We start from the raw sequence: 141,153 nt of genomic DNA on the forward strand, positions 1-141,153 counted from the left end.
TGGCAGCTCGGAGCCTCAGGCACGCGTCCTCTCATCAGGCACAGAGCGGCTGTGCTGAGAACATCCACGTGTCGGGATGGTCGACTCACACGGAGGGTGTCGAACTCTCACTCTGATTGTGAGTTTCTTTTTTTGGATTAAGTGTGTGCACGCGCACACACACACACACACACACAGTCAATGACTTAAAGTCATCATAACAAAGTAAAAGTCTTTGCTGATTTTTTGCATCATTTTACTAAATATGACCAAAGTAAAACTCTCTGATTCACAGTTTAGCTGCACACTATTCTGAAACCCTATATTATAGAACATAGGATTACAGAATAGGATATAATCTATAATCCTTCAATAATGTGTTTATTTATTAGGGGTGGGGGAAAAAATGGATACTGTGTAGCATGGTGATATTTTGTTTGCTAATAATGTATGGATACAGGGACAGCAGAAATCGATACTTTGTTACTAAAAGGTTTTTGTGCTCTGACTTCAGAGCATGTTGATCCTTTTTCTGAGCAAGAATCCTGACATTCCTTCACTGTCCAAATGTGTTTCACTTGTTTTTGGCAGCAATAAACATGACAGTTTACTTATTTTAATTTAAGACATGTTTTATTTTAATTAAGTTTAAAACTTTTTTATTTCATGTAAAATTATATTTTGTTTTAATTTACTTTCAAATTCTTCAGTTGCTGAAGGGGCTGCATAGTTTTCATAAACTGCATAGTTCAGAATAGCTATAATTGTACCAGATGGTTGATTCAGTTAAGTTGGACTAGACTGTAATACAAACCGTTCAGTTTGTCAACAATCAAACTGAAATGAGAGAAAGACTGAGTGTGAGACTTTGATATTAGAGAAAATGATGATTGATAAAGTTTACCTTTATGTACAGAATCTGAATATCGCAAAATATTTAAAAAAAATTGCAATAATATCGTATCGTGCGTTAAGTATTGTGATAATATCGTATCGTGGGATGTATGGTGATTCCCACCTCTGCAATATGTCAAAAACCTGTTTGAGTGACACCTGATGACACATCACACAATGTGATTAGTAAAGTGTATCAGTGCAGGAGCTTAGGCAGGAAAATGCTGCAACAAAAGCCGAGACTTTGCTTCATGTTTCAGTTCCTTCATTTGCAGTGCAGCTGCTGCTCGTCAAGCAAACACAATATATGGGTTCCAATTAGATCATCTAGGAGAGGGAACCTAATTTACTGACGATTAACAAGGATTTAAGGAGTGTGAGGTGGAACCTGCTATTGATAAGAAAGCTAGCATATCAGATACCACAGTGATAATGGAGATGAAGTTTACTTTCCCTCACTGTCAGTCTCTACACTGACATCATTTCTCTGTCCAATCATCTTCTTGTCTGCTTGTTTGACACAATCAGCCTCCTCTCTGCACAGTTTAAATCTGTGCTCTTCATCATTCTCCCTTTCAGACTCCACCTCCTCCCCGTCTCCACCCGAGCCTCATCTTCATCTTCAACACCACCAGCATCGAGCCTCTGAGGGATCCTGTCCCGATTTTAATGCTTAGACAGACGCTGCAGGTGAAACAACACAGACGTGTCTTCCTCGTGTCATTAAAGAAAGCAAACTGAATCTTACAATCCACCTCAGGATGTTTCTCAGATATTTGAAACTCTGCATAATCACCAAACAGCCGATTCTATTGAAAGTCTCCAGGGTTTGGATCTCATCTGCGTCTCTCGGTGGCATTTTTATTTTTCATGTGGCCCCATTTTCTAGAAAATGCTAATGAAGGAAATTTCCAGTGACAATGAAAGTATCCTTTCCCTGTGGGGAGCAGGAAGCTGAGGAAAGCTGCTCTAATTCTGTCATTGTCACACTTTAACATAAGCACTTGTTCAGCTGCCTTTGTTGAACGATACGACGCGTAACGCGTTTGGTGCTGCTTCCACGTCTCTCGTTCAGGCAGTGACGGCTTTTCTTTCTCCTTTTTTGTCGGCTCTCATCCACAGGAGGCCTTTACTTTGTCACCTTAATAACAGGATGCAGGTCCAGTCCGAAGAGTTCAGATTGAGGATTAAAGAGTTGACAGTTTGCAGGTCAAATCCTCAGATAGAGAAACAGTCAACGAAGAGTCGAGCTGAGTGATGAAGAATAAATGGAGAACATGATGTTCTGCCACTCTGAAATATTTACATAATATAACAACAGGGATTTGCGTGCCTGTAACCTTTATTCTAGCTTGATGTGACTCTGATTCTTAGCTCGAGGCCACGTAACAAACGTACGCAGCGCTCGCGCGGCAGGGATTTATGGAGCCGACTATAGACGGAAAAGTTTCTCTGACTTTCTTTTCCTCTCTTCTTCTTCCTCTGACACATAAATCTCGGGATAAATCTGGAGGAGAAATTTCACAAAGAAGAAGTTCTTTAATTTCATCAGCACTCCTGACTGACAAGTATCATTATGGATAAAATTACCTCGGTAATTATCCTGCCCAGGGGAGATTTATATCCCTTTGTGAGAGCTTAGAGGAGAAGCGGGAACGTCAGGACGTGGTCTGTGCAGCAGAGGAAGTGCTTTGTTAAAATCAGCCTGTGTGAGAGGCTCGTTGGAGGACTCGGTGTGGGTTTCTGCTCTGCACTGAAACACAACTGTTTGTTTTTGTGAGAGAAACTTGGTTATGAAATATCAGCGTTAGCATTAGCCTCATTTCTGCTGTTAAACAGTATTATTACTGAGACTGTTCTACTTTTAAGGTGGAATTGGGTCTCATTCGACTTCACCCTGAAGTTTGGTTTTGTTGTTTGATCCCAGTCTGACAATGACGTCGTCCTGAGGACTGAAGGTTTTCTGTAGGACAAACAGGCCGGGATCTATTCTTCTTTTCCTTGTTTGGGATTTTCTTGTCCTGTCTTTTTAAAAATAAATAATTGAATTGAAAAGTCTGCTTTGGGCTTCGACACGTGCACTGATTTACATGGACGCAGCCCTGCAGAGTCCACCATCAGAAAGCTGATTGCGTCTTTGAATGATGACATCACTCACCAGCTGCATGCCTGGATGTGTAGTTTCGTAGCTAACAAAGCATCGACTCCTTGAGCCTTCAGACAAGTTCTTGTATTTTTCTGCATGTTTGGGCGCAGAGTGCATTGAATCATATCTGTTATTAACCTCTGTCTCTCTTCCACAGCATGTCTTTATCCTGTCTTCCTTCTCTCACCCCAACCAATCACAGCAGATGGCCGCCCCTCCCTGAGCCTGGTTCTGCTGGAGGTTTCTTCCTGTTAAAAGGGAGTTTTTCCTTCCCACTGTCGCCAAAGTGCTGCTCATAGGGGGTCATATGATTGTTGGGTTTTTCTCTGTATCTATGAAGCGCCTTGAGGCAACTTTTGTTGTGATTTGGCGCTATATAAATAAAATTGAATTGAATTGAATTTAACTTGTAGTCCTTGCACACAGCGACAGTGAACTGCAGACACAGCTCACAGCTTTTTCTTTGACTTCTGTAAATAAACATTTTACAGTCCAGACCTTGTTAGAAACGCAGCAGCAGGTATTAATCTCTTTTTTATTACATGAGCTGACGAGTCTGACACGAGGATTCAGCTGCACGTGCATCCGTACATAAATAAAAGTCACACTTTCAAAATAAAAGCAGCACAGGGGGCACAAACTAGGGGGCGGAGTTAAAAAGAAAACACTTTGCACTAATGAACCATGGGACATTATCATTGACGACCGTTACTACCCTCTAGGTATAGCCTCAGTCATCCCTCCAGCATGCTGTTGGGTTTATAATCAGGTTATAAATTCTCACAATTTATTATCAAACGTTTAGTGAACGGTTAATTTAAATGAGTTTTGCATGGACCTCCATCTCTCTGCTGCTGCACCAGAGCAGTAAAAACTTTTATTGCATCTGGTAAAAACTGAATGTTAACATGATTGGTCCTCGGATGAGAGGCTTCCTGGTCTATCCGCTCCAGGGAAACAGGGAAATGTGGATTATTAAACATTAAGTCTCTTGTCTAAGTCTCTGTTAGTACATGATTTAACCCACATAGCAAACAGGTCTGGGCTGGATGGGGCATCAAGCTGGCACTTCTGACTGACTGGCAGAGTGTATGTCATCCAGATGTGGGTCAGGTCTGGCAATGAGGCACCATTTATGTTCCTATTTTAGTTAGAAGACCCAAATGCTGTGTTGCAATACTGTACTGCTATGGTAGCCAACGTTTCAAATGCAGGTTTGACAGGTTTGTGAGTGTGTCTCATTTACCACTGGGTGGCTGTAGCTCAGGAGGCAGCGCAGGTTGCCTGCTGATCAGAAGGTTAGTGGTTCGATCCCTGGTAGTTAGAGAAAGTCTGTGAGTGGGTGAATGTGTTTTATAGAGCACGCTGAGTGGTCGACACAGCACAGGAACACCACTGTGTGGAGGTGGCCTTGTGTGGGTCATACCAGTTTTGCTCTGTGGGAATAGTGTGTGTACAGGATGGGAGGGGGTCGTGAGCAGTGTTGGTCAAGTTACTTCAAAAAAGTAATCAGTAACTAATTACTGATTACTTCCCCCAAAAAAGTAATCCCGTTACTTTACTGATTACTTATTTTCAAAAGTAATTAATTACTTAGTTACTTTTTAAAAACACGAATTACAACCTGAATAGGTGATAAAGTGATAGATCTTTCAGCCCAATTCTACTTTTTCTGCATAATCATCATACAAAATGTAATCAAATGGAAAAGTCTCTTTTTAAAACTTGTTTTATTCGTTTTAATCTTTTAACTTTATGCATCAAGCAAACATTTAATTATCTGCAACATTCTCTGACTGGAAGAAATTAGTTTAACATTTAAACCTATTTTCTGCACATTCCAGCACATAAAATAAAATATTTTGTGTGTTTACACTCAGTCTTTCAAATAGATGCAAGTAAAACACAGCAGAAAATAAATAAAGTCAAAGACTAGCGGTCCTGTTGCTCTATTTTCACCTGTAAAGCAGGAGTGGGGTAGGCGGAGGGTTACCCTGGTGCAGGTGTGCAGCGGTCAGTGGAAGAATCCGCGAGTTTCTCTGTGAGTTTCCCATTACGTCGTAGCTACTCGGTGCTTGCTCGGAAGTTTAGGGGTTTTTTCGCTGTAAAAAGAAGTTTTCTTCCCACGCACAACGGACACTAATGTTTTTGTCACTTTTTATGGAATCAAACTCAAAGTAAGGTCAGTACTTCCACGCTTTAAACGCTGCACGCTCATACTCTCTCTGCACTCGATATATGATCCATTGTTGATCTGCACACAGCTGTTGTCACGAACGTCGCACTCGCTTACGTCACTGTCATGAGACATTCTCGCAAAAAATCACGGTTTTAGTAACGCAGTAACGCAGCGTTCCTACGGGAAAGTAACAGTAATCTAATTACCGTTTTTGCAATAGTAATCCCTTACTTTACTCGTTACTTGAAAAAAGTAATCGGATTACAGTAACGCAGCGTTCCTACGGGAAAGTAACAGTAATCTAATTACCGTTTTTGCAATAGTAATCCCTTACTTTACTCGTTACTTGAAAAAAGTAATCGGATTACAGTAACGCGTTACAAGTTACTGCCCATCTCTGGTCGTGAGTGAGGCGATCGGTTATTCTTACAGTTTCTGGGACCAACTCAGATACCAGAAATGGAAAACTCACCGGTTGTCATGGAAACCCCAAACAAAAGATTACCCTTCTGTTTGTGAAACAACAGATTTCACTCAATAATGAGTTTTCATTCCCATTTTCATAGACAGCAAACTGTTTGGGAGAATACTGAGACAGTCAGCAGCATGTGCCGGAAAATTTATATTTTATAATTAATCATTTTTATAATATTTGAAACAAATATTTTATAAATATTTCTGTCAGTTTTATGAAACACGGTGTGTTCTGGATTAGCAGCACTGTGTTTGTTGCGTCTACAGTGTTACATCATAATTTAAAGGATGTGTTTGTATCATCTCTGCAGTTTCAGCCTGTTTGAGCTCTGATCTCGATCCTGTATCATTTATGCCATAACTGTAAAATATTTCTTTAACCTTTAATCAGTCTGTTCCTCATTTTATCAAAAACACACAGTTCATCATCGTATGTAACATTAAAAGAACAACATTTCTCTTTTATACACAGCAAAAAATACTCGTCTTTGAGATGATCTCAGTGTTTGAAACGGTTCAGTTTTACAGCTGCACGTTTTTTATTCAATCATTTTATTTATTAATACAATAAATTACATTTTGGCCATATTATATTTACATCACCAAAGTGAGCTGACTCCACTCATGAACAACATTAGCTAAGTGTTGCTAGCTAATCTTAAGATTACAGTTGGACACAGAAAAACCCGACAATGAAACGACACTTCTGACCTTCACGATCTTCTGACAGCCTGATGTGAAGCCCGGGTCCTGGAAGGATGCAGTCCCTGACTGAGGACACACCTTTTGTTTTGCCGTCTCCTGCTTTGCCACTTGATGTCACTGAAACAAAGCTTTGAATGAATGAACTCATCCACCGAGTAAAACTGGAAACGGGTCAGTTGCCAAATTCAGAAACTATAACTCTTCATAGCAAACACGGGACTTGGAAGACTGAGACACTGAGAACAGGTTGTTCAGGCCGTGATTGATAACGTGATCAATAACAGTTCCCCGGATTTCCTGCTACACCTTCCAGCTACACCTCTACCCCACACAGACTCCTCCTCCTCCATCCACGCTGAAGAGAAACAGCACAGACGTCGCCCCTCTGACGGCCTGCAGACTGAGTGAAGGAGCGTCAAACAGGTGATTTCATACGGAGCTAGATGGTTTCTAATATTTAGGAGCTGTTTGGTTGCATTAGCTAAAACAGTGAGGTTTGGGCTGTTTGAATGACTGTGTTAAGAAAGGGTTGACACATCTGGAAGAGGCGTCTGCTGCTCTGCTCAGACGATGAAAACTAAGGAGATCCCAGTTTCTTTAGGCAGTCAAGAAAAACTGTGATTACCTTCAGCGTGGCCTTTTGTTCTCAGTGGTGGTGCCAGCGTATTCACACGTTCTCCACTGAGGAGCACTAGAAGGCCAGCAGCAGCTTCTAGGCCAGGTTGGTCCTCCTCCACAAAGGAACCAGACTGCACCCTTTCTTCCTTTATAATGAGAAGAGGCTGAATCTGTGGACGAATCATTCAAACATGGACTGTGAGACCAACACATGGGTGTAGCACGGCTAATGAGCCAACAACAAGCCGCTAACAGGCTGACGAGCAGAGAAGAATAATGTAAGTATTGTAAGATGTTAATGTGTGTCTTTTTAAATATAGCGACGTGTCGATATTTAACTTCATCTGTCAGTTGCAGTAAAACCATTAGCAGTCAAAGCTGGAGCAGCTGGGCTCTTAAAGTGCAGGACAGCGTGATCGTGTCCAGCAGGTGTGCGAGCTGGAGCTGCACAGACGTAGTGACAAACATGGCAGCTCCTATAACAGCACAGCGGGGGGAGGAGCCAAGTCCTCGCTCTGTGACAGCCACAAACAGCTTTAGTTGTTCTTTGTTATGAAATTGTGAATTTCCCTTTTTTCCTATAATAATCTGTTTTTTTCTTCCATTCCTGCTGTTTGACCTTCAGCTCATGTTTTAAACGTTTCAGGTTCACTGTAATAAAACTGAACTGATTACCAGTCTCACTGCTTAAACAGTATTTTTACTATCTGTCCATACCAGGGTTTTAATAGTTTTGCAATTTTCATTAGTTTTTATTTTTATTTAGTTTTGACTTCAGATTTTCAATTTTATATCAGTTTTAATTAGTTTTTACCAATTGTTTGCTAGTTTAGTTTAGTTTTTATTTTTTTGAAAATCCTTAGTTTCAGTTTAGTTTTGATTAGTTTCAGTTATAGTTTTAGTCGTGTTTGCAATAATTAAGTGTAACAAAATCCCAGTTTCATCATATCAGTCATTCTGCTCATCCTTGGGTATGTTGCTATTCCAGCTACCATACTGCACCCTGGACAGGTCGCCTGTCTGTCGCAGGGCTAACACGCAGAGACAGACAACTCACATTCCCACCTATGGGTTCTTTAAATAAATAAAGGCAGATGAACAACCATTGATACCAGGCAACTATAAAATGTATATCTTGGCCCCAATGAGACTATTAACTCTCGCAGCACCGGGTGTTCGTAATTTTGGTTCAAGTGAATTGATAAACTTTTTGAAGGTAATTGACTCACACAGTTGTGTAGATATCCCCGTCCTGTTGTCTCGGGATGCATCACGCTGCCTTGCCTGGGGTTAGCTTCTGTTTTCTGGGGATGAGGGTTGAGTGTGCTCCCTTACCTTCTCAAGCTAAGCTAGGTTAGCCTTCTTGTGTGAGCTTTTCAAGTGCACTTTAAGGTTTGTGGGATTTTTCCCCTTTAGAAATGTCCCTCATAATTTGTCTGTTTCCACTACAAGACACTTGCTTTATCCAAAACACAGTCATATTCAAAGTAATCCCAAACTGGACTCTGGCTCCCGACTTTTCCTGACATGATTCTGCGCGTGGACGGAGCAGCGACACAGACGACTCGACTAACGTGCTGCCACCTGCTGGCATAATGAGACACAGCAAGAAAAAAATCTGGAAACTAAACTTCATTTTCACCCTTGACTCTTGTATGACACGCACACATCAATGAAAACTAAACACATTTTTGCTATAAATTCAGTTAATTTTAGTTAGTTTTGTGAACACTCATTATAGTTTTAGTTAGTTTTCCTTTTTTTGTTTTTATTTTTATTCCCGTTAACGAAAATGTTTTTTCACTTCTAGTTTTCGTTATTTCGTTAGTTTTCGTTAACGATAATAACCTTGGTCCAGACGTTGATATGATTTTGGCTAAATAAATTATTGCTAATCATCCTCAGTCTTACTGAACAGTTTGTCCCACCTGGCTGTGATTCACTGTTTTCTTGTTGTGCACTGACCAGAGAGAAGAAATGGTTGGATACGTTCACCACACGATATCTGAATATTCTGCCACAGTTTGCAGTAAAAATGCTTTCACTGATCAGCTGACCCTCCAAACTCTGATTAAACGTGTCAGTTTATTCACCCCATTATGCAACTCCACCCACTCCACCCTGTTGTCACTGATGGTGCTGATGTGGAGACTGCTGCTGATCAATAAAAACTGCACATGTCCAGAACCTGGGAGGCTTTCTGTAATTAAATCAATATCTGTGCTCGTGGCATTAAGATTATTGGCTGCGCTGGTATTTCGCCACCGTTGTCTTAAACCGAGACTATAAACTGGCCATAAGAATCAATGGCTGCAGATCACAACCAGCATCCTAATTACCTGGCAAGGAATCAGTGCGGCTTTCTGCGTTACCGCTCTCTCGGGGAAATCACAGGACGCCATTTCTCTTGGTGACTCTGCAGCTCAGAAGATTATGCCCATCAGAATCAGAACCCGTTATTATTCCAGAGGAAGTCACAGCTGCTCCAAGAGCAGAACAAAGGAGCAATATAAAATACAGAACAGCTCTAATATATAAATATTCTGATATATGACATTGAAATATAAATGAAGCTGAAATTGAGGTGCAGATACTAAAGCTGTGCAGCTATTGTCGCACGTATGAGAGCTTATAAAAGCTGCACAGAGCCGCAGGCAGGAGTCCTTTCAGCTGAACAGCCTCCTGTGACGGCACCTCGTGGGGGGGGCACTTTGGACTGGATCTGTTACTGTTTAGGCTGAACTGGTTTTGATTTATGGAGCCATGCAATGAAAAATACCTCAAATGCATTTCACTTTAAAGTAACGAGCCAATTCAAATGTCTGACTGTATTAAAACACATTTTCTCATTGCTTCAACAATAACACAGAAAAATGTTTCAATAATTAGTAACAATAAAAATTTATAATAATTTTAAGAGGATGAAGGCGCTGCAAGCTTTGACATACTCCACAGTGTTATATGTCCATAACTGTTCGTAGAAGACTATGTGTGTAGATGGAAATCTCGACCCACATCACTCACGTGAAGGGTCCAGTCAATAAAAACGATGCTCTTAGCAAGAATCATTTATTTTCAATGATCCTGAGCTCCAGCCTGGTTCAGATCTCTGGATTGTGGATTTCTGAACCCCACGTGTCAGCTTGGAAACACGACAGAGGAGCAAAGATGAAGCAGGACTAACTTTCATCACTACGTCTGAACTAAAGCCATGATGCTTTAGTTTGCTGTTCTTTGCTCTACTTACTACCAAAGGTTAGTTTGTGGTTGCTTTATGTTACAGTTTACATCATGTTTTTAAAGTTAACACTGTTGAACCATCAGGTCATTTTTCTGTTAAAGGAACATTTTTGTTGAATCATGCTTGTTGACGTGGTTACACTTTGTTTGTCCCTTTGTTCAGAGCAGGTGTGTGGGCGGGGCCGGCCCAGCACTTCCTGTTTATGAAGGTTCATGATGTCACTGACTGCATCACTGGGTACAAACTAAGCTTTTTGAGTTGCATAAATGTTTTACTTTTGAAACCATTTGAGTGTAAACGAGTAAGATAGATGAACAGTGTTTTGTTTTCGGCTAACCTGATCAGAGACTGATGAGGTTCAGTTGTTTACAAATCTGTACAAAACCAGTGAGGTTTGGACAACCGGGGTTTTTAAGACGACAGAGAATAAAATACACCAAAAAGAAACTTGAGCAGTCTGCTGATGCTGTCGTCTTATCGCTACCTCACACTAATCAAGTCCAATTTCACTCGCTGGGCCTCGTTTTAGGTTTGACAGCATTTAGTTGGTAAAGGTGATGCGTTGACATGAGTTGAGCTGCGGTTTGGGGAAGACCTCGAAGGCGACTGGTGACAGATCCTCGTGCACTAAATAGAAGTGAAGAAGTTAAAGAACAAGGAGGGAGGGAGGGGCACGTGAACGATCAGCTTGCAGAACTGAGGGAACTGGAGGGGGCGTGTTTGGAGGCGTGTTTGGAGGCGTGGTCCTGCTCCTGAAACTCCGATGCATAATCTCCAATACAAACACCTGATCTCAAAAGCCCCAAAATTACCGTCTAACACATACAGGACTCCAACATAGTTGCCCCCCCTCTCCATGCTAACCAAGCACAGGATTCCTATGGAATCTTTGAAATCCACATTGACAGCAAATGTTCCAACACTGGGAAGAACTGTTGCTTCCAAGAAATGGTTGTTTCTCAGTTACGACTCTGACTTTCCTCAGTGTTTTTGTCCTTTTTATTTAAACGGCTCTCAGTATGTTTAATATCCTCCAGAGTCTGGATGTAGTCGATTACTCAGATTACTAAATTTAATTTTAAAGGTGTGAAACATCCTGTTAAGTATCTGAGATATTCTCTCACCTCAAACACATTTACAGAGCACACTTTACCCTGAAACGTCGTTGGGAAATCTGCCCCTCATTCAAACAGACGGCTCGTGGTCACGCCTAATCCCCCACACTTAAATCTATATTTTAACTACATAATGTCTGTGTTGACTTTTGCAGACTTCTTAATCCACAAACAAGGACATATTCATTTTTAAATCTCATTCCTGTATTGATTTTTTCACTGAGTTTAAAGTGATTCCCTCTGACGATCATCCAGCTGTGCTTTAGGGCCACGCCCCCCTGACTGTGGACTCTAGACCAATCCCGTTTCTCCTTCCCATGTGGTTTCTATTCACTTCTGCTTTCAGATGATGCATTTAATGACTTCATTGCATCAGCAACTGGTGAATTTCTATCTATTAATAACAATTCAGTTCATGGGAATCTCTCAAAGCTCATCTGTGTCTGCAGATCATTTCTTTTTCAGTTCATCAGAACAGAAACAAAAATCCAGGCTGCAGAGAGAGACGGGAAAGCAGGGAGGGAGACAGAGACGTGGCAGTAAGCGGCCGACTCCAAACCATGCTACTGCCCTGCAGCCAGGCAGCATGAGGTCACTGGCAAACAGACTGAATCAAAAATGCAGCTTCCCTGCAAAACAAAGGTTCTTGCTTTTACATCCTGGTGACAACACAGTGCATCCTTACCCCCCAAACTCCCTGTGGCTCAAAGACATGATGTCATTTCTCAAACTAGAAAAAACAACTTGTTTTTCTTTTATTATTTTAGTTACTCACCAACCTGGTCTTCAGATTAGCCCACTTACTTGGCAGGGATAGTGGCTACAGTGGGCAGGTGATGGTGAAGATGGAGCTGACAGGCAGAAGGAAAACAGGAAGACCGCCAAGAACATTCATCGATGTAGTGAACGTGCAGGGTTCGTGTGACAGCAGAGCTGAGGCAACCCCTCAGAGGAAGGAGAATGCCCATCACTCCACAAGGAACCGACTCATTCATCCAAGGTCAGCGTCTGTAACGTCTTCAAGTATAAAAGAAAACGTTTTCTGCCTCGAGATGAACCTCAAATGTATTTGTATGCTGTTCCAGCGCTGTGTCTGATCCTCAGCACAGATCAGCGGACAGGTCAGGATCACTCATGGTTGGCAGCGTAAGCCGCACGCTTCCTATCGCAGGTCTGTTGCTCTGATGGCTCGTTTATATTTGCCATCACTGCCGACACGACTGGTGGTTCTGCCGTGAGTGACGTCAAACTGCTGCAAAAGCCACTCTGGGTTCAGCTGATGGTGGTCGTGTCCAAATTCATGGGCTGCATCCTCCTGAGGACCCGGCTTTCGCGGTCTACGTGGGCCGGGTCCTCAGGAGGTCGGGTAGGCCGGAAGTAAGCGGCTATGGAATTGGACGGTCTCGCCTTCTCGATCTACTCCCGCCCTTAATTCAGAGTATTTCCGGTTGTCAGCGCCACGGCACAAAAATCGAAAATGGACCCGAAATCTTTCTCCGTTTTTTGTGTTCAGCTGGTGGGTGACAGACGTCTCCGAAAACGTCAAAGCACTTTTGCAAATATGCGATATCTTGACAAACCGAGCAGATATTTGAAGTTTACACACCCACATTCTCGCCTGAAAATATGTTTAAAGTTTATTTTGTGACCCAGAAAGATTAATAAGAGTAATTTTAAAACTTAGTAGCGGCCGCCATTGCCAGAAACTGGAGTTTGGCTGGGCCGCGCTATGAATTCTGGGATATGGTGGGCCAGGAAGGACACACCCGACCCATCCTTCAAATTCGGGGAAAGGGAGGACGCATTTGTCGGCTGCATTCGGAGGAGTCTACGAATTTGGACAGCCTTCGGCGCGTCGCTGTGACGTAATCGGTCTACAAATGCGTCCTCAGGAGGAAGCAGCCCATGAATTTGGACACGACCGGTGCATCTCTTATACACAGCATGGTGCTGCACGCTCACCTGACAGCAAAAGTCCAGCTGGGCCTTTGTGTGTCACTGAACACCCAACTCTTGAGACACGATCGCCCCCATTTACAAGAACAAACAGGAAACAAACTGTTTTCCACTCTGTGTTTATTTTATGAAGTGCGATTGTTAAATTATAACAAGTAAAAAACTCTGATCTTCATCACATTCTTCGCTTCAAGCTTTAAATTACCAGCTGGGTTATTCATCAGGACACTAAAGCACCTTGAACGAGCAGCAGATTTACGACTGAGGCTCGTGTTGATCTTCTGAGCTTCTCTTTAAAACGTGGAGCAGGCGAGTTCAAGCCATGGGAAGGTCATGATACGCTGCATACTGCCCAGTCACCTGATGATAAATCTGTCCAAAAACATCTGTAAGAACCTCGTGTAAAACAAGACGTGTCACATCTACTGCGTGTTTACTGCGTACCCACCTGCCTCTCGATGTCAGCCAATAGGCTGCTGGCTCCCAGGCGAAACAGGCCGGGACACAGCCAATCATCACCCAGCTCTTCTTTGATAAGAGTCAGCCAAACCAAAGACTCTTCAGCTGTTCGGATGCCCCCTGCTGGCTTAAAGCCCACCTACAAGAAGGCATGCACACGCGTGTCAAGAAAACACACGACACACCTGGAGCACGATGACACATCAAAGGTGGTACTTGGAAATACACACGCCTAAAAAAATGTTACGTGCACATGCGTCGACCAGCAGTTGGACCCATGTGACCTCGGTGGCTGTTTACGTTCCTCCCTCTGCTGTGACATTACCCCCTCTGCCAGAGCCCAGCTACAGACTCAGCACCTGAGGCGCCATCTTTGGTGACTTCAACCCTGCCAGCGTTCACATGGCAGGGGGGCGGGGTTGGTGCTGATGGACCAGCGGCTCTACTGGTCCATCAGCACCTACTCGGCTCAGATCGCCACGGTTTGCAGGGTTTTATGGGCTCAAAATGTGGTCATAAATATTTTGTACTTGTAAATCAGTTTCGTATGTGTAAAAAAGATTTGTGTGTAAAAAAAGATTTGTGTGTGTAAAAAAGATTTGTGTGTGTAAAAAAGATTTGTGTGTGTAAAAAAGATTTGTGTGTGTAAAAAAAGATTTGTGTGTGTAAAAAAGATTTGTGTGTGTAAAAAAAGATTTGTGTGTGGACTTAGCCAAAAAAAACCCTGCAAGTTACAAGTACGAATTTTGACCCTATTTTTCTTCTTTTCATCTGATTGGTCAATGTCATGTCAATCACAAATGTAACAATCCAATCAGAGAACAGATGGGTTTGGCTGTTGGAGGGGCGCTTTTTTTGAACTGCAGGTCCTTGAAGGGTGATACAGTTTGAAGCTGGAGGATCTCTGTATAAATATCTGATAGCAGCTAGGTCCCCTAACTTTCAGCAGCTGTTGAAAGGATAAAGTTGTATATCAGTGGTTAGAAATACATTATTACTTTAGGATTAGGTTAACACAAAGTCAGGGCTGACTCAGGACCATGGCTGTGAGTCACAGTGCGCAGCATAAAAGTCCTCATCGGACGCAGCATGTGCTGCTAATGCTAACTGCTAACTAAAAGCAAAGGATCCAGAGTTCGTTGCTGGCTGCTGAGCTCTGTGGGTTTTTGCAGCAGCTCTACCTGTACTAGATGCACCTGCTCCTCGTCTTTTCCATCTCTGACTTTATGTCCTCTACAAGAGTTTGTTTTTTTTGCTGGTTCTTCAAACGTTCAATAAAAACATCTATGCTAATTCATAACGAAGAAAGCTTTGTAATGAAGACTGTCATTTCCAAAACACTGCCCGCCCCCACGCCGCGGTCCGCAGCGCTGTTGAAAAGGCTGTGGAAGTCCCTGTATTAAACACGTAGACCTGTGACACAAAAATCACCAAACTCGGACGACCACAGACTGTTTTCCTTCGTGGTGATGAAGGAAAACGCTGGGTTGGCATTTAAAAGGCATTTAAAATTTATTCCCTTCAAGGACCTGCAGTTCAAAAAAAGCGCCCCTCCGACAGCCAAACTCATCTGTTCTCTGATTGGATTGTTACATTTGTGATTGACATGACATTGACCAATCAGATGAAAGGCAGAAAAATAGGGTCAAAATTCGTACTTGTACCTTGCAGCATTTTTTTGGCTAAGTCCACACACAATTTTTTTTTTTTTTACACACACAAATCCTGATTAACAAGTACAAAATATTTATGACCACATTTTGAGCCCATAGGGTTTCCATTAGGTCACAGCACCTGGTACTTTTTCAGTAGTAGTTGTTTGTTTCAACACTGACAATAAAGTTCTAAAGGCAAAAGCAGGTCAGAACTAACACGGTGTAACTAATAAAGAGTTTTAATCTGAGAAACTTTGATTGAACCTGATTCCACAGCAATAAAATCAAAACCATCCGTTTTGACACTAAACACAGAGAGCACGCTGTGGCGAGGCTCGACTGGCCTACGATTGGTTATTGATGTAGACGCACGTCATGGTGACTCAACCTGTCTTGCAGCGCTGCCATGTAAATGTTTAAGATTTTTGCTGCATCTTAATGAAACTGAGCAGAATTAAGTTGCTGCTGTTTGATGAAATGCTTCTTATCTACTCGAGTAGTTGAGCTGCTTCATACACGTGACTCGCTCCACATTCATGTCAAAGGCTTTTAGTCCATCAGTCAGTGAACATGATGCTGGTTTTATGAACATAATAAATGTAACTGTTCTACAGTCGGTGAGTGTTCACGCCCACCTTGTGGCCCGTACTCATGAAGTAGTCACGGATGGCTCTCACCATCACTATGGCAACAGGGTAAGTAGCATTGACAGCCTCCTTCCCTGTCGACGTCTTGATGAAGTCTGAACCTGCCGTGTTGGAACAGATGAGATGTCTTCAACAAAAGCAGGTACTGAGGTTACGTTGCATCGCTCAGCCGTTGGGTTTGTCCGACGGGACGACAAACAGCTCGAGGCCGGCGTTCCAGTGCAGGTCGACTGCACCGACAGCGCGGCCGGAGAACAGCGTGCGCTGCTGCAACAAACGACAGCTTAATGCTCATCAATAAAAATCATTATTTCTTTCCTCGCCTTCCTTCACAGCCAATTATATTTTATCAGCTCGACTGATAAAAATAGAAGATGAAATGACGCAGTTTAACAGATTACCCACAAACTGCAGGGCCAGAAAAAAGAGACGCCGCCCTCCTGCCTCCCTGAGTTATAATGACTGTTCATTACCGAGCAGAACAAGATGGAAATTTTACAGTTCATTAAAGACATGTTATATGTATTTTTTCAGTTTCTCTCCCCTCTTTCTCAAACTGGCGTAATCCTTAAGATTCGTTATACGGAGTCTTAATTACCAGATAATGGATAACGGTTATTAAATGTGGGTGGCGGTAATGAAGCTCTATTCATTTGCGTGGGCAGGGAGATACTGGCGGGGAACGGCGGGGTAAAAAAGGCTATATCAGAGATTAATAGGTAAAATTATCATTCAATTTCAGGAATCTCATATGCAATTCATAGGAACAAGAGGAGATTAAGGAGCAAGTGTGGTGACAAAAGCGATGTTTTAATGACGATCTCTATCAGAGCGCCTGACGATTTAGGTCTGTAATCGGCTTAGTGTGTGACGGCTAGTTAAGCACGCTCGTGCACGTGTGTGTGCAATGTGTGTGTGTGCACGTGTGCCTGTGTGACAGCTAGTTAAGCACGCTCGTGCACGTGTGTGTGCGTGCACGTGTGCCTGTGTGCCAGCTAGTTAAGCACGCTCGTGCACGTGTGTGTGTGCACGTGTGTGTGCACGTGTGCCTGTGTGACGGCTAGTTAAGCACGCTCGTGCACGTGTGTGTGCAATGTGTGTGTGTGCACGTGTGCCTGTGTGACAGCTAGTTAAGCACGCTCGTGCACGTGTGTGTGCAGTGTGTGTGTGCACGTGTGCCTGTGTGACAGCTAGTTAAGCACGCTCGTGCACGTGTGTGTGCGTGCACGTGTGCCTGTGTGCCAGCTAGTTAAGCACGCTCGTGCACGTGTGTGTGTGCACGTGTGTGTGCACGTGTGCCTGTGTGACGGCTAGTTAAGCTCGCTCGTGCACGTGTGTGTGTGACGGCTAGTTAAGCACGCGCACGTGTGTGTGCACGTGTGCCAGCTAGTTAAGCACGCGCGTGTGCACGTGTGTGTGCACGTGTGTGTGTGCCTGTGTGTGTGCACGTGTGCCGGCTAGTTAAGCACGCTCGTGCACGTGTGTGTGCACGTGTGTGCCTGTGTGACGGCTAGTTAAGCACGCGCACGTGTGTGTGCACGTGTGCCAGCTAGTTAAGCACGCTCGTGCACGTGTGTGTGCACGTGTGTGTGCACGTGTGTGTGCACGTGTGTGTGTGTCAGCAACTTTTGTTACATGGTGTTTGTTACGCTGCAGGTATGCAGGCAGTGAGTGCAGATCAGCTGTTATGCAGATCAACATGCGACTGTCATACAGCTGTGTGACCACGTGCTTCATTAGACACGACAGAACAGAGAACCAATGAAAACACGGGTCTGAAATCCTGAGTATCAACTTATTCTGTAAGCTCGTCTAAGTCATTTTAACAGCTGTCAGAGTGAAGAGCCCGGAGAGCGAGTTTACACTGGAGGCCTTTCCTGCTGCGAGCCCAAAGGGCATCTGTGACTCCGCCTACAAATCTTTATGATTTTACACCTTTGATCAAAACCATGAAGCCCAGCATTACGTGGACATGAAGCCCTGCATGTATAAAGGCTCATTTACATCATGGAGCCCTTTTCTCAACAACGCTCATACATGTAACTGTGTGATACGTGTTTAAAGTTTAGTCTTGTGCAGGACACGACATCACTGGGTCGGCTCGTAGCTGCTAATAGCTCCCCCCCTCCCTCGGCAGAGCAGAGAGCAGACGTCTGCAACATGCAATCATTTAATGGAATAAAACTGTCTCCCCCCAAACATCATAAGCAGCTGCTACATGTGCATCACTCTGCAAACAACATTTGTTACCAAAGCACGACTGGGAATCCCAACATCATCAAACTCTCAGAAATCTTTGTTAGACCCCCCCCTCACTCATTTATACAAACCTGAACATCACAGCTACAGACAGACTTTCACATTTTAGTGCAGCGAGACAAAGAACGACGAACAGCTCGAGCAACAGGAAGTGAAAGTGGACGTGATGCTGTTGCAGCCAGAGGCAGTAAATGACCCCACACACAGCAGGTTACTGGTTCTCTCAGCAGTTAGCAAAGATGAACTACAGCCCAGTGACCTCACACTCTGTACCGATGTACAGTTACATCTGTAAAAGGCCTCCATGGAGTAAAGAAGCTTCATACATGTTTCATTAACAGTGCTTTGTTGTTACAGCCACAGCCCAACCTGCTCGTCTTTAAACTGAAATAACAGAAAACAAATATGAAGCTGGAACCATGAAGTTTTTATTTTATGATCAGCTTCACTAATGTAATTCAACTATCAGATGAAGACACACACACACTGTCGTGAGACTGACCAGCCATCATGGCGACCATGCCGGCTCTGTAGACGTTGGTGAACGAGCCGAGCTCTCCGACAGCCAGGATGGTCTTCATGTGGGCGGGGCCACAAGCCTCCCGAAACTGACGGATCTCGTCGTACATGGCTGCAGAGGGAGACACGAAACTGAGATCAGTCGACGTGTTCAGTGCACGCCCGTGGGGGGGGCGGGGGGGTCTCACCTTCTCTGCTGCCCTCATGACGCAGTGAAGTGACAGGAAACGGGCAGATTACTGGATTGGCCGATGTTTGTTTTGTAACATCTCATCATGTATGAAACTCTGACTACAGACATCAGGATTAAACTCACAGATCCTTCACAGTAACCACAGCGAGGTTGCAGCATACCTTCCCACTGTCCTGTAATGGCCAACATCCTGTTGATGACGATGTCGATCTCCGTCGCGCCGTCGCTCACTGCCATGCGCACTTCCTGCAGGCGGGTCTCCAGTGGAGTCTGGCCAGCTGGGAAGCCAGTGGCCACTGGGAGAAACAGACAACACAGTGGAGCCGAGGCAGCACAAGCCTTTCACTTTCTATGTTACACACAGGGTTGCCATAGCGACGACTTACCTGAGGCGACAGGAAGGCTGGAGTTGGCTGCTTTAAGTGCTCCGACAGCATCAGTCACACGAGATGGATACACACACACCGCCGCTGTTGTCACGCCTGACATCAGGGATCAGAGCAAAGAAGAAGAAACGTGGTGATAACCTGGCCTGTGGCTCCCCCTGCAGGCTGACGAGTGTCTGAACAGCCTGGCTGACTCATCAGGTAACGATGACAAATAGGATGATAAAAAATGAGATCATGGTAGCAGAAAAAGGTAAATAAAACATTTGAATTCATGCGGTTGCGAGATGTTAATGGTTCAAAGCCTGTGTTTGACTTTCTCTGTGAATAAATGAGCGACAGCCGTCCTCACCACCAACGCTCTGTTCACACTGACTTTAACCCTTTAAGACCTACCATAGAACCAAGTCCGCCAGAGCTTATATTATATGTTTACATGCTGTGGAGCCATTTTTGGGAGCATTTCAAGTTGATATACATCAATACAACCATTATAGCCCAGATTTTAATAATATGTCTGCATTAAGTGCATAGTAATTACATAAATTGCAAAAAAGTGCAATAAACTACCACAAAATTGAAAATTGTTTTTGTTTTTTTAACATATATTTCTAGTTAGAGAAATTTAAGAGGCTTATCCCTCAAAACTGTAAATACAAAAAAGTTGCACAAAATAGTTTCCCACCACAGGAAATTTATTTTGAGTGTCTTCATAGTTTTATTTTTGAAATACACCAATTTTTATACACTGCAGGAAAAACTAAAATAAATATTATAGTTCAAATTTGCAAAAAAGCAGCATATGCATCAAAATAAACTATTTCCAGCAGTGCAATATGAGTCCTAAGCATCCCAGAAACCACACAGAAAGTCAGAAAGTCAAACATAACTTTTAAAAACACCAGTATAGGCTCATGAGGCCCTGATGGTAAAAAACTACATTTCCGCAAAATGACGTCACTTCCGGTTTCGGGCAGGTCATGGAGGACATGCGATAGTTATGAACAGCTGATCGGATCGGCAAAGCGTGTTTCTGGAATATTATGTTTTTGTTGCTGCAAGTGCTTTTTATGCAGTTTTTGCAAAGCTATATGTGGAAGGAAACTGTGACCGAGGACAAGCTGATGGCATAAGATGTAAGTACAACTCCTCCGGTTTCATATGCAAAAAAAATTATTGCGCTAGCTCACGTGGTTGCAGAGCTACCGGGATTTAAAAATAGTTGTGCAAAACAGAGCGTGCTGCTCTGACCGGCTTTAAAGGGTTAAAGGGAAAAAGCAGCTGTGCGTCTGTGTCAGAGCAAACTGGAACCACAGTGATGTGTAACCATGTTCTGCACAGACGTGGACACTAATAAAGACCAACACTGTGTGTGCAAAGTAACGCACGTTTCAAATATTATGGGATTAACGATGAACGTGATTAAACTCTGAAAATGCACGTGTAATATTTTTTATTTCATCCAGTGTTAGAGGCTCTCAGAGGTTCTTGACCCGTCACATCCCTGATCTGGACTTTGACGCAGCAACAACAGTTATTTTGTTTCTCAGGAAAATCTGCTTTTAAAGGTTAGTTTTGCCACACACGACTTTTTGTTTGTGTTAAATAAATAAATTTCACTCTTTTTGTTGATGCAGGATGATATTTGTCCGATGCTGCGACCTGTGATTTACACATCATGTCCTGACAGGTGAAATCGTAACATGGAAACAGGCGTTACTTGTTTTTCGTCGACGGGATTTTGCTGCATGATTTGGGAAAACTGCAAATGAATACAAATTTGATTCCTTTTACACTAATGATGCTCAACACAACAATATTAGATTTATTTTACTTATAGAGACGTTGAGAATTAATACTAAGCACCAATGAAGCCATCGTGACAGGATACGCTAGCTCAATATTTAATAATTATTTTATGACACTAACGTTTAATTTTATCAGTTTCTCTGACAGACGTGAGGACGGACCTTTGTCGTGCATATCAATCTTCTGGAGCAGGTCGTATCGAACTGGCTGGAGAGCTTTCAAACAGAGCCTGTGCACGTTGGAGGCCGTATCGTCTCCGGCCAGAGTGGTCAGGTCGATCAGGGTCGCGGCCTTCAGCAGCCACGCCGCCTGCACGGACACACAAGGAAACAGCGCTCAGAGAAGTGAGACGTGTTAAAAATGTAACCCTGAAACAGTATTAGCCTTATAGTTAATACTGTCTATGACCACAGAGGTGTGCTTACATGCACGTACAAGTTAAGACAGCGTGGGCTTGTTGTCATTGTGCACCACAACATCAAGCTCACAGCTCACAGCACAGCTCACCTGCCACTGTTTCTTGGGGATCTTCTGTCGTTGGATGAACTGAGCCCTCTTCAACACAGCCTGTGTGTTCACTCTCACTTTGGATATCCATCCCAGGTCTGTTATGAACACACAAGAACAGAAACAAACTCGCTTTATTAAAGTGGCTGAAACATACAGAGAGTATTTCAATCAGATGTCCTCTCGATACCAGAGATCAAAGCAGCACAGAGGGACATGAGGTGTCTAAGCACAACAAACTGTATGTGAGGCCTTTTATCTTTATTTATATAATGTATATATAATGTCACCCACTTGCTGCACATAACGTCCTCTTTGTATATAAAGTTCTGTCTCTCTTTTTCGCACTGTTGAGGAGCATTTCACAGCGTGTTATATCTGTATAACTATGCACAGAGAATCTTGAATCTTACAAAGACTCAGAGCTCTGGCTAACTGCCCCGACGAGGAATACCAGAGAGAAACCAGGAGAGTAAACCAGCTTTGAGCCATCAAGGTAGAAACTCAGCATCAGGGGAACAACAGCTGCCAAAGGCTGGAGACTCAATAATACTGGAACAATCTGGTCTTTAAGTCTGACGCCATTCAGTCAAACAAACACTGCAGCATCACTGAGAGTTACAAACTGTCTAAACTGTTTCATCTTTAATAAAATGATCATCTGATTTACCAGGTGTAACAATAAAGTTTAACATCCATGAAAACAGAATTTATTACATTCAACAGAGTTAGAAGTTAGCAGGAAGTTAGCTCGCTAGCTTCCACCTAAACATGATATAGCATGTTCTGACTGAGAGATTTCTGAAGCATTCAAACGTACAGCTCTGCTATCACTTCCAACATAAATGAAGACAGAAAACTAAACAGCAGTGACGTTTGTAGGGTTACTGAAGTTGGGCTAGCTGGTATATAACGATGTGCTACGTGATTGCTAGCTACACAGCTATGTTAGCATAGCATGAACAGTGAAGCTGGAGGATGAACACTAACTTTTTTCCACTCAATAAAAGTTAACGTGAGGGTTCCTGATGGTTAGAGACAAATGCAATCTCATGGCAGGATGCTGTAAACGGACCAAACTTCAGTCAGGAGAACAACTGAGATAATCCATCCACAATACGAGGTTAGTCATTAATATACTGCAACAACACGGGAATAGAGCAGCTGCAGAGGGTTCAGCATTAATGAATCAGTGGTACTGAAGTGGAAGAAGCAAGAAGAATGAGCTGAGTAAAGTTTGACTTATCTGACTGTTTTGTTTCTCTTAATGCGCCTTATAATCCCAAAAAATACGGTAAGTCTTAGAGTAAGTTGAGGTAAACCATACAATGAATAGTTTATTCTGAAAGCCTCAGTTTTTCATCGTTTGAATATTTATTATTGCTCATTAATAAGACCAAAGTATTTGTTATCAAAATAATCGATGGAATAATCAAACTTATTTACTCAAATAACCAATAGCTGCAGCCCTAACATGGATGGCTTCAAGCTGTATGCTGGGAGTGAATGAGGCTCTACAGAAACGACATGAGAATTTGTATCGACTGGAGAAAATGCTGAGTTTTTCACCAGTCGTTGTTTTAAGGAGTAAACATATTTGCAGAGGTGGGAAGTACTTAGTTACTATACTTAAGTAGAATTCTCAGGTATCTGTACTTTGAGTAAATGGTCTGTCAGTCGCAAAGGCGTATCAAACACAAAGAGATGAAAGACACAAGACAATGAAATGTATGCATAATGTATAGCACCATAGTCAGGTGTTAAAGTAGGCTGCTTGTGTTTTGGCTCAACACCAGAATGAGTGCAGGTGTCTATAAGCTGTGCTCGTGTTACTTTAGCATGCAGCCCTGCAGAAGAGCAGCGAGCATAAACAGTAATGTGTTTTTATGTCACATAATTTCAGATGCAACTTTTCCATCAGCTCAACAAATGTCAGAAAACAAACTGTTAATGAGACCTCCAGGTTAACCTGTGACACGTCTGGATTCATTCTGACCTGATCTCAGGTTCATACATCAGATACGACCTCTGTGCTCATCCCTTACAAATACACTCGAGTACAGGTGCAGGTGTCTCACAGGTGACTCTGCGTGGACTGACAAACATCTACTCTGAGCGCAGGTAACTTAAAGTGTACTGTGTAGATGTTGAGGTGGCCATCGTCAAATCACAGAAGGAGTGAGTGGGAAGAATAATAACAGAAGAACATTTGTCGAAATATAGAATATAAATCAACTTTCTTTAAACTTTGTAGTGTCACGAGGTAAACCCACGTGCTCTTCTTTCTGTCCGAAACAAGCTGTCAGCAGACTGCAGTGCTGTGTCTTAATCAGACCTCATGAGTATTCAATTACACAGCCAGCTGTCACATGATTGCTCAGTAAAACTAGTTACACGTCGGAAAGCAGGATTAAAACGTCCCTTTGCGCTGTTCCGGTTTATTTGTTAGTGCGCAGTAACATCGGTGCTCTCGGGGTCAGTCACCTCTAACTGCTTCACTGACTTCACCTGTCCTAACTTAGCATCGTACATTCAAAGTTTCAGCGTGAAATCCTGCGCAAAGCAAAATGACGACGTGAATATTCCTTGGTAACCAAATCAAACCGTGTTATTGGGTCACGGTAACGTGAGAGCACGATCACTGCGGACTTTCTGCCCGTACACGCGTTTACTTACCGAGCGTCGTACCCGGATTTCTGGGTGACATGTTTAGCGACAGACAGCGCTGCTGTCGTTTGTGAACTTCGTCATCAGTCGCAGCCAAAATACGTGTGAAGTGCGCTCAAAATGCCCGGATGTGTTCTTCTCCGCCCATTTCGTAGGAAAGTCAAACGAGGGTAGAAGTTTGTGTGCGACAAAAGAAACTGAAGATATTTCAGGGCGCAGCGACCTGTGTAAAATAAATATTTTACAGTCCAGGCCTTGTTAGAAATGCGGCATACGGTATTAATCTTTCTCTTTGCATCCGACATGAGGATTCACCTGCACATCTACACAAATAAAAGTCACACCTTCAAAATAAAAGCAGCACTGGCATGAACTAGTTTTCATTTCCTGTTTGCCTGACCCTCCACCAGATGTCAGTGTAGCGCAGGCTTTTAATGACGTTTCAATTGCAGAATGGATACAAAATAAATCCTAATTTTGTCACACATATTCAAATCAACTTGAATTTTTTTTTATTTAAAAGGGACAGTGCAGTTTAACATAGTTCAAGTGCAAGACATGAAACTGATGTACCGCAATCAAACAACTAATTCAAAACAAAGCAAATTCTGAATTCAGCTGGAAAAATGATTCCTAGGGTCTGAATATTTATATAGTACGGTGCATTCAGGTATTCACAATGCTTCACTTGTTCAGTTTTTTTTCTATGTATCAAAATCATTTTATAAGAGAGTGGCGCCCACTGCCACGGCTGTGGGTGCGCCACCAGTGAGAGTGCAGCCTCCTGGTCGAGTTCTATGCCAGTCGGCTTAGAGCAAAGGCCCACCTTCAGGCCCCTGGCAGGATCCAACGCCCAGGAAGCCTCAGTCCTCCTAGCTGTGAGGTGGAATTGGGCTGTGTTAAATGTTCAGGTGACCATGTCAAGTGTTCCCACTATATTTCATTGTTGTTCCCCAATAAGTTTTGAATGCATCACCAGTTTTATAAGTAAATACATTTCTAAAGGTGCTATTAATATTAAATTCTCACCAGAGTTGGTTGGTAACAACCCATCCAATCCACAGATGCAAAGAAATCAAACTATAGATGTGCATAAATTAAGTGTAATAATGAGAAATGTACTGAAATTGCTTTAATAATTCGCAGAAAAGCTTTTGCTGGTGATGACAGTTTCAAGATGCCTCTTGTATGGAAACTCTAGAGGCATGCAGGTGTGAATTGATGTGCCATCCTGAAAGAGCTGGACTACCTGTGGGACCTCTATGATCGACACACCCTGTCAGGCAGTAGTGACACTGACCCAGCCGAATGCAAAAATAGTGTGAAAACACTTGGAAAAGATGAGGAGGGTTGAATTCCTGCCATTCAGGACATTTATCTTCAACGATGCCTCCGCAAAGCACACAGCATCATCAAGGACCACAGCCACCCAGCACATCAGCTGTTCTCCTCTGGCAGACGTCACAGGAGTCTGTCTGTTTCTACCATCGAGCCATACGACACCTCAACCACACACACACAGGACGCACTCAGAAGCTGCAGCTTCACAAGTATAATCTGTATAATCTGCACTGCTCACTTCACTTCATTAGTATTTATTTTATTTTTTTTTTTAAAGTGCAATACTGTACTAACTGCCACTAAAAACGTTGTGCTGTTCAGTCTGTGCTGCTGCTCATTCCTGCCACTGTGCAATATCCCATTCCCCCCCCCCCTCACATTCCTATTTAAGATTTTCTTTATTTAATCACCAGGGTTTACATAATATTTATATATACATATATATTTAGTCTGTTAACTAAATGCAATTTAGTGCTTTTAAAGTTTGATTTATGTTTTAAATCACGTTAAAGGACATAAAGAGAGCGGTGATAGGGTCTGTCAACAATGGTCGAAGTTACAAGTCATCTCAGAGGATGTGCCATCCAGAAAGAGAGGGGGGGGGGAGGACCCAGTACAAACAGTTTTCCATCCCATCGTCTTAAAGAAGATTGGATCTCAGAGCTCACAGCTGCTTATCTTCAACACCACAGCCTGCCTGAGTGTTGTTGCTTACTAAGTTCATCTCTTTATGACGTGCTGTCCTGCTAGAAGTAGACATCAACTGATGAGAGTGGATAAAGTTCAACATGACAGTGGGTTCAGTGGACTCAAACGGGTTCCAAAGTCTTGACCCAAAAGAACATCTTATAAATGGGTTGCAACACATTTGCATCAGTGATGTACGGCTAACAAATCTACAGCATGTGTGATGTTACCACGTTAATATGGACCACGATCTCTGACCAGTGTTTCCAGTAACGTTGAAGCAATTCCATGAAGAATTACGGCACTTCTGGAGGGTCCAGTCCGGTTCTAGCAAGGTTTTCTTAATCAACAGGCCAGTGAGTACAACAGCCTACTTGGCCATGACCGTACAGCTGGTCCACCAACCGTGCACCTCAGCAGGTTCAGACATACGGAGAGTGTTCAAGGCAACTGAAGTAATCAGACTACAAAAAGATAACAGGTACTGATAGATAGTAAGAACACTTTGTATAAAGTTTAATGTTCACAAAAGCAATTAATAGTTTCGTAATGTTGGGTTTTGTTATTCCTGCTTCACACTTTCATTGCCTAATCGTAGCATCTACTCTGACCAGAAGAAACCTTCGTTGTGATACTAGAAGATAAAACTCACTGATCCAGCCCTTAACAACCGTCTCATGTTGCCTTGGGAACTGCCCACAAATACATTACAGTGTTAAATATACAAGCAGCGAGTCGTAGTGTTGGATAGTTTTTATTCACCAGTTTAATTCACACTGTGACCAAAAACTGCAAATATTTCTCAAGGTGGAGCTAAAGAAGGAGCAAGTGTATATATCATTAATAAAATATAAGTGTGCAACCATGTCTTCAAAAATATATGGTCATAAAATCGAATCATTTCAAAGTGACGATATAACGTCTACATGTTTGTGTACACGCCTACAAACCAGATCAATCCAAACAGACACAGGAAATGAAAGGCTTTGGGTGGATGAAGCTGATCAGCCAAACCAGGAACATACAGGGACACGTTTTTCAGGAACGATCAGCGAGCAGCGCCACAGGCGTGACGTTTGACAGTGTTGATGAAAAAATACAAAGAAGGTCAGAAAGAGCTGCAGATCTAGAGGAAGTGCATGAGGATAGCAAGGCACCTGGGGTCAGGTAAGACAGGTCCATGGTGGGGGTGAGATCATATCAGGGCTGTGAGCCCGTCCTCGTTTGCAGGGGACGGAGAGGTGGGATCTGTACTGAGAGTAGGGAGCAGGCGGGTGAGCCCCCACAAAGGTGGAGGTGTGTGCTAAAGACACGAGGAATGAATGCTGGGTTTCTTCCTGGATGGGCAGGAGGGACGTGCAGGCAGGAGGCGAAGAGGAAGACCAGAGTGAAGATTGATGAATGTAGAGGAGACATGCAGAGGGTTGGTGTGACAGAATGAGACGACAGCAGTTTGTTTATAAATCCAAAGTCATTAACCAAGTTTTAATAAGTGAGAATTAACTTTAAATGAAGTGTGTTCCTGTGCGCGTCATTAAATGATTGAAAACAGCTGATTTTTCCTCTTTTCCTGTATCTCAAACAGAAATACACAACTTCCTTCTTCCACGACTGTTCACAGAGAATATTTGGTCGGTGGCTGAATCCTGAACATCACCTCATAATCACCTCTTTCTTACACAGTAAGTCAGGATAGAACGAATCTCAGGGGCTTTTTTCTTCTTCACAGCTCAGTCTTCTCATCGCTCGCAGAGCTGCTGGCAGCTCCACCCTCAGCTCCACCTCTGGAGGCAGAGGGCGCGGTGTCTTTAGGCTGAAACGCCAGCGAGGCAGAATTGATGCAGTATCGCTTCCCTGTGGGTCTCGGACCGTCATCAAACAGGTGTCCCAGATGAGCTCCACACTGAAGCAGAAAGGAAGAGATTTACTCCTGATCCTGATAAAAGGCAAAGAAATTCTCCACACGACTTTATTTGCATCATTTTGGTGAAGATTCAGTCGCAGAGAACAGAAACTGTTTGAAAGCAGTCTGGTTCTGATCCAGTGGCAAATGTTATGCTTTCTAAAAACCCTTCAGCTACATTTTGTTGAGCCTGAGTCACACTGAAAGTAACAACTGGTGAAACATAGAAACATGAGTGCTGTGAGTCACGTTTTTGCAGTCACGTTGATCTGAGAGAAACGATGTTTCTGTCTAATTGAAAACAGCAACCAGTAACAGTAACACAGCCTAAAATGATTCACTGCATGAATACATCTAAGTTTCATCCACTTTAGTGCCCAGTGGGGAGCACCTCGGGCTAACAGCTTGTGTGGCTTCCTCCCACAGCCCAAACACATGCAGTGGGGTTAGGTCACCTGGCCCACAGGTGTGACAGTGGATGGTTGTCTGTCTGTGTGTGACAGACTGACGACCTCGTAGTAGAAGAGTAAACAAGTTTACGATGTACCTGACTGCAAGTAGTCTCTACTCTGTGCATCCCATAGGAGAAGTCATCAGCCTTGGTAATGGATTCCTCCTTCATGAGGTCGCTGAAAGATGGCCAACCTGTAACCATGACAGCATCATGTCGTCTAGTAACAACACGCTGCATCATCATCTGTAACATTGTTGCTACGTTCGTGTCGGAGTTACTGTGAATCTTTTTTAGTTGTTTGTTTACATGAAGTGAAACTTTGTTTCTACCAAACCAGCTCAGAGCTTTTAGTCAATATTTATTTTCATATTCATGAACCTGAAAACTTTACACAACAATGCATAACAAAAGAGACATTCAGCCAAGTGTAATGACCATCGCTTCGACATGAACTACGACGCACTACAGCCACGTGTGATTGTGTTGATCCACAGTTTAATTCTTTCTGAGCTGTAAAAATATTCATCTTGTTTGTCTACTGGAAATAAACTATAATAACACCTTATTGTTACTGATGTGTTTATAAAAGTTGTTCCAACATTTACAAGAGTCAGAAACTCCCGTGGCTACACTGTGTCCCACATTCAGCTTGTTTCCTGGTGCACATGATCAGTTTAAGGCAGTAAGAGCTCGTTCTTAGGACACACGTTTACATACAGGACATTCAAATAATCTTTTACCTTTTTAAAATGTGAAGTTTAACTTACCTGATCCGGAGTCAAATTTAGAGCTGGAGCTACGAAAGAAAAGAAAAATGCCATGAAGAAAAATACTGGTTTATGTCTTATTCGCCAGATTATTTTAAATTGTAGTGGCGTGCTGCGTCTCCTACTGTCAGCTATTCTACTGACCTTTACGTTTTTACCCCACAGCCATCAAAAGCTGATGGCGTACTGGAGACCTCAAGTACAAGGTCAGAGGTCAAGTTTTCAGAAATTCTTGTGAATGCGACAACTGAAGAAGGAAGTCACCTGGATTTTCACATTAACACCAAAGTTACATCTACTGAAAGTCTCAGATGAGCTTGACCAGAACTATGCTATGATTTCACCTTCATCCCACAGGTTCATGTCTTCATCCTGTCTTCCTTCTCCCACCCCAACCAATCACAGCAGATGGCCCCGCCCCTCCCTGAGCCTGGTTCTGCTGGAGGTTTCTTCCTGTTAAAAGGGAGTTTTTCCTTCCCACTGTCACCAAAGTGCTGCTCATAGGGGGTCATATGATTGTTGGGTTTTTCTCTGTATCTATGAAGCGCCTTGAGGCGACTTTTGTTGTGATTTGGCGCTATATAAATAAAATTGGATTGAATAGGTGCCCCAGAGGCTGAGGGGCAGCCGGCGAGCACGTACGCACACGGCAGCACTGAAGCGCTAACAGTCACACACAACAACAGCAGCAGGGCAGTCTCACCTGAACAGGGCCGACCCACAGACGACACAGGTGTAGGTCCCTTCATCTGTTTGATATGTGAACTCTCCACTGAAGGCGCTGTGGAAAAGAACGCATGAGTGAAACTTCATGACAATGACTTCGTTCAGCTGTGATTCAGTTCGGACCTTTCAGCGCATTGAGGCGACTGTTGTTGGAACTGTAAATAAAACTGATCCCAGTCCTGTTCATGTAACCGAACAACAAGCTGATTGATTTTATCTGGTAATAATTTAACATCACATAAATGATGTAAGCAATAATCTGTCAGCTGGCAGCAACTATAAGCTGAGTTTCACGCTTTAGCTTCAAACATTGAACGGGTTAAAGTTCGGCTTCCAGAGTAACTTCTATGATCACATTTTTTACATAATGAACCTCAGAGGTTTATTTTGAAAGACTAACTTGTACCTCTCAGTTCCTCTTTCCTGGGTCACATGGTACTGCATTGGTGTGAGGCGCTGTCTCAGCTCCTCCCGTGTGAACCTCAGAGGCCATGTCTTTTTAGTCCTACATGCTCCTGAGAGTGCAGAGAGCAACGAGTATTAGCTACACTGCACACCGTCACATGAACACAAACAAAATGAATACATCTAAGAGCAGGTGGGTCAATAAAAAACTGATTCTGCTACAGTTGAGATGAACAAACTGGATTGTTTACACCTCAACAATCAAAATGCTCCAAATGGATCAAATCCACCTGAGCAGCTCTGTATTTATGCACGAACTGAAGGAAAGGTGCAAGGCTTTTACAGAGATGACAGAGAACATGTGTGCATGTTGGTAAAACTGTCTGTCCAGAAAAACAAAAAACACACTGGCACCATTTCAGACGTCAAGAATCTACGAGCGGGATGTGGTGCAACGTCACAAACAAAATCACTCAGTGCATGCAAGCTGCAAGAAAGCCAAGCGGTGAATCGTTTATCTGTTAGACTAGCAGCTCAGAGACTAAAGACGAGTTACAGTGGTTGCACTCATTTCTCAGCCAAATCTAGGACCTGGCAACACATGAAGCTCTTACAGGATCCAAGTCTGTGTTTGTCAAACATCTATCAGTGCAAAATATTGGAAACAAGTCAGGCTGACACACCAGGAGTGTTAAAGTTTTAGTGAGGCAAAGCAGAGCAGGCACACAGCACCCAATCAGTGGACCTGAGGGAAGACTGCAGGACCTCAGAGCTACAGGCTGACTCTTGGTTATTAGATGCAGCAGATTGAAGCCCGACATGGATGTTGGAGAAACGTGTTCCACCCAGCACTAGAACCAAACACCCCTTAGCAGGGTTGCAACCAAGGACTGGGCTGTATGAAGAATAGCAGACAGAGGGTGAAACAACATCACGAGCAAAGTTACAAACGAACAGAGTCTCAGATGAGATGACCTGATGACCCGACAGAGGATGTCAGACTGCTGCAGGACGAGACCACAGGCAGCATCTTATTTAACAGTCGTTTACACCTTAAACATTCATGTACATATGAGCCATAATTCTCTGAGAGAGGTTATCACAACATGAGCAGGTCTGCCTCGATCGAGTACGGGATAACATCAACGAGGCTATCACATTATAATTCAGACTTTCAGAAACACTATTATTACACAAATGTTCACTTAAGTAAAGAACTGTGCAAAACTCGGTGCAACGACTTATTGAAACATGCAAACATAAATGAAATACAAGCGACGCGTACAGAGCGCGACCCCCTTTATTCTCCGCACATCCTGAACGCTCTCAGGCAGTTAATGTCTTGAAGCAGCCTTCAGGAACCCGTCTCTACACTTATTAAAGGACATTATGAGGCTTTCTGGATGTTGACTCCCTTTGATTACGTGATCCCAGACCAATAATGTTCCATCGTGTGTTTGAGATCACAGTCGTGCTGAAGACTGAATCCAGTCAGAAGCTTTTCAAAGATACTTGATGGGGATTATCTGACAGTACCGAACACCACAAGTCGACAAACCGCCCCAAACAATGGCACAGCCTCCCCCACAGCGTTCTACAGGTGGCTGTTATACCTCATTACTAATGACAATTGAACCAAATATTTCACATTCAGATTTCTCGTCCATGACGCCGACTTCATGAACCTTTGTGAGAGTTTGTCGCTGATTTTCAGCAGAGATCTTGTGTAATATGGTTTACCTTCTGACACGCTGCTAATACAAAGTGCATCAATGCCTTAAAACTGGTTCTTTACCAAGCTGTCCGTCCTCTGTAGACACAATGTTGGATTAGATCTTTTTTTAAAGATGAACTCGGTGCAAAAAGTGCTGTGAAAACAGATACAAGCTTTCAGAAAGTGTAGAAAACTCCCTCCCTGACTACACTGTCCATGAGTCCTGGAGATGTCCTTGATAATGTTCCCGTCGAGGAACCTAAGCACCGCTGATGTGGATGGGCAGGTGTTCTTCTCTTTGGTCCAACATCAACTTCTTTACTGATGTTGAGAGAAACGGTTGTTGTCCTGGCACCAGCTGTTTAGTGCCTACACCTCACCTCTGTAGATCGTCTCATCATTGTATTACAAAACATTACAAGACATCCTGGTGTGTTCAAGCCGTCTTTTCCATGTCTTGATGCACGCTCAATCATCCAAGTCAATCCCAGAAGGTTGATTCTGTTCATCTGGATGTTTTCAATGGAGAAACGTTTCAGCATCATCATCATCAGGTGACTGCTTCAGTCTCACCTGGCTGCAGGTTTCCAACCTTATAATTAGGGCTGCCACAAACAATTATTTTGATAGTGACTAATCAGATCACCATTCATTGGACGTAAAACATACAGCTTATTGCACCAGCGGCATCTGCTCTTATATAACTATCATTAGCTTACAGCTTTAAGTGTTTAAGGTGCTAACTAAAAATAAAGACAAGATGATAGTTTATTAAATTTTAATGAAATTTGCAGATTGTTTCAGTGAAGTTTAATAAACTCCTTGCTATCTAAAATATAACAGGACACCGGAGTAAATTCTCGAGCATCTCACACTTCTGATAATCAGCTGTCTGCTTGACGTTTATTCAGCTGTGTAAAAACTATAACTTTAATCTCAGCCAAACCGATTTACTCAGGAACAAATAAAATACTAAAAACAGCCAAACAATAACATTTTTAAGTTATCTAAGTGACTTATATATCATGTTTAACCTGAGTAGCGAAAGACACGGTGGGTTTGAAAACGATTAGCCGGGAGTCCGGTGTACTCACGGCTCTAGTTAGCCTAGCCCCCGGCTAGCTATCGAGCTAGTGGGTAACAGACGTCTCTGAAAATGTCGGAGCGCTTTTGAAAATATGTGGTGTCTTGATAAACTGAGCAGATATTTGAGGTTTACACAGCTACATTCTCGCCTGAAAATATGTTAAACGTTTATTTTGTGACCCAGAAAGAATAATAAGAGTAATATTAAAACTAACTAGCTGCCGCCATTGTTGGAAACTGAGCAGGGCTGCGCTATGAATTCTGGGACACAGCTTCTTCTTCTTCTTCGGGGTTTAACGGCAGCTGGCATCCTTGTACATGCAGTGCTGCCATCTTCTGTTTCAGTCCGTTATTACACTCTTAAATCCTACTACTTATTCCTGCGTCTTTTGGGATCTTACAAAGCTTCAAACAACGCGTCGACGATTTTGATAGTCGACTAATCGTGGCAGCCCTACTTATAAACAGCACATTTGCATAAAGACTGAAACCAGCACCACTGGCTCTTAAACAGGTCATTATTTAGCTCAAACCCATCCAGCACATAGTCACTGCTCTACTGTACGATCGGTGCTTTAATACTTCAAGCCCAGTTCTGGTGACGATGTTTCCATCAGCGGGTCCTGACACATTAAAACCACAGAGCACTTCAGTAGCCTACTTATCATCTCTTTATAAATGCTTGTATTTGCAGCTGTATGCATGGTTTATGTAGCTCTTAGCACTAAGGTGTGTTGATATTTTTGGTCATAATGTACAGTACGTACACGGTATGCTTTTAAGCACTGGGTTACATTAGATTGATTGAACACAGCTTCTTTGACTAAATGAGAACCACAGCCAACGTTGGTTATATGGATGATTTTACACCTAAACTAACAGGTGACTCTAGACGAGCAGCAGGTACCTAGTAGAGCAGCAGGCAACGCAGGGAGGCAGACCGAGCTGCTACCCTGCCCGAGGGCATGATGCAGGGCCACAAAAAGGCCACGTCTGACGAGGACAGCCATAACAGTCACACTGAAGACAGAGAGAGAGAAAAGAGGACTATCATATTTGGATTATTTTATTAACCCCAGAAAATATGTATGATGGGATCTACTGGCTGTGATTCATAAGTTAAACCGTTTTAAGGTTCTGTGGGTAAACACTGCTGAACACCAGCATGGCTGCATTTAACTATTTAGTATGAATTCTTGTTGAAACAGCTGTTTTGTGGCTGCAGGAGCGGATCCACACACACACACACACACACTTCTAATACATTTTGAAATTCATCTTGTAAATTGTGCGTTTGTGTGACATTATGTGTTACAGGTAATGAAATACTTTTTATAGTACTGTGTGAATGTGGCCTGTAATGTAAAATGCATTAAGTGTTTAATCAGACTGTAAAGTATGAAATATGTGGATTTAAAGTGAGGGAGGGAAGCTGCGTCCCTCAGCACTGAGACAAACCTGGGTTTGAGTGTGAATGCTGTGATAAGGCCAAAAGCAGCACGTGTAAACCACGAGATAAACATCTGCACACATCTGCAAACACTTTACACACATCTGCATTTACAGTAGTTCTACCTTCCTCTAGTATCCTGTGCTGTAAATGGTTACATTATATACACACACGTGAAAAGCACAGAGTTTCTCCACACCCAGCAGTGGGAGAGCAGCCACGGGGCTACACAGCTACACGAAACTCGCCAACTGTGAGATTTTCACCAGATACGTCACGATGGCGACACCTTCTGCCACTAGATGTCAGTTAGGTGTAGCACAGTGGATTACGTCACGAGTGGGATTATGTAACACGCACCACATTTACCGATATTTGCAGCAAGTATGCACTCGGTAGGAAACGAGGACACGCGTGTTAAAGTTATCCCACACTCCCACGCGTCTCTGCCCAGTTTGGACACGAAATGAACACCGAGCATATTTCATCTTAATATCCGGTCTTCGTTTGGAAACTGAATCATTTCGATGTTCGATCTGTTTTTAAAATCTGAGTGTTTTAGATTCGTACAATCCTCGATGGACGAAGACATTCCCGGTTTACTAAAAATGCGGTAACGTACCAGCGAGGAGCAGCAGGAGCGTGACGCTGACGAGCGGCTGGCGGCGGAAGGAGATCCCGACGCCGGCGGCTCTTCGGAACAGCGGAAGGTTATCAGCGCAACCAAACATGCGTCCGGGTAAAATGACCTGCGCATGTCCAATTATGGCCACGACTTCACTCGGCGACTCCAAGCCCCTCCCCCTTCACGGTCCCGCGAGCTACCGTTAATTCCCAACCACGGACGGTATTCCCGGTTTTTCCGGAGTTGTTAAAGCGGCAGCTTTGAATTAATAATTAAAATAAATAAAATGTTTAAACTGTTTCCGTCTGGCGTACAAACGGCAGAAAACACACACACACGTGTACAAATATAAAAACTAATAAACCTTTAATATGAGCAGTTTGTACAATTTACAAATCGCATTAAAATGTCTGAAATTATTTGCAAATCCCAAAGTCGAACCACACCCATACAAGAGAAACCAAACTGCATATAATGGCATATTTGAGTTATATCAATATACAGGGTTTACATAAAACATCAGGTGTGTAAGCAGAGGAGCCATCACATGAAACACGGACATGCAGCCCTGTGACCGCTGTGCTGCACACGTACAAAAATAGATTACACTGATGCACTAACAACGCTGATTTCTGAAAAGTCTTTATTCATGTTGTACACGTCCTGACAAGATAAGGTCATCCCTGATGGAGGAAAAGATATTAACAGGTCCAGCGACATAAGAATATCAGCTCGGTTGTCAAAAATTAAATAAATACAAGCTTTTGGTTTTATATCAAAAGAAACTGCTACAAAACACCAAATCTCAAGATGTCACGCAGAACTGGCGTTACTCACACTCTAAACAGTTTCTCCGTTTGTTAACATTATCCAGTAATGCATCACCAGCTCAACGAAAAGAAAGGGAAAAGTTTAAGGCACCGTTGGGTCGTCTACTGCAAACTGCTGCAGCAGCCGTTGAGCATTTTAAGTTTGCGCCATCTGTACAACTTCACACTGCGAAAAGGAAAACGCTCATTGTTCAGACCACCTGGAATCCTTGGCCTCCTTACGGTCTCTGGAATATTTGGGAATTAGTATTCTAACCTGTAAAAAACGTGATAGTGCTTCAGAGACAAACCAGCGGTTGCATCGGTACGAGAGGCTGACAGGTGAGGAAACACGATCGGTTCTGTAGGCCACGCGTGTAAAGACGCGCTGGCGCATTAACGACCCAACACGTAAGAGGGGAAACAATATGAGAAACAAAGATTCGGGTATATAAAGACTATAACGAGACGAGAGCTCCAGGTGAATGTTAAACACTTTGCTATAACAGAGTAGTGGGGCGCACCGCAGGCCCCCCAAATCGAGCCCAAAGAGTGGCTGAAAAACCAAACGCAGCGACCACGACGCTCCGCTCTTCCAGCTGAACCTCGTGCATCTGAAGGTTTGAGTACAAAGCTCGTGCTTCACATATTTACAGCACAACCTAGAAGCCTGTCTTTACTAAATGATACTAAACAGGTTAAATACGCTGTTGTACTGAAGGTTTATGTGGAGGCACGCGCCGCCACACGTGGCCAAACGTATTCCGTCATAGCAGGACTTCATACTACGCAATAATCGACGACTGGAGTCTCTGCAAAAACCTTAAACATCCACAAGAGCTTTGCTTACTTCTAAAATCTGTGACGCTTCTAATATAAAGAGTATTAAGAAAAAAACAAACTGCTGAACATCTTCTCTTGCAAATTTCCTGTTTTCAGAAAGTAAACTGAAACAAATAAACGCTCTGCTGACACGCTGAAGGCTTTCCTGTTATAAAGCAGCATCAGACTGGTGCTGTGACGCGGGAGGAGGACACGGTCGGAGGTTCGAACACGAGCCGCCCTCACGAGAAGCCCGGGGAGCCGGCTGCGCTGTGGTGCTGCAGATGGGCTGTAGTGTTCGTGACGCCTGTGGCGAGGCCGGAGGCCTTGAGCGGCGTGCTGCAGCCCTGTGCCTGTGGAAAGCGCTGGTGATAGCGGTCCAAGCGTAGATACTTCACCGTCACCAGCTTACCTGTGGAACAGAAGCAGTCACTGCAGCGCTCCTCGATACGTGAGCTCACCCATCACAGGGGCATGAACATGAGCGACATGTTAATCAAAGCTGATTCATGTTTGTGGCAAACTGGACTCTGACAGACGCGTTCGAGGGTTCACCTACATTTACTTCACTGTCGGCCTCGAGCATCGTCACTCAGGAAGCTGGAAAACTATCACGTGAAACGCCTGAAGGACGGATTTCTGTTCTTCCAGCATCTAAATCATGTCTGCTGGTATGTTTGTTAAATCGGTACTGCTGACATGAACCAGTTATGTGTTTCAAAGAGTCCAGATTATTGATTTAAATGTGATTATTTATTACACTGACAGATCCTCCAACAGTGGTTTTTCAGGCCGGCGCTCGAATCAGTTTTAAATTTTGGTTTTAGGCACAAAAACATTTGACTTGGATCAGATGCTGTTCATTGATTCTTACGTACGTGCCGACTCTGGAGTCACACTTTGAACTTATGCGTGACACCAGACTGACTTTATTCATAGTGTGCTGGTGTTCGGGCCTCCATGACAAAACCATCTCACACAATAACTTTGGTTTATTTTTTTAGCCAATCTTTGTGTAAGCTCAGTTACTGATATCGATGTTAAAAATCCCCCAAATTAAACTCTTTTTCCGTTTCATAGCCTCACTTTTAATATTCAACACATATTTTCTTTTAATGGTCGAAGTCTGGAATAAGCTCCATAACACTAATGTGCAATAATCTTTTCTGGCATCGTTGTATTTTTACTCAGTTGTATATAGCATTTGTATTCTATTTTTATCTTATTGTATATTTTATCTATTTTATTCTACTGTATATAGTATTTTATTCTGTACAGTTGTGTACTGTATTTATTCTTATTGTATTCTATTTTTTTCTAATTATTGCTTCATAACTTTTGCACTGTCCACTTCCTGCTGTGACAAAACAAATTTCCCACGTGTGGGACTAATAAAGGTGATCTTATCTTATCCTTGGATCGCTGTTCCCGTGTTACAGACCATCCTTAGTTACATGGCTTATATGATTTTGTAGGGAGATCACGCTGAAGCCCAGAGTGAAGATCACTGTTTCAGAATGATGCTCTTCATGTCCTGTTTGCTCTTATTTACAGTAGAAACTAATCACAGGTTGACAAACATGTTCCCTCTTTGTGCTCTTCATGCAGTAATAACGGCTGTGCATTAGAAAACGTTACGCGAGGGTTTGAAATAGAAAACGATTGTTTTCAGTCATTCGTATGAAATTCTTCCACGTTTTTGGTTAAACTCTGAACATGTTCGGCGGCAGCAGAGCTGTAAGCAGATCATCTCGCATCTATCAGAGGAAACCAATCAGGTTATCTGGACGCTGCTTTAGACTCAATGATTGTTTCACAGCACGTCACTGAACTTGATCCAAATCTTACAAACACTAAACTGCAACGACAAATATCTCAGTGGTTCCTTCAACTGCAGCACGGGATCAAAACTTTGATGAGCAGCTGTGTCATGTGACCGTCGCTGTAATCCTGCTCAGCAGCATCAGTACCGGCGTGGACTCTGGACTCTGGCAGCAGCTGCACTTACAGTCCACGTTCATTAAAAGAGTTTTGGGAGATTTACCTACGACATCTATTTGCTTCCAACAAATTCAATATGGTCATTTTTTCTCAGACATTCGCTATATTTCATGTTTTATTGTGAATATCATGTGTGATTTACCATCGAACCAGGAGCCATGAAGCGCCTTGAAGGCTTTCCCTGAGTACTCTGCAGAGAGACACTTGACATAGACGCAGCCCTGTGAAGATAAAGAGGCGGGAGTGACACGTGCAGCCAACAGCATGAAAGCCGAACTGTGGGCAGGCAGAGCGTACCTCTCGTGAGGTCTTGTCCACAGCTATATGGACGATGCCGTCGTTATCGCTGCATTTCTCCAAGATGGCCTCGCGAATGGCTAGGTCCCAGTTCTCCCCCACCTCCCTGAAAACATCAGGTAACAAGAACAGAAAGTCTGTAAACACTGAGGAAGCATCAATCGTTTGTCACCTACTGGCTCTGTTCCATCAGGACAGAAGGGCGAAAACAAACGTGTAATTCTTAAAATGATATAAAACACCAGCTTCCAACAACTTTCCACGCAAAGCAGAGCTGCTTCTGACACTGGACTTTGCTAAATGTGCAAGGAAATAGTTGCTTCAACCTTCAGCAGGAACAAACAACACAGAGCCAACAGGTCAGCAGACGATGCTCCTAACACGGGACGGCGTTTCCCCTCCAACATCTGGACTCTGCAGAAAACTGTCTGGGAACTTTAGTTCTGCTTTTTATAAAATCGTCCCAGCTTCCACCTGCAGCTGGATCACTTCCTGTCGGACAGACTGGGCAGGCATGCCTCACACGCTCGGTGCATCAACACCAGTCCCCCCAGGACTATTTACACTTTCTCCTCCCTGTTCACCAACAGCTGCACCTTTAGTCACCAGCCCATCAAACTCCTCAAGTTTCCAGATGACGCCACACTCATCGGGCTCATCTCAGGTGAGGACGAGTCCATCTGCAGGAGGGAGACTGACAGCCTGGTGACCTGGTCGAGTCCCACAACAGCCTGGATCTGTTTGTAGATATGGACACCTGGAGCTGTGCCGCAGTGACGGGCACGGAGAAAACAACAAGCAACTGAAAAGCTGCTCCGTCAAGAAACTGTAAATCAAACAAACACGACCAGCAGAGGTTGGACTGCGTGTCTGTGGGGCCGGCTTTGGTGTGCAGTTCCCCCTCGACTTCAGCCCAAAGCTGTTCTCTCGGGTTGGGGTCAGGACTCTAGTTCTTCACCAAACTCACTCGTCCATGTTTTTAATGACTTGTTTTGTGTCCTTTGTGCCGTCATGTTGGAAAGAAGGGCCATCCCCAAACTGGGAGCATGAACCTGTTCAAAATGTCCTGGTGTGCTGAAGCACAAAGAGTTCCTTTGACTGGAACTAAGGGGGCAAGGCCGACTCCACAACCCCACCTCCACCAAACTGGACACAATGCAGTGAGCACCGTTCTCCATCCATTAGATGGTTATGGTAACATTAATATCCTAATATTACAATCAACCAACAATTGTTTTCCAAAAGGTCAGGCTCCATCACATCCCAACGATGAGACTGATCTCGTGAACATTTGAGCTCCGAGCTCTGTGACACGGAGTCGTATCCATGTCGGCAACAAGACTGAAGCAGCTGATGATGCTCAGCTGATACCAAGAGGCCCAACGTGTGCCGACAACATCAGCCCCACACCACGTCACCACCACCAGCCTGAGCTGCTGGTTAAAGGGTCGATCCGTACTTTCAGAAAAAACACATGTTCATCTTTTCCTTTATAACGTACTTAGTGTTGAAAACGTTCTAGTCCTCTACGCTGGGACATCTTTAGTGCTGTATGTGATCCTAACAGACCATCAAACATGCAGAGAAAGAACTTACATGACTGGATCAAACATGTTTCTGATTTTCAGGCATGGGGTCAGGCTGTTGGGGGGTGAATTCCTCCGGTCCAACGGAAACGCTGAAACGGCAACATGACAACATCGCAGTAAGAACATCTCCATAACGCTTACACACCAGTTAACATGCCATTAGGTCCATTAGCATTTAGACAAACAACTGGCCTGAAACGCCATCTGATCAACTAGACGCTCTAGTGCGTTACCTTTTCCTTGCCAGACTTTGGAGGAGCCTTTGTCACAATTAAGAGAAGGCTGGATCCACCTCCAAACCAGGAAGTCTGCTCCACCAATCCTCTGAGTCTCTGTTCGAATCCTTGATTCATTCGCTGAAAGAAAACTCACGGCTCGCTCCCAAACCTTCTTCATTTTCCTCCTGCAGAACAAAATCCCCAAATCATCAGCACCCCAACTGGGCACAACCCGGAATTTCTCTTATACAATATCCCGTCCATGATGTGGGATACAGACTCATGGAAATTTATCAAATACCTAGAAACAATTAAAATCTATAATTATCCAACAAATATCCCCTATTCCACCCCAGATTAAATGAAGAAATAACAAAATAATGCACGTCAGACAAATACCTTCCAAAGGTTACACATAGGGTAGGGCGATAGAAACAATATAAATTTGGCCAACGATAGAGATTTTGACTATATCGCTCTATCGCGACAGCACATGTTGATGACGTCATCAAGCTGCGCCTGTTTTGGTCGAAAGCATCGCAGCGGCTACAACCATTATCATCTGCAAATTATGGCGACAGTCACAGCAAAGAGATGAAGCACTTTTGAAATATGGGGAAAGCCAAAAACTGAGCTTCCTGCACTTCCGTAACATTGATTCATTAATGTTGAATTCTCTGCAGCTGCTCTGTTCCCATGTTGTTGCAGTATATTAATAACTAACCTCGTATTGTGGATGGATTATCTCAGTTGTTCTCCTGACTGAAGTTTGGTCCGTTTACAGCATCCTGCCATGCGATTGCATTTGTCCCTGACCACCAGAAACCCTCACGTTAACTTTTATCGAGTGGAAAAAAGTTGGCGTTCATCCTCCAACTTCACTGTGTTTATGCTAACATAGCTGTGTCGCTAGCAATCACGTAGCACAACATTATATACCAGGTAGCCCAACTTCAGTAACCCTGCAAACGTCACTGCTGTTTAGTTTTCTGTCTTCATTTATGTTGGAAGTGGTAGCAGAGCTGTACGTTTGAATTAGTTTCAAAAATCTCTCAGTCAGAACATGGTATGAAATGTTTAGGTGGAAGCTAGCGAGCTAACTTCCTGTTAACTTCTAACTTCCTGTTAACTTCTAACTCCATCAAATTTAATAAACTCTGTTTTCATGGATGCCTGGATGTTAAACTTAATTGTTAAACCCAATAAAGCAGCAACGCTGATGATTTTATTAAAGGTTAAAGAATTTAGACCTTTTTTAACTCTTAGTGTTGGTTTGACTTTGGGACCTCAAGTTGACGGAGTTTAGGACCCAGATTACTTCGTGAAGCTCCTCACTACGGCAGCCGTAATGCTCTGACATCAAGCAGTGAGCTTACCAACATTGTACTAAAACATTTTTAACAGATTTCTGCCAAAATCGGTTCGAGGTCAGTGATCACAACCAGAATTCATACGTGAGGCACACTCTCGATTTTTGAGAAAATTAAAGGATTTTAAGTGTGGAAAATACGTTATACAGAAGAAAAGAATATATCGTGATATATATCGTTACCGCACATGCTTCAAATTATATCACAATATGAGTTACATACTAGTTACACAGTAATTCTACTTACTGATACCTGTTCACAAACGGAGAGTTGAGTTTTAATCCAGCTCTGAGAAAATTTCATGTTTCTGTCCAGACGTCAAAGACCAACGATGTAAAGTTAAATCTTATAACGTAAAAAAAGTTCAGACCCACCTCAACCAAAGAAATTTAAAAAAAAACAAAAACAGTAATCTGATTACCCGAGGAAACTGCTTTGAGGTCTAAAGCTAAAGATGGGACTCACCGGTCCTGCGGCTGAACCAGCGAGTCTCTGACATGTGGGATGGGCAGGTAGGGCTGTAGGTCCTGGTTCTCTTGGCAAGCCTCACCATGAGTCTTCATCACATCTGGATAAGAAGAAGGTACCAAACTCATAAGCAAACACACTTCCTGTCTGACGTCCAAGTGAACACGGTGCGGTCCTTACCGATGATCCTCTCCACCATGTCGTACATTTGTCTCGTCTCCGCCTCGTCTCTCCTCCAGCGATACTTCACGTAGCACACCACGCTCCACACACAAGCTGCCGCTGTGCAGACAAACAGCATTCACAGGTTCAAACACAACAGCTGCCTCCACATCTGCATCCATCTAAACTCTGATGGATGAATCACTGAAGCTGCTGACAAGAACGTATTCAGGGCATATTTAGTCAAAATATTCATTTATCCTGGTTTTAAGGAACCGTTTCTTATCAATCAGCTGACGACAGAATGTCGCTCCTGCTCACCTACAAACTAATTGATCTGTTTAGTGTCAAAATTACTTTTTATATCATTTATTGAGAAAAATGCACGAAACAATCATCACCTGTGTGACCAGAAACTTGGTGGGTTTTGCTTTAGTAACAATTTTAGTGTCTTTGTAGCAGAACACACTTTAGCTGCTACTGCAGTAGACCATCACATGATGGCATTAACACCACATGGATCTCACAGCTGGATGGGGTTGGACTGATTTCCTTTACAAATGACTAAAAAATAGATCCCATTAACCCTTTAAGACCTACCATAGAACCAAGTCCACCAGAGCTTATATTATATGTTTACATGCTGTGGAGCCATTTTTGGGAGCATTTCAAGTTGCTATACATCAATACAACCATTATAGCTTAAATTTTAATAATATGTCTGCATTAAGTGCATAATAATTACATAAATTGCAAAAAAGTGCAATAAACTACAAAAAAATTGAAAATCGTTTTTGTTTTTTTAACATATATTTCTAGTTAGAGAAATTTAAGAGGCTTATCCCTCAAAACTGTAAATACAAAAAAGTTGCACAAAATAGTTTCCCACCACAGGAAATTTATTTTGAGTGTCCTTATTATTTATTATCTTTATTATTATTTATAGTTTTATTTTTGAAATACACCAATTTTTATACACTGCAGGAAAAACAAAAATAAATATTATAATGCAAATTTGCAAAAAAGCAGCATATGCATCAAAATAAACCATTTCCAGCAGCAATATGAGTCCTAAGCATCCCAGAAACCACACAGAAAGTCATAAAGTCAAACATAACTTTTAAAAACACCAGTATAGGCTCATGAGGCCCTGATGGTAAAAAACTACATTTCCGCAAAATGACGTCACTTCCGGTTTCGGGCAGGTCATGGCGGACATGTGAAAGTTCGTGCTGATGGACGTAGGAAGTGTTGCAAACAGCTGATCAGATCGGCAAAGCGTGTTTCTGGAATATTATGTTTTTGTTGCTGCAAGTGCTTTTTATGCAGTTTTTGCAAAGTTATATGTGGAAGGAAACTGTGACCGAGGACAAGCTGATGGCATAAGATGTAAGTACAACTCCTCCGGTTTCATATGCAAAAACAATTATTGCGCTAGCTCACGTGGTTGCAGAGCTACAGGGATTTAAAAATAGTTACGCAAAACGGAGCGTGCTGCTCAGACCGGCTTTAAAGGGTTAAAAAAAGCAGCTGTGTCTGTTTTCAGAGGTAAATCACGACACACTGCAAACACATGTTTGATAACTCCTAAAAATGACTCACATCAGGTGCTCGCCCCTCATTCACAAACCAGATGCAGAAACTGCCGCCGCTACCGTGAGGGTAAGGCTTTCTGAATCATCTGGTGAGGAACAGCACCCACCTGCACAGTCCTCATTATAAGCTCCATGTTTAGTTTGTGTAGCGTGCTTTATTCACCGACTGCAATGAGGAGGACTCTGTTTATGATGGTGAAGAAGGCTCGGCGGAAACGGCACGTGAAGGACATCTTGGGATGAGTGGACTCCAGCCGAGCGATCGCAGACACCTCAGTCACCGGCTCGTCCGGCGCCGCTCCCACCAGCCTGCAAACACCGGCACAGAAAGTGAGCGCATGTGTCGCTCTCACGGAGGCAGCGAGGAACTCTCCAAAGAGGCTGGACATTACCTCACGCCAACATCCTGGCCTTTTTGGATGATCCAGTCCAGAGATTCGTTAATCAAGCCTCTAAACGATTTATTTTGAGCCTGCACAGAAAGAAGAGACATGATTCGCATTTATTTTAAGCAATTTCTGCCGATTCACTCACAGAGCCAGGTGCTATGATGTTTATACATGAAGGCACGAGTCAGCTGCATTAACCTGGTTACTCCACATGGACAACAATCAGACTGCTGCCACTAACTGTGTGATAAAAGATGGACCTGCTGACTTTTCCTATTGAATGTGTTGTTGTGTGGATGTACCAGTAAATACTCTGAGGCCTCGTCTATGGACACACTCCGGTTTGGATGATTTGGGTCTCCACAGTCATGCTGGCCTGTAATCACAAGATTAAACTGATGATAATCTCGCTTTAATCCAACTTCCCCAGATCACCACACACACAACGACGAGCTGATATGAGCGGACAGACCACACAAATGTTAGAGACATCTGTGCTACATGTTTCTGTAAGGACGATAATACAGCCTGTTAAAATCACACATATTGGTAAAACCCCATAATGATAATGTCTGAAAATTTACTCTTAAACCAGATTTCAAAGGAAGTTAAACGATGTAAAAATGGAGCAAATGTTAAAATCTTGTGTTCACATTAGCTGATGTGGTAACTGTACTGTCATAAATCTAATACTGAAATAATCGTTTCCATATACAGTTAATAAGAATTAACATCATTACCAGCAACAAAGGCCAAGTGGTCATGAAGACTGAGCAGCAGCTTCTGGATCACATCCTTCTGGAAAAAGAAACGATTGTTTTAGAAAGTACCAACAAAACTGCGCTGATCTGCATATTTATTCATTTTACTGACAAAATCTCTGCAGAGGAAAAGGACACTACACACAGAGGGCGTGGCCAAACAGCAGCACGCCACTCTGAATCGTTCGGTCGTGAAATGCACAAACACAACGAACATGTTGTGAAAAGAGTCGACATCATCACAATGAGCAGAGACGTTTCTGAACAGCAAAAAGGAAGAAAGACTCATGTTTCATGTTTCAGGTGGGCAGTGTGGCAGTGGGAGCTCTCGTTGGCAGAGCCGAGACTAGACGTGGGTTTGGTTTTAAATCTGTTTCCCCAATTCAAATGGATTTTAGTTTGAATAAAGTTATTGATTCATTGAATCCTGAATGATTTTCAAATATAAAATTTGCCAGAATCTCAGGTCAAAGTTCATCAAAATATTTCATCACCAAACGAGAGCAGGACACAAAGACGTAAACACAGAGCGTGGATCGTTCACCCGACGGCACGTCCCTGCACGTCTCAGTGTACCCACAGACTGATCCTCAGTCACTGACACAAAGGCCTCTGCTGTGATGCTCACACCTCTGATCAAGTCTCACAGTGGCAGCTTTGTTTTTATACACAGATACAAACATGGAGATGTAAGAATAAATGATCAGAATCATAATACTTCTGAGTCAAAACTCCGTGATGACGCCCAGCCGAGGGCCCAGCCGAGGGCCAGCTGAAGGCCCAGCTGAGGCCCAGCCGAGGCCCAGCAGAGGAGGCAGAGGAATCGTTTCAGAGAGCTGACTGACCCCAAGCAGCGTCTAGATGTGTCTGAGGACAAATAGGATTATTTTGTATTTTGTATCTTCAGAAATGGTGCACGTTTCGAGCCACGAGCGCACTTGTTGCCAAAAGTGCCAGAAAGTATTAGCTCCAACTTTACCTCCACTCAGCAGCCATCTTTAATCCACTGTGGGTAGTTCTTATTTGAAGCATTATCTGAATAAACAGTAGATTCGTGGTCATGGTGCCATGTCATCAGGTGTCAGGCAGGTTATCTGACCTACAGTTTAACAGTTGGACACAGGCCTCTGACAGAAATCGCTCTTCATGAGCTTTTTTATCTGCTGTTTGTTGCAGCTTGGTTAGCTTTAGGCAAAACACTACATAGGTTTAGATATTCTAAACTAGAAAGCATTGAAGTAGCACTTTAACACTGCGTTGTTTTGTTTAAGCTGGTAAGTGCAGATACCCCACTCTGCTAATGACAGCGAGTCAACACCTGTGAGAACTTTAGGAACACTGGGACAAAGTGAGCTTCAATCTACTCCTGCTGGTGTCGTGCTGCCACCAAACTGATGTTTTTATCTTTGCATGTTTGTTGTACTTAAATGTTTCAGATCTTATATGAACAAAGATAAACTGAGGAAACTGAAAATGTCATTTTCAGATGATGACATCATGTTTTTAAAAAGCTACCCAACCTACACTGGACACACGCGTGGACACGCCTTTCATTTAATGCTTTTTCTTTATCTTCATGTGTCTGTATGCAGCTAACAAAGTGTAAAACAACTCAAAACATGTTGGAGATTCTTCCTTTGCACATGCTGGTATTCTCTGATGAGCTTTATGAGGTTGTCTGCAACGCTAAAAAACTGGACGCTGTGCAACTTTGAGGAGTCTAAAATATAAAACACATTTAGAGTTATTTATCAACTTTCTCTTTGCTACATACTTCCACACATCTTGTTTCATGTCTTCAGTTTGTATCTACAATGAAGAAAGCAGCAACAATAAAGACAACATTAAATGAGAAGGTGTCTTCTGATTGGCCGTCAGTGTGGTTCTATGTAACATGTAAAACTGCCCACTAAGCCTAATAATTGGTGACGCCATGATTTGCAGCAAGAAGTGCAATCGAGCATGTGTGATAACTGCCAATGAGTCGTTGAGATCACTCTACAGGACTTCTGCAGACTTGTTTTTCATGTAGCCACCAAACCTGTTTGTTTTTACGGCCTCGATCTTTTTGCTAAGCAGTGGTTTTAGCTTCGAGCTCTCGTGGACGGCATTTTTACCCCATCTCTGTCTTATTGATGCTTCCCTAAGGGCACCAGTAAACCCTCCGTAGTGTTCGCATTGCTCACCGCCTCTGATTTTCCTGCTGTTAGGAGGCCGCTGCAGTACTCGTGTGAACAATAGGTGGCAGCACTCATGACATAAGTGTTGCTATAGGAAGGGAAGAAGTCAAAGCAAAGACTTTCCCGAGTGCCCATATTTCAAACAGCAGCAACGATCCCCTCTGCATACATGTCCATCAGAATGGGACGCCAACCTTGGCTACGTTGCATTAATAATATTATAAAAACATAGCTACGTTTTTATATTCAGATGACACCCAGCTTTATCAATCCATGAAATACGATGACAGGTTGTCTTAAAGACAAAGAGCTGAGTGGCCTCTAATTTCTTGCTTCTAAATTCATTCAAAACTGTTGTTGTACTCGGCCCTGAAAATCTACAAACATGATGTAACCACATACTTTACACTGACTCTAGTAAAACCTTGGAGTTGTTGTTGATGAGGATTCAATGTGCAAAGTAAACAAATATGCAGGACTGCTTCCTTGCATTTGTGCAATATTTCTAAAATTAGAAACATCCCATCTCTGAATAATGCTAAAAATTGGCTTATTACCTCCACACTGGATTACTGTGATACATTATTGTTCAGTTAAAAACTCCCCTAAAAGCCTTCAGTTGATGCAAAGCGCTGCAGCCAGAGTGCTGTCAGGGACGAGGGCATTGATCTCACACCGGCTTCTCTTCGTGGCTCCAAGTTCATCCCAGAATCTAACTGGAAATCTTTCTCCTCACATGCAGGGTTTAAGACCTCATAACAAGATCATCTGAACACAGCACTTCACTCTCGGACTGCAGGCTTACTTATGGTTCATATTAAAAAGTAGAATGGGAGGCAGAGCCTTCAGCTTTCAGGGCCCCCTCCACTAAACCAGCTCCCAGTTTGGCACAGACATCCTCGCCACCTTTAAGATTAGGCTTCAAACTTTCCCCTTGGATAAAGCATCTGGTCAGAGATGGATCCGGTGACCCTGAACCCTCCCTTAGTTACAGTGCAATAGGCCTAGGTTACTGTGGGTTTCCCATGATGCATTGAGTGTTTCTTGTTCGCTCACTGTGCTTACACACCTCTCTGTATGTAATCATTATTTATCTATCATCGTTTGCTCTTTTCCACAGTCTGTCTGTCGCCCATCACCCTCCCCTGGTTGTGCCAGAGGTTTCTTCCTGTTAAAACAGTGTTTTTACTTCCCACTGTGTGCTTGGTCACGGGGGTTGTTGGGGTTGTCTCTGTATAGGGTAGAGTCTCTACCTTACGATACAGAGCACCTTCAGTAACTGCTCTTGTGATTGGTGCCATACGAATAAAACTGAATTATTGTTGAATCATAAACACTGTACTGTACTGTACTGTTCTGCATGACTATCTGATAACTCTGTTTCTCTCGGTAGGCCGTCCACTCCTGGGGAGTTTCATCACTGGTTCAAGTTTTCTTCAGTTGTGGAGAATAGCTTTCACCACAGTTTGCTCCCAAAGCCTGGCTTTGTAACCCTTTTCAGACTGATGGATGTCAGAGTCTTTGTTTCTTACCTGTTCTTACGTTTCTTTAAATTGTTGTTAATTAATGATTAAACAAGAAGGCGATTACTTTTCAACATATGGCCCATTAGATCTGTTTTCAGCTCAAATCCTCATTTATCATCTTGTACCAACTTGGATTATCTGATATCTAATGTCACAATTTAGTTGATGATCTGAAACGTGTGACAAATACACCAGAAAATAAATAAATCAGCATTAGAATAAAGCATTGCAAGTTAACTGAAACGGTACACACTGTTAATCTAATCATATTTTCTGTGCTGTACATTTGAAAACCTCTTAACTTAAAGAGTAGGGGAAGCCTGAAGAAAGTATTTACTTACATTAGGTGTGTCAAACTCTGGGGGAGGGCTATTAACTGAAAATGAAGAAGAGACAGACAGTCAGGACAATTCTCATACAAGTTTCCAAAGTGCACAGATTGAGAAAAACATCCATAAATTACTTTTTCTGTTAAATATAAAACTGTTAGTGTGTGCATTCGTAGCTTTTGCACATTCTGCATCATTTTAAGTGTAACGTGATTCTTTTGATGGTCACATAATCCTTTTATCTGTAGGGGCACAAAAACAACTCCTCAGAAATCGGTGGAAGTGGATTTGGAGCACCGTCCCCTTGTTCTGTGCTCGGGCAGACTGACTGTACAGACTTCTGCCAGTCTAAAAATGCTCATCTTTGGATCTGTTTGTATTTGGGAATCTCTCCAACTTTGGTGTTTGTTCAGCAGGAACAACACAAAGAATAAACACTTGAATACATTACCAGGCAATAAAACAACTACATGCATTATAGTCCCTAAACAGCCACAACTTTAACACTCCAAATAGGCAGATACTCACTGACGCTATCCACCTCCATGGCTCCTGAACCCCTCATCCTGAGGTACATGAGGCCCAGCAGCACGAAGAAGAGACACGCCGCTGTGAGCAGGAACATGGACAGGTAGTGAGCGCTAAAACTACCCGAGGAAGCTAGCTCTTCCCTTTTGAACTGCTGGAGAAGCTCGTCTTCGGGAGCAGACACGTTCCTCTTGAGCGCTGCGTGGCCGTAGGAATGGTTGGGAGCAGGGGTGTGATTAGAGTGGTTGCGCCTGTACGTCTGCGACAGACCGCTGTAGGTGGAGAAGCGCGCTCTCAGCTCGGTGCTGTTGCTTCTGGATGCGCCGTCCTCCCCGGTGGCCGGACTGCTTTTACCGGTGTTTCCTTTGTGGTTTTCGGTAAGTGACCTGTAGATGGGTTTCCTTGGAAGTGTGTGACTCCGCGAGTCTCCCAAGCGGCTAAAGTCCCTTCTCCTTAAATCATCTTCCTCCTCATCCTCACCTTGACTCCCCACCATGCTTAGAAAACGACGAGGCGTCGCTTCTGTGTTCTGCCCATCGGTCGCAGACCCTCGATCAGTAACGTCGGAAGATAACGCCACACCGGGGTGGTTTCGTCGAGGCTCCAATCTGTCGCATTCTGGCCCACTAACTTCCTCCTCGTCCGAGTCTGAGTAATCTCCAGCTAATTTGCTAGCATTCAGGCGAGACGCCCCGCGACCATTTAAAGAGCGGGATTTCTTTTCCATATCCTCCTCATAATTGTCCTCGTCCCCGGAGTCGTCGTAACGCCGTAGTCCCGCATCGGGACTGGGTCTGTCACCGACTCCCCAGCCCAGTGAGACACGTCTCTCTCCGTTCTGACCCAGGGAAAAATTGCTGCTCGGTGTCGCGCTGTGGTCGTACCGACTCTTGATAGCCACACTCGGCGGTGAGGCAGGCCTAATCTTAGGCTGCTGTTGAGAACCGGAGCTTCTGTTCGCTCTGCCGCTGTGACCGAGGCCTTTCCTCTTTAGTGGGGTTTCAGCATCAGACTCGTCGGAGCTGAAGCCGAGGAGGGAGGACTTCCGGCCCGGTCTCCTGCTTGTATTCAGGTGCGTGACGTCATGGCTGACTGGCCTAGATGCCACTGTGCTACCGCCGCCAGTGGTACTGTTAATGGCACCGATAGTACGGGTTTTACCGGGTCTTAGTCCTCGCTGCTGCTGCTCCTCGCGAAGCTTCTTGAGTTTCTTCAGGTACACCGGACGAGTGTTCTCAGTAACGGGCCCTGGAGTGAAACCAAAACGTTTTAATTCCAAAAAAAGCTCCTCATCCGTTAACTGCGTTGACGCCATCTTGAAAAGACCTCGAAGACGGTTCTGTGACGGAAATGACGTAGAGGTGAAGTGGCAACAGACTGGGCTGTGTTCAAAATCACCAACAAGCTGCGAAAATGTCGCAGACACCCCCCTTTATTACGTCGCGGATGATTTCAAACAATGTTGTTTCACTTTTTCTGTGCGCATATTAAATATCTAATTACTTTTTTTTAAACAAATAGCTTTATTGAACGTTTTATTGAACAAACAAACAAAAGAAACCATCTAACAACTGAAGGTAACAACGAAAAACATACAATTTCAATATGAAAAATATAAATAAATACAAATCACACAAAAAGGAAAAAGAGTCAGAGAAAACAATCACATTAAATCAAAATTGTCAAGTAATGAAAGTAATTCTTGTTTGTTTGTTTTGTGTTTTTTAAACAATTGTTGTTGTTATTTTTTATTTAAAAATTCCACTTTACCACTCAGTGAATGGAGTGAATGGTCCAAAAAATGACAGAGAACATCTTCAGAGACTGGATGAAGTCCTGCAGCGATTAGAGGAGGCGGCCCTGAGTTTAAATGTCAGTTCACAGAGAAGGAAGTGACATTTTTAGGACACCGGGTGGATAAGACAAGCTTACATCCAGTGCTGGCTGAAGTGAAAGCAGTGCAGGGGGCGCTACCCCCAAAACCAGTGACAGAGCTCAAAGCTTATTTGGGGTTGTTGAACTACACAGCATTCTGATTTTAAGCCCCACAGACTGAGACACCAGGAGATGAGTGTGCAGGGTGGGTGTGTGCTGTGGGGGCAGAACGAGGTGGACGCCCCCCGTTAGAACAGCTACATCAGTCACAACCAGGAAAAGATGCATGAAGGGCCAGAAGCTCATGTGGTGGCCACATATGGAGACTGACACTGCAGACAAGGTGAAGTACTGCAGTACTTACTTTACGCAGTAGGTACATTACTGTACTATATATATGTATATATGTACTGTATATATATGTACATACATACATATATATATATATAGGAAAGCTGCAACCACCAAGTACCTGCAGAGGGTCAGGCAAGTCCTGAGGAGGGAAGGAAGGGGGCCGGGGACTGGTGAGTGTCAGCACCACAGTCCAGGATGAGACAACAAACATCCACGAATACAACAGTAGTGATCGATGTAGCGGTTCCCAATGACAGCAACATCAGGAAGAAGGAACACGAGAAGCTGGAGAAATACCAAGAGCTCAGAGAAGAGCTGGAGAGGATGTGGAGGGTGAAGGTAACGGTGGTCCCCGTGGTAATCGGAGCACTCGGTGCGGTGACTCCCAAACTAGGCGAGTGGCTCCAGCATATCCCGGGAACAACATCGGAGATCTCTGTCCAGAAGAGCGCAGTCCTGGGAACAGCTAAGATACTGCAGGACCCTCAAGCTCCCAGGCCTCTGGTAGAGGACCCGAGCTTGAAGGATAGACCGCCTGCAGGGGCGAGCTGGGTGTTTTATATGTCTTGCAGTCCTGTGTTGATTTCCTGTCATACGCACCGTGGTCTTGGAGGAACGCTGTCTCGGTTCACCGTATGCTGCACCACTGCACATGGTTGGAAATAAAGCCACTTGACTTGAAAATATATTTTTGGATTTCAAAATAAAAGTTCCCAGTTACTGTTGAATATGCCTCACATGGTTAGCAACATGTTAGGCAGGCGTGTTACTCTGAAGGAAGATTTCTGGGCCTGTATGTTGAACTTCTGCCTTTCAGGTTGTGTTCATCATATCTATTCCACATTTCTCTACAAGCTTCTCTGTTGTTTTTGCTGTTTGCTGTTTATAACCTATAACTGATTTTAATGATGTCTTACATGACCGAACAAACTTCAATCATATGTCATGTGTCAACAGATAAAGCTAAACTTAATGCACACAGTGCTGTTGTTCATTAGCACACACATTTACTCAGATCAACAGATTAACAGCTCACTGTTTTAATCAAGTTAAATTAATCTAACAATCATATGTATACAATCATTATATAATCACACACATAAAGACAATGATTTCACCTCATTGTTTTAAAAAAGTCTTTTTCATGTATAGACTTCAAAAACAACTGAAACAGTGAATTTAAAACAAGAAGCTCATAAATTAAAAAGTAAATATCAAACTTTTAGAATTTAGATATTTATAAATCAGCATGTCTTCATCTGGCAGACATTAACAGGGAGAGTCTGTGGTGACTCAGCAGGAAATCTTCTGCATAACAAATTAAAACAGCAGTCGTTCACAAATGTGCACAAAGGTTTTGCCTCCTTCCTAATTTTTCTTTCTGTGTATTTGTCACATTTCAGATGTTGTACAACAGTCATATAAATAAATACATTTTAATATTAGGGAAAGACCACCTGAGCAAATATAAAATGAAGTTTTTAAATTCTAATTTTATTTAAATCCATGTCATGAACTACTTGACTACACCTAATAACTGCTCGTGTCACCCTCAGAGCTGCAATCAAGCGTTTGTGGTAACTGCCAGTGGGTCTTTGTTATCACTGAGGGACTTCAGTCCTCTTTGCAGAATTGTCATAATTTAACAAACTGGAGGGTTTCAGACACGAACCTGTTCACATCCTGCCAAAGCCGCGGCTCTCAAAGGGACACGCTGCTTTACATCGTGACGTGTTGCTTTTCTCTCAGCCTACTTAAAGATCTGCAAAGTTAAACAGACCTTTTCTGTATTTTCACCTTTATTTCAACGTCATGTACAGTTTATATAATTACTTATCAGCATCGTTCCACGAGCACGTTTGGAAAACTGACAAAATTATTATTCATGTGGTCTGCAAATCTTTGTGTGCATCATTCAGAATCCAATCAAATTCAGGAAGGAAATACTGACCAATCAGATTTGTGCACACACACGTCTGTGAACAAATCTGATTGGTCAGCATTTCCTCTCAATGATTCCTGCATTTGCATCCATCCAGCTCTTTCAGTGTGAGGCTGTCTTCACCTGCAGAGCTGCTATTTAAAATAAATGAGCTGCATTAGGGGCAGACGAGCTGCTCGTTGGCTCCATATCAAATGAGGCAGTGTGGCCTTCCTCCATAAAACGACGAGTACTTGTTGGCTTTACAAGACAGAAAAACTGATAGTGATCCACAACGCTGGTTAATTCGGGGTTTCAAACAAACAGAACAACAGAAAGAGCTTAGCAAGAACACACCGATTGTTTTAACAGTTACAAAGGTCAATAATGGGATTTTTGGTGCACCAACATCAACACTCACACAAGCATAAATTAATCACAGAACAGGCAAATTGTGGGTTTGCAGCTCTCAGTGCTTCTTCATCGAGTCGAGGACGCGCAGAATGTGCAGGAAGAGGTTGACGATGTCCAGGTAGAGGTTAATGGAGGCCAAGATGTGCTCCTCAGGAGAGAGCTGCTTCATCAGCACGCTGGTGTCGTAGATGATGAAGCCACAGAAGACCAAGGCGCCAGCTCCAGCCAGGAACAGACCTGCATCATCACTGTGGAAGAAGAGCTGCAGAGAACAGAGCACACGGGGATTTAAAGCGACTCCCATCGGTTTGCTTCTGAAGCCAAACCACCGCTGCTCTGCGTCCACCTCAAACTCTTATCTAATACCATCATCCCCGACGGTCTAGTGATTAGGCTGCTGTAATGTCCCACTTGGATCGAAAGCTTCCTGACAGATCAGAGAACCTTCAGCCTTGTTCAGCCGACTGCTCTCTGGAGGTAAAGCAGCAGCACACTCCTCACACTGACAGCACCCAGCAGCAATACTGTTAGATTTGACCAACGTGTCTGTGTTGTTTCGTCGTGTTTATAGCCCGCGTTAAACTTCACTCTGACATCTTATCCTATACAAGGAAAAGCAGCAGAACAAAGGTTTTAAACATGGAAGTCTTCTGCACTACGAGGCCTTTTATTTCAACAAGCCCTTTACCCCAGCAGGCAAGAAAAAGACCAGCTCTGCAGTTTGCTCTCTTCACAACAGGAAACTACAGGTTTCATTTGCCTGCTGTGCTTCTGTGCACGCCGTCTGCTGCTTGCTGCTTCTACCCGTGACCAGTTCACCTACTGTGGCTCGGCAAAGGTTTGATGTGGAAAAAAGTCCAACATTACAATTCTAAACTAAACTTCTTTACACTGGTGCACAGCCCATGTGTAGGCTTAGCTCAGAAATACCATCAGCCCTTTTTCTCTGCAGCTTTCTGTAGTTTGTAACTCGTTGGCCTTTGTTCCTCTTTCATTAGGCCCATGTGACACTGACATCCACTCACCCTCATGAAGGTTCCAATGATGAGGATCCACAGACAGGAGAAAAGCCTGCAGGGATGAAACACACACTCAGTTTGTCTGCACGTCAGATAGGACATCAGTGGAAAGCTCGTATACATTTATAGCTTCAGCTTGAAGGTGTTTCGTGTCGTCACAACTTTCAAAATCTACGAATGTTATATTTATATATTATCTCATCTGCATATTACATCTTGTGTGTGATCAGGCAGCACATTGAAGGAGCTCGGACTGGACTTTGTTCAGTTTCTTTAAAGACGTTTCGTTCGAGAAGCTTCTTCAGTTCTAAGAGCAACAGGTGGAGAGTCGCAGATTTGAAGCCCTGTGGGACCCAAGAGGGTCGAGGACCCCCTATTGAGCCTCTGCCCTAAAGGCTTAACATCTGTGACTCTCCACCTACTAGTCTTAGAACTGAAGAAGCTTCTCTGATGAAACGTCTTCTTAAGTCCAGACGCTTTCCTGTCTGAGCTCCTCAGACTGCGATGAGCTGGATGAACCTTCAGACATTCAAAGAGTCCTGTCAGAACTTACCAAGCTCCCATTTTGCTGAAATCTCTTTTGGACTGAAAGGTGTAGGCTGTTAATACAGCGAACACAGCACAGGTGAGAAACAAAGCTTGCAATATTGTGGAGTAATCATAGAAGGTGACTGTGGAGAGAAAGAAATCCCATCAGAGCCTGGAAGACTGGACACTAACAGAATGAAACTCTAAACACTTACGAGCTGTGGCAACAGACAGCGCCTCCAGAAGAGTCTGTAAGCAACACAACAACAACCATTATTAAATCAGCAGTTACTGAGGCTGCAGCCGCTCAGCAAATTTAAAAAATATATTCAAGAAACTGAAAACAAAACTTACAAATGCAAACAGGAGGTAGAGGTTAGCTGGATGTTGGTGCCTGTACACAGCTAGAGCCACCAGAAGAACCAGCGAGAGCAGAGATGAAGCCATCACCACAGCTGGGCTGAGGAAGCAACCAGGTCACAGTGAGACAACAAGGAGAACCAAGCTTCATAGAGATTATGTGCAAAACACTCGGAAAACTAAGGATCATTTTATAACAGCAGGTAGCACAGACAGCACGCTGTGGACAGGTGATCAGACTACATGCAGCCACTCATCACCTCTTAACACTTTGCTCAGAAAAAGAGAAATAAGAGAAACAATTTACTGAACCCTGCAAACAGAAATGGAATTACAGCTTACAGGCGAAACTGGTTTCTCGTGGATCTATACCTGTACCAGGCTGTAATCACAGCAGATGAAGACTGGTGAATCACACCATCTTTTGTTTATGTTTATTTCATTGCTGTACTGTAAGAAGTGTTAGTTTTTTTTGTGTTTAAAGACTAACCATAAGGCAGTGCACCTAAAAGAGCTGTGAGACATTGTGCAAATGTGTAACGTTGCTGTCTATACATTTGCAGCAGTAAAGACGAAGCTACACTGCTTTTGATTCATATTAATCCAAGTGTGCAGCATAATGACAAAGCAAATCTAATATTTGCAAGAATACGATGACACTATGATACAACAATATCAAGTCTGTCTCTTTGAAACTGCACAACACTGAGATAGGAGATTTTCTCATGTATTTGCTGGCATCACTAAATATTACACATATTGAGGAGGCGGAGTTAACCATTACTGCCAACTCCTGCGTAAACATGGATGATGTAATGAAAGCAGACGAGGAGCTTCAGCAGGAGATAATGTAACTTCAGATTCTCAGCACCTGGTTATGTATTAAGCAGCTCATTCTCACCTTGCGATAACAAACTCCTTGATGGTCTGAGAGAACATGAAGAGAGCAGAGGTGGCTGTGGTCAGGATGATCTGCAAGCTCAGGAGGGTGTACACCTTCCTTAGAAAGCCTAATGAACCAAGAAACAGCGTTACAGTAGCTCAAAACCCATCGGAGGGTAACGAAACCAATAACAACTGTGTAGAGGAAAACACGGCCAACGATATCAGTGTTAGCTAGATAGCGCGGGTCTGCTACTCACCCATACGGATCTGAACACTGGCCGTAGCAACATTAGTGCCGTAGTTAAAATCGTCTTCGATGGAAGACCGCGGGTATTTTTCACTGCTCATCTTGATAAACCAGCGTTTTCTTGAGCTGTTCTTGTTTCTCAAGCTACGTAGTCGTTTTACGGAAGAGTAGAGTCCTTTTCTTCTTCTAGATTTTATCGGCTGTTGGAAAACAACTGAACGGTGCATTACCGCCACCAACTGGTGTGGAGTGTGAACTGCAACGTGGCTCAAAAAAACCTCAAATCCTCCCAAAGTATTTACCCTCTTTTAAAACTGAAATTAAGACCTGATAACTTTCACTTCTTGAGTCCATATGCAGTAAATCAATCTATGAAAATGAAAAGATCTAGTTTCATTTTTATGTTCCTGAGGTTTTGGGTCAGTTGTCTAAAATAACATGTTCCACAGTCTAAGGAGCTTGGAAAGAAAAGCGTCTGGACTTCTTTAAGTTGCTTGAAGACGTTTCACCTCTCATCCGAGAAGCTTCTTCAGTTCTAGGGTCAAATGGTGAGAGGTGAAACGTCTTCTCTAAATAATCTCAAATGATTCCTTGAACAGGACAATGAGTTCACTGTACTTAAATGACAACGATGGCCACCAGATCACAATCCAATGGTGCGCCTTTGGGATGTAGTTGGATGGAGGATTTGAATGAATGGCAGACAAATATTTAGCAACTATAGTTATATGTGATGCTATCACATCAATAAGGAGCAAAACTCCAGAATGTTTGTCTTGATGCACGCTCAATCATCCAGGTAAGGGAATCCTAGAAAGTTTATTGTGTCCATCTGGACGTTTTCAGTGGGAGAAACGTTTCGTCATCATCAGGTGACGTCTTCAGTCTCAGCTGACTGCAGGTTTCAACCTTATAAACAGTGACTGAACAATAGGCTGAGAGGTCAGGTCCTTCATCATTAATGATCAATGCTCATGCAAACTGCCATGACCATTGATCAACAGCCACGGATCAAAGATAATTGATTAATGACAATTGATCAATGGGGAATGGCTGCAATCACAGCATTGTAAGATGGTGACAGATGTACCCTTAGGCCCCTCCTCCATTCAGAGATGGTCTTTCCCTTTTCACGTAAATGGCCTCCTTGACTCCGCCCTCAAACCAGCGTTCCTCCCTGTCCAGGATGTTACATCCTCATCACTGAAAGAGTGTCCACTGGCCTGCAGGTGTAGATAGACTGCAGAGTCCTGCGGGGACCTGATCCATAGGATGGACCAATTTTTGCCACAGTGTGTTTTGGGGTTTAAAAGCCACAGAGACACAGTGTTTAGAGAAAATGCGTCTCAGCTGTTTCAATACTCCTGACACATACAGGATCACGAAGGGTTCCCCTTAGGCGGCAGTTGTCCTTCTTCTCTCCTGGATCAGCTGGGGATTTTTTAGGCGCCTTTCCAGGTTTGACAAATGTCCAGCTGGGATAAACACATCAACTCAGGGCTTCTTTGATATGATGTTCTTCTGCTTCCCTAGCAACTGTATCTATGGTGTTTACTCTGTGTTGTAGCGTCCTGATGACACCTTGACGAAATGAAATCTTAAATACTGAAATGTATGCTTTGGTTTGTGGTACACGTGGAGTTTAAAATGTTCCCCATTACTGACGAAACTCTCACAGTCTATGAAGCCTAGCCTATCATTATTCATATAGTTGGGTTATTTAACATAATTCCTGGTTCTTTGATAACAGAGGAAGGTGTTTCACTATGGGTATCGCCTTGGCGTGACTGTAGAATATATATAAATATAATGGAAGTGCTGGATATATATATAGTCTTCAGTCAGAAAGACTGCAGCAGTCCAGGATTAATTGTCTTTAATTAAGCTCCACAGAAGATTCTTCTGAAGCTTGCCAGGCTTAATCCAAATGCAGTGCAGCCATACGTGAACTCATTGTTGTAGAAGATACAGTATATGTGAATATAAGCATGGTTTTCATGAAACAGAAACAGGCAATTCTGTAATTAGTAGAGTCAAAGACAACTAAGAAACAATCACAACACATCCACGCAACACAGCAATATTTTACCATGTCCACAAGGGGGCACTGTAGACCACAAGTTGGCTAAATAGCACATCTGACAAGTTGCTAGTAGTAAGGCAAGAACATGGCTAACAACAGTTAAACTAAACCATAAACAATTGAAAAATCCTTTAACCGCTGGATGTAATCATCACTGGAGATTCTGACCACTGCTACTAACTCTGCACTAAATAATTAATTCTACCAACGTGGTATCACTATACTGAGGCATAACGTCAACATTCACAAACAGCTGCAGCCATCATCATACCAGCTAACCTGTCAAAGGGAATAACACTTACAGGTTCATTAACACACATGTAATCACACAAAACCGCGGCTGCTTTAGTCTCTCCCTCTGCTGAACTCTGCTGAGCGCTTATTCCTGTTGGGTGCGCTTGATTCATGCCTCTAGACATCCTGAGGCCAAGACAGAGCAGGAAATTTGACCAGTGACCAACTGCAGAAGCTCCAATGACACCACAGGTATGTCCTAATTCCTAGGCTGCATCCTTCGGAGGCCGCATTTGAAGTCACATCCAGGCGACAAAGGCTGCTCTGAATGTGGCCAACAATTGCGTCCTCCTTTTCCCCAGATTTAAAGGATGGGTCGGATGGGTCATTCGAGGCCCACCATATCCCAGAACTCATAGCCAAGTCCAGTTTCCAACAATGGCGGCAGCCACTTAGTTTTAATATTACTCTTATTACTCTTTCTGGATCACAAAATAAACTTTTAAGATATTTTCATGTAGCTGTGTCAACTTCAAATATCTGCTCGGTTTATCAAGACATCACATATTTGCAAAAGTGCTCCGACGTTTTCTGAGACGTCTGTGACCCACCAGCTCGATCGCTGACCTGGAGGTCGAGGGTCACTAGAGCCCGGCGAGAACAGCGAACTCCATCGTTTTCAGACTCTGCAGTGACACTGTGTCATTTCTCCACAAGTCTTTCCTCCAGGAGGAGATGCAGACTGACAGAGTGCTCCTGGTGTACTGTAAACCTCTGGAGACTGAACCTTGAACTTGGATTGGTTTGGTTATCCCAACACTTTCCTTCTGTTTGGGGGAGAAGAGACGGGGGACACAGAGTGTTGCTGTGACAAAAGACTGAACCTTTCTTTTTCCTTTCAAGCTCGTTCTTTGCAGCAACTGCTGTCTTGGATTTTCTATCTTGAGCTGGTGGGCAGACACAGTCGGCCGGTGCTGAGAGGAGTGCTGTCATGGTTCTGGGTCATTTTGACCCAGCATTTTAATAATAATAATAATAATAATAATGGGTTGCATTTATATAGCGCTTTTCGAGGCCCTCAAAGCGCTTTACAATGCCACTATTCATTCACTCTCACATTCACACACTGGTGGAGGCAGCTACAGTTGTAGCCACAGCTGCCCTGGGGCAGACTGACAGAAGCGAGGCTGCCATATCGCGCCATCGGCTCCTCTGGCCATCACCAGTAGGTGGTAGGCGAAGTGTCTTGCCCAAGGACACAACAACCGGGACAGAGAGAGCTGGCAGATCCAACCGGCGACCTTCCGATTACAAGACGAACACCCAACTCTTGAGCCACGATCGCACAATCGATTTTGAGTTCTTAGGTTTTTGTTTATTTTCACATTATTGTTTTCTGATCCTCTTGTGATTTGTTGATTATTATTAGGATTCTCTGTCTCTGTTTATTGGTGTTTAGAGATCAGTTCTTTGGTTGTGTCTCATGTTTAGTGTAGGTTCAGTTCTGTGTCTAGTCTGCGTCTTTGTGTAATGGTTTCTTGTTTCCTGTTTTATTGTGAAAGTCCGTGTCTCATGTGAGTGTGTTCAGTTTTGCCTCCCTCGTCTCGTCACTTCCAGCTGTGTGTAATCTCCCCGTGTTCTTCTGTGTGTATTTAAGTCGTGTCTTCTTATAGTCGCTGGTCTGTCTGGTTGTGCTTCAGCCGTCATACGCCTCTGTTCACCTTCATGCTCGTGTTTAGTAGTTTCGTTTTCCCAGTTCAGGTTATCTTTAGTCTGTTCGCTGTTTTCAGCTTGTGTTTTGTCTTACAATAAACCTCCTTCGCACCTCCACGAGTGCCTGCAATCGGATCCTCCTTTATTTCCCCCACACGGCTCACCCCACTCGCAGGGACAAGTCCTGTTGCTGAGGTTGGGTTCATCCTGTAATCTGTCATGAACTACTTGCACTGTTTCAATGACTGGAGTGAAGAGAGATGTAACATCATATGAGAGGAAACATTGCTCCCACTGGAAATGTTGCAGTCAGATGAACTGAATCGTCTTTTTGGGATTTCCAGCCTGTTGTTGTTCACATTAAAGCAAATCTTAAGCCAAAGAGTTTTCACTTTGGTCAAATTTGTCTTTGTCACCTGTCCTGAGACAGTCTTGCAGATCACATATTTTATTATCTGGTAGTTAAAGCTTTGGATTGCACAGCTGTGGACTTCTCTATGTTAAGTGAAGCACAATTCATGATTAAAAGTATATATTAGACAATTGAAAGCAGGAAATATTTGTGATTGATGGGAAGATGCTGTGGTTTAGACTCAGCACTCCCCGATTTGTTCTCCTCGTCGTCCTTCCACATGGAAACCAGTTGACCTCCAGTCCTGTGTGAGAAACCTCCAGCCTACCTCACAGTTGTTACCGGGCTACACTCAGCTCTGTCTGTCCCTCTGAGTTAACCCTTCACACCCTGAGATTAGTGCTCGGATCCTTTTAATGACGAGTGTATCAAACCTATTATCAGCACACTAATGTTAAAAAGAAACTGTCAAAAAACACATTTTTTATTTTTTACATTTAGTGTTCCAAGTGTTACCACAGACGTATAATCTGCTGCACAAACTGTCTTAAGAAGGCCAATCTGATGGAGGCAATCCAGGTCAGCTGGGCGATGACCTCATATGCTCCACCCCGGACATGAAAGGAGAAAACAACAACCAGCGCTAGTCTGTCACAACACTGAATTCATGAAAATGAAACTAAAATTAAAGATTTTTCACACAATAAAAACTAAAATAGGCGACAGGAAATTAACTGAAACCAAACAGAAACCAAACAGAAAACGAATAGTGAGAACAGTTTGATTAAAACACAAAATTATGGATTTATTCATTATTTTGTTTCTCTTGTGATATCAAATTTGGTGATCGTGGCTTGTATCCTGTAGATTTTCCTCAGAGTCCCCCTGTTTGTGTGTTAATGAAGGAGATGCATTATTTGTCTTTTGAAAGTATGAATAAATGTAGAAGCAGCACAAAATATACCAAATCATAAAGAAATCAGACTTACTGATTATGGTAAATGGACTGGTTGTTATATAGCTCTTTTCTGAGTCCTTTAATACAACATGTATCACTTTAGCACCTTTTTCCTGTGATTAAATGCTTTCTCTCTAACATTCACACGCTGATGGATCGGAGACCAGCTTGGGTTAGCAGCCAGGGATCAAACCACCAACTTCTGATCAGGTAACCTGCTCTACCTTCTGCACTACAATCACCCAGCTGTCCAAAATGTGCCTGAACAACTCATATACAAATTTAAAGGAATTAAAACCAAACGAGAATAAAACTGAGGGGGAAAAGTTAAGAAAACAAAAAATAAGTGAATAAAGACGAGAAAAAGAAAACAGAATCTGAAACGATGGAACTATAAATACTTTAGCATAAGATCATTATTATTATTAACAACAATAATTACAGAATATCATAAATAATAGTTCTGTGGAGATTAAAACTTCAGGTAGTTTCCAGGGAGGTCCCACATGTGCCTGTCATGAGTGAACGAAACCTCTTTACTAGGATTCTACCTGGTAACAGCATGAGAGAAATTAATGATTGGCCCGTGTGGCTGTGGGCGGTCTTACAGCGCTTGCATATACTCACGCGCTCCACCTTTTTACTTTATTCTAGCTTCGCAAGCGCGAGAGACAAACAGCTGTCAGCAGCATCTGCGACTACGAAGACAAAACATGAAGGCCGTCCTGTGTGTGGCTGTTATCGCAGCTGTTTACTGCGCAGTGGAGGCGAAAAACTGTAAGTACTTTTTCAAAAAGTCTCCCTGAAATACTGAAGGTTAAGTCCTGTCGTTTAACTGAACAGTATAAAAGTTCAAGTCAAATAGTTTCTATCCTTTATGGCTACGTGTAAATCTGAATCACGGTTTGGTTAGTCTGTAAGTTTTACGTCATATTTTTATACGTTTTTCAACATAAAAGAAAGCCGTGAGGGAGGGGTTCATAAGCTGCTTTGATTTGAGGAAAACAAAGCTGCGTTTATCGACTCTAAACGGTTTCAGTCCAGAGACGATTCGTTTTAACTGGACAATAAATGTAATAATAATAATGTAATGTAATAAATGTAAGGAGAAAACCAGTCCACGGTGTTTTTAACAGAGTGGAATTCCCCCAGCTTTTTGGATTTGGTTTCGATTTCTTGTAAATACATAGAGCGCCCTCAGCTGGCTGCAGGATATTTTAATACATTTCTCTTCTTACTATTTCTGTCCTTTCATTGCAAAAGTAATTACTTGGTTGTATCTGCTGATGTTGTTGAGGACGATCCACTTTCACACTCGTCGAATGATTCAGTGTGAAAGCATCAGTCTGTGAGCACGTCCCGTTTTATCAGGGGTAAATAAATTTGTCGTGTTGGGGATAAAAATACATTTACAGGTAACAAGACAAAAACAGGAAAGTCATTCAAACACCAATTCAGTTCTGTTTTCAGCAAGTGAGTCTTTTCATATTTATAGTCTAAGCCAGCGGTCCCCAACCCCCGGGCCGCGGACCGGTACCGGCCGCAAGAGGCTCGTGTGTGAAATTCATGGTTTTTATCGTTTTTAGTGTTAACTCGGTTTCCCTGGGTCTTTTCATTGTGTTATGAATAAATCTTCTTTTTTGGTTTTATGTTGTTATATTTATCACCTCAAAGTCCGTGAAAGTATTGTCGGATATAAACCGGTCCATGGCGCAAAAAAGGTTGGGGACCGCTGAAATCGTCATAACGAAACTGGCCTCAGACAGGCTGGACCACTTCTGAATACTGATGCCTTATTAAGGATATTACTTTCTCTTTCATTCTTGCCTTTAGCTCCACCAAAGACTCAGGTTTACAGCCGTAATCCTGGAAAGTATGGAGAGGCAAATGTCTTGATCTGCCACGTGAGTGATTTCCACCCCCCTGACATCACCATCAGACTGCTGAAGAATGGGGTAGAAATTCCTGAGGCCAAGCAGACTGACCTGGTCTTCAACCAGGACTGGCACTTCCATCTGACCAAGCACGTCGCTTTTACACCAAAGGAAGGAGAAAACTACGCCTGCGAAGTCACTCATGGGACACGTGCAACACAAACCTTTGGTTGGGGTGAGTTAAGATAGCCAACACTATATACAGTCATAAGCATTATGTAGTAACCTCAAATTTAAAAAGAATACGAAAGAAAATTAAAGATGTTCAATACTTTTATAAATAAATCAGTGGTGAATGAAATTGTCTTTCTGTGCTTTTATGAAATAAATAACCTTAATATTTTCTCTTTACAGAGTCAAACATGTAAACACCAATGGGGACCAAAGAGTGTCACATCTGATCCACACAGCTGCTGATTGGTCATGTTGTCCCCGCTATCTGTCCTTCCTGTACAATCAGAGTCCGCCGTGTAGCGTCAGATTTGTTTCTTCTCATCAGAATAATTATCAGTAACATATTAGGTAACAGTAATTTCTCAATATTATTTTGGTATGATGTAGAGATTATAAAAAATTAGGGTGTCACTTTTTGCTGGTTTGCCTTTGACTAAGTGGATTTGCTCTGCTGTAATCACAAAAACCTCGTTTGTTTCACCCTGTTGTAATATTTTTCCATATGTGAGGGGTTCTTTGGCTATTATGCAATAAACTGTTTTTATACCTAATTGAGTTTCTCAAATGATAGAATAATGGGTTATATGTAAGTGTGTATAATGTAAAATAATAAAAATTCTTGAAAATTTCTGGTGTTTTTATTATTATTTTTTACAAAAACCCTAAAATGTATCCTTTTATACAGAAATATTGATCAATATTTCTGTATAAAAGGATACATTTTAGGGTTTTTATTCATTTCTTTATGTTGTGAAAACAAATGTGCTGTGTGTGTGTTCATCAGGCATCTCCACGAGTTTGAGAGTCCTGCAAAGTGTCTCTTGACAGACAATCATGAAAACGATCATTTGCGTGAGTCTTTGTAGTCCTGTAAAAACAAAACAAACATCTTCTCACATCCTCCAGCTTCACTGTGTTTATGCTAACATAGCTGTGTTGCTAGCTACCACATAGCACATCATTATATAGCAGCTAGCCCAACTTCAGTAACCCTACAAACGTCACTGCTGTTTAGTTTTCTGTCTTCATTTATGTTGGAAGTGATAGCAGAGCTGTACGTTTGAATTTTTCAGAAATCTCTCAGAACATGCTCTATCATGTTTAGGTGGAAGCTAGCAAGCTAACTTCCTGCTAACTTCTAACTCTGTTGAATTTAATAAATTCTGTTTTCATGGATGTTAAACTTAATTGTTACAGAAGATCACCGTTGGACTTTGCACTTCACTTTGTGTTTTGAAACTGTTTTTGGGCACTGTAAATAAACACACTGTGTACTTTGCACCCAGAGCTCAGCGACTGAGTCTGCATTTTTCCATTACCCGTGACAACAGTGTTCGTTTGACTTTGGGACCTGCAGAAGATTTGTATGTTATCATAAAAAGCTAGTTTAGGTATTTGGACTATATTTTCATATAGTCCAAATAGTTTTTAAAGTTTTAAAAACTGAGCTTTAAATTATTAGCGGTAATAAAAACTGAGAAAAGCCGACAGTGATCCCTGACTGTTTTTATGGGCTTGTTGAGATTAAGTAGAACAAGATACAAAGAATTAAAATACGTTAAAAACACAACAGACTTAATAAATGCAGAGTACGTTGGGCCCGGAAGCAGGATTCATCATGTCATCACTTAAAGACCGGATAAACTTTTTTAAAATTAATTAAACAAATGTAACAAGTACAAAAAATATGGCAACATTTGCAAAGCCTTTTCCAATTTAAACAAATAAAAACCGTACTCCATGCAATACTGTACTAAGTGCCACTCAAAATTTGCCACTGCCATGTGCAATATTTCATTTGCCCCCCAGCCCACAATTGTGTTTATATTATTTTCATTATCTGTAATTAAATTAAATAAATAAATAAAAAGTAATTAAATAAATTAATAAAATTAAAAGACATAAAATAAAATACAATTCTAACCTGGGTGTTTTCTAAAAGCTTTAGTGCATAACCATATGATGCAGAGCCACAGCTTGTTTTTGTCCATGAACTTTACAGATGAGGAGCCAGAGTTCACTGTGAAAAAGGACGGCCTTGTTGTCAGAAATCGACATTTATGAATGAAGAATTTACCCATAATAATGATCACATTTAAGACATTTTCAAATTTCTTTTTTTCTTAAAGATCCAAAAATAATTTTTTGAAAATTTACGTAAGTTTGGAATCTTTGGGAAAAGCCAGTAGATCGTCCCACGGGGCTTTACAGTGTATACACTGGTAAAATAAATGTTTTGTCATTCAGTATTCCCATCACAGAAAGAACTATTCAAATTCAAATTTTATTTGTGGCATTCACAGTCATACACAGTACGACATGCAGTGAAATGTCGGAGCAGTCGTGACGGCAGCCGACCTCACCGGCGCCATCTTGAGTTATTATCAACACCAAAACGATGTGTGGGAAATTCTTTGGAAAGGTAAACACCTGAGAGGATTTTCTAAGGTCTGTCAATAAAGTACAAAGCAGCAATTCCAGGCTGTTGTGCCAAAAAGCGATTTAAACTGCTATAAGTAACTTATTGGGCTATAATATGTGATATCCCTCATGGGTGGAAAACAAAGGGGTTTTTTTTGTTTTTGTTTTTTTAACTTTATCACATTTTAGACATACAGTCAAGTAAAACAGGGATCACATAAAAGATGACATTGTGGTAGTACAATGAGGAACAGAGAGAGTGACAAGGACAGTGAGACAAAAGTGAGTACAAAAAATAAAATAAATTAAGGGGATGGGTGACACAAAGTCATGCTGAGCCACAAACAACATTCGTGTAATAAGTATAAGGCACAATCAGTTTTTGGCAGTGACTTTTATATAACCTTTATTTATGCAGTTAAAAAAATCTCATTAACATTGAAAATGTCTTTTGTAAGAGTAAGTTGGCCAAGAGGAGAAGAAATGGCAGCAAATATTACGATAGTTCAGTAAAAATATTTTAAGTGGGGAAAGGAGCGGATTGGTTATAATGTAAGTACAATAACACAGAGTTGTAAAGATACTTGAAAAAACAGATAATTTTTTAATTCTATATATAACCTCTTTGTAAACGCTGTTCACCAAAGTCTATTTACCAACATACGTAAAGATATTACACATAAAAATACACGGAAACAACACCGGCAGCCATCTCAAACATGGCGGCCTATTTGCTCAAACGACAGTGAACAACAACATGTCGGAGTAAATTCCGCCTAGCAACACGACGTTTGGAGTTTCCTATTGGTAGAATTATAGGCACGTGTCGTCTTGTCACGAGTTTGTGCCGCTTGTGTTTTATAAACGGCGCGCCAAAACATGGTTTTGGTGGGCGGGGTTACAGCTCCCTGTCAGTTAGCATTAGCACTGCCTGGACGTCCCGGTGTCTGTTAGCTAACACTCCCGATGTGAACGGTTTCACTTTCGGTGTGGATCGTGGCGCACTGTTGTCTTCTCTTTTGGTCGAGCGAATCTCCAACAGTGATATATCGAGTCGGTCTGTGGGTGAAACAATGAAGACGTTTGTATGTCTCGCCGTCGTCCTTCTGCTGGGACTCACAGATCTGTCGGCAGCCAAGAACTGTAAGTGATCTCCGGTAACTGAACATGTTTGTGTTTCCGAAATGGCCCGATGTTATCAGACGGAAGGCGCTCGGGCCCAGTGAAAGCAAAACTGCTTTAAAGGTAGTAAAGTGGAATCTCTGGGAAATGGCAAACAGTAACATACTTACAGTACTTACCGTACTAAACTGATAACTTGTACTTAAAGGCGCTGTAACGTTTTACGAGTACTACGAGTACTTCCTTGTTTGGCTGTTATACGTGACACACTGTGACGCAGATAATTGCCGTGTTTATATTTAATAAGTTGGTGGAATCTAAATGAATATTTATCATCTGGATTAAATGATTGTCTTTGTTTCATCTGTAAGCGAGTGACTGTTTTTGTGTTTCCCAGTTGCACCCAAGGTTCAGGTGTACACCCGCTCCCCCGGACACTACGGGACCGCCAACACCCTCATCTGCCATGTCAGTGGATTCCATCCTCCTGAAATCACCATCGAGCTGCTCAGGAATGACAAAGTGATGCCAGGCTCTCAGCAGACCGACCTGGCCTTTGAGGAGAACTGGCACTACCACATGACCAAGCATGTGCCTTTCACCCCAACCAAGGAGGACGTGTTCAGCTGCAGAGTGACTCACGGGGGGACAAAGAAGACATATATTTGGGGTATGAGTGTTTTCACTGTGTCTGTGTGTACGTGTTGTTTCACAGGTCACAGTAGGTTAGAAAATATTTTGCTAAATTTTCTTAGTTCTGTATTTTAGTTTTGTACACACATGTCATCTATATTTATATATTTATTTCTTATTTCAGATCATGTATTTATTACATTGACTAACATTGTTTACAATGAACAAAACTATGGAATAAAAAACGGTTCAGAAACAGAACAATTACAGAACATAGAACTTTGTGCAAGTTCTTAATACTCCGTTCATCACTCATTCAAACGCTCATTAATAAACAAGCCAATAAGAACAAATTTGTATTCTCAGATGTTGTCCTCTTGCAAAAACACATTTTATATTTTCAAACAGACGCTGAAATGTTTTTACATCATGTTTCATCAGTCAACACTTGCCTGGTTTAACGACCATATTGAAGTTTTAAGTTGAAATTGTTGCTGTTTGTAACAGGCTAGCATCACAGCTAGCATAAACATGTTTTAATTGTCTCGTTTCAGAGGCAGATATGTAAGCTCTACATGTGTCCAGCTCCAGGTATGTATGTGCTCATCATACTTCAATATAATGACATTACATTGTTGTGGAGGAGTGTGGCTTGTGTCTGACAGCAGGGAAGCTACAGTCAGATCATAGCAGTGTGTTTGCAACCGTGCCAGCCACCCTCCCCTGAATCGCTGCAGCTGACCCACAAAGCACTGAGTGATAGACAACGTTTGTGTTATGTTTGTGGTCCCCACAGGTCTGCTCAGCAGGATGGAGAAGATTGGAATTTTTCTGGAATCTTGAAAATGTCTAAAGTAATGGATTTGATTATGCAACTGTTTGAGCTTCACAAAATGAAAACGCTGCACTTCCATGGGCTCAGACAGCAACCATCCTTCAGCTTCATCTTTGACACACAGCGCCACAGCAGCGTGCGTTAAACCGACAGCAGGCGTCATGTTTGAGACGTGCCCAGCTTACTCCAGTCACGTAGCTGAGATCCAAATGTTCCCCGAGGCCAAACTAAATGTATTTTCTGAGCCTTATTCTCTTAAAACAGCTGGAAGACAGAATAACCTGTAACTACACTTTGCCTTCAACACATCCAGAACGTGTGAAGCACCTGATCTGAGTTTTGGCATCTGCTGTGAAACGTCTGAATGTGTGTTTCCTACAGTAGGAAACACACATTCAGGTGGTGTCTGTGGGTGTGGTTGTCCATGGAAAAGTGCAGAAGTTTTGAGGATTTGATTAGTTCTGGATTTCTCTTCAGATAAATATTCCTTTAGGAATCTTGTTTTGATCTGAGTGTCGACTTTGTGGTGGTGGTGAAACTGAAGTGTTTGCATTGCTCGGTGATTTTTAAGGTGAATCTATACAGATCAAAGACTTTCATATTAATGTTGTAATAAGGTAATCAATGTAAATATGTATCCGATTTGAAAATGTTTATTTTACTAAAACATGCTTTGTTGTTGAAATGACTCCAAACGTGACCGTTTGTTAAGTTAAGCAGACGGTTCCTGTTTGTTCTGACATATTTTATGCAAAATAAAACGATATTGGTTTAATTCACATTGGACGTCCAGCTGTGCACAGCGAGTTATTATAATAGTGATGTTAAACTGTGTCATGTGACCTGGCGTAGAAGAAGTCCTCCCCTCGCCGCCTCCACGTCAGAGCTAAGAGAGGTTTAAGGTCCTAATATCAAACCTCATAATCTGCTAATAATATTTATTCTTAAGCAAAGATGAATCAAAATATAAGTTTGTTCACTGTATAAATGAGGAAATGGGGTGACGGTGAAGTTAACAGGTGGAGCTGCTGGGTTCATGCATGGCTGCTCATTTTCCTTCTTAATGGTTTAGCAGGAAGGCAGCTGGATGCGAGTCTCCTCACCTGCATCAACTACACTCTGCATACTTGCTGGGTCACACTCTCAGTCAGGACTTTTTAACATCCGAGAGCCAAGTCCGACTTCCTGTGTGGGGTTGTGTCCCTGCAGGTGATACAGTCTGTGTGTTTGAAGCTTGAATTCTTCCGTACATGAGACTGGTCGTTGTTTCTCACCACTAAACGGTTTTTAATTCTCAATTCACTGGAGAATCCAGGAGAATCTCAAGAAGATCATTTAGTATATTTGGGGTAACGTATGTTTTCACGCTTTATTGACTTTTTGGTGTAAAAAGGAGACGGTGTAACATTTCCACAGAGGAATCTGGAAATGACACGTTTGGATCTAAATTCAGACAAATTCACCAAAACAATCGAGGTGGATTCAACTGTTTGATAAAAGTTCTTTATATGATTTAACTACAAGAATAGAAACAGCTGCTCTTACTGACAGGCCTCGTGAGACCCCCACCCACCCCACTGCCTCCACCAAAAGCAGCAGAGCACTGTGCATCTCCACCTGTGACCTCATGATCCACCTGCAGGTGGGCGGAGTCTGGACTCCATGTGTTCAGGTTGCAGGACAGGTGGACACCAGCACATCAGTGTGAGGGGCGGGCTTCCTGAGGCCCTCCTGAGACTGCAGAGTCTGACCTGAGCTGCAGAAAACTCCAAACAAGAATCAATAACATAATAAGCTGTTTGACACTGGCAGAGAATATTCTATATATAAAGTTTATAATAATATAATATAGGGATTATTATAAAGTTTACTGGGCACGACCTGCAGCTCTGCGGGTCAAACCACAGATACAGCTCTTTGTTTCTGAATGATTGTGCCACGAGCTTTACTGCCAGTCAGCGTCATTATAACAGAGCTGACCAAACAAAAACATCCTTATTGTGTAAGTTTACATATATATACAATTAAATTACTGTGTCTAAATTAAATGTATGTGTGTGAAGCGTCGTAGCAGAGCCCTGCGTGGGATTATTTCTGCTGCATTTGCTGCACAAACCCACAGCAGGTTTTACTGAACGTGTTGCTGCAGTAATGCCCGTGTCATGGTCGGACGGTCCTTCCCGGGGGCGACCTGTGTGTGTGTGTGTGTGTGTGTGTGTGTGTGTGTGTTTCTCTCTCCTCCTCCTCCTCCACCCAGTGGCTGACACACCTGCACCTAATTTGCCACCCAGCTGTCACTGATCATCCTTCGTTGTGGGCTGAGGTATTTAACTGTGTGTCCAGATGGCAGTCGACGCTGGATTGTACTGGAAGCTCGGTAGTGAAGTGTTTGTTGACTTGTAGCTTAGCCTTAGCCGGCTAGCCCCCTCACTTGGTGTTTTTGCTCATTTGTAGGAGGAAAAGATACAGAGCTGGAGGTTGGAGAGAAGGAGCCTGCGGGGTTAAGCTATTGGAGGACAACACACACTTGGATGTCACTTTGGGAACTCACCTGCGCACCACTGGGAGTTTGGAGAAGATCACCGTTGGACTTTGCACTTCACTTTGTGTTTTGAAACTGTTTTTGGGGCACTGTAAATAAACGCACTGTGTACTTTGCACCCAGAGCTCCGCGACTGAGTCTGTATTTTTCCATTATCCGTGACAGCCCGAGGTTTTAAAAGCGCTCTGATGTGATTTATTGTATGTTTATTGTTAATTATATCAACTTAATATGAACTGTTAGCTGTCACACAGCAGCAGCTCTTATTCCAGGGGGTTTTCTCATTTTCCCAACAACAAAAACTGTGTAGTCTGGCAGAGCTGCAGTAACAGATGGGAGTCAGAAATGTTCAGACATTTTTATGTTTACTTCTACTTCGTGATTATCAGGTAATTTAAGGTTTTTTAAGTTGTTCAGCGATCATTTAATAATAAAGAGTCTGAAGGACAATAAGGACAATCAATAGCTGATAATCAGACACCACTTCCTGGCTCTGTGTCCTGGATCATCCAGCCAGGCTTCTTCTCCCAGGAAGCTAAAACGCTTCTTAGCTCCACAACTTTCAGTGTTTTAAGCCCATCATTACAGACGCTTCAGAAGAGGCAGGCTGGACACAGCCCTTTTTAAAGCGGTTCTACATGTACGCGAGTATTTGTCCCGAGCTTGATCGAGCTGTTTTTAAACTCTGTAAAAAAATCGAGACTGAGGTTCAGTTCAATGCATCTAAGTGCTGCGCTCATATTACATAAACTATATGTAAGCATGTAGTCCCATTACCTATAGGCAATTATCATAGCTTGTAATGACCCTTTCCTCTCGTCTGTTTCCTGATTCAGCTACAGTCATGACGCAGAGACGGTCCACAGTCCGTCAGTCTCTCTTTTGGGGGCAAATTTGGATGAAATTGGGATGTTCTCAGTTAAGCTACTGGTGCTGATCTAGAACTTTACGTGTTCACATAATCTGTCCACATCGTCTCATGTCTTTACCTCAGCAGGAACGATAGCAGCCACTGTTCAGCTGTAAACAACAGGTGATCATGACCTCGGTCAGTAAAGTCAATCGTTTCCTCAGGACATGCAGACTGATTCACTGTTGCTCGGTCAGTAACACATAACCTCATAAATAGGATGACCGAGAGGTTTATTTACTTTGTACATAAATGCTTTTATCTTAACAACAGTTTCCTTTTTTTAACAGACATAATTCTTTATGCATCAGGCTCCGCCCCCAGCTACCTCCCAGCATAATGACGTAGTCACGTACCAGACATTGACACACGTACTTAGTTATAGTCTGAAATATGTTTACAAATACCGGTAATAAAAGAGTTAGTGCAAACGGAGAATCAAAGCGTGTCAGCCATGTACGTTTGATTTGTTTCAGTTTCACGTACATCAAACGGAAACGGTCGTTTGTCGCCATTTCTTCAAAGATATGACCGGTTAATAGGAACTACAATCATACAGCCACAAAGATACAAAACAAATCATGAATACAAACAATGATATTAGAGTAAAAAAAATAAACATCAGTACATGCTTTTGTTTTGAAGTACTCCAAGAGGAAATTCTTCCGGTTCAAAGGTGAGGAGAACCGGATCCATGTTTGTCGGTCTTGTGGGCTGAGGGCTGGCAGCATGTCGGCGATTGGGGTTCATTTCGGTTACACATCCGCGTGTGTGGCGATATTTAAGGTGAGCATCGCTTCATGAAACCTCACGTGTTGTTTTTGTGAACATTAAATGTCCTGAAGGATGGCGCTGCTCGGTCAGCTGCTGGCAAAGTGGAGATAAGTCAATGAATTATTTCAGTTCAGTCCGCGGGTAAATAAAGGAGAGAGGGTTGCATCCAGATTCTTCATCTCAGATTAATAACTACGCATTTTAAACAGTTTGGTGCTCCGATAGGACATCGATGCCAAACACATGAGAAAGCTGAGTGTCCAGTGTTGTACTTGGACAACATCCACCTCTGACACCACCTTTAGAGTCCAGCTCCACCCCAACATGATTTAGAGATGACCTTAAACTCCTGGATGGCCATCCCGAAGCCCCGCCCCCAACCTTATAGTGTGGACTGCAGGGTCCAAGTGATTTAAGTGAACTTCCAAGAAAAAGGGTCAAATATGTGGACAGAAACTCGATGATGGTCAAAGTGGCGTTGCTAAGGAAACATGTTTATAATGTTTATATTTCAGCTTTTGTGTACATAAAGTCACACAGCTGTGTCAGTGGATGGTACACAGCAGAGTGATGTGGAGAAGCTGTCCTCTGAGCCCTCCATCGCTCAGGTAGAGCCCCTCCACACTCAGAGCCCCTCCACACTCAGAGCCCCTCCACACTCAGAGCCCCTCCACACTCAGAGTCCCTCCACACTCAGACAAAACCAACTTTTCGCCGCTTGTATCTGCAATCTAATCTTTTGCTTTTTTAAAGAACCAGAAATAATAGTGTGACCAAAAAGATCAGATCAAGATGAACAGATTTATGGCATTTCTCAACAACGATGCGCCATCTGGTGGCAGCATAACATTTAGGACACAACATTTGGGTATCGATAAATGTAAAAGAATTAAATTACATGACTAGTACTTCTGGACTAGTGACATCACTGCTGACGGCGAGTAATCGCGTACATCCCTGGTTGAAACTGTCACAGCTGCAAACATCATATTAAACTTTAGAAAGATTGAAAATGCAGCGTCACTCAAGTTCACATGTGTGTAAATTCAGACTTGTGCTCCCAGTCTTTGCTTTGTAAAGTCATTAAAGATTACTTTGTCCAAGAAAATGAAAATGTTGGAGTCTAACAGGCGTTTTGCATCATTGCTGCGTTCCTGTAACGGCACATGTAGACGATACAAACTAAGCACCACAAACCTTAATTAGACTGTGAGGAGGCTGAACAGCCTCTTGTCTCCTTTCATCTCACGATTACACAAAACCTTTCGTGACTCTCTGATTATTAAGGCTCAGTTCACATTTATGCTGCATGTTAATTTGAGGTTTTTCAACTAATTCAACAGTAAACCAGTTTAGTTATGATGCATTTCCACTCCAGTCAAACAACAGTCTTATGGCATGTAGTCAAGGTTGGACCAAGCTGAACTCCTTAAGGAGCCCTACAGGGACTGAAGATCTGCAGCTTGGATTCATACATGAAATATGTGGATAAGTGAGCCTGGAAATCAGCTGCTGATGCATCTGAACATCCAAGAGTTTTGAGCAAAGTATATATTTAAGTGTTTCTGAATGTATGCTGTGTGTTGTTTAGGATGGACGGGCTGATGTGGTGGCTAACGATGCAGGAGACAGAGTAACTCCAACTGTGGTGGGCTACAGAGACACTGAACAGGTACGACTTTGGCTCCACTTCTTGGGTTTGTGCCTGACTCATGCTCTCAGTCTTTCCTGTTAGCACTAAGCATCATATTATCTTTGCACGATGTCTGTATAGAAGAAATGGTGATGACCAATCAATAAAACATTTGCTAAAATATTTGCAGTATTAAAAGTAACAGAAGTTCCTCTGTTATCACAGGTCACATGTTTCTGTGGTCATGTTCTTGTCATATCACCTTATAGTGTCTAGCATAGATCTGTCTGCTGTTTGCTCTAAGGAGTTTAGAAAGAAAAGCGTCTGGACTTCTTTAAGTTACTTGAAGACGTTTCACCTTCATCCGAGAGGCTTCTTCAGTTCTAAGGTCAAATGGTGGAGAGTCCCAGATTTAAACCTGGTGGGAGTTTCCCCCCACAGAGGGACAAAAGGACCCCCTGATGATCCTCTAATCGCCTGAGCCAAGGTGTGGAACTGGGTGTGGGTCCCAATCAGCCAGAGTTTCGGGTGAGTTCATTGTGAAACCTGGCACCACCTTATCATGTGATGTCCTGAGGTCAGATGGTCCAGGATGTGAGTGGGTGTTAAGGCGTCTGGGGAGGGATCTCAAAACTGGATTATAGATGGCAGAGAGTTGGTGTCGTAAACCACCGCCTCTGTTCAAAGATGGTCGCTCACAGTGGACATAGATGCTTCTTTCACTCCTCTTTCAAACCATCTGTCCTCTCTGTCCAACATGTGAACATTGGCATCCTCGAAAGAGTGACCTTTGACCTTTAGATGCAGATGGACAGCTGAATCTTGTCCTGTGGAGGTGGCTCTTCTGTGTTGTGCCATGCGCTTGTGAAGTGGCTGTTTGGTCTCTCCGATGTAGAGGTCTGGGCATTCCTCGCTGCTGTGCAGCAAACACCACATTGTTAAGTCTGTGTTTTGGCGTTTTGTCTTTCGGGTGAACCAGTTTGTGTCTGAGTGTGTTGCTGGGTCTGAAGTACACCGGGATGTCATGCTTGGAGAAAACCCTCCTGAGTTTCTCTGATACACCGGCTACATAGGGGATGACAATGTTGTTGCGTCTGTCCTTTTTTTTGTCCCTCTGTGGGGGGAAACTCCCACTAGGTTTATATCTGGGACTCTCCACCATTTGACCTTAGAACTGAAGAAGCTTCTGGGATGAAGGTGAAACGTCTTCAAGTAACTTAAAGAAGTCCAGACGCTTTTCTTTGCAAGCTCCTTAGACTACGATGACCTGGATGACTGAGAACCTTCAGACATGTCTGCTGTTTGCTTTTTGGGTTTTTTATGGAACTTGAAGATGATTTTTTGCATTGAGTTGCAGAATTATTCTGACATTACTGACGGCTGCTTCCTGCACCTGTGAGATATCTACTGCAGCAGCCTTTTAACCTCTGACCTCTTCTGCAGATTGTCGGTATAGCAGCAAAACAGGGACGGGTCCGCAACGCTGCCAGTACAGTCGTCAAAGTGAAACAAGTGCTCGGGAGAAGGTGACACAGCTGACCATGTTTTGTTTACAAATGTGAAACCTACATGATATTATTATAATTATTAATAACTCACTTTACTCAATTTAATTAAATAACTGGGAGAAAAAAGCAACATTATGCAGCTCTAACATTGTTCAGATTGATTGCATCATCACACGTGGACATCAGTCGGGTTTCTCCTCTGGGAAAAACAAACACTGTGGCAGGAATAAGGAGGCTCCTGTCCTCTCTGCTACATGCAGACAGACCATCAGCTGTTACACATGAGAGGATGGCTTTGATCAGAGCCCATGTAGCAGTTACTCAGTGAGCTGCAGTAGAAAAGGAAACAGATGTTTTTGAGACAGAAATGACAAAAGTTACATTTCTGACAACATTTGTATTCATGCTGTTTGTAGCCTGAGTGAGGAAGGAACGAGTTATTATTATTATTTATGATCCTTGACGTCCTGTGGACAGCAGCTCATAACTGTGTGTGTGTGTGTGTGTGTGTGTGTTTCTCTCTGATTGAAAAGCTTTGATGACCCAGAGATTCAAAGGCACAGAACGGAGACCAAATGTCAGGTAGGTTTGAACAACGAATCTAAACCCTCTGAAAGACCAAGAGTCAGGAGCTCCACACAGTTTGGATCCTGGTGCTTTACAGATGAGACTTGCTGAGCCAGCTCGTCTCACTTTCAACACTTTTTCTGGACTCACAGTTTTAAAAAGTTGCCTCAGGTCTTGTTTTATTTAAAGCTGATGATCCATTAATGCAAACAGGCCTGTGTCACACTTCTCCCTCCTGACTAAATCCTTAGATCACATTTACTGAATCGTGCTGACAGGATCCCTCTGATGTTCTGCAGGGATTTTGTAACATGTTTACAGACTGTGAGCACTCAGAGGAGAAAGGATTTACTGTAAACGATTTACAGATAACTGCAGTTTGTTTTCTTATTTACATGTTACACATAATTCTAACTACACACGGGCTTTACTTACACTGAGAAACATTATATTATTATTACTAGTTCTTTAAAAGCAGCCTTTACATGCTGAGATTTTAACTTCCTGAAGATGCCGTTTCTGGTCTGTGAGTTTCTCTACAACGATCTGTGATGACGGCACAAACACAGTTTGGTTTTTGGAGTCTGAGGATGTTTTGTGTGTTTAGGTCGTCAGCAGAGACAACAAACCTTTTTATGAGATCACGTCAGGACAGCAGCCAAAGTACGTCGCTCCAGAAGATGTCGCGAAGCTCATCTTCCAGAAAATGAAAGGTAAATCTGTTAGTGTGAAAATGTTCGTCATTATGTCCAAGCAGCCAAAGTTTCTGGTAGATTTATTATTATTTTTCATGTGGTCTTTAGTGATGGTCCTCCAAGTCTTACTCAACAAGTACCCGTTATCGCACAACACCGCCCCGAGGCGACAAAAACACTTCATATAAGCTTCATACAAACACATTTTTGTTTTTACAGTTTATATATTTTTACATATTATTTCTAAACACTGTCAGCTTCTCACAGCCTGTGGTCCTGATGATGCGTCAGAAATTTCCCACGATCAAATCGTCCTCATTGGACATTTGATGCTTTTTAAAACTCTCTGATTGGCTGACATCAGTTAAGTTTGCATGTCCTGGACGTCGGCCCTAAAATACTTTAGAGCAGGGGTCCCCAATCCCAGTCCACGAGGGCCGGTGTCCTGCAGGATCTCACCCTGGGTCAGCACACCTGAATCACATGATTAGCTCATTACCAGCCTCTGGAGAACTTCAGGACATGTGGAGGAGGTCATTTAGCCATTTAGATCAGCTGTGATGGATCAAGGACACATCTGAAACCTGCAGGACACCGGCCCTCGTGGACTGGGATTGGGGACCCCTGCTTTAGAGGGTTAAAGTCAAGTGTGAGAGCATCTGTCCAACAGCTAAACTGGGTCATGCAACAGAGCGATGCATGTCTATTACACAGTGAAAGTGAGCAGTACTGTAATAATATCCTGGTGTTTGTCATGTGAGCTTCACTTTAGAAGGATGAGATTCTGTAATGTCCTGATACGTAAAGTATTCAGTTTTCTGTAAATAATCACCTGACTGATTATTTCCTGTTTTCACAGAAACGGCTCAGTCGGCTCTGGGAGGCTCGGATGTGAGCGACGCTGTCATCACTGTTCCCTCAGAGTTTGCACATGCTCAGAAGCGTGCTCTCAGGTCGGTGCTACCTGTAACAATCTTTTTATGTCACTTTGAAAATATTCATCTATTCCAGTTTCTAATCGTCACCTGTTTCCTTCAGGAACGCCGCTGAAGCTGCAGGGTTCAACGTCCTGAGGCTGATCCACGAGCCCGCCGCCGCTCTGCTGGCCTATGACATCGGACAGGAGTCGCCGTCAGGGAAGAGGTGTGTCTTAGGAAAGGAACGCCTCAGATTTCATTATGATCATTGGTTTAAAACGACGTGGTCGGCGTGTGAACTCCTAAATCTAAGGAGGATGGGAGCCATGACCTCTGCCTCCTGATCCAGCTGGTAGAATCAGCCTCACATTAGTTTGGGCTCCTCACAGCTCGTCCTTGATAAGCTGTGTTGGCGAGCAGGGGTCGACGCTCCCGCTGGTCCGACTCACAGCGCAGATGTGAACGTTGTTTGGAAAAAACTTTATCCAACAACATGTTTAAAAGCTGGAGCATCTAAAATCCTTGTTCTGCTCGACCTCCTCCACCGACACCTGCTCGACTCCACTCGATCTCAGACGTTTTCCATCACAGCTGAGTACCACGATGTCCAGGGGTCGTCATAGCAACCCAGTCCAAAGGCCAGTGATGTCATTTGTATGCAAACACAACAAACAGCGGAGGCGACGTCAGGCCTGCTGCTCAGCGTGCGGCTCTGGGACTGCGGCGTGGTCTCATGAAGGAGACGCTTTCATGACTCATCGAGTGACGCCACTGACTAGCCAATCGGTGGTAGGCTGGCTGCTGATGTCACGTTTTCAGATCGGCTCTGATTGCTGGGAACGCCGAAACGAAAAAACTACCGGGTACTACGGCGTGCGTGCGTGCGTGCGTGCGTGCGTGCGTGCGTGCGTGCGTGCGTGCGTGCGTGCGTGCGTGCGTGCGTGAGCTGCCAGCAGAGCTGTCACCGTCTGAATGAGTTTTCCATCTTCTCGTCCTTTAGCGATGTTCTGTCTCCACAGCCACGTCCTCGTTTACAAGCTCGGTGGGACGTCCCTGAGCGTGACGGTGCTGCAGGTCCACGGAGGAATGTTCCTGCGTCGCAGCGCTCACACTGACCACAGCATCGGAGGAGAGGCGTTCACTCAGGCCTTGGCGCAGCACCTCGCCTCCGAATTCAAACGGTACCAACATCAACGTTTGATCGATTCACTAAGGAGGATCAAAGCAACAGACGAACACACTTCTAACATCTTAAAGATTTTTCTGTGTGTGTGTTTGCAGCACGTTTAAGCACGATGTGAGCTCTAATCCTCGGGCTATGCTGAAGCTGATGAATGGTGCAGAGATGGCGAAGCACTCGCTGTCCTCGCTGGGTTCGGCCAACTGCTTCGTCGACTCCCTTCATGATGGTATCGACTTCGAGTGCAGCGTCTCGAGGTGAGCTAGTGTGTCGACACACAGATTGTAAGAATCTGAATATCATCGTTAGCTGAGCCTGAGCTAAAGCTGGAACGAAACATTTTTAAGTTTTTTTTAATTAAGTCTTAAAATTAAGACGGACTTTTGCGAGATCTCGCAAAAGTCCGTCTTCATTTTTTTTCTCCCATGTCCCCTGCGGGGCTCCGTATGAAACCATAAAGCTAACGAATAAAAACTAAATGAAATAAACTGAGCAGCAAAATTAAGGGAAAAGTCGTTAAATGTCTTACAAACACATCATCAGGATTCTGATAACGTGGATATTTGTGTCCTTCGTCACGACCTCTGTTCTTTCTTTCAGAGCTCGATTTGAGCTGCTCTGCTCTTCGCTCTTCAACAAAAGCATCCAGCCAATCAAAGCCGTCCTCGAGGAGGCGGGTCTTACACCTCACAACATTAGCAAGGTACGGCGTGCAGGTCTTTACTGATGCGCGAGTGATGGCGTAGCTGTGTGTTAAATAGAAGCCGCTCCTCGATCGCTGACACGAGTCTGTGTTGCAGGTCGTTCTTTGCGGCGGCTCGGCCAGAATTCCTCGTCTGCAGCAGATGATCCGGGAAATGTTTCCGGATGTGGAGCTTCTCAACTCGGCACCTCCTGACGAGGTCATCGCTGTGGGCGCGGCCCTGGAGGCGGGGCTGCTGGTTGGCAGAGACGGCCTCACCCCAGAGGAGGACTCTGTCACGGTGGATGTGTCCTCCATTGACGTGCTAGTAAAAGTACGCAGACCTCAGATAAACTCATCTGATGTTGCACATGAACGTAAACGTCTCAGCTCTGCAGAGTCTTTGTGCACTACTTATGTATTTGTACATAATATCATTCATTAATACTGTAATCGATTTCTAACGCTTCTGTCTGACTCTGACTGTGTTGGAGGAGACGGACGAGTCTGGAGCTGAGATGTTCACGCTTCTCCTTCCTGTGGGCACACCCCTCCCTGCCCACAGACACCACATCCTCAGGGGGGACGGGAAACTGTCCTCCCTGTGTTTGGAGATTTACCAGCGATTCATCACAGAGCAGCCGGAGAAGCTGTCCAAGGTAAGCAAGCATCAGACGTCTGCTTCCTGTCTGCTGCTGGTCACAGTTTACGAACTGCTTTAGAAACAAAGCTGGGAATGTTGGGATGTGTTTGCATTTTAGCAGCTTGGCCAAAAGTCGGTGACGTTTGTTTGCGCACAAACACAACAGAGGACATTAAGGTGAAAGCTTGTTGAGCTGATGTGAAGCATCTGCACCTTGTTGCTGAGCTGGACGGAGACGTCCTGCAGCAGCTTCTGAGGTTAAAGTCTCAGCAGAGACTTCGTCCGTGGCCTCGTCCTCCTCACTGATGCTGAAGTGTCTCCTAGAACAGATTCCCCGTGTTGTCACTTACCTGGACAAGACCAGGTGCACTATGGGAAGAAGAGTTCATGATTTGACCAAAGTTCTCCTGGGAAATCTTGGGTCCATGTGGATGTTCCTTTGGCACACAGTACCTCAGCCTTCCCTCAGACCACATGCACCCTTTCAGGGAAATGTTTCCTCTGAGGTGTTCCTGAGTTTTAGGCTCTAAGTTCCTCAGATCGTCCGTTAAAGCAACAGATGGAGAAACTCTGGATCCATGAAGGCTCCACATCGCAGCAACAGGACTCGGTGCCCTCGAGTGGAGTCTTCAACGCTTCTGAGTGTGTTGGCAGAAAAAGGGGACCAACATATTATAGCAGGTGGTCATGATGTTGTGACAGGTGTTTGTTCCCACCCTCACCGTGGTGACGAGCTTTGGGACCGAAAGAACAACACGTGGAGTTTGCGTGGAGGGCGGCTGACCTGCAGACGGGGTGAAGGACTGGAGAGGAGCTCAGAGAGGAGCTGCTACTTCCCCATCAGAAGAAGCCAGTTGTGGTAGTTTGGGACTAGAAGGCCTGGACGATGACATTATGACCAATGACAGGTGACATGTCCTGGACCTGCGGTGCAGACCCGGACCGTGCGGTGAGATTAGGTCTGGGCCGGCTTGGAGGAGGGGGCTCGGGGCAGATTCTGGGTTTCTCTGCTGCTGCCCCTGTGATGCAGGATGGATGAGCCAGAGAAAATCATCATCATTAGAATCACTGTTCCTGCTTATGTTTGTGTCTGTGTCAGATCGTTTTTAGAGACCTTCAGCCCACAGACGAGAGTCACAGCGTCGACACTGTGGTGACCATGAAAAGGTATTTCCTTCCTGGGTCACATGATGTCACGTGATGATGGTGATGTTGTTGCAAACACATGTTTCTTCTTTATGTTGCAGCGACGGCTCCATTCATCTTTCCTGTGTAGAGCAGGGCACTGGAAGGTCAGAGGTCGTCACCATAGCAGCATCATGACGTGTTTTCTAAAAAAACAAACGAAGCATGATCTCAGTGCGACGTTATTTCCTGTTTTTTACTCAATAAACGTATTAAACCTGTTTCTGACTCTTTGTTCAAACTTCAGCCACGTTTGTTCTCTGCTGCAGTTTAACAGCAAACATTTGTAACACAGCTAAGACTGAGTGCTCGTGTCAGTTATGATCGTCTGCATAGAGCAGGAACCTGAGGAGTTCTTGTATAGTTAATAATGAAAAGTGCAGGTCGATGTATCCAAGTTATACAAAGTGTAAATGTTTAAGTGTGTTTATAACAAGCCTGACAGTATCCGCTCAGAAAGACCGCAGCCCGATGCTGGACTCGAGCTCAGGACTCGAGCTCAGGCCTCGAGCTCAGGCCTCGAGCTCAGGACTCGAGCTCAGGACTCGAGCTCTGGACTCGAGCTCAGGCCTCGAGCTCAGGCCTCGAGCTCAGGCCTCGAGCTCTGGACTCGAGCTCAGGACTCGAGCTCTGGACTCGAGCTCAGGACTCGAGCTCAGGACTCGAGCTCAGGCCTCGAGCTCAGGACTCGAGCTCAGGACTCGAGCTCAGGACTCGAGCTCAGGACTCGAGCTCAGGCCTCGAGCTCAGGCCTCGAGCTCAGGACTCGAGCTCTGGACTCGAGCTCAGGCCTCGAGCTCAGGACTCGAGCTCAGGCCTCGAGCTCAGGACTCGAGCTCTGGACTCGAGCTCTGGACTCGAGCTCAGGACTCGAGCTCAGGCCTCGAGCTCAGGACTCGAGCTCAGGCCTCGAGCTCAGGACTCGAGCTCAGGCCTCGAGCTCAGGACTCGAGCTCAGGCCTCGAGCTCAGGACTCGAGCTCTGGACTCGAGCTCTGGACTCGAGCTCAGGACTCGAGCTCAGGCCTCGAGCTCAGGCCTCGAGCTCAGGCCTCGAGCTCAGGACTCGAGCTCTGGACTCGAGCTCTGGACTCGAGCTCTGGACTCGAGCTCAGGCCTCGAGCTCAGGACTCGAGCTCAGGACTCGAGCTCAGGACTCGAGCTCAGGACTCGAGCTCAGGCCTCGAGCTCAGGCCTCGAGCTCAGGCCTCGAGCTCAGGACTCGAGCTCTGGACTCGAGCTCTGGACTCGAGCTCTGGACTCGAGCTCAGGACTCGACCTCAGGACTCGAGCTCAGGACCTTCTTGCCGCTGTGCTGCCAGAAGTTAAACCGTCTTGGTCCCAACCTCTGCACCACAGCACAGGATGAGCACACACGTGTTTCGTTCATTCCTGTAGTTGAAACTTGGATCAGCGTGCAGATTACTGCTGTTCGCAGACTTGTTAATATGATTTCTGCTTTCCACAGTTTGTGAAGCAGGTGAAAGGTCATGAAGTGTTCTTCTACAAACAGCCGGGGCTTAAAGTCCTCAGCAGACCCGTGCACTGACACACGAGGCTCTCAGCATGGAGACGAACTTTCTTTCATTCTTATCCCACTGAAAACAACGTCCACACAAACAGGATGATCTTCCTCTGAGCTCCTGAGCATCCATCGAGATCTTCATCAAATATCAAACTGCTGACAGCATCACAGCTGCTGCACATGTGTCAGCTGCACATCAATGATGCAAATTTCCTGCTCCACCAAATCCCACGGGTGGAGCTGCCTGTCCTCATGTGTTTTGACTGCCATAAGGTCAGGATTTCTCTCATTGTTTGAGGTTTTATCTTTGCTCGTTTCTTTTTCTCCGCCTGTCCCGTTTGGCTCTTTTGCATCAGAATTATTGTCTAAAGGCAAAGAACGGATTTACTTTACCAAGTGGACCATCCCAGCCTTGCTGTATTGGTCTATTTGATTCACCTTTTATTGTTTATTTCATTTCATTTTCACTTGCTCCACAGACGTGACTGGGAAAAGAAAGAGAAAGAAAAACAGCGGGGCAGAGGGATAAAGGGCAAAAAACAAACAGAGAAAAACACATCTATCAATCACCTGGATCACCTGCTGAGAAAGAAAAAAGAATAACATAATAAACAACATCACGATGATCTGTGTGAATATAACAGTAAATACTAAATATTAAACATTATTGTGCAGCACGTAAGATCGACAGCACAGTGTGCTTTGAGGTAGGAGCCAAAAAGGGTGTAGTTTGTGTGTGTGAGCACCGTGTGTACACCTGTGAGCATGGACGCTTGTTTTTAAAAGGTTCCTTCATGTAATGATCTGAGCCGGTGTGTACCTGGACGCCCATCCCCGTAAACAAAGAACCACCAACGCACCGATGTCTGAGGGAGTCCGCCCCCGGCAGGGGGAGTGGTGGGGGGAGATAGGCCTCCATACCCTGTTTCTTTGCTTGTTTCTGATTCCTAGAAGCGTGGTCAGCTCCTTTTGTGTCGTTTCTTTGTTTTGAGCTGTTACATGCATGTGTGAGGATGTTTTTAATGCGGTTGGTAAATGTGGAGCGGTTCTTCCATCCATTCTCTCCCGCTCATCTTTACCAGGATGATGAGGGCCTGAAGCCTATCACAGGGCGAGGCTACACGCTGGACATGTCACCAGTCTGTCACACAGGGGCTGTGTCCCAATCCAGGGTCTGCAGCCTTAAAGGCCGCATTTTAAGGCCGATTACGTCACCGTGACGAAGGCTGTCCCAATTCGAAGGCTGCTCGAAATGCGGCCCTCAAATGCGTCCTTCATTTCCCTGAATTTTAAGGATGTGGCGGTGTAGACTTCGTGGCCCAACATATCCCAGAATGCATAGCGCGGCGGCGGGTGTGGATAATTTTGCCGCAGACGGCAGAAGCGGAGCGGCCGAAGAGTAAACTTTAAGTACTTAATATTATGTCACTTATTTATGTGCAAATGTTTAATAACGAAGAACATTAAAACATTCCTGTTGGCCACATGTCGGCAAAGTCATGTGACATTAGAAACAAACACATGAACAAATATGTTCTCCTTCATTTCTGTCAAACAAAGCTGTATGAAACGTTTCCAGCTGTTAGTATCATGGTTGCTAGGCAACCTGGGCAGCGCGACGGAGGCTAGACCGTCCCATCTCACAAGCCTCGCACTTCCGGCCTTAGCGGACTTTAAGTACGCGGCCCTCGAGGATCGTTAAGGCTGCAGACCCTGAATTGGGATACAGCCAGAGACAGACTGGTGACTCACATCCCTAACCTTAACCCACACCTGTGGGCAGGTAAGAATCACCAGTTAAGCGGTTCATTGGTCAGCTGGCTTCAGGAAAACTGTTAAGTCATCATCATCATCATCATATATGTAAACAAGCTTCTTTTTAATTAAACATGAGAAACCACCAACATGTTTTCATCCCATAGACTGAAACTTCTCTTAAAATGATTTAACAATCTGCTTCAGTCTGTCAGACATGTGTAACACTGTCTGTTATCCCTCGATGAATAAATGCATTTGTTCATGTTTTTACTGTCTTTGTTTTTTACGTTTAGTTACAATGTTTCAGATTTTATTAGGACAGAACATCTGTAGTATTTGTCGTGATGCTGTGATGATGTGACCTCATGTATTTCTGCATCTCTTCTGTACAAACAACAAAAAAGACATGATTTTGAAATATTTATATAATATATTGAAACAGACGATTTACAGGTTTCTCTTATAATAATTAGTGATTCTGTTCATCGCACCCTGTCTGTTGTCACATTTTCTGAGGATGGAAACATTCTGACAGACTGGGCGGCCGATGCAGTCATGATGAGATGTTTCTGATTCTCTATAAGTAGAAAACAAAAACTTCAGCTTTGTCAAGAGTTTCTAGCTTTTAACATCCGTCCTCTGGAACAATACGACACTTCAGGATCTTCAGGTAGTTTTGGACCTTGTTGGAGTCTCGGCGAAAGCAGTAGAGGAGCTCGTAGTCTTTCATTAGGCGCCACTCAGCACTGCCTGGTGCCAAGAAAGCCTCAGGAGACATGAGGCTGCTGACGGAGTTACTTAATATTCCCAACATCTGCATCTGGTGTGAAAGGAACAAAACATATGGATAAGACAAATTGTTGATGTTGTTGTGAGTTTAGTAAAAAAATTACAAAACAAAGTACTCCACAAACAGAAGATCTAAACTGTGCATATGCTGGTGCACACACATCAGTGCCTCTGTCTCGCTCTGTGTCTCTGTTTCTGCCCTGGTTGAATTTTAACTACAGGAAAATAAGCATTTGAACACAGAGCTGTGTGAAACAGCATTGATTAGACTGCTGCCCTTCACAGGCTTAAATATACTACAACAACATCTGCTGGTCACCGTCAGTGATTACAACAACAGGAGAACGATCTCAAGGCAGCTAGGGTAGTAGTGCATGAGGTCCTTCTGTTGAACAACGCTCAGGATTGTCTATGAGTCTGTTGTGGTCAGTGCTATCGTCTGTGCTGATGCATGCTGGGACGGCAGGTTGAGGGTAGCAGAGGCCAGTAACGCTGTGGGGGCGGAGCTGAACTTCAGCTCAATGTTGGATAACACCTCCCACCCACTCCATGACGTGCTGGCTAGCCACACGAGCACGCTCAGTGAGAGGCTGAGATTACCCATAATGCACCACTGATCGACACAGGAAGTCATTCCTGCCTGTGGCTCCCTGTACAACTCCATTGAACACACTGTAAACACTGCATAGTTACATCTTTTCGCACACGCTCTACTGTAAAATAGCAAATGACAAAGTTCACAGGTTAATCATGAATATTACACCTCTGTAATAGTAGGGGTGGGGGAAAAATGGATACTGTGTAGCATGGTGATATTTTGTTTGCTAATAATGTATGGATACAGGGACAGCAGAAATCGATATTTTGTTACAAAAAGGTTTTTGTGCTCTGACTTCAGAGCATGTTGATCCTTTTTCTGAGCAAGAATCCTGACATTCCTTCACTGTCCAAATGTGTTTAATAAACATGACAGTTTACTTATTTTAATTTAAGACATGTTTTATTTTAATTAAGTTTAAAACTTTTTTATTTAATGTAAAATTATATTTTGTTTTAATTTACTTTCAAATTCTTCAGTTGCTGAAGGGGCTGCATAGTTTTCATAAACTGCATAGTTCAGAATAGCTATAATTGTACCAGATGGTTGATTCAGTTAAGTTGGACTAGACTGTAATACAAACCGTTCAGTTTGTCAACAATCAAACTGAAATGAGAGAAAGACTGAGTGTGAGACTTTGATATTAGAGAAAATGAATATTGATAAAGTTTACCTTTATGTACAGAATCTGAATATTGCAAAATATTTTTAAAAATTGCAATAATATCGTATCGTGCGTTAAGTATTGTGATAATATCGTATCGTGGGATGTATGGTGATTCCCACCTCTGTAATATTCTTTATATTTATAATGGAGTGATTTGTATATATTAGTGCTATTTCTTAAATTTGTAAATCTGTAACATTGTATTGTTTGAATAGGTGAGTCTGTTACTGTTACTGTACTGAGCAACTGTAACATATAGTGTCCTTATGGATTAATAAAGTATTCTGAATGTGATCAAGCTAATCGTTGGTAACACAAACGCCCCGTTCAACAAAGTGTCTGAAGCTGTCAGTGACCAGCTGAATCCTGCTGATGAGAACGAACGTGTGGACGGATCATCTGACATGGAGCTGACAGAGAAACTCAAACTACCACACACACACACACACACACACACACACACACACACACAGTACCTTCTCAACTACTTTCTGTACTCCTTTCCGTAGCTCGTGCACCATGTTGCTCATTTTAAGAGATTTATTGGAGCTGAAGTCAATGAAGTCGTGGAAGTGGGTCATGCTCTGGTGGAAATGCCACAGTGGGTCCCTCCATGCCACCAGGAGCTTCAGAATCACCTCCGTCAGCTCCTCCCTCTGTAGTGACATACATGTAAATTATGGCAGCTGTGTGTGACTAGAGTGGGATTTGTACCACTGAGTGTTACTGTAACATCATAAAGAGCAAAGGGAGACAAATGTACAAACTTCTTTATCATTTGAAAGGAAAAAATGTTTCAAACAGCTTTAATGTTGCTAATGGCAACAAAAGAAAGAACCTGAAACACACGACAAGACTCCAGCTGTAAATATGATGTGTTGAGAGGGATTAACTTTGAAAAAGGTGAATTTACCGCCATTCTCTGAGCGTTCTCCTTTCCATTTGGGGTGAGGATGTTAGACGTGTGACAGTTGCGACTGACCCGGCCAACCTGGTTCTTACTGGGCAGGAAGTAAAGCTCCTGGGAGGACAAACATGAATGAAATGTCAGAGGTTAAATATCATCTAAATGTCAAACGTGCCTGGAGCACGAAAGCAGTGAATGACTTAATACGATGGCTTCCTGTCTCTGTATCCTTACTGGTGTCTGTCTGCACAATAGATGCGTCTTTATCACACATTCAATTCAGTTTTATTTTTATACGGCGCCAAATCTTAACAGTATACAGCATAGCAGACTATACATGATACAGATTTGTGCCATTTATGTTAGCAAGTGTGTGTGAAAACATCTCGTACAGCTCAGTCAACAGTAAAAACGTTCGTCCTTGGTTAGACTGAAAAACTGTCTCATCAGGTTCTAACAGAATGACTGTACGTGTATCTAACTGATAATGTTTGATTGACTACTTTATGTAAACCTGACAACGTCTCATTAAAAGGCACACAGAAGATCCTCATGTCACAATCAAGCTTGTTCATTAAACATCGTTTAAAAAGCTTTTTCTCACGACTGCAATGAAGAAACGTACAAACTCAGAGTGAAGGTCATTGGAGATGCCGTGCATTCTGGCTGAGTGTTGGATGACCCGGTCAAACAGGTTAGCCAGGGAGAGGACGTGACACCCAGCCTCGGCATTCGTGCAGAGGGGGGCTGCATCCAGACGGGTCGGCTGACTGCAGAGCACCAAGCACAACAAACCTACCAACACCACAGAGGCTAGGAGACAAAGGACGATTCAAACATTAGTCTCAACCTGAATGTAATCTATTACTAAAGAACCTACCTTTTGAAAGTGTAAATGAATTTTTTTATATTTAAGGTAAGACGAAAAATCAGGAAATAAACTCCACTGTAAAGTCACACACTGGGACGATTGGGTTACATGCAGATAAAGACACAATTCTGTTCCTGAAATACCTGATCGGATGTTTCCAGGCATCCTGCAGAGGAGATCCTGTCTTAGAGCAGAGAGTGCAGATGTGCTCCTACTCCAAATCTGAATGCTTCATGTGAGGGTCAGACAGTTCCCCCTTTACACTCTATATCAAAGAGAGGGAGGGTGGGCGGAGAAACATTAACAGTGATGTATGCTGTGATTTGGGCGACACAATAATAAATAATAAAACATGTTTGTCAGTTTTTTAAATGAATATTTGTGACAAACTGTTTTTAATAATATACATTAATATACAAAACTGTTGTCTGTAACAGAGCTACACTGCATGAACATCTTCTGTGACAAAAACTGTTACAACACAATGTTACTTCAAGCATCAACTCTGGATTTAAGGTTACAGTGTAGCTGAATTCACTAAGCAGAAGTTATGCTTAATATTTGATAAGAATTTATATCGACTAAATTCAATTTCATTTATAGCAGAAGTTCTTGGTGGAGGTTGAAGAAAGCATGCGTATGCATACATACGTACATGTACATAACATTATGGAATTTAATTGAATTTTTTTGATTTTCTATTTGATCTATTTCGTTACATTTTGCCGTGCCACGGGCAGAAATGTTGCCGTTAAACGCCTTCGTAACTTGAATTTTTCGTTAAATGGGGTAAACCGGGGTTCCACTGTATCAACTTTTGCATGTGAGGGTACCTGTGTCGTTGACCCAGTGTGCTGAGTTTATTATTGAACTTGATTTTGTCTTTTTTAAATTATTTCTAGTCTTTGGGGTTCAGTGTTTTTAGTCTTCTGGTTTCTGTCTGTGTGTCTCTGACTCCTCTGTCAGCTGTATCTCCTTGTCAAGTCTGCATCTCTGTGTTTCCTGTTTTACTTTGAAAGTCTGTCTCATGTCAGTGTTTCTAGTTTTGCTTCCCTTGTCTCGTTAGGTCTAATTTCTCTCAGCTGTGCTCTCCTCCTGTGTCCCATCCCCTCGTTATCCCTCTGCGTAGCCCTTTGGTCATTTCATGCTCTGTGTTCTGCCTCTTTAAGCCTTTTAATGTTTCTAGTTTAAGTGAGCTTTCTGTTTTTCTGCCATGCAGCATTAAATCTAAGTTTGAGTTTACTCCGTGAGTCTCCACTTTGGGTCCACCGATCCTGCCTGTCGCACACAGTACATAACAGGAAGCCTAACATCAGTGGGGTCATTTCTGTTGTGAACTCCAGCAGATTGTTACAGGTTGTTGCTGGCAGACACACTGTGTGATAAAATGCACAAGGAGAGTTTATGAGTTTGCTGATATTTGTCGAGCTGACAGAAATGTGCTGATAGATATTTGGCATTACCTTCCATGTAAAAAATGTTACTTCCTTTATGGTCCCTCTTGTTTTTAATTGGATTATTGACATCAGATGTTTAAATATATTGGTACCCAATTAGCCTTTATTACAGGTGCAGTTATAACCACTTTAAACTGTTGAGTTAAATCAATAATCTTAAATGCTTTTGAATGCTTGTTTTAATCTTAAATGTGTACGTGCTGGCCTTCCTGTCTGGTGGAAAGGTTACAAGGTTCAGCTGGTGAGGTGAGCGGTGAAACTGAGTGCATTTCGGGTTGACACACACTTACACAGCAGTTAGACTCAGGGGTAGGTGAAGGTTCAAATGATATTTTGTAAAGCTTGCAACTGCAGAATTGTGCCTGCAAGAGAACAGTTTGTTGCAGAACGTGTGCCTGATGTTCCAGACGATAAGCGAGCGTCCGGCAGCGACAGGAAGACACGTGGCGTGGAGACGAGGCGATGTTCTTTTCAAACTGTGTTAAAAGTCATTGTGGTTTTGAAACCTATGTATGAAGTGTATCTGTTTGACGTTGAAGGGGCGTCATTAAATTTAAACCCTGATGGTATAAAACATCTGCTTGTGTATTGTTAGTCAGAGATCGATGCTGTCTGCGTACAGTGGTCGTTTCTCCACGCGTGTTCATTAAAATCATCGTTTGACCTAACCCTCCTGGATCAGTGTTGTTTCTGTGTCCCTTCTCAATATTTGAACCCGCAACAACCTTAACTTAAAGACACCTGGGCTAAAAAATGCTGGATCCCTCTGCCCCACTTTGACCTGAGTATAGCCCTGTAACCAATGGACAAACTGTAAGTTTTGGGTTAAACCTCATGAAATGAAACCATTTTGAAAATGTCAGGAGAAGAAAGTACAAACATTTGTGTAAAAATGTCGAGAGCAAAAGTAAAAAGTTACCTGGATGATTGAGCATCAAGACATACCAGAAACCACTGAAGTACAAGTACTTAGTTACCTTAGTGTTACAGTGTTACAGTGTTACAAACAGATGATTTTTTACTGACTGGTAACAACAGAGTTAAGAGATGAAAGAAGTGTGGATCATCTCAGCAACACTCAGTCGGTAATAAACTTTACACCATCATGTCACCGATCAGATGTTACGTCTGATCGTAATATTGAGCTTCTGTCAGATGTTTCTCCAGGATGCTTTCAAAACATAAAAATGTGTCTTACAGAACAAGATACACAAAATACAGGACATGGAAGTTTTTTCTGTGAACGTATGTTTGAGGACTGATAATGAGTCAGCTGTGGGGGTCTAGATGTCTGAGCTGCTTTTATAATGAGGCAGGTGTTTGGAGCTCTTTAGGTGGTTGGTGTAGAAAGAAGTGAGGCCATAAAACCACAACAGTGGTTTCTCTCACAGTCTGTTCTCTAAAACCTAAAAGAGGAATTATGGATTGGATCAACTGGTCCCTAAATGCAATCGACACCCCTTTCTCGACGAGAAGGTTGGGCTTGGGCGAGCCTGAGTGCTGAAGATATCTACCTATTCAGAACCATGGTAACAGGGTTCTGGCGGATCGGAGCTGGCTTGGCCCTGACTTATCGAAGAATTAAGGAAGCGGAACCGGCTGTTCAAACCCCCACAAGGCTGCCCGCTGGGATTGGAATGATGGGAGAGGCGTAAGTTTCTCAAAATGGGCTCATTGAGTCAGCACGGAGAAGATCTTGGAGAGGCTACAGCTGCTGTGAATACTCAGAATAAGATCTCTGCCTGCAGACCGGATACGTCTCGGAAGGGCTCGCTCGGAATAACATCTCTGGGCGCAAATTGGATGACATCTCGGGGAGGCACACTGCCGTGAGTTCTCAGAAATCGGCTCCTTGAGCACAAGAAATGACAACATCACAGAACGCAAGTATGGCGAAGCTCGCGGCTCTCCAATGGGAGATTGAGAGACCAGTGTTGGACTGTAGAACTGCTTTGAAATTCATATGAGCTGTTCGCACTAAAGTAAAAAATACCATCACTTCATGCGGATACCCTCTCGGCACCAGCTGCAAGGCTGGAGCTGAACAAAACACCCTGATAACGACTGTGTTGAGTCTGTTCTTCCCATTCCCTACAAGCCCACCTGGGTTGGCTGGAAGACTGTTTACTTAGCCTGGCAGGGTGAAGGACACTGTCTCAGCTGAACTATGGACACGCACAGACATACATATACTGATACTGATAAGCACTCACTGATGCATCACCCTCCCTACCCCGAATCCAACGCCACCTCCAACGCTTACCTCCCCTCTGATGTGGACATCGGGTTAGTTGGAGGCGCAGTCGAAGATTGCAGCGGTCCCAGATCAGATGTACACACTGGAACTCTGCTATGGTGTGTTGATATCTGTGCATTCCTGTATTATCCTTCTGTGTTACACATTTTGATGTTTTTTTCCTCGCTACCTAGCCTGACCTGTCTCCCCAATGTGATGTTTGTATTGTATGTACGGTCGGCAAGGTCTGTTATCTCGGTTGTGGGCAAAAGACCTGCAACTGACAAATAAAGGCTATCTCATCTCATCTCATCTCAACAGTGAACCACAGTGTGATATGAGAACGTAGCTTTGGACATAACAGCTACAGCGACACAATAGCAATGATAGACTGTGTGTGTGTGTGTGTGTGTATACACGTCTGCCACAGATCCACTCAGATGTTTGTTGGTGGAGCTGCTTCTTCACGTGACTCTGCTGCACGTTCACCAACACACTCACGTATACAAAGGGCAGACGGTCTTGTGCTGTCACATTCAGACTGACCTGCAGAGTAACAGGGTGAGTATTCGTCCATGCCCACAGGGCGAAACGTAATCAATGGACGTAGCTTTGTCCTTTCACTGCACGTCTTTCCTGTGAAGATTAACAGCTTACATTCAGATATTACATTATTCAAATCTTCAAATGAATCTGGATACAGAAAAATAGCAACCCCTGTCATTAATATTTTGGCAGTATATGTTGTTGTTGTCAAGGTTTTGTGGAGAATTGACATGAGAGGAAGAACAGAGGTGAAAAAGTAAACACCAAAGAATTAACTAGAATTAATTTAGTAAAAACAACAAAAGTGTTTCAGATCAAATGTTAGACAAAGATAACACAAAATGCAGTTTCTGAATGAATGCATTTATTTTAAGGGGAATAAAAATCCAGACGCTGATGGCCCCCTGGTGGGCCCCTGATGGCCCCCTGGTGGGCCCCCTCAGCGTCTGTAATAACTGGCAGTGAGTCTTTACAGCTCTGTGGAGGAATCTGGGTCCACTCATATTTGCAGAATTGTTGTAATTCAGCCACATTGGAGGGTTTTTGAGCATCAACCGTGTTTTTAAGGTCCGGCATCAGCGTCTCAGTTGGATTCAGCTCAGGACTTTGACCAGTCTTCATTTGGTTTTTCTTAAGCCAATCAGAGGACGACTCACTGCTGCGGTTTGGATCATTGTTGCAGAACACAAGCGAGCTTCAGCTTGAGGTTGCACAAAGATGTTGGGACACTTTCCTTCAGGATGTTTTGGTCGACGGCAGAATTCGTGGCTCCACTTCCCACAGAACAGCATCAGGCCATCACACTATCACCGTGTTTTACTGTTGGCATGATCTTCCTTTGCTCAAATGTTATTTTTACGCCAGATGTAACAGGACACACCTTCCAAAAAGTTGAACTGGTGTCTGTCAGCCCACAGAGCATCTCGGGGGTCATCAGGATGACCTTTACGTTCCTGTTGCTCAGCAGTGGTTTTTATCTCGGGGCTCTGCAGGACACTTTTGTCCAGTTTCTTATGATGGAGCCATGAACACTGACTTTAACTGAGGCCTGCAGCTCTGTGGATGTTGTTCTGGGGTGTTTTCTGATCTATTGGACGAGTTGTTGCTGTGCTCTTAGGCTCAGCAGCCACTCCTGGGAAGGCTTTTTCCATTCGCAGTGAATGACTCTCACTGTGGTTCGCTGGAGTCCCGAGATTTAGAAATGGACTTATAACTTTTTCCAGACGGCGAGATCTTGATTCTCATTTGTTCCTGATTTTCCTTCAATGACCGCATGATGTTTGGAGGATCCTTTAGTCTACTCCACTTTGTCAGCCAGGCTCTATTTAAACGATCTGCTGACTGAGAACAGGTGTGGGTGTGGTCAGGCGTGGGTGTGGTCAGTAGTGGGTGTGGTCAGAGAAACTGATCTCTGCTTTCCAAAGATGTGATACACCACAGTTCATTTATGTTACAAGAGGGAGCGACACAGATTTTTCTTTTCTTTAATAATAAACACCTTCAATTAGAAACAGCACTTTGTGTTTGTGTGTGTGTGTCTCACAAAGACAACAAAAGAACTGTTCTACACAACTTGGGTTTATTTATACAGTTGTTGTGTACTTGGGTCATCTCATGTCATAACCATTAAATCCCCCATGAAAGAAAACATGAAACGAATAATGAACTTACTGAACATCATGTGACCAACTCTGAAAGCTACGAGGAACATAAATGCTAACGACCAAAGAAAGAGTAAACTGTGCTGATCAGGAGGGGAACCACGAGGTTCTCAGAGAGAGGAGAATCAACACGTCACACGGTGCCAAACAGAAAACGCCGAGCTCGTTCAGCGCCGACTCTGGAGGAGGATCTCCCGTACCTGCACAGTCTCTGGTCATGTCCGACTCTCTGATGAGAGACCTCAGCAGAATAGCAGAGCCCACATTAAGGCACAAGATGATGCATGCCTCCTTTACACTGCAGAAAGAGAGCAGATGGACAAAATATATCATTTCAAATATGAGTGACACCTTTGACAGTTTCTTAAGCATGAAGGCTTCATGACATGGACGTCTCATCTGTGTCTGTGGGGGCAGCAGCCCGAGCAGAGGTGCCCCCCCCCACACCAGCTACGTTTGTCTACAGGCATTACTGGTTCCTGCTGTTGTGTTTGTTCTCTGTATGTCTTGATCTGTTATATAATGTTGCATATATGTAATGTGATTTTGTACAGTTGTAAACTTCTGTATGACGCAGCCATGGTAACTGATAACAGTTACCATGGCGTCCATTTACCGTAGTATTTGTTTCCTGAGCCTGTGATACCTTCTTGTTCCCACACGCACACACAGACACGCGCACACACACACACACACACACACACACACACACACACACACACACAGACACACACTTACTGCTTAAAGAAGTTCTCTGGTTTTTTGCAGTAGTGACCAAAGAGAGGAAACAGATTTCGGGTCATGTCAAACTGCAGCTGAGCTGCTCCACCATCACTGAAGTTGTTACAGAGGATCACCTGCCAGAGGAACAAAGTTACACTGTGACACGTTTTTAATACAACGGCATTTCTGAGACACACGATCAGCTGCTGAGACACGTTTGTGCTGGAAGCTCAACACTACGACACTGACATGAGAAGAACATCAAGTGTATTTACTGTCAAACTGAAAGGTTACATTTAGTTTGGTTTCAAACATATTTTTGTTTGTTGTTTTTATTTAGAGCAAATGTCTGGACAGGGAACAACTTGGAGTACAAAGTATTCTACAGTCTTTTACAATCAAACTCATTCAGAGACGTCACGAAGGAAGTCCTGGACCAATTTTCTCTTTAAATTTTTAACTGGCAAATTCTCAGAGATCTTTAAATGTGTTGGTCCCAAAAACAGACCAGAGCCAAGAAAGGGTGAAAATAAATATTTCATGGTTTTTGAAATATTCATGTTCAATGTGTGAAAAAAATGGCCTGAAAGTGGCTCAACAGAAAGTCTTTCAAAAATATATAAAAATGTCAACATTCAACCGATATATTCAACACGCCGGCTTCAGCAGACGTTTATTGTTTGCACGCTCTGACACAGAGTAAGAACAATAACAGTGAGGTGGGTTCAGTGAGCACTGACTGCTTACGTCTTGGTAGAGAAAGTTGTCGAGTCTTTCCGCCAGGCCCTGCCAGGCCAGGTGAAACAGAGAAAAGCCGAGCACCTGATGAAGGTTCAACAGTCTGTCCCTAACGCACAGCATCATGGGACATGCTGTGCTGGACAGGGACATGGTGGACTGGTCTTGTTGTGACGGCAGGGACAACCACCTAAGTGAAGAACAGAGTAACAGCTGAAAACTCTGCAATGTGTGACTTTATTATATTTCTTAGTGGCAGCAAAAATATTAAAAGGACTCAAGAAACGATAATAAATAAAAATAATGATCAAAACAACAGATTTAATGTAATTTTATAAAAATACGAAATGTGATGTCATTTTATTTTGATGATGTATCTGAATAATAGAAATAATGTGAAGTTTGTATTAGTGTTGTCCTGCAAAGCCCCACAGTGTGAACACAGCCCACAGGCCCGCGAGCATTTCAGGCTTTCAGCTTCATACAACATTAACTATTATTATTTCTCCTTCTGTCAGACACAAACAAACATGTGTTATGTGTAGTTATTTACAAGCTCTTGTAAAGGTGGGGGAATATAACAGCCAGGTGAATATGCTGCAATGCTGGATGACACCACAAGGTGGCGCCTCCTTTTGCAACATTGGAATGAGGCTCACCTGTTTCACTGTCAGACTTCGCGTAGCTCACCTGACACATTCAGATCAAACTGAGGTTATTGTTATTTTGACCTAAAAATATTAGAAAAATAACCAGATGCTTACTCTACTTATTACTTCCAGGCGACTGTAATTCATTATTATCAGGAAGTCCTAAAAACTCCCTGAAAAGCCTTCAGCTAATCCAAAATGCTGCAGCAAGAGTCCTGACAGGGACTAGAAAGAGAGCAGATTTCTCCTGCATTGGCTTCCTGTTAACACAGCACCATAACACAGCAACAGAGCGCTTCACTCTCAGATTGCTGGTCTACTCGTGGTTTCCAGGATATTTAAAAGTACTATGAGAGGCAGAGCCTTCAACTGTCAGGCTCGTCACCTTCAGCGATACTACGATATAGATTTTAAGCTTCATCGTACTGTTGTAGATCTACGTAGCAACTGATGTATGGGATTATATTAAATGACTTTTGACTGTTTGGAGGCAGAAGGACGAAGCGTCCTGCAGTTACTGTGAAACAACATAAGCCCTCGGTTAATGAATACATTTATGATTTGGAAAGCAAAGTTTCCCAAATTAACTATAAACAGTAATTGTTTGAGACAAACTGTCGCTGGATTACTTTAATGCACAAAAATAAATCTTTAAACCTGCTGTCCTGTTAATCTAAATCTGATGTCTGAAAGCTAAAACTTGATTTTAATTTTGTACAACAATACAAAGAATTAGCCAGTCGTCTACAGGTAATTCTCACCTTTCTTGGCAATATGGTTTGGCTTTTTCTTTTATTTCTCTCATGAGAAAATCCAGCAGTCTTCCCAGCATATCTCCTTTTAAACGATCCAGCAATGCTAAGAGACCGTCAAACAGAGAGCCCTCGAGAGAAGCCAGACGACCCATCTCCATGATGCTCAGGCCTCCGGGGACAGCTTCTTCCCCGAGGGAGACCGCCGTCTGCTGCAACTGCAGGAAAAACTGAAGAAAGGAAAAGAACCAGAGTTATAAAGTCATAAATATCACCTGCAACAGGTCAATGCAGCATGAATCACCACCTCATCACCGTGGAGGGATTTGTGTCCCAGTGATCACGGGACTATGTTGTCTGCAGAAATGTGCCTCTGGTAGGGTCTCCCATGGCGGATGGCCCCCACACCCAGGACCACAAAGCACTTCACAGAAGCCTCAAGTAGCAGAACAGTCCAGTGCACCCTACAGGGGGTACCCGGGTCCTACCCTGGAGCCAAGCCCAGGACAGAGTCTCCAGGGCGAGGGCCACATTGGCCAAGGCCCGGCACCTTGACCAATGTGTCCCGGCAGGCTCAGTCCTAAACAGCTGGGTCTGACGTGGCCACAGCTTTGCACCCATAGAGACCTGGAGAATAAGATCAGTGACGATACACATCTCAGTTTGGGAGGCTGAGAGCAGGCTGACCAAACACCTTTTGGTACCATGGAGGCTGTGAAATGCTCCATCTTACTGAGAAGGTTGGTCAACCGACACGAGTGCGGCACATCGGTGCAGATGAAGCTGAAACACCATCTAATGCTTGATCGTTGGGTGTTCGGTGAGCCCCAAAATTTCAGTCAGCAATCATCAGGCCAGAGTGACCCTTGATGGTGACCCAGTAACGCCTCGGCTCCTTCATGCATGCCAGGACAGCGGACATGGGGAGGGGTGAGTTTCCCCGCCGATGGAGATGCCAGGCCGCGACACCTGGGCAGGAGGACATCTACAAGGATATCCATGTTAACACCCTTCTCTTCATCTTCTCCATGCTGCTCCCCAAAGTTGAAGAGCTGGTTGAAGAGAGGAGGAAGTTGATCCTCTGGGGGGACATGGTCCTCGGGGGACCCCAGCAGGCAGCAGCTGAGCTGGATTCGCCGCTGGGCTTTGCTGCAGTGACGCGAAGGAAGGGATCGGCTTTGGGGTCACAGCCACTTGCAAATGCTCCCAGATTCTGCTGGGCGTTACGTGGGAGAGCTTGCAGGAGTCGGGGTCTGCTTGCAATGCCTGTGCATGGTTGAAGCCCATTTAGGCAACGCAGAGGGGATGGGGGCCATAGCTGAGATGGTTATTCTGCACCCAGCTGGACAAGGGCGAAACACGACACCCTTAACCCCACTGGGGTTCATCTGAGAGGATCCAGCGGCTGTACTAAACCTTCGCTTTGGCAGCTAGCAACAGCCACAAACACAAAACCAGAAGCTACTTGACGAGCTCGTTTTGTAACACGCAGGTAGCAGTAACACAACACCCACTATTACAACAATATATCAGCTCGACGAAAAGATAATTACAGCATAACAGATGTTCTTGAGAACCAGAAGAACCAGTTCTACCTTAACGGCAGCATCAGTGAACAGATTAAGTTGAACAGACTGAGGATGCCTGGTATGGGGCCTGGGGCTCTTATAAGGGGGTCACCCTGTGTCCTGGACGTGATTGGTCCATCTTGGACAGACAAGCTGGTAGTGACGCTTCCATGATTGGTCACTGCTGCTTGTAGTGAGATATGGAGGAAGGTTTGAAGGAGAACACGCACCACATCGTTTCCCCAGTCTCCCAGGATGGTGGAAATGTAGTTGACGGCATTGAGGATGGCACAATAACGGACACCCAGTGGGCAGCGAGACTCCTCCTTCATCACCTGGAAGGGAAACGAACAGAAAACATTTAAAAACTTAAAATTGTTTCTGAAACAGCCGTAAAACCTTTTCCAGACTGATGAGCAGTGACAACACTACTGTGACCATAACACACCTAAACGCTCCAGACGGGACTGCTTCTGCATTTAGGCTCAGATAATAAGATCAACAGAGAGGTAAACATTGTGTTTTTTAATGCCATTGGGTTTGCAAAGTGTTCTGGAATCCGTTTGCTGCCGTACGTTTTGTCCATCTGGTGCTTAAAAGGTTAACAAAGACTATGAAACGTGTGCACGTGAGTGGGAGCTCAGAGCTGTGGCCACCTGGATGCAACTAAACTGGACTGCACTGAGTGCCTGATAGACCAGCAGTGGATGTAACCAGGTGCAGCAGACTTGAATGGACATCACACTTCATCCACTATGACTGAGTGATTATTGTCACTGGGTAAAAAGAGGATTTTTGGAGCAGATGATGGAGAGCTAACCTAATTCCCTGATCTGTCATCTCATTTGTCAGCTGCTGTTTTGAATGTTACCTGAGTGAGTCGTATACGAAAGTCATCCACGAGCTCTTTCTGCAGCTCCAAAAATTTCAGTTGTGCAGAAGGACAAGGTAAGGTCCGGTACCGCTCTAAGCATGGACGACAGAAATAAAATGATTCAAAAAAATGTTAAATGCAGTAACAGGAAATAAGATTTTATAAACTATTTTGCATCCCTTCCAAAAGCAGCTCATATTGTTATTTTTTGATTCCTTCTTCACCTGATAAAGTTGATTTACCAGTATAATCATTGCACCAGTATCACTGGTAAGAGTTTGATGCTACCACCATGCTTGACTCTTTATAAGTGGGCCGCACTTTCTATTACAGCTCTGTAATAAAGTGGTAATAGTACGGTAACAGGGGAAAGTTATTACTATGCAAATAAATGAATAACCGCATAATATCCAGGTAATATCATGGTAGCAACAGTGATAATATTACCCTGAAATTATTCAATAGGATAATAAGAGCCCAAAAACTGGGACACAGCTGTGTAATAAAGGGGTAATAGTAACAAGAATATAATAATGTGGTCATTAGAAATATGAAGGAACGAGAGCTGCAAAATGCAAAACTGCCCGTTTCTCTTTAATAACATATGAATAACCAGGTAACAAACTTTAAAAACAAACTGAAAGAATAGTAAAAACTACCACCTGTGGCAGTTTCTGTGTAATCAGCATGAAGCTAACAGTTGGCGCCAACTTCTTCTTCATCTTTATCCAAGGATAAAACAGCAAGTACAGACTCCCAGGAGGCAGCAGTCTGCCACCTATTCAATTCAGTTTTATTTACACAGGGCCAAATCACAACAACAGTCGCCTCAGGGCGCTTCATGTTGTACAGTAGATCGTACAATAATAGATTCAGGACAATCATATGACCCCCTATGAGCAAGCACTTTGGCGACAGTGGGAAGGAAAAACTCCCTTTTAACAGGAAGAAACCTCCAGCAGAACCAGGCTCAGGGAGGGGCGGGGCCTGATCATTCTGGATTTAACAGGAAGCCAAAACAGGAGAAATCTGCTCTCTCTTTCTAGTCCCTGTCAGGACTCTTGCTGCAGCATTTTGGATTAGCTGAAGGCTTTTCAGTGAGTTTTTAGGACTTCCTGATAATAATGAATTACAGTCGTCCAGCCTGGAAGTAATAAATGCATGAACTAGTTTTTCAGCGTCACTCTGAGACAGGATATTTCTAACTTTAGAGATGTTGCACAAATGGAAGAACACAGTCTTACATATTTGTTTAATATGTGCGTTGAAGGACATGTCCTGGTCAAAAATGACTCCAAGGTTCCTCACAGTGTTACTGGAGGCCAAGGTAATGCCATCCAGAGGAAGAATCTGGTTAGATACCATATTTCTAAGATTTTCAGGGCCGAGTACAATGACCTCAGTTTGATCTGAATTAAGAAGCAGGAAGTTAGTGGCCATCCAAGTCTTTATGTCTTTAAGACATTCCTGCAGTTTAACTCATTGGTGTGTGTTATCTGGCTTCATGGACAGATAGAGCTGGGTGTCATCTGCATAGCAGTGTAAATGTATGCTATGTCTTCTAATGATGCTGCCTAAGGGAAGCATGTATAATGTAAACAGAATTGGTCCTAGCACTGAACCCTGTGGAACTCCATAATTAACCTCAGTGTGTGAAGAGGACTCTCCATTTACATGCACAAATTGGAGTCTATTAGATAGATATGATACAAACCACTGCAGCTCTTTGCAGGCTGTTTGCATTCATGCTTATTACAAAGAAGCTGTTAGTGGTAACAACTTACCACTAACAGAAAGTGCGACCTGTAAGTGTACTGAGATAGAAAAGCCTCACGTTTACTTCTCTAAACAAACAAACATCTTCCAGGTGCTACTGAAGCTCCTGTTTGTTAAATGAATGTTCAATTTCCAGCTTGTCGTTTCTTCAGACTTCAACCATCCAATCAAATAAATGAGACCAAACGAGTCAACAGCAGGAAAAGTTGTTTGGCAGAAGATTTGGCAAGTTTCTCATGGGTGCGACAAACTCTCTGCTACTCAACAAACGCATTTTCACTACAACACGGCATTTAAAGAAAGAAAACCGGCTTTCCAACAGCACAGTATTTATTTCCACAAAGCAGTTTACAACAAAGAAATCATTGAGCAATCATCATGTCCTTACCTCACCTCTTGCTCTGTGGTGAAATGGAGTTATACATAAGTTAGAATATTATTAAACATAACAAAACAGCTCAAGCTCTTACCAGTAATAACCTGCAGCAGAGTCATGAACGTCTCTGCACAGTCTGGAGCCTTCAGATCATCCATATCACTGATGTCTTTATACTGAGAGCTCCAGGCTCTTTCAGCCGAGAGCATGGCATCCATCTTTTCCACTGCCACTGTGTACAGAGAAAGACTTGTGTCAGTCAGTGATCAAAGTTGGAGACGATGAGAATTCACTTGTATATGCAGGCTATAGTAGGAAATCTGACGAGCAACAATAACAGCGAAGAAGCCAAAAGTTATGTAGTTAATAATAATAATAATAACAACCAGGCTCGTCACTGCAACGGATGCTGGGACTTAATGCAAATCCTCCAAAAGAGTGAATTCTCTGCAGTGGATCATGCAGCATTGCTAAGTCTTTGCTGTAACATTAACAGTAATGTTGAGAAACTGTTTAATAAACTAGTGTCACTGGGAAACAGTGAGAGTCTGCTACTGTTAGAAACTTCAACCTGCATGACCGTCATTGCGCCGTGAAATGAAATCTGACGAGCAACAGTAACAGCGAAGAAGCCAAATGTAGTTTAAAACAAACAGTCTGTCACATTATCAGGATGATCTGAAAGGACTGCAGGACCTTTATGCTACAATATGAGGTTTGTGATGCTACATGTGCGATCAGATCTGTACACGTGTGTCAGTCTCAGGGTCTGTGGATTAGCCGCACTGCTGTCACTGAGTTCTGACCGTTGAATCAAATATTTTGTGCAGCTGCTGACACAAAGGCAGCACCATCTGACTTCAACAAAGAGGTCCAGGACGTCCTGTTGACTAAATGCGCTTCTGAACAAGTGTTTGCTGTTATAATGACATTTAGTCCAACGCCGTGTTATAGAGTAACCAGGCTCGTCACTGCAACTGATGCTGGGACTTAATGCAAATCCTCCAAAAGAGGGAATTCTCTGTAGTGGATCATGCAGCTTTGCTAAGTCTTTGCTGTAACATTAACAGTAAACTGTTTAATAAACTGGTGTCACTGGGAAACAGTGAGTCTGCTACTGTTAGAAACTTCAACCTGCATGACCGTCATTACGCCGTCGCAGCATTAATGTTTCATCAGTCTCAGTATTAGACCGTGTCCTTCATGTTTGACTGTAATTCACTGCAGTTTGGGTTTTTACAGCTGCAAACAAACACACGGTCCAAACAGCTTCAGGATGAAGACTCAACAGCATCACAGTAAGATTTGCATATTGACCAAAGAGCTCACGTGTTCTGAGCTGTCAAAGAGGTGAAGGATGCAGGAACGTTTCCTCCTCTGTGACTCATTTATGCGGTGCGACACGTATACTTAGCAAAGCAGTCACTTTCCACCGACTGGAGTGATGTAGCAGGTGGAGCTCATTCAAACAAAGTTTAGCTCATTTAATATTGAAATAACAGAATAACAAATGAGACCAAGAAAAACGTGGTGTTATTTGGAGCAAAGACCAAACCGTCCAGACTCACTCTTCTTCTCCATAGTGAGCCACTTCTGAAGGACTGCATCCTCGAGGAGGAGGTGAAGCACACCAGGCAGCTCTGCTGGGTAGGAATGGCTGCTTCTCAGCTCCTTCTCAAATTGCAGCACCTCCTCCACCAAGTGACAGAAGAGCACATCATCATACAGCAGCTTCGAAGCATCGCTGGCCACTTTCTCTTGGACTAGAGACAACAGGCCTCGACACAACTCCACCTGCACGAACACAAATGCACTGTTTCAGGAAACAACGAGTTTGCACGAGGCTTCCCTGTGAGCCACTCAGCAGAGGGAGGGAAACATGCTCGTGCTCTTGTACAATAATGAGTTTTAATAAATATTAAATCTTCCTCTGAGGTTTGACGTCATCTCTGTGGCGTCGCTGAAATAGAAACTGTTCTGAACTCCAAATGTTTACTGTTACAGTTCAATGAGCCGTGAAAAACAGCTCGTTTTAATCTTATAAGCATCAATTATCTCAGTTCTTACTTCAAATATCCTCCTACAGTCACTTTTATGCCCACACTTCAGGAATGAGTGATGCATACTAACAGAAACCAACCTTGGCACTCAGAGTTGCCCGTCCTCGGTCCAAGACCGGCTGGATCGTTTCCTCCATGAAGGCGGAGTTATTCCCCATCCACATGAGGACCTGTGTGAGGTACCACTCTGGCTGAAAACACACAAAGAAGTTTATTTTGGATTGTGATGATAGTCACAAAGCTAGTCTCTGATACAGCTAAACACAGGACTAAATAACAGCTGGATTAAAGTAATTTCACAGGGTAAGTTTATGCCAAACGTACGATTCTGCAGCCATGACAGAGGCCTCAAGTACTCCTGCTCCAAACAGCACCCAGTTTATCAGCAGGAGGATGCAACTGCAAAAATGATCTGCTAACAATGACGACTGTGACCACAGGAGCAGACAGTTTGAACCATAGCAGCACAGACTGCTCAGAATCTAACAAACATCCTATAAACTCTTCCAATTAAGGAAAAACACGAGCTGCACAACAACTAAACCCCCAGGTGAGGACGAGGGGATGTCCTGGAACATGCAGCTCATCATCATCAGCACACAACCAGAACACACGCTTTGCCCACGGCAGGTAATCACACGTGTTACAGTACGATGACATCGCCTCTCAGAGGGACGACTCTGAATACTCGGTGTTAATCTTTGCAGAATCAGGATACTTTATCAATCCCTGAGGATTATGTAGGAGCAAAATTTTCAGCCTCTTCTTGAATCTTTTTGTAAGCGATGTAATTACTACGCTTTACTCTTGCAGGAGACGTCCTGAATGGGTTTGAGGCCCCATCGCCCCCCAGCATCAATAACAAGCTGCTTATTGCAGAAGTTATGACACTTCACTCGCTGATTAGCACCCGGCCTCGAGCCAGGGAGCACTCGATCGCTCAAGGCCGCATTAAGAGGAATTTACTGTGGAGCAGACAGAGCGCACTCGCTGCACGCTCCACTCCACGCCTGCCTGCAGCGCGTCAAGTGGACGCAGTCTGTGAGCAACTCTAAAGCTCGTGCTGTCGGTCCGTGAAAGAGAGCAAAGTTACAAAGCGTTAAACTGAGAGTTAAAATAATGACGTGTGCACCGCACTCCCGTCTGTCCACGTGCTCTCCAAGGTTCAGAGGATGTTTGGATCTATTAATCATCCAGAAATCAAACAGCGGTTCCTTCAGTAACTCATATGTACGCTTATCAACAACTAGGATTTCAAAATAAAAGCCACAGAAACATGACTTCCACCTTAAACTGACACAACATCCTGTGATCCAGGGAGCGTGCATCACTGCATCACGACGCACATCAAACACTTACCTTGCTCCCTCGTGTTAATCAGCATCCAGACTTTGTTACTGCCAAACGTTTAGTGGTCAAAGCTGTTCTCAGTGACCTCTGAACTCTCACCTTGCTGACAGAGTTGGTCTGCCGGTTCCCATAGAAGTGGTATTTGAACCTCTTGTTGAGAGGCAACAACATGATCTGGACGGGCAGACAGAGGGGAGCAGGTTTGGACATCTGGGGCGAGGACAGAGCTTCACTGGCGTCCAACGTCCTCTGAGACAGGAGATCATCGCTGTCAGACAGTTAAAGAGCAACGTGTGTGAACATGTTCTGTGTTATTATAAAGACGACGATTGTCCAGGATGGCAGCTCTGCATGCATGTGTGGAACAAACATTCCTGTTCATGATGCCGTTTTAATGTCACGTCTCCTGCAAACCATGTTTAAACTCTTAAACAGTCCCCGAAATAAGGTCGTCTGAAAGTAAAAGGTCTCTTTGGTTACACCAAAACATAAGCATGAGAATGTATATAATGTTAAGAACTTAATAATAGTTAAATTATTTAAATTAGGTCAATTTTAACCTCAAATGAAAACATGTCTGATTACATTTTCTTTAACAAAAATGAAGCCAAAATGCACAAAAACACATAAAAACATGCAAAGTAACAGCCAGGTGTTCGTGATCAGTTCGCAGGTGTTCGTGATCAGGCCACTTGGTCAGAGGGCCCGGTGGCGCCGGCGTCCGGCAGCCTCGCCTCTGTCAGTGTGCCCCAGGGCGGCTGTGGCTACAATGTAGCTGCCATCACCAGTGTGTGGATGTGTGTGTGACTGGATGTAGTGTAAAGTGCTTTGGGGTCCTTAAGGACTGAGTAAAGTACATTTACCATTAAATTCATTAAGTCTGCCCACCTGTCGAAACACAGGATTGCAGCGTTCAGTTCTTTATTAACAAAACTCCACGAACATGGAGGCTGAAGACATTTCCCAACAAAGTCACAGATGAGAAACATGGCAGACAGTTTCCAGTCAACCTATTTCCAAAGTCAAGGATACGAGGTCTGCAGGGCGAGCAGCTGCCCGACCAGCAGCTCCAGCTGGCCTTCGGTCTCCTGACAGCTGGGCGTTGGTGTCAGTGACTGAGTGGGAGGAGAGACGATCGGCCAGTGAAGCTGAGTCAGCAGCTTCTCAAAATCACTGTGAAAGAAGAAAAAGGATTTAGGTCACATGTCAGGGACATCTTTGCTTCTCTGAAGAACATTTATTATCAGCTGGCTCGATTTAAAGAATCATCAGCACATTTACAAACGAGCTGAACTGATGATGGAGCGTGTGTCGATTCATGAATGTGTTTCTGAACCGAACGGAAACTCCCATCAGGCAGCAGCAGCTCCATATGTTCTGATGGTCATGATCGGTCCCTCTGATAGCTCCATACTCTAAATGCACACAGTCTTCCTTTGCTAACGCTTGTTTAAGCCAAAGGAGAGAATCTGGGTTAGTGGCACCTGACTGACGTGTTTGAGGCATTATTCCTGCACAGCTGTGAGTCAGCCACCACGCTTCATTTAGATGCTGTGTGTTTATCTAATACACAGATGTTGTGTGTTTATCTAACAGATGCTGCAGCAGAATGCTCCTCTCACTGTATACGCTTAATTATACAAACCATCCCGCCTTCTTATAATGTTCTGTTCTGATACATTTAGTGCTACACTCTCAGTTTTGAGTGTAAAGTAGGGATGCACCGATACTGATATCGGGTATCGGGGCCGATACTGTAAAATGTGTGTGTACTCATACTCGTAAAAGTGAACCGATGCTAACTTATTTCATTAATCAGAGGGTGGATTGTCATTTCTGTTGTAGTTTTTTAGATTGGCCACTAGGGGGACATCCCGCGCTAAACAGGCACAGGGTTAGACGAGTGAGACTGGCAGCTCCAGATAAAAAAGAGAAACTGGAGGCTGCTGTAGCTAGGCTAAACAAAATGTCAGCAGTGTGGAACAGCCAACTTTAACTCAGGTTTTGGAAAAGCGAAGAAAAATGTCAAGAGAAAATCCACGGGCAGTTAAAATAACAGAGGCTCGACTCATTTTATCGCTCTGGATGACCAGCCAATGCCGGCCGTGGAAAACAGAGGATTGCACCGTCTTCTCAGCATACTCGAGCTGCGATATGAAATATAATAAATGAACAGAAGTGTTTATTTATTATTCTGAAAGCTCGAGACAGTGCCAATAGTTCAGTGATATTCTGTTAAATTACAATGTGGAGACTCTGCAATAATTTAACAGAAGTGCTTATTTTTCACTTGAAATTTTTTTGTGGTCATTTTTATTAAGATTTTATTTTTATCGGCAGAGAATAAAATAAAACCTGTCTTCCAATTCATTGCATTTGTGTGTTTGTGTGTGTGTGTGTGTGTGTGTGTGTGTGTGTGTGTGTGTGTGTGTGTGTGTGTGTGTGTGTGTGTGTGGTAGAAGTATCGGTTTTTGTACTCTGTATCGGCAAGTACTCAGATCCAAGTATCGGTATCGTATCGGTTTGAAAAAATTGGTATCGTTGCATCTTTAGTGTAAAGTATTACATAATGACAGTTTACCACAAGCCTTAGTTACATTTTTAGAATATATTTGAAGACTTTTGAAAACCCAAATCTTGCGTCCGTGCATTTCAGTCCCAAATCTGTCACATGTCTTTAGTCTAATAAGGCGCAGCAGCTGTGAGCGCTCCCACCTGGTCAGACGGTCCTTCATGATTTTGTGCCAGAAGCTAAGAGTTGCTTGGAGGAAGTTCTGGAGATGAGAACATCTAGACTGGTTCAGTCCATAATCCAGAGCCGCCATGCTATCCACTGCCCTTATGGCTTCCCAGGCACTGCTGGTCATCAGACACTGCTGAACCGTAGCACTGCAACACAAGACAGCACGTCACTGCTTTCATTGCACCACAGCAGGAAGACCACAGGCCATGAATGAGACTCAGAGAGGTGGGACACCGAGTTAGAGAAAAACATTAGCAATGATGTGCAAATCTCACCCGGGGTCACCTCAATCAAATGATTAGTTCATTACCAGGAGAACTACAAGACATGTTGAGGTCATTTAGCCATTTAAATCAGCTGTGTTGGATCAACATCTGAAACCTGCAGGACACCGGCCCTCGAGGCCTGGACTGGGACACCGCTGCCCTGTAGATGCACGCTCAATCATCCAGGTAAGTCAATGCCAAAGGTTCTGCTCATCTGGACGTTTTCATGGGAGAAACGTTTCGTCACGTCTCGAGTCTCAGCTGACTGAAGACGTCTGAAAACATCCAGATGAGCAGACTCAACCTTTGAGTGCTGATAACCAGCCACGTGTCTCCTCCTCAGTTCAAAGGATGGGGCGTCTGTGTTTGGGGAAAGGATTTCTATTGTCTGACCTTCACAACAGTTTGCTTCGGTCTATTTTCCACGAGCTCTGGCACAGAGACACACACTGTGCCCCCAACATGCAGGACTGACCTTTGACCTGCACAGATTTCTGCAGATTCCCTGAACGATGACATCGTTGTCTGTAGATGATCTAATGACTCAAGTCTCTGCAGTATTGGGTTGTGTTGATGCAGTTCTGAGACACGCTGCCTTGAGATGATCTTCTTACATCCTGTCATGTTACAGACCTGCTGCCACTTAATAACATTCAAACTCGTCCCTGTTTTTGTACCAACTTTAGAGGTTTGCTGCCATCAAATTTAAAATCAGCAGAACATGGCTCCTTATTTAAACATTTAACAGATCTTCTGCTGTGAATAAAATACAGATTCATGGGCCTCTGTTTTTATGCACACAGCATCTGAACTTTAACAGACGGCATAAACAGTGAGGGTGTTACCTGAGCTCCTCTATGTGTTGAAGGCATCTGAGGTATTTCATGTGTCTCTCTATAAAGTCAACTTGGTTACACGTTTGTTCGAGTTTATCCATCCAGGGCTGGGCATCCTGTAGGTGCTGGAAAAAGAGAAACAGACAGTGAAGACGTCCAGTATTTCAGTGTAAAACTGTTTGATAGCAACAATGCAGACAGCAGCAGAGGACCGTACAAAGATATTTCTATGCTGTACAGTCAAAGTTCACTTTATTTGTGCTGTAAGCTCGGCTCCTGCACCAGAGGGCCAGGAGGATCTGCCACAGCATCGTATCTGCTCCTATAACGCCGTTCTTCTGGCCACAGATCTCAGATGTCAGTTTGGAGGTTGATGTATCGACAACATCGGCACGCCCCTATCAAGATGATGGGTGGTGTTCAAGGGAGTCTCCTCTCAGATCTGGACCAGGGCATCCCTGAGCTGGACTGATGTGAAACGCGTGGTGTCGGATAAAGTCATGAATCCATATCCGTGATGGTTCTCGCTCCTGGTCTTTCGCAGGTTTCTCCTGCCTAAAGTATTCACATGAGCACCTGATCAGTTAACCTCCAAAGATAATCTCCCAGAGGTGTCCTACTGGGTTTAGGTCAGGTGAGGATGGGGTGGTATCAACTCCTTCATCCTCCAGGACCTGCCTGCATACTTTCACCACCAGGCCAGGCATTGTTGTGCACCAGGGCCCGCTGCACCAGCGTGGGGTCTGCGGCTCCACAGATATCATCCTCTTACCTGGTGTTCTGCTCCAATCCGATCTGTTCTCCCGGTCGGGGGTAAAAAGGCTGAATATTGTTCTACTTTAGCTACAACACTGCAAATAAACTTATTTATCAGAGGTAAACATTCACTCTTTTAGAGTATCACTGGCCCTCTGAAGTTATTTTGACTTGACGTTGGTGATATCTGCTCCATCTGTATGCTGTCTACTGCTGTAAGTGGGCATTAATGCATCAAATATACTGCTGCAGAACAATGAAGTTAACAGGAACACAAGAAAAGCACGACCCAGCTTTCACCGGCAGAACACTGCCTGAAGTCATGCTTCCTCCGCTGACTCACTTCCATCCCACAGTGCAGTGGACGGCCCCCTTTTGACTTCAGGACTGCCGTAAATGTCACAGACTCAACAAGGTGGTGGAAGCATTCGTCACAGTGATGCTGACATTTCAATATGGCCCAAACAGATTTCCAAGCTGAACATCCGTGACGCGCACGGACGTCGTGTTCAAGAAGCCGGTGCGCTGAGGATCGGCATGTACTCTCGCTAAAAGCCGCCATGAAGAGGTCCCACTTTGGTCACAAAGGGGCGGCGTGGTCACAGCAACACTCAGGTGGACGGTGACATTTAAAGAAAGTACGTTTGGTACTGAGAAGCCCAAAGGTTGTCACACCAGCTTCACTCTGGTGTTTGCAGGTCGATCTATGACTGATTGGGTTTTACTGTGCTTTTATTATCCAGTTATGCTTTTACTGTACTGGCAGTGTAACTGGGATCACTGGGAAGCAAAGCCCAGACACTACTGGCACTAATGCAGCCCACACAATGACAGAGGCCTCACTGAGTTGTATACTCGCTGTTGTGCCTCATCCACACTAATCACGACAGTTTGAAGCAAAAAGCTCAAACGAGGTGTGCGAGGGCTCACGCTGTCGGACGACCAGAACTCCACTTCCACGTTTGGAAACGTGACGTGAAGCTGACGGACATCAACCAAAACACCTGGGAAAGCTCAGGAGGCTCGGAGCGCTACCATCACGGAGGGAGTCAAGACAAGAGTACGTTGGCGTCCTTAGTGATGTCACTACCTTGTGCAGCATGTTGAAGGTAAGCTGTTCCCTCTGCAGCAGCGCCTCCAGAGAACACCTGGCGTCCTCGACAGCAGACAGAGCTGCTGAGACTTTAGGAGGCAAACTGGACACGGTCAGGACCTGAAAGGCAAAACAGAGCTGCTCACATTTCACACGGGAGGTTTCAGAGCTTCATGGTTGTTTCTACAAACAATAAATTCTATAACTGTATGTAAACGTGCGAGGTGCATGAGTGAGCAGCAGAAAGACGAGAGCAGCAGTCCTGTGGAAAACTAAATATACCGTAAGGGTGTCGTTTGCATTTTAAATGATAAAAACTGACTGCTTTGTGCAGCAGTGACATCCAGTTATGCTCGCCATCACAAAAAGTGTCACCACTCAGACAGCGGCGCCACATCAACACGGACAGACGAAGAGGGAAACTGAAAACCCCAAATGTTACATCTCAGACTCTACAGGCCACAGGTAGCATTTTGCATTCATGTGAGCGCGTTCATGAACACGTTTGATCAGGAAACGTTTTTTAATTTCCATTTTCTCCCTTTAAATAACTATAAAGACGTGTGTGATGGCATTTCAGTGCTGCAGCGTCTCCGTTTAAGAACATCATAATTAACTAATAGTAGATATAAATAGAAATAATATGAAAAGACTATTGGAAATACTGAACAGTGTTATAAAACGTGGGGCTGGACAAAAGAACTACAAGTATTTCATTTGTAACGACCATGAAGAACATGGATGCTGTGACAAACAGTCTCAATGAATTCTTTGTAACTGCTGGACCAAAAACAGTCGCTGATCCTGGGAGAGCACAGGACAAACCGGACACACCGATAGACAGAAATCCATGTTCTATGTTTCTCACAGCTGTTGGTGAAAATCAGAAATGTTTGGACAACACTACGTCTAGATAGACAGGTAGGTGTGTGTGTGTGTGTGTGTGTGTGTGTGTGTGTGTGTGTGTGTGTGTGTGTGTGTGTGTGTCATCAAGACCAGGAAGTTCCTGACCATGCATGGAGGGTTTCACCCCGAGTCCAGCACCCTGAGGCTGTATGCTGAGCACCAGGAAAGAGGCCGGGGACCTGTGAGTGTCAGCACAGGATGAGACATCAAACCAATGCAGGTGGTGGGAGACAGAAGGACTCCGGCCAAAACAACATCTCTGATGGACAGAGTGTCCCAGCCCATGCATGCTGAGCTGCAGAGCTGCTTCAGTGACAGACTGCTGCGTCCTCGATGCATGACGTTTCCACAGGTCCTTCCTCCCTGCAGCTGTCAGACTGCACAATCAGAACTGCTCCCAACAAACAGAGGTTTACATCAATGCTGTAACTTTCACTATTTCATCATCGATTCATATCATAAGCTGAGTTTGTCTCTTATCTGAAATACAGTTTATCTGTAAATAAAATGTATTTCATTTTATTTAATGTTAATAACTGTACAGTACTCTGTTTTTGGGAACTACTGTCCTTGATGTAAATATATATATATTTTAAATTGTGTATGTTTCTGTTCTGTGCGCTGTTTGATGTATGTGTGTTTTTTCTTGTTGCTGTTACAACCACATTTCCCCTTGTGGGACAATTAAAGGATTATTCTTTCTAAACATCCACGAGTACATCAGAGGCCACAACCAACCGTGACCTCCGTTACAAGAGCAGAGCTACACTTGGCATCAACCAAAGACCTGCATGATGTACAAAACTGTCATTTCTTTGGAAAAATGCAGCTGTCCCATTATGATCCACTGCTGTAAGAATAATAATAAAGATGATTTTAGGTAAAAGCACAGACACAGTTAGGCTGTCTGAAACAGTGATGTGCTCCTCCTGACTTATTTTCACTGCTGATTAAATGGAGTCAGTAACTTAGTAACAACTAACCAGTTTCTGTCTAAGATGAGACGTGAGCTCAGGTTAAACAAAAACGTGTTTCTAGTGTCCAAAACAACAACAACTGTTCCTGTAATCACCATTAAAACCTTTACTGGGAAGAAGTTGGTGTGAATCCTTCAAACCGCCGCATTAACAAACTCCAACATGAAGAAAAACAACGTTTTTAGTGATATTTAGAGATTTCTGAGGAGGAAATGAAGCTGCTCGCGGTGTGTTCAAAGCCACCAGACAACAGGTTTAATCCAACAAGTCACTCAAGTCTGTTGTGACAACACTGAGACGGGAAAGCTGGAGAAAGAGCCGGAATAGACTCAACGCAATCAAAACACTGACTCCTGGCAGTGGCTCATACCAGCGCCCCCCACTGGCTGCCTGGAGGAGTGCAGTTTGATTTAAAGCTATAACTGAGCTCAAAACAAGGTTTAATATACAATCACAGCCTTCAAGGGATTTCTACCATAAATCTAACTTAACTATAAATAAGTGCATAAACTTCACAATAACGCACAAACGTGTTTCTCGAGGACACAGAAATGTGTAAAAATACAGTTATAGACGTTTGTTTGTTTACGTCATTTTTAGTTTACTGAGTAAAATGAGATATATAGAAACATGCACCGTCATACTGTTCCCACGCCAGTGTCCACGTAACTGCACCACTGATCTCATATGTGGGCCTGTGCACGTTTTACTGAGCTGTGATTCGGACACGCTGGCAGCCCACAGCTCATTCAGTGGGCTGTGAGGTCATTGTGCAAATGTCCTGTTTATAAAGCTGCAGTCAGCTGAGACTGAAGACGTCACCTGATGATGACGAAACGTTTCTCCCACGGAAACGTCCAGATGGACACAATCAGCCTTTTGGAGCAATTACAGGGTTTGTTTGTTTGTTTGTTTGTAACTGGGAGGCTGGGCTGCCACATTCCCGACACATTCACGGCAGTAAACAGCTGTCACGGTGTTAGTGTCACGGTGTTAGTGACACAGCGAGCACATCTCACGCATTCTTCGTGTTTCTGTATAAATGATGCTCTCCGTGCTGTTTCGGTCACCTGCTCCTTCAGCGTGTTGTTCTGCTCGGTCAGATGTTCCATCAGCTCCCCGACGGTCCTCGGGCACATCAGCTCGGTGTCCCGGTCCTCCAGGAAGTCCTCCGCGGATAAAGCTTCGCGGTGTGGCGCTGCCGTACACGCAGGCTGTGGGGAACATGTTGTTATTTCACTCTCTGCTCGCTCTGCCGCTCCTGTTACGGCCGCCGCCATTTTTCCTCTCGAAACGACCGCCTTCCTCGGAGGCGCTCGTGAATCGTATTTGGGTTCCCCGCGGGAAGAGGTCACGCGCGTAGCGGTCACGCGTGGTTACACACATGCCAGGCTTTCATATGAAATTTTCCTTTATAGATTGTCTCACATAAAGGGACGTTACCACGCGTGTCCTGCTCTCCTGTAAACCGTAGCCATTGCTGCCGTGTGGCCCGTGTTTATTTCACTAACACGAGGAGTACGCTGGAGGAGAAAACAAGCCCACATGTGTCGGAAAACGCCAACGTCACAGATGGCACCGCCCGCTACACGTCAGCACATTCATTCATGGTACCGGGTCCATACAGCTGATTGTAGTATCGATACCAAGTCAATGCAGGACCGATACCAATACTATTGATCTACAGACCTTATGTAGGGGAGCGCGTGACATGACTCAACCACTAAATCACTGATTCTACAATAATAACACAATGAAAACACACCTTTCGTCTCCAACACACAGCTCCGGCTGTTTAAACGTGCTGTTGGCTATAAACACGACACAAGAAGATTCAGACATGTTTCATACTGGATGTTTTTTAATTCACAAAAAATTATAATTCAGTGAATTAGAAACAAAGTATCTATGGCACTACTATCGATCCAGTATCAATTCCAGTGTTGTGATACTATTAATAATTGGATCAATGTGCCGCCTCTAATTCATGTGTACAGATGTATAGTGCTATTTACCTGAGTGCCTGAGCACACAGCTGTAGCATGATTTCTGAGTGTGTATAACCACTCATGCATTAGTTAACTATAACTGAATATATGATCAATATGTTGTCTGTCTGTCTGTCAAACTGATCTTCATCTCGTCTTTGTGACCGTTCTGTAGGACAGATGTACCCCCCCCCCCCCCCCTTTCACTTCCTGTCTCTGCCTAATGTTTGTCATGTTAGTGCTTCTATTTTTCACAAACACACGCACGTGTCTCATTGTCATTTCTGAAGTGGATCGTGAAGACCAATATAGGCTTTCTGTTAATTTAAACACTGGAATCCAAATAAATATTTTTAAAAATGGAAGGAAACCCATCAGCACTGCAGGCGAGCTGTTTGTTAACAGTTGTCACGATTCTCATCACAAATGAGCACTTCTGGTGTAAATATCTCACGAACAAGAGAAAGTCATGCAGGTTCATTGTGATGGGAAACTCAGACTGAATAAAACATAATTCCCAAGTCACAATATTTATCATCTACAGCAGTTTATGCAATTCAATTTTATTTATACACCAAATCACAACAACAGTCACCTCAAGGTGCTTTATGTTGTACAGTAGATCCTACAATAATACACACAGAGAAACCCAACAATCATATGACCCCTGTGAGCAGCACGACAGTGTGAATGATATGCTGTGTGCAGGCAGCTGAAGAGGACCCAAAACGCTGGACTCAGACTCAAAACTGCACTTTATTGCAGCCTTGGGAGAAATATAAAACAATAACAAACTAAACTGGGAAATCCAAGAACATAACTCATGAGAAAACACACAGCACGAGAGGGGAACCGACGTTAACGACGCGACAACAAGAACTAACTGACAGGGACTAAAACACACTGGCGGGTACGAGGAAACGAGGAACAGCTGGGACTCATAACGAGACACAGACCTACAAAGTAAAACAGGAAACACACAGATTATTTTACAACACAAAACTCAGGGACCTGAACGAGCACAGAGGGAAGACACAGGTAGGGATAATAAACACGACAACCAAACCCAAGTAACTAATGCAAAATCAGAATAAACTCAAAGCGCTGGGTCACCGATCCAGGACCATGACAGGGAAGGAAAAACTCCCTTTTAACAGGAAGAAACCTCCGGCAGAACCAGGCTCAGGGAGGGGCGGGGCCATCTGCTGTGATTGGTTGATGAGAGAAGGAAGACAGGATAAAAGACATGCTGTGGAAGAGAGACAGAGGTTAATAACAGATATGATTCAATGCAGAGAGGTCTGTTAATACATAGAGAGCGAGAAAGGTGACTGGAAAGGAAAAACTCAATGCATCATGGGAATCCCCGGCAGCCTACGTCTATTGCAGCATAACTAAGGGAGGATTCAGGGTCACCTGGTCCAGCCCTAACTATATGCTTTAGCAAAAAGGAAAGTTTTAAGCCTAATCTTAAAAGTAGAGATAGTGTCTGTCTCCTGAATCCAAACTGGAAGCTGGTTCCACAGAAGAGGGGCCTGAAAACTGACATATACTTACATATTTGTTTAATATGTGCGCCACCATCCCCACTGACACAGCAGCCAGGGAGGCAGAAGAACATCAAGAAGGCCCTGAGTAAATGTGGTTATCCCAGCTGGACTTTTGTCAAAGCTGGAAAGGCTCCTTAAGAAAGCTCCAGCTGATCCAGGAGAGAAGAACAACCGCTGCCCAAGCAAAAACCTGTAGTGATCCCGTACGTGTCAGGAGTATCGGAGCAGCTGAGACACATTGTTTCTAAACACCGGGTCTCTGTGGCTTTTAAACACCAAAACACACTGAAACAAAAACTGGTCGACCCCAAGGATCCCTGACACAAACGATTTATGCGTGATTTATACATCATGAAAACCAAACAACCTCTGGCGCAGCAGATGGCACAGACAGCAGGGCTAACTCTGTAGGCCAGGACTCCAACCTCACACTCCCTTGTTAATCATTGGTGCTAGTTTTGTTATGTGCTGTTTATAAGGTTGAAACCTGCAGTCAGCTGAGACTGAAGAAGTCACCTGGATGAGTGATGAAACGTTTCTCCCCCTGAAAACATCCCGATGAACAAAATCAACTTTCTGGGAACGTAGTCTTAGTCATCAACTCCCTGCTGCTGGCCGCGGAGGATCACCGCTCACTCGCAGAAGAAGTGGTTCGCATTCTCCTGCTAGGAGCTCCGGCATTCAGGCGATAGTTCCTGACTCACTGACGGCATCTCCCGTGCCCCCACCGATCGCGGCACTGCGATGGTAAATGTTTTTACCATCAGCGTGACGGCGCCGCGCCGCCTTTGCAGTTTTAAGGCCCAGGGAAACGAGCCCGCCAGCGCTCTGTAGTGACCGTGACCGCTGGCGATAAGGAAAGGCTGCTCTTCATAGAGGACTCGCACTCGGGGAGACGTTTTCTGGTTGACTCTGGCTCCCTGAGGAGCCTCGGGAACTCTCGTGTCTCCTTTGCATACCTCCACAATGGTGTTATTTAATCTTAAAAAAATGGGAGATTTCCCGCGTACCACCAGAGAGAGCCCAAGTACCACTAGTGACACGCATACCACAGTTTGAGAAAGACTGTAACAGGACATTAAAAATGTTTAAGCTCAGACTTTTTCCTCGTTGCTCAGTTGAAGCGAGAGCAATAAAAGGCTGGAAAGTAAGTGGTACGAAAACGGACGGAGGAGTGTTTGCAACACATTAGATTAACTTCTCAACACGGCTGTTTTAGAGAGTATCTTAACCTCCTAAGACCTGAACTCTTCCACAGCAGCATTTTTAATTTCTCTGTGATATTTGGGCTCATTGGGACCTGATGAATGTAAAAACAAAGAACTACCTGATTTTTTTTTTTTACCTAATTTTTGTTTCTAAGATAAATGAGAGCCACATATGAGATATTCATTTAAAATTTTGATAGAACAGTTGCAGCATAAAGTCCTCGTAAGTGGATATCAGGCCCTTGTAGAGCAAGATTGAGTATTTTGGTCTAAATAACCCAAAATGTGACGTCCACATATGTGGACGCAGGTCCTAGGAGGTTAAAGAACCAGAATGTCTCAAGTAAAGATGGACATGCAAAGAAATTATGCCTACAATCTGAGGGACAATTTCAGAATAATGTTCCTCACAGTGAAATTGTGAAGAATTCAAATACCTCATCATCTTCACGCATTATTTTCCAAAGATTGTGAGAGCTCTTCCAAGAAGTCACGACATGGGCTCAGGAACACTTCCAGAAATCACTGTGAACACAGTTTGTTTGTTTGCCACATCCGTCAAACTAAAGAGGATATTATATATTATATCTGGCTCGTTATTAGTGCTCAGTTCAAAAGCTTCTCAATACTGGACGGTACAGACAAGCTGTAGAGCAACATGTGCTCCCATCCACACGATGTTTCTTTCTGTTGTTTGTTGTTTGTTGAGAAGTTCTTGCACATTTCAAGAAGACGATTCTAAACCACAGACTGCATCTGCTGCAAACGGAGGACTTTGGAGTCTTGATGCTGGACTGCAGCTGGGACCTTTCAGCTATTATCTGTTTATCAGATAAGAATGAGGCAACATTCTTCTAAAAGGTCCCACCAACCGTTTCCTCAGCTCCCAAACATTTATGGCCTCTTGTTTGAAGAGAGGATGCTACTCGCTGATAAATATTTCCCTTTTTATTTGATCTCTGTAGCTGAACTCAAAATGTTTTTATGTTTTTCTCATTTCTGTCAGGACCAGTGTCTCCAGTTTATTTTGTATTGTTGTGTGTTATTCTTACTTAAAGGTGTAGTTGAGTTATTTTGATTACTAATGAGAGAACGCTCAGTTCTGGTATTATTATCAGTTTCAGTCTAGTTTGTTTCTTCCATGTCTCTGTGTGCAGGTCGCCCTCTAAGTCTCTCTGTGTTGACCGGCCTCGACCCCCTGATCTGGTCCCGTGTTCTCCTCCCTGTGCTCCTTTCCATTTCCCCCAGTCTGTCATGTAATTCATGCTTCTGCGTCCTATTGTCACGTTTGGTTGTCATGTCTACGTCTCTCCATGTTTTCTGTTTTATTTTGAAAGGTCGAGTGTTTCCCCTGGTGTCAGGTTCATTTCTGTGTTTCCACTTCACTCATCACCCTTCTGTGCATTGAAGTCTTTCTCTGATGTTGGGTCGTCTCTCGTCTTCATCGAGTTACATCAGTCGTGGTTTCAACTGTTCAGGTTCATTCTCGTGTCAGGTTTAGATTACGTCATGTTTAAGGTGTTACATGCTCCCATCCAGTTCTCATCTTATATTCTCGCGTCGTTGTTTTCATAGTTGGTTCATTCCCAGTTTAGGTTTCAGTTAGTTTCACCTTGTTTTTCTGTTCTCTGTGTATCTCCGTACCAAACGCTCGCTTTTTGTGTAAACCTCTGTTCATCTCTTGTGTGTCTGCATTTGCACCACAAACACACCTGCGGCTTCGCCGTGACAAATTTCAAACATTTGATAAGGTGTATTTGCTTTTTTTGAATAAAATATGGATTTATGAGACTTGCAAATCATTACATTTTGCTTTGATTTACATTTGACACACAGTGGGAAGGTATGCCCACAGCTGAAGAAACAAGCTGCTGCAGCTCAGTGCTGGTTCTGGTAAAAAGGTGTCACAGGGTATCACAGCCAAAGACCTGTCAGTGCCCATAATGACTGTGACAGCAATGAGCATCAGAAGTGGACCATCGAGCAAAGGAGGAAGATGAATCATGTTTGCTTTTTTCACGTGGATGGCCGGGAGCTTGTGTGTCACGTGCTCAGGAAACAGTCTGATGCTCTGGGCTCTGGAAACCTCGGGTCCTGCCATGTAGATGTTACTTTGATATTACTGTAGGCGCCAGATATTTATATTTGGATTTACAATTAATTTCATGTTTGGTTTGTACTTCATAGATGCTTATGAGTTACATAATTGATCTTTCCAGGATTAATACATTTGAACATTTATGTTTTCGCAAGGTAATGATACGGCCCTGTTTGTGCCCATCACTTTAAGCATGTAAGTGCAACGGCAGCATGAAAACCTTTGTGGTTTGGGAAGAGGAGGAGCATGGCCGGAGGAGTACACAGGTTGTTCTGAATAAATGTCTTATTTTTTGGAACGTTTGTGCTTATTTAAGGAGTTCGTTGTTACGTCTTTAGTTAGTAATAAATAAAACAATCTTCAAGTAATTCAACTGGAAACATTTCCTTTTGGAAACCAGGAACACCCGTCAGCCACAGACTCCTTTTTTGAGCATTTCCCTCCATGCACCACCTACCTAAACGTTGCTGCATGTGCACCCTTTGATGGAAACTGTATTTTCGCTTGGCTTCTTTCACAGTAGTATTATAATCATGCCTGATTGCATGAGTTCAGCCCCATTTACCATATAAATGGTGAAAAAACAATAATTCACAGGGAACGTGTTCTTGATCTGCAGAGAAGGGCAGACCTACGTGGAAATAAAGTTTATCATATACGAAACGAAAGAAGAAGAAACGGTGTCAATAGTATCTGGATTTATTTGGTGCATTGTGAAAAGCTCGTGTGATGAAGCTCCGTGTTATCCGATCAGCACGCGCTGCTCACCGGCACCAGTTCAGTCACACGGCGGCCAAAAACGAGCCCACCGGTTCCCCGGGCTGGTGACAAATCGTTGCTTGCATCTTTATCTTTTCTGCGCGTTCGCGCATTTCCTTGAGGCGCGCACATGATGGAGTGCGCGCGCGCTTGGCACGGAGCCGCGCACTCCAGCCCATACCCGTAGTAAAGCGAAGCTCCAAACTAGACATGGCGGCGGATCCTCAGCCGGACTGGCTCTCCTGCCTTCCCTCTTCTTGGAGTTATGGGGTGACTCGGGATGGACGCATATTCTTCATTAAGTAAATATGACGCGGATACACGGATTTGTGGATACCTTCTGCTTTTTCCTCCGACGCATTCTTGTTTGGGTTTTTTTCGGGTTCTCTGTTCACCTCTCCCTCCCCCGTTTTCTTTCACCAACAGCGAAGAAGCAAAGAGTACAACCTGGTTGCATCCAGTCACAGGAGAAGCTGTCATCACGGGGCACAGAAAAACCCCAGGTAATACAGGACGTGTTTTTTCTACATTCCTGCGAAAATCCGTGCACGCACGCACGCACGCACCGCCTAGGAAAGGTTATGTGCGCGTCACGGTGGGAAAAAAGGGGCGACAAGTTGCGGGGAGAGCGTGAAAGACGACGGGGGTAGATCTCTTCTCTGCAGCAAAGCAACAGTCGCCCCTCTCCGCTGTCGGACCGCTGCGCACGGCGTCCCCCCGCCATCCCCACCCCACTTACTCCACCTGGACACTTTGCGACACACTTTTTAAAAGTTATGTCACGTAGGCTTTTGCCGATTTCCAAGCGGATTCCCTGCAGTGACATTTGATACATACCCCGCTTTGCTGCAGAAACCCAGCGTTTCCAGTCACCGCGGCTGATTACAGAACAATGCGGTGCGGCTCGTGCGTCAGCTCAGAGACGATTTTGCACATCTGCCGTGGGGAGAAGGTTTTTATTGGGCGCATGCACATCAATGGTGTATTCCACCAGCGTGATACTGAGCAGGCAGACGCACACAAAATGATAAATTCTGCAGGAGGGAGGGGGCGGGATTGATTAAAAAGGGCGCAATCCAAACGAGATATGCTAGAAAAAGTGTTGCTGTTTGATTCGCTGTCTCTGTGCACCGATCCTCATGTTCCTGCTGTCTTGTGTTGTTTCTCTTTCCCTCCCTCACAGATTTACCAACAGGATGGGAGGAAGGATATACGTTTGAGGGAGCTCGCTGCTTCATCAAGTGAGTTGGAATGTGTGGCGTGGAAAAAACATAGATAGGAAGACACTGATGGATGCAGAGAGGGATGGAGACGGTTGGGTGGCTTGTCTTGGGCAGTGGGGGGCTGCTTGGTAAGCTCTGAGATTCCCTCCCCTCTTCCCACCTCTTGGACTTTCTGCCCCTTTGGAGGAATTCCCAAATCCTTCTGTTTAGCGGCCCTGTAATGTGCACACACATCATTACCCACACATGTAGAAAACTGATGTGACTGAACAGCTTCTCGCCTCTGTCTCATAAACACTCTCTCCAGTGAAGGGATTTGCCCAAGAACAAGTCTGTACTGTTAGAGAGGCACAAGTTTGACAAGCAAGGGTGACTCAGACGCTGCTCCACTGCTTAACAGGCTCGACTTGTTGGTGTGCTGTGTGTCTGTTGTGTATGTGTGCACCCACTCCAGGTTTATAGCCAGCTTCAGCAACCTGTGAGCTTTTTGCACACATGTTAGTTTCTTGGTGCGACTGTCTGGCAGCTCTCAGATACACTTTGACTTTCTTCCACCTATTTTCACACTGACTTTTACTGGAGCTGCTGGTGCAGCTTTACTGGAGCTGCTGGTGCAGCTTTACTGGAGCTGCTGGTGCAGCTTTACTGGAGCTGCTGGTGCAGCTTTACTGGAGCTGCTGGTGCTATCTGTGGATATTTTGAAAGCAGCAGCTGACACATGCAGTGAGCTAATATAGCCATTCTATAAATAGACCAAACCTGGTGCTCATTTGTATGTATACATGCATGCAGAGTGCACCCAAACACATCTTCAGTGCATTAATGCATGCACATGTTGCAGTTGCATGTGTTAAGCATTACATGCTTGCACAGCTGGATAACTGCAGATGCAGCCAGAGCATTTTAAAGAGATCAGGACACATTCAGAGGTAGTACAGAGACATAAGTGTGCTTGAGTTGTAAAATACATTCATGTTTTTCACATGACAGGAAAGAAAAGAACTCGTGCATATATTCTGGCTTTCGTTGTTTCTTGGGGAGGTCACGTGTCTCTGTTCTCTGATTACTTACTGACGTTTGCTTATCGAGCTTTTCAAGCTGCTGTTTGACACATGCAGCCAAAAGTGTTTATTTAAAACATGGCTCGCTGTGACGAGCGCTGCTGATCACTGTGATGGAATCACTACATTGGTACCATCGTACTCTAAGTATTATCTTTGTTTGAATTCGCTCCTGTTGGGTCGTTCACCAGTTGGACCATCTGCAAAATAGTGAAACAATCTAAAGAGTCAAAGATGGTAAATGGACTTGTTCTTCTCTACCTGAGCACCTAACACACTTTATACAGCTGCCTCATTCACCACCTAATCACACGAGCACTTTGTTCTATGCTTTGTCTGCTGACGTGCTTCCTATCAGACGTTCACTCCAATGGAAGCACCGCAGAGCAACTTGGAGTTAATCTTACCCATTTGGCATGCAGACTGGAGCAGCCAGAGACCAACAGACACTCAGGACAGCGGGACACAGACTCAGATATCTTCAGATACCTTTCTCATATTTGGCACACAACAAGAAGCAGCCCGTGTGGGGAGCATTTCTCACAGCCTATAAATGCCGTGGCCCACCCGGCTAACGCTGACCGCAGCTGGAGCATTTTTCCCTCAGTTTTATTTATACGGCACCAAATGACAACAACAGTCGCCTCAAGGGGCTTTGCTTTGCAAGGTAGACCCTACAATAATACACACAGTTGCATTGAATAACTTAACCTAACTGTAAACTATGAACAAGTTTAAAATGGTATAACTTACTATTGTTTTACCTGTTTGGCTGAGATCTGTCCAGTTATGTATACTGATTAAGGACTGCCCAGCTTAGGTCACGCGATGCTTTATTTAAACAAACACTGAAGATTTAGTTACAAATGCAGCAAATTGTGTGTACCAATATAGCCGCACTGAGCAGGTGACCGGAGGAGGCAAAGTCGGTCATCTCTGGAGACTCAATGATGCCAGTTCAAATGTGAAGTAAGGTGTAAGTAGCCCGTCTAGCTGTGGGTGCTCTGATAACTCAACAGTGTGATTTATGTTTTTGTTAGAGGACAAAATAAGGAGTGATTACAGGTGGAAAAGCTCATTTGCATATTAGGCCATAAAAAGCAGCTTCTGTGCTGTTCTCAGTGGCGTGCTCGCTGAAGGCGAACGTTCATGCTGCCACGTTCACAGGCTTGAATACAATGAGAAGCATTTGACACAGAGCAGTCACACTAAAGGGCATCTTCACCACATTCCTCTCAAATTCCTCTTCGGTCATTTTTCTGTTAGTCCATTATTGGGAGCGTTTTCTCGCAGCTCACGCCTCATCAGTGGCGTTGAAGGGCATTTCTGCTCCCTGAGTTTGTGATGGTGGGTTATTTGTCCTCAGGCTGAGCTTTTCAGGGTCACACACCTCCTGCTTGGGTTAATCTCCAAGTTTCCATTTTGAATGTGTTTATGTCCTCATATTTATAATTTAACTCACTTTCTTTCAGCCTGAGGTACAGACATGTTGGATTACCAGGAAACAAAGTCCCTCCCGTGCAAATAAATACTTTTATTTGCTTACTTACATCTTATTTTGGCAGTACTATCAGCTGGGATTAACTTCCTGTTGGAGTTGTGATGCTATTTTTTTGAAGGAACGACTTCCTGTTGTCGGTGCAGTTTGGCGACAGTCGGGGAGGGTGGAGGGAGGGTTGTAACGAGCTTGTGGAAGTTTATCTTGTCATCAGCAGCCCCGTTGATGAGGCACAAATTTGTGGTTATAAGTAAATAAACATGTTTAAATATTGTGTGTGACAGAAACTGTACATTTGTTAAGTTTGTGTAGAAGGTTAAGTTATTATGTTGTAAAGGTTTAAGGTTGTAAGAGTGGATTTTAACTTTTTATTTTAGGCTTTTTCACCGTCATTCTGGGGAGTTTTCTACAAACAGTTTAGAAACACAATGACTGAAAGTCTGCAAACCTCGAGCAGAATATGAGGCAAGCCTCTGGCTTTACTCTCTGCTCAGACTCAAATGCTGCAAAACTGAATGCACAGTACTACACTGTAAATATCTTTATTAATCAGCTATGTACCACAGGCCTTCAAGCTGGCTGTAGTTAAACCTTTACTTAAAAAGCATCTCTAGACCCAGCAGTCTTAGCTAATTATAGGCCAATCTCCAACCTTCCTTTTATATCAAAAATCCTTGAAAGAGTAGTTGTCAAACAGCTAACAGATCATCTGCAGAGGAATGGTTTATTTGAAGAGTTTCAGTCAGGTTTCAGAGTTCATCACAGCACAGAAACAGCTTTAGTGAAGGTTACAAATGATCTTCTTATGGCCTCTGACAGTGGACTCATCTCTGTGCTTGTCCTTCTTGACCTTAGTGCAGCATTCGATACTGTTGACCATAATATTCTATCTGGTCTTTAAATCTGATGTCAGTACTTGTCTGGGTCCAAACTCCGCTTCAGGTCCCAAAGTCAAACGAACACTGCGGCATCAGTTACAAACTGAGTTACAAACTGTCTAAATTCTTTCATCTTTAATAAAATGATCAGCGTTGCTGCTTTACCAGGTGTAACAATTAAGTTTAACATCCATGAAAACAGAATTTATTAAATTCAACAGAGTTAGAAGTTAGCAGGAAGTTAGCTCGCTAGTTAGCTAAACATGATGTAGCATGTTCTGACTGAGAGATTTCTGACAAATTCAAACGTACAGCTCTGCTATCACTTCCAACATAAATGAAGACAGAAAACTAAACAGCAGTGACGTTTGTAGGGTTACTGAAGTTTGGCTAGCTGGTATATAATGATGTGCTACGTGATCGCTAGCGACACAGCTATGTTAGCATAACATTAGCACAGTGAAGCTGGAGGATGAACGTGTCCCAGTTAGGTAGGTACTAACCAGTACCTGGTACTATCACCTAATTGAAAACTGTCAGGCTGGTACTAATGGGAAAGGGCTAAGTGCTTTACACAACATGCCTCATTCACACGAGCACGTTTTTCTCTGGGAGTGCTTTCTATCTAACACATTCGTACTCCAGTGGATGCGTCGGAGAGCAATTTGCTCAAGGATATTTGGCTTGTAGACTGGAGCAGCCGGGCATCAAACCACCGACCTTTCAGTCAGCAGATGACCTGCTCGACCTCCTGGGCTACAGCAACCCTCCCTCCTGGGGGCTGCACTGAGGTCTTTCAGGAAAAACACAGCAACATAGTGGAGTTTGTGCTTAAATCCTTGTTTGTTCCTACGTGGAAAGTCCACACGAGTCCAGATTTCCGAGGACGAGAGGACACAGCTGGGGCCCGTCACCTCTGGGGCCGTCACCTCGGGGGCCCGTCACCTCGGGGGCCCGTCACCTCGGGGGCCCGTCACCTCGGGGGCCCGTCACCTCGGGGGCCCGTCACAGCTGAATTCTGTGATACTTCTAAAGTATAATTTGACCAAATTATAGCGTTCAGTCGTAATGAATAACCTGCACACTCATGTCACCATTAGGTTTCTGCAGTGCGAGTTTAATTCACAGTATTTTAGTGCATCTGCAGCAATCATGGTAACCATGGACACTGTGGATGTATCGATGTAGGTCAGACTCTGTGAAGTACCCCTCATGTCTCTTTGAAAGTGAAAAGAGGTCATTCATCATCTTGTGGAGCTTGTTTTAAAGCAGGATCTTACTGGAAAATTGCAAAATAAATGGAAACCTGTTGAGGATGGTGTGCGCTCAGCTATCCTGTGTGTGGTGACTTCATCCCCTTCTCCTGTTTGTCTCCCACTTTGCAATCTAAGAGAGATTTTTGCACTTCTATAAATTGTGAAATGTGGTTGTAATTATGCATGTGTGAGTGCAAGCACGTCTTTTTTTAAAGATTGTTTTGTCTAATCTTTACTCTCAAACCCTTAAACACCAGCAAGTCTGCAGCTGAGAGAAAATCCACATTACCGATGCACGCTATTTCTTCCAAGTTCCGTCTCTTGGTGTCCGGACGCAACCGGTCTCAATACAGTCCTTTGACCTTTGAGCTGATTTTAAGCATGGTTCTGGCAGTCGTCCTTCCAACACAGCGTGTTTGTTTTGATTCGTGGCCTTCTCAAATGGCGCCGCGCTCCCACAATGCATTGCGGCGTTACGTCAACTCCAAAGCCCGAGCAGTCCCCCAGGTGCCCAGATGGTGGTGGTGGGTGTAGCAGTAGGAAGGGGTGCAGAGGATGAATCAAACCTATTAAAAATGGATTCAGTTCATTTCCTCCACTATCATGTCCGTCGTCGGCTGTTCCTCACGCCGTTTTTATGCTTCACTTGTGTCGTGGGTGGTCAGAGACACACAGACGCACACAGAGAGATGTTGCAACTGGAAACTCAAGCTTTCAAACAGCTGATTAATGAAATATATAATTAATTAATTAAATGTCTTAATTATTTAATTATGTGTTTATTTCATTTTGGCACTCGAGGCCCTCCGTACCACAAGACTAAGCATCAGGGTGTCAAATGAACTACAGTTTTGGGTCTTTGGTTGATTACTAAGCTGGAGTGAAAGCTGCCCTGAGCTTCGAGGATTCTGACTTTAGCACGAGATGGGAGTGTTGATTCATTCAAACATAATCTTCCAGGTTTCACTAAGGCAGGGTAAACCAGTTTATTAATTATTAATTCATGTACTAACAGAGACTTCCAGGAGTCAGACCGAACATATAATCCACATGTCACTGTTTTACTCCTTGGTACAGTTGTGGACACTATATTTTTCTTTTGTTGTGGTTTTTAGTGTTTAAATTTCTTTTTGTTGATTTTTGGAGAAAACACAGTCTGTAAGGGGATGTGGATTTGGGGGGACATTTCTAGAAATGAGAGCCGCTCCATCCAAAGTGGGATAGACCCTGTCTCTCTCAACATCATGTTTTTGGACTTTTTGGACAGCAGTTTAAGGAGAACACGAGGCTAACATGTCACTGCTGGTCAGACTGGTTCAGAGAATAGTACAGTAAGAGATTGTTTTAGCAAATTCACAAAACGATTTAACTATTTTAACGTATGAGATGTTGTTACTGCCGACGTGACCTGTAATTGTATGTTTACCATCATCCTCTCACGTTTCCCTGGAAGACAATTCACTGTGGTTGCTGCTGTCTGTAACTTCATATCTCAAAATGGAATCGCACATAAGAGTTTGTTCCTCTGCAGGTACGTCACAAAGCGGGAAAGGCATTAGAGACATGAACTGGTTGGTTGTTTCTGTTTAGGTCTACGCTTCCTCCTCACCGTCACCCAGCCATCCTGTTTTCCTTGCTGCTTGGGACTTCTGCTAGGGAAGAGCTAACAGTGGCTATGCTACCTTTGACCTTCCAGCCTGGCTAGCTACGGATTGGTCAAGTTCGCAGAGTCCCGTCAGCAGTTCAATGATCCTCCCCTCCAGAGCTATAAACAGGCTATATTTATTACTGAAGGAGGCCAAGGATTACCAAAACATTCCCACATTACACGCTGGCAGTGCAGGAGGAACAGGTGACGGGTGAAGAGGCCATGCTGCTAGTGAGTTGGCTACAAGCTAAGCTAGCGCGTCCCTAAAGACATAGTCAATAAGACTTTGAGTATAATCAGCAAGTAACTCAATGCAGAGTATGTTTGGGTAAAGCATGCGTAGATTACACTACAAAATAAGATTATTAAAGTGTTTAATTAAATGGACTACACAAAAACAACACTGTGCATTGTAACAGGAAGGGATACCAACCGCCAGAATATTACAGAGATGAAATATATAAGATTGACATTTTACTCCAACATGTAAAACTTTATTTTCGATGTAGAGGATGTGAAGTTGTAACTTTTGCACTGTATACTGTGCATTAGATGGGGAAGTTGTACAGGGAGATGGCTCCAGGCAGGAATGACTTCCTGTGTCGTTCAGTGGTGCATTATGGGTAATCTCAGTCTCACACTGAACTCCTGTGACTTGCCATCATGTCACAGAGTGGGTGGGAGGTATTGTCCAGCATTGTCTTTATCTTGACAACATCCGCCTCTCTGGCACCATCTTAATCGAGTCCAGCTCCATCCCCACAACTTCACTGGCCTCAGTTTGGATCTAGTCTAGTTTAGGCTCCAGCTGTCTGGGTAATGTATTTATGTCTTTACCACCCCTACATATGTTAGTCAGCATCTTTTGGTCCCACTGGTAGTTTCACTAGTTGTGTCGATCTCTGGCTTCAAAGTAATTTAGAGAGTCCCCACTTTGGGGTTATTTTGCTACAATTTGGTGCTTCATGGTCCCATGGTAGAGCAGCTCATTTGCTAATTGGAAGGTTAAAGGTTCAATCCGTGGCGTCCGCAGTCTGAAATGCAAACGTCCATGTGCCCAAGTTGCATCCATTGGCGTGTATGAGTGTTAGAAACCATTTAGGTTGTGCACGTATGAATGGGTGAATAAGGCGAGTGTGCAGGTAGAGTAATGAGCCTGGCTCGTGTAAATGTACATGTGCAGATCCATAGACTTTACATTACGTTGGACCAACTACACATGCACCTGCAGGCAAACGTCAAAGAACTAATAGAAATGATTACTAGGGCCTGTTGTCTCTAAATGTCTGTGTTTAGTCAAATGTAGTCAATAGTAATTAGTGGAAACATCAGATGCACTTGTGTTTACTGTCGGTAGTCAAATCTCTTCGCATTTTACAGAGATAAACATCAGGATAGGACAGGATGGAGGAACTGAATGAAAGACTCGGAGAGTCTAACCTGGAGCTGACATCACGGTGTCGTAGTGACGTCTGCCCACTGCCAGTTTCCTCTCCTTTCCTGATCCTCTCTCTCTCTACTGTGTGTTGTTGGTTTGACTTGGCAGAGGATCAGTGCTTTGGGCAGGATACAAAATAAACAGAGTAACACAAACTAATCTTCCCTGCTGCTCTCCCACCAGAAAACACAACTTCATGCATGCAGCAGCTTATTCAGAGTAAAACTTCATGACTTTCAATAAGACGGTGAACATGTGGCGTTCTCAGCGTGTGGTAGACACAGGTTTGGATTTGTGTGATTAAAGTGCAAATTAAGTGTAACAAACAAGCTGGACTGTGTCCTAATAAGTAGCCATGCTACTGGGTTGTTGTTGTTGTTGTTTTTAATCAGTGAGATATTATGTTTGTTCACTGAGTTTGCTGTTTGGTCCTGGGCAGCTTACAGGTTCCCACGAGTCATTTCCACCTGTTAGAGGAATCTAACGGCAGCGACGCGTTAATGTGTGCAGAACCAGTTTTTCACAATTATGTGAAAACGAATGTGTGTGGTTTGAGTAAGCAGTAGTGCTGCTTTTCTTCTTGACACCAGCAAGCTTTCAGTTTTTGGATCAACTGCAAACTGCACACAAAATGTGCCTGAGGAAGCCTTTTATTGGCTGTTGGGGCAAAATATTTACTTATTAAAACATTTAATATGAGCAAAGAATATTGAACATTACTGTAAAGTATATGACAAATGTTTTAAGGTTCAAACAAACAAAGACTAGTCGTCTCAGTTTTCCACAATCCAGACGATAAACACAGCAAGTTTTTTAGATATTTACAAATGAGAGATTTTATCAGAACAGCAAAACTAGTCCTTGTCCATTTCCGGCCCATCAACTCGAAGAAATGATGGTGAAAGATTGTCAGGAAGGGGCCTGATTTCTAAAATGTGTAATGAACTGGTGGCTGCCTCTCCAGAAATGTCAGCAAAGAAGCTTTGGACTTGCAGGACCTACAGGAGAAATGTTCATATTAATAAGAAATATTAGAGATAAAAATTAGAACCAAAACGTTTTGTGCTGGTTATTTATCCAGCTGTCACATAAGGGCTGCTGGTGGCCAACAGAGTGATTGGTGGATGAGGAGGTGGAAGAGGTGAATCGACCAAGGATAGAATGGATTTCAGAATTAACATCAACTCTGACCTTTGACCTCTGAGAAAAGATCACCACGCAGGGGAGACTTGCCCCGGTCGGTGGAAAATTTGGGGATGATGTTTATTGCTCGGATTGAACGACTACTTTCTAATGTACGTGTAACCTGCGAGTGTGAGTCATATATGGGAGTCGCACACAGCCCCCCCCCCCCCCCCCCCCCCCCCCCCCCCCCCCCATGGTGTTATATGCACTGTTGCAGTATGTGTCGTTTGTAAGTTCAGCAACTTGTTTACGTTTCAGTGGTCGTGTACAGGTGTCATGTTTGAAGATAAATAAAGACACTGTTGGAAGAAAAGTCAGTTTTCCATAGTTTTGTTGTTTATCACAGTTAACATTATATTACAGAGATTAATAATGTGGTAATTACATTTTACATTTTAGCATCAGCAGGTTCTGGTCCACCACGATTGGTCAGACGGTCCACTTGATTTGTGCGATTCCTCAATGCGATGTTAGCTCTGAGCGAGCTGTCCGAGGTGCACGAGCGCACAGCGAACGTAAGGCAGGTCATTGTGTTGAGAGATTAGATTGGCCAATACAATGTCAGTGATGAGAAATTAACTGGTGCCGGTACTTGTAGCGCCGATGCAAAGTGGACTTTCAAGCCGGCCTGTAGCTTCTAAAAGTATATCGACAAGGAAAAAACCAAAAGTATATCGTCCACAAGTGCATGCAACGAGCAAATGCCCGGACGCCAGATTTGCAGTCCAGAAAAGGTCACGGCTGAGTGATTTTATGATATGAATGAGAAGTTGTGTACTAACTAAGTTTGTAAAATGAATGGGGCTGTATCGCTACTGCCAACAAGGGCTTAAGTAAACTTCTGTCACGACATGAAATGTGTACGGTCCCTGTTGTCAGTGACACAGACATTGTGAGATGTTACAGCACGGCTGCTTTCATGTTTTGTATGAAAGAATAGGAACAAAGGCTGGTGACAGGAAGGGCATCTGATGGCGTCTGAGTGAAGACAGAAGCGTAATTAAAATGTCTGTAACAACAAAAATACCTTTGAAGTTTATGCAGGTGAGAGGAGCAGAAACTGAGGGCTTCATGCTCATGACTTTGGGTCACGGGATCTCATTCATACCTCTCTGTTCAAAAGTGTGTCTGTAAAATATTGTTTACTGCAGAATGAACAGGTTAGCAAGCTGCACTCTGGTGGATTTACAGTAAAGAGCAGTGTGTTGGACAGGTTCAATTCAATTTAGTGTTATTTGTACAGCACCAAACCACAACAACAGCTGCCTCAAGGCGCTTCATATTGTGAAGTAAAGACACTATAGTATTACAGAGAAAAACCCAACAATCATATGATCCCCTATGAGCAGCACTTTGGCGACAGTGGGAAGGAAAAACTCCCTTTTAACAGGAAGAAACCTCCAGCAGAACCAGGCTCAGGGAGGGGCGGGGCCATCTGCTGTGATTGGTTGGGGTGAGAGAAGGAAGACAGGATAAAGACATGCTGTGGAAGAGAGACAGAGATTAATAACAGATATGATTCAATGCAGAGAGGTCTGTTAACAAACACACGAGTGAAGAAGAAAAACTCAATGCATCATGGGAATCCCCGGCAGCCTACGTCTATTGCAGCATAACTAAGGGAGGATTCAGGGTCACCTGGTCCAGCCCTAACTATATGCTTTAGCAAAAAGGAAAGTTTGAAGCCTAATCTTGAAAGTAGAGATAGTGTCTGTCTCCTGAATCCAAACTGGAAGCTGGTTCCACAGAAGAGGGGCCTGAAAACTGAAGGCTCTGCCTCCCATTCTACTTTTAAATACTCTAGGAACAACAAGTAGGCCTGCAGAGCGAGAGCGAAGTGCTCTAATAGGGTGATATGGTACTACAAGGTCATTAAGATAAGATGGGGCCTGATTATTTAAGACCTTGTGTGTGAGGAGCAGGATTTTGAATTCTGGATTTAACAGGAAGCCAAAACAGGAGAAATCTGCTCTCTCTTTCTAGTCCCTGTCAGTACTCTTGCTGCAGCATTTTGGATTAACTGAAGGCTTTTCAGTGAGTTTTTAGGACTTCCTGATAATAATGAATTACAGTCGTCCAGCCTGGAAGTAATAAATGCATGAACTAGTTTTTCAGCGTCACTCTGAGACAGGATATTTCTAATTTTAGAGATGTTGCACAAATGGAAGAACGCAGTCTTACATATTTGTTTAATATGTGCGTTGAAGGACATATCCTGGTCAAAAATGACTCCAAGGTTCCTCACAGTGTTACTGGAGGCCAAGGTAATGCCATCCAGAGCAGGGCCGTGCAGAGAGGTTTAAAGGGGCGGGTGCTCAAAGTTAAAAAAGGGCACATTGAACCAGGCTGAATAACAACAACACACATTCATCAAGAATCTAATATGGGCAACAAGGCAAAGCAAACGTAGCCGATGTTTTACCTGATGGGTACAATGTTGCTGTTGAGGGGTTGCTGCTGATAGTGCTGGAGGGCAGGGCTGTGCTGATCTGAGACTGTAGACAGTAAAAAGTCCACAGGAGAGATGGTAGCTGATTAAACAAGTGTCATGAGATAATAACAAAATGCAAAGATTGGTGACAGCGCTTGGAACCATAAGGCAACACAAACTGTGAGAAATAAACTCGGCTCTGCCTGTGAATCACTCTTTGCTTCTCTTCTTCCTTCCATCATTTCATATTTCACTCTCCACTTGCTGTCTATCTGAGAACAAGGCACAACTTGCTATTGCAATAAACTATAATCTAATTATCCACACCTAACAACTCTTGCACTTAATGATGACAGAAAAATGTTATAGCTCTGCCTTTAGTAGCCTCACACAGCTCTACTGTTTCCTCCTCATGTCCTTACCAGCCATGTCTGGACATTGTTATATCATGAGTAATTATTTTTTTTTTTTAAATCCATCTAAAGCGCTTTGGGTGCTTTGAAAAGCGCTATATAAATCCAATCCATTATTATTATTATTAAATAAAACAAACACATGCACGCACACACAGTGACATTTTAGACCTTCTTCAGAATACTGTATATACTATGGGCATCACGGTGCTGATCCAGAATCCTTACATTATTATTTATTACTAGAGCTACAATAATAAAGCAATGAGGAGGGGGAAGTAATAAATATGAAATAATGTATTTATGATTCCATTTGTTTCACGATCCACTCTGTGCAGGAGCAAAGCTTATTACATTTTAAACTGTAGAGATACAATAATTTTACTGCTGTAAAATCCAAATTTTGTCTTATTTAAAATATAAATCTAATATAATCTGCTTCTTAATGTATGTTCTTTAAAATACAGCGTGTGTTTTTTAATATATTATAATTATAATTATGCATAATTATGTGGACATGCATATTAGATCGTTTTTTAGTGAAATATAATCCCTCCAGAAAGGCAGGAAAAGCCCGGAAACTTACTTTAAAACTAAATATGTTCCCTAAAACGGTGACAGAGCTACAGACCCATGACAGCCTTACACAGGTAGCCAGCAGCTATGACCAGCACTACCTGTGCAGGTAATAAAAGGACAGGTAATGTTTGTCGCGCTGTTGCACACAGCACGCTCGTTTGTTTCAGTTCGTCAGTTGCAACAAGACAACTTACCAACGTGTCCGTAATAAGCCAATACTCCTGTGTGCTATACACTACAGTGTACGCTGTTAACCTACTTACTGGTTTTGTCGCATCAGTCTGTGTCTCTGAGTTAACTTGTGTTTCTCCTACAGCACCGCAAAAAATGCGCGTGCTCTTTGTGAGCTCGTTCCGGCTCGTAACCAGCGCGTTCTGCCGTCAAGGGCGATCATTGGTTAAATGTGATCATGTGACTGATGCAAGCCAGATCCTTTTATTTAGCAAAACTGTGATTAATAGTTAAATATTATTGTTGAGGGGCACAGTAGGCACTCCGCACGCACACACACATTAAAAATAAATAAATAATTTTTTTTTTTTAAAAAAGGTTGCCTCAACAAAAGGGCACTTTGGGCACCCATCAGGAAAGGGGCGGGTGCTCAAGCCCCTCTAGCCCCCCCTCTGCACGTGCCTGATCCAGAGTAAGAATCTGGTTAGATACCATATTTCTAAGCTTTTCAGGGCCGAGTACAATAACCTCAGTTTGATCTGAATTAAGAAGCAGAAAGTTAGCGGCCATCCAGGTCTTTATGTCTTTAAGACATTCCTGCAGTTTAACTCATTGGTGTGTGTTATCTGGCTTCATGGACAGATAGAGCTGGGTGTCATCTGCAGTGTAAATGTATGCTATGCTAATGATGCTGCCTAGGGGAAGCATGTATAATGTAAACAGAATTGGTCCTAGCACTGAACCCTGTGGAACTCCATAATTAACCTCAGTGTGTGAAGAGGACTCTCCATTTACATGCACAAACTGGAGTCTATTAGATAGATATGATACAAACCACTGCAGTGCAATACCTGTAATACCCACAGCATGTTCTAATCTCTCTAACAGGATATTATGGTCAACAGTATCGAACGCTGCACTGAGGTCTAGCAGGACAAGCACAGAGATGAGTCCACTGTCAGAGGCCATAAGAAGATCATTTGTAACCTTCACTAAAGCTGTTTCTGTGCTGTGATGAACTCTGAAACCTGACTGAAACTCTTCAAATAAACCATTCCTCTGCAGATGATCTGTTAGCTGTTTGACAACTACTCTTTCAAGCATTTTTGATATAAAGGAAGGTTGGAGATTGGCCTATAATTAGCTAAGACTGCTGGGTCTAGAGATGCTTTTTGAGTAAAGGTTTAACTACAGCCAGCTTGAACTTGACTGTTTGTCAGCCTGGCTACAGAGCTGAAGAGAAACCTGGGGTTGTTCTGATTTTCTTCAATCAGTGATGAGTAGTAAGATGTTCTGGCTTTGCGGAGGGCTTTCTTATAAATAAACTATTTCTCCAGGCTAAATGATGATCCTCTAAATTTGTGACACGCCATTTCCTCTCCAGCTTACGAGTCGTCTGCTTTAGGCTGCGTGTTTGAGGATTATACCACGGGGTCAGGTACTTCTGATTAGAGGCTCTATTTTTCGGGTAGTTCACGAGTAGCTGCTCTGTGTTGGTACAGGGCATTGAAGCAGATAACAGAAAGACGTCTAATGTGATTAAATCTGTTCCTTTTAGGTTTTTTCTTCATGTCAAACACTTCCCATGAGGGTTATTAGCTGGGTGGGGCTGAACTACTCATGAGTTGTTTCCTGTGCAGTCCCTGCATAATGCTCACTGGCACACACACAGCTCACCCTGAGCTCCAACATTAAATGTTGCTGAATGGCTGAGTGATTCCCTCCAGTCTGCTTTTTCATTTTTTAATGAACTATTTGTTTGATCACAGCATGGAATAATCAGCTCGTAAGGCTTTGCTCTTTTGTTCTGTTTCCTTGGGCAGAACAAGCTCAAACTCTCGTTATCTCGTAACAACAACTTGACAAATAACTGTCATCATCTTGTGTCCCACCCAGTTTGGGTCTCCATCACATATTTTATCCATGTTCCCACTGGAAGGGGCAGAAATTCACTTTGCTCTTTAGTCACCAGTTGCTTCAGTGTGGATGGACCTTTAACATTTATTTATTGTTACTTGAGTCTACTTAATTTTTATGTTGATGTCCTCTACGATATCACAGAAAGATTCAGCAGTGACGGTCAGTATTAGTTTATGCACAGAGAATAGTTAATAGTTCAGAATAAATACAGTACTGTGCAAAAGCTTTGAACCTCTCTCTTCTCATTGCACAGACAATGGGACATGGGTAACTGAAACATGGGAAAAGCAGGTTTCAGGAACAGTTCTCAGGTCCGGACGCAGTTTCCAAAGGGAGTCTTTCGATGTAGGCGGCCTTTAATCCATTCTTTGAAAGGATGTCACGCTCACGTATTTCAGCATTGCTGAGGCTCCTGGGAAGACTTTTCTGTTGTCCCCGTGTCTCCGTGCATCCTCTCGGGTACTCCCACAGTCCAAACACATGCAGTGGGGATAGGTTAACTAGTAACTCTAAATCGCCCATAAGTGTGAATGTCAATGGTTGTCCTCAACTTTATTAGTGCAAAAAAACCCATCAATGTATTTTCACTTAAACAAGCAGCTGTTTTTTATCTGCATTAAAGTTATATAAAAATGTAACAATGCAAATTCCTGCTGACAGTTTAACCAAAAGGCATTTCCAGTGGAAACTGGCCGACATATCCTCAGCATAACCATGTATAATATCCACAGAACTTAAAAAGAGGTTATACACACACAATACGGTAAGATTATGTTGAAGCACAGTACGTATCACTCCGCGAGGCTCCGCCTACGACAGCCGTAATGCTCCAACAATCCATCAAGCGGTGCGGCTTCGTAGCTTAGCAAAGTCGTACTGAAACATCTGACAGATTTTCGAGCGCCGTGCACATAAAATCGTCTCGAGGTCAGTAAACACAACCAGAGTTCACACATAAGGCACACGGGATTATAAGCAGGGGTGCACATACGTGGTCTGCAGGTGCGCATTCGCTGTCAAAATAAAAGACGCGCACCAGATAAGACGTTGCAACGCGCGTTTGCGTCCATATAAAAGGCTGTTTTTGTCCTAGAGTGGGATTTTCACGGCACTTTCTGCACCAAATCTCGGTGTGTTCATCATTTGTTTGAAGCCAGCTCACCTCCTGCAACCACTTTCCCGAGAATACGCGCTTCTTTTGTGGTTCGGACTCCTTCTGACATTTCTTTGGAGGTGGAGGAACATCACAGTAACTGCTTAAAGGAGCTTCTTCGACATCTTTAAGAGTTCTAAACAAATGTCTGTCCTCCTCCTGAAAATCTTATGTACACAAACACGCGTTCTAACTTCTTATCTGGTGTGGGTCTTTTATTTTGAAAGCGCATGTGCGCCTGTGGACCACTTATTTGCAGCCCTGCTTATTAGGGGCTCTGTCGACTTTCAGAAAAATCAAAGGATTGATTTTAAGTGCGCCGTATTTTCCAAACAACACGGTAATAACGACGGCCCGCTAGCATGCGCTACCAAAAATAGTGCTTTGTTGTGTATCTGACGGACGAAAGCTAAACCAGTTCCACACCAGTGAAGCTGCAGCATTTTTACAAACCAGTTCAGGTTCATCTGTTTCATTCAACGATCCACTTTCGCTCTTCTCATTCTGCGTCGCCGCCATGCTTTTTCCGCCATGTGCGTATGTAAACAAAGGCACTGCACATGCGCGTTTGACCCATATTCTATCGCCATGTTTCATTTTCTTACCGTTGCCCAACATTACACCGGTATCACCGTGAACGGTATGATATGGCCCAGCCCTGATTCAGGTGACCTCTTCTAGCATCCCCATGGTTTCAGGTGTATTGTTAAGCGTGGTTGTACCTCCACTTGTCCACACGCATGATTTGTTTAAGAGCGACTCGTCTTAGACAATCGGTGATCTTAACACAGGCAGGAGGAGTAAAAGCCCAACAGTGCAGCGCTGCAGGGAGAAGATCGCAATGAAGGAATCGAGAAACTGAAAGATTGAATTTCTGATGTGTTCTTATCTTATCAGTTTTTTTCTGTCTTGACTGATAAGAAAGTCCTGTGTGAATTAACTTTCATATTCTGCAGACTCAGAGCAGCACGAAGGGGGAGGTCTGTGTTTGAGCTGCATCGCTCAGCGCAGTGCTGCTCATGTTCTCCGTGACTGAAGAATGAAAGTGTTTTGTCATCTACTAAAATAAGTGTTTGGAAAGGTGTCCCAGAGTGTACGCTCTCAGCCCAGGATTATCCTGCTGTTCAGGATAGATTTAGCAGGGTTGATGTTTCCTTCCAGCGCTCGCAAGAATAAACCAGTAATTAGCGTCTTTTTGGAGCCTTTTATGAGATTTTCCTACGGCTACATCACAAAGAAAAGGTTTGCATGTGCAGGACTAAAAACGTGCAACTGAGAAAACAAATTGTAACTAATTTGAACACATGTCAGCGATCTAGTTCACGAGGTC

General features: G+C 43.5%; 10 protein-coding genes and 1 long non-coding RNA gene across 21 annotated transcripts in view; 4 read left to right on the forward strand and 7 right to left on the reverse strand.

Annotated features, from left to right (window-relative positions):
- Window positions 1–13,410: 13,410 nt before the first annotated feature.
- Window positions 13,411–24,669, reverse strand: dera (deoxyribose-phosphate aldolase (putative)). The gene is made up of 9 exons (XM_085138451.1): window positions 24,418–24,669; window positions 21,742–21,839; window positions 21,396–21,543; window positions 19,426–19,521; window positions 19,201–19,335; window positions 18,830–18,958; window positions 16,057–16,169; window positions 13,756–13,905; window positions 13,411–13,679 (listed from the first exon to the last, which is right to left on the reverse strand). Exons 1-9 carry the CDS (start codon window positions 24,446–24,448, stop codon window positions 13,623–13,625), a joined length of 957 nt encoding a protein of 318 aa, XP_084994577.1. The 5' UTR covers window positions 24,449–24,669; the 3' UTR covers window positions 13,411–13,622.
- Window positions 24,670–27,174: 2,505 nt separating this feature from the next.
- Window positions 27,175–35,800, reverse strand: msrb3 (methionine sulfoxide reductase B3). Of its 4 annotated transcripts, none has more exons than XM_085138457.1 (7): window positions 35,564–35,671; window positions 31,437–31,586; window positions 30,693–30,801; window positions 30,264–30,341; window positions 29,561–29,589; window positions 28,887–28,984; window positions 27,175–28,339 (listed from the first exon to the last, which is right to left on the reverse strand). In XM_085138457.1, exons 2-7 carry the CDS (start codon window positions 31,510–31,512, stop codon window positions 28,160–28,162), a joined length of 570 nt encoding a protein of 189 aa, XP_084994583.1. In that variant the 5' UTR covers window positions 31,513–31,586; window positions 35,564–35,671; the 3' UTR covers window positions 27,175–28,159. The 4 variants fall into 4 exon arrangements, with proteins under 4 accessions (XP_084994583.1, XP_084994581.1, XP_084994580.1 ...); XM_085138455.1 differs by lacking the exon at window positions 31,437–31,586 and adding an exon at window positions 34,399–34,511; XM_085138454.1 differs by lacking the exon at window positions 31,437–31,586 and having other exon boundaries at window positions 35,564–35,800.
- Window positions 35,801–35,913: 113 nt separating this feature from the next.
- lemd3 (LEM domain containing 3) lies at window positions 35,914–52,020 on the reverse strand. 2 transcript variants are annotated; one of them, XM_085138432.1, is made up of 13 exons: window positions 50,611–52,020; window positions 50,095–50,129; window positions 46,027–46,081; window positions 45,589–45,662; window positions 45,290–45,369; window positions 45,061–45,206; window positions 43,321–43,422; window positions 43,138–43,240; window positions 41,318–41,487; window positions 41,092–41,173; window positions 39,496–39,601; window positions 39,341–39,419; window positions 35,914–37,609 (listed from the first exon to the last, which is right to left on the reverse strand). In XM_085138432.1, the coding sequence occupies exons 1-13, from the start codon at window positions 51,923–51,925 to the stop codon at window positions 37,440–37,442; spliced, it is 2,517 nt and encodes an 838-aa protein (XP_084994558.1). In that variant the 5' UTR covers window positions 51,926–52,020; the 3' UTR covers window positions 35,914–37,439. The 2 variants fall into 2 exon arrangements, with proteins under 2 accessions (XP_084994558.1, XP_084994557.1); XM_085138431.1 differs by having other exon boundaries at window positions 46,027–46,084.
- Window positions 52,021–53,857: 1,837 nt separating this feature from the next.
- Window positions 53,858–58,423, reverse strand: tmbim4 (transmembrane BAX inhibitor motif containing 4). The gene is made up of 7 exons (XM_085138453.1): window positions 58,224–58,423; window positions 57,983–58,091; window positions 57,076–57,181; window positions 56,937–56,970; window positions 56,747–56,864; window positions 56,200–56,245; window positions 53,858–55,436 (listed from the first exon to the last, which is right to left on the reverse strand). Exons 1-7 carry the CDS (start codon window positions 58,312–58,314, stop codon window positions 55,230–55,232), a joined length of 711 nt encoding a protein of 236 aa, XP_084994579.1. The 5' UTR covers window positions 58,315–58,423; the 3' UTR covers window positions 53,858–55,229.
- A 5,764-nt stretch (window positions 58,424–64,187) lies between these two features.
- Window positions 64,188–66,289, forward strand: b2m (beta-2-microglobulin). The gene is made up of 3 exons (XM_085138458.1): window positions 64,188–64,330; window positions 65,387–65,662; window positions 65,842–66,289. Exons 1-3 carry the CDS (start codon window positions 64,267–64,269, stop codon window positions 65,853–65,855), a joined length of 354 nt encoding a protein of 117 aa, XP_084994584.1. The 5' UTR covers window positions 64,188–64,266; the 3' UTR covers window positions 65,856–66,289.
- Window positions 66,290–69,003: 2,714 nt separating this feature from the next.
- Window positions 69,004–73,338, forward strand: LOC146499892 (beta-2-microglobulin-like). Of its 2 annotated transcripts, none has more exons than XM_085138465.1 (4): window positions 69,004–69,225; window positions 69,602–69,874; window positions 70,392–70,428; window positions 70,634–71,451. In XM_085138465.1, exons 1-3 carry the CDS (start codon window positions 69,156–69,158, stop codon window positions 70,403–70,405), a joined length of 357 nt encoding a protein of 118 aa, XP_084994591.1. In that variant the 5' UTR covers window positions 69,004–69,155; the 3' UTR covers window positions 70,406–70,428; window positions 70,634–71,451. The 2 variants fall into 2 exon arrangements, with proteins under 2 accessions (XP_084994591.1, XP_084994590.1); XM_085138464.1 differs by lacking the exon at window positions 70,634–71,451 and adding an exon at window positions 73,127–73,338 and having other exon boundaries at window positions 69,026–69,225.
- LOC146499893 (uncharacterized) lies at window positions 71,201–74,693 on the reverse strand. The gene is made up of 2 exons (XR_014870302.1): window positions 74,204–74,693; window positions 71,201–74,093 (listed from the first exon to the last, which is right to left on the reverse strand). It is a non-coding gene; the product is annotated as an uncharacterized LOC146499893 (long non-coding RNA).
- Window positions 74,694–74,775: 82 nt separating this feature from the next.
- On the forward strand, window positions 74,776–84,129 carry hspa14 (heat shock protein family A (Hsp70) member 14). Its single transcript, XM_085138443.1, has 14 exons — window positions 74,776–74,910; window positions 76,490–76,570; window positions 77,975–78,057; window positions 78,573–78,621; window positions 79,214–79,319; window positions 80,161–80,254; window positions 80,340–80,444; window positions 81,238–81,399; window positions 81,500–81,655; window positions 81,999–82,101; window positions 82,199–82,414; window positions 82,575–82,739; window positions 83,823–83,890; window positions 83,971–84,129. The coding sequence occupies exons 1-14, from the start codon at window positions 74,854–74,856 to the stop codon at window positions 84,044–84,046; spliced, it is 1,521 nt and encodes a 506-aa protein (XP_084994569.1). The 5' UTR covers window positions 74,776–74,853; the 3' UTR covers window positions 84,047–84,129.
- A 3,468-nt stretch (window positions 84,130–87,597) lies between these two features.
- On the reverse strand, window positions 87,598–91,427 carry prl2 (prolactin 2). Its single transcript, XM_085138877.1, has 5 exons — window positions 91,166–91,427; window positions 90,777–90,964; window positions 90,158–90,265; window positions 89,721–89,900; window positions 87,598–88,010 (listed from the first exon to the last, which is right to left on the reverse strand). The coding sequence occupies exons 1-5, from the start codon at window positions 91,185–91,187 to the stop codon at window positions 87,816–87,818; spliced, it is 693 nt and encodes a 230-aa protein (XP_084995003.1). The 5' UTR covers window positions 91,188–91,427; the 3' UTR covers window positions 87,598–87,815.
- A 5,396-nt stretch (window positions 91,428–96,823) lies between these two features.
- On the reverse strand, window positions 96,824–116,929 carry rint1 (RAD50 interactor 1). The gene is made up of 15 exons (XM_085136861.1): window positions 116,437–116,929; window positions 113,481–113,603; window positions 111,644–111,759; window positions 110,505–110,678; window positions 108,822–108,962; window positions 107,889–108,057; window positions 106,520–106,630; window positions 105,948–106,173; window positions 104,474–104,611; window positions 102,225–102,319; window positions 101,584–101,688; window positions 99,795–100,015; window positions 98,393–98,573; window positions 97,661–97,779; window positions 96,824–97,220 (listed from the first exon to the last, which is right to left on the reverse strand). The coding sequence occupies exons 1-15, from the start codon at window positions 116,644–116,646 to the stop codon at window positions 97,010–97,012; spliced, it is 2,340 nt and encodes a 779-aa protein (XP_084992987.1). The 5' UTR covers window positions 116,647–116,929; the 3' UTR covers window positions 96,824–97,009.
- Window positions 116,930–123,089: 6,160 nt separating this feature from the next.
- LOC146499897 (pleckstrin homology domain-containing family A member 5-like) overlaps window positions 123,090–141,153 on the forward strand; it is a 124,414-nt gene continuing 106,350 nt past the window's right edge. For 2 of the 6 annotated variants that reach the window (XM_085136857.1, XM_085136854.1), the window contains exons 1-3: window positions 123,094–123,271; window positions 123,396–123,472; window positions 124,153–124,210. In XM_085136857.1, the coding sequence (XP_084992983.1) occupies window positions 123,180–123,271; window positions 123,396–123,472; window positions 124,153–124,210 (227 nt within the window). In that variant the 5' untranslated portion in view covers window positions 123,094–123,179. Of the gene's footprint in view, window positions 123,272–123,395; window positions 123,473–124,152; window positions 124,211–141,153 lie in introns of all 6 variants that reach the window. The other 4 variants (XM_085136853.1, XM_085136852.1, XM_085136855.1 and 1 more) reach the window with 4 other exon arrangements.

The sequence above is a fragment of the Neolamprologus multifasciatus genome, chromosome 17 (assembly GCF_963576455.1).
Source record: "Neolamprologus multifasciatus chromosome 17, fNeoMul1.2, whole genome shotgun sequence".
NCBI lineage: Eukaryota > Metazoa > Chordata > Actinopteri > Cichliformes > Cichlidae > Neolamprologus > Neolamprologus multifasciatus.

Bases quoted from the DNA above. Each gene is read 5' to 3' on its own strand.
- dera (XM_085138451.1), bottom strand. From the start codon at position 24,448: ATGTCACCCAGAAATCCGGGTACGACGCTCG. The intron at 21,840-24,417 runs GTAAGTAAACGC...TGTTCATAACAG, and splicing joins AAATCCGGGTACGACGCTCG to ACCTGGGATGGATATCCAAA. The intron at 16,170-18,829 runs GTCAGTCTCACG...CCAACACGGCAG, and splicing joins CATGGTCGCCATGATGGCTG to GTTCAGACTTCATCAAGACG.
- msrb3 (XM_085138454.1), bottom strand. From the start codon at position 35,672: ATGTTTGGTTGCGCTGATAACCTTCCGCTGTTCCGAAGAGCCGCCGGC. The intron at 30,342-30,692 runs GTACAAGTTAGT...TCTTTTCCACAG, and splicing joins CAGGAAAGAGGAACTGAGAG to CGCCTTCAGTGGAGAGTTCA. The intron at 29,590-30,263 runs GTGAGACTGCCC...TTTCTTTCGTAG, and splicing joins TGTGGGTCGGCCCTGTTCAG to CTCCAGCTCTAAATTTGACT.
- lemd3 (XM_085138431.1), bottom strand. From the start codon at position 51,925: ATGGCGTCAACGCAGTTAACGGATGAGGAGCTTTTTTTGGAATTAAAA. The intron at 43,241-43,320 runs GTAAGGACCGCA...CTTCTTATCCAG, and splicing joins CATGGTGGAGAGGATCATCG to ATGTGATGAAGACTCATGGT. The intron at 37,610-39,340 runs GTAAATCACACA...TCTGTTCCACAG, and splicing joins TCATGGCTCCTGGTTCGATG to GTAAGCTGGTGACGGTGAAG.
- tmbim4 (XM_085138453.1), bottom strand. From the start codon at position 58,314: ATGAGCAGTGAAAAATACCCGCGGTCTTCCATCGAAGACGATTTTAAC. The intron at 56,865-56,936 runs GTAAGTGTTTAG...TTCTCTCCACAG, and splicing joins GCTGTCTGTTGCCACAGCTC to TCACCTTCTATGATTACTCC. The intron at 56,246-56,746 runs GTAAGTTCTGAC...TCATCCCTGCAG, and splicing joins TTCAGCAAAATGGGAGCTTG to GCTTTTCTCCTGTCTGTGGA.
- b2m (XM_085138458.1), top strand. From the start codon at position 64,267: ATGAAGGCCGTCCTGTGTGTGGCTGTTATCGCAGCTGTTTACTGCGCA. The intron at 64,331-65,386 runs GTAAGTACTTTT...TCTTGCCTTTAG, and splicing joins CGCAGTGGAGGCGAAAAACT to CTCCACCAAAGACTCAGGTT.
- LOC146499892 (XM_085138465.1), top strand. From the start codon at position 69,156: ATGAAGACGTTTGTATGTCTCGCCGTCGTCCTTCTGCTGGGACTCACA. The intron at 69,226-69,601 runs GTAAGTGATCTC...TGTGTTTCCCAG, and splicing joins TCTGTCGGCAGCCAAGAACT to TTGCACCCAAGGTTCAGGTG.
- hspa14 (XM_085138443.1), top strand. From the start codon at position 74,854: ATGTCGGCGATTGGGGTTCATTTCGGTTACACATCCGCGTGTGTGGCG. The intron at 80,445-81,237 runs GTGTGTCTTAGG...CTGTCTCCACAG, and splicing joins GAGTCGCCGTCAGGGAAGAG to CCACGTCCTCGTTTACAAGC. The intron at 82,102-82,198 runs GTACGGCGTGCA...TCTGTGTTGCAG, and splicing joins CACCTCACAACATTAGCAAG to GTCGTTCTTTGCGGCGGCTC.
- prl2 (XM_085138877.1), bottom strand. From the start codon at position 91,187: ATGCCTGGAAACATCCGATCAG. The intron at 90,266-90,776 runs GTACGTTTCTTC...TTGTCCTCCCAG, and splicing joins ATGACCTTCACTCTGAGTTT to GAGCTTTACTTCCTGCCCAG. The intron at 89,901-90,157 runs GTAAATTCACCT...ATGTCACTACAG, and splicing joins AGAACGCTCAGAGAATGGCG to AGGGAGGAGCTGACGGAGGT.
- rint1 (XM_085136861.1), bottom strand. From the start codon at position 116,646: ATGGCGGCGGCCGTAACAGGAGCGGCAGAGCGAGCAGAGAGTGAAATA. The intron at 106,174-106,519 runs GTTGGTTTCTGT...GTGTTCGTGCAG, and splicing joins GGGCAACTCTGAGTGCCAAG to GTGGAGTTGTGTCGAGGCCT. The intron at 100,016-101,583 runs GTGCGTGTTCTC...TCCTTTCTTCAG, and splicing joins GAGACTGGGGAAACGATGTG to TTTTTCCTGCAGTTGCAGCA.